General features: G+C 40.4%; 10 protein-coding genes across 17 annotated transcripts; 5 read left to right on the plus strand and 5 right to left on the minus strand.

Annotated features, from left to right (window-relative positions):
• Positions 1-4,232: 4,232 nt before the first annotated feature.
• LOC124063934 lies at positions 4,233-17,580 on the minus strand. Its single transcript, XM_046398102.1, has 8 exons — positions 17,349-17,580; positions 15,233-16,367; positions 12,282-12,416; positions 8,316-8,490; positions 7,121-7,219; positions 6,847-6,938; positions 6,263-6,403; positions 4,233-4,758 (listed from the first exon to the last, which is right to left on the minus strand). The coding sequence occupies exons 1-8, from the start codon at positions 17,489-17,491 to the stop codon at positions 4,588-4,590; spliced, it is 2,091 nt and encodes a 696-aa protein (XP_046254058.1). The 5' UTR covers positions 17,492-17,580; the 3' UTR covers positions 4,233-4,587.
• A 4,534-nt stretch (positions 17,581-22,114) lies between these two features.
• On the plus strand, positions 22,115-28,580 carry LOC124063920 (tumor necrosis factor receptor superfamily member 14-like). Of its 2 annotated transcripts, XM_046398082.1 has the most exons (6): positions 22,127-22,283; positions 22,368-22,460; positions 24,618-24,743; positions 26,034-26,192; positions 27,278-27,362; positions 27,439-28,580. In XM_046398082.1, exons 1-6 carry the CDS (start codon positions 22,259-22,261, stop codon positions 27,578-27,580), a joined length of 630 nt encoding a protein of 209 aa, XP_046254038.1. In that variant the 5' UTR covers positions 22,127-22,258; the 3' UTR covers positions 27,581-28,580. The 2 variants fall into 2 exon arrangements, with proteins under 2 accessions (XP_046254039.1, XP_046254038.1); XM_046398083.1 differs by lacking the exons at positions 27,278-27,362; positions 27,439-28,580 and adding an exon at positions 26,918-27,263 and having other exon boundaries at positions 22,115-22,283.
• Positions 28,581-30,220: 1,640 nt separating this feature from the next.
• LOC124063902 (polyhomeotic-like protein 2) lies at positions 30,221-40,484 on the plus strand. 2 transcript variants are annotated; one of them, XR_006844169.1, is made up of 8 exons: positions 30,221-30,553; positions 31,580-31,742; positions 34,157-34,235; positions 35,696-35,807; positions 36,265-36,388; positions 36,559-36,811; positions 37,598-38,254; positions 39,348-40,484. XR_006844169.1 is itself a non-coding variant. In XM_046398025.1 (7 exons), the coding sequence occupies exons 2-7, from the start codon at positions 31,605-31,607 to the stop codon at positions 37,750-37,752; spliced, it is 861 nt and encodes a 286-aa protein (XP_046253981.1). In that variant the 5' UTR covers positions 30,221-30,553; positions 31,580-31,604; the 3' UTR covers positions 37,753-40,484. The 2 variants fall into 2 exon arrangements, 1 of the variants encoding a protein (XP_046253981.1); XM_046398025.1 differs by having other exon boundaries at positions 37,598-40,484.
• A 4,260-nt stretch (positions 40,485-44,744) lies between these two features.
• On the minus strand, positions 44,745-51,727 carry kiaa2013 (KIAA2013 ortholog). The gene is made up of 3 exons (XM_046397972.1): positions 50,358-51,727; positions 47,104-47,957; positions 44,745-45,160 (listed from the first exon to the last, which is right to left on the minus strand). Exons 1-3 carry the CDS (start codon positions 51,313-51,315, stop codon positions 45,110-45,112), a joined length of 1,863 nt encoding a protein of 620 aa, XP_046253928.1. The 5' UTR covers positions 51,316-51,727; the 3' UTR covers positions 44,745-45,109.
• Positions 51,728-56,102: 4,375 nt separating this feature from the next.
• Positions 56,103-76,055, plus strand: plod1a (procollagen-lysine, 2-oxoglutarate 5-dioxygenase 1a). 3 transcript variants are annotated; one of them, XR_006844167.1, is made up of 19 exons: positions 56,103-56,487; positions 58,523-58,614; positions 58,819-58,952; positions 59,525-59,688; positions 60,219-60,331; positions 61,035-61,098; positions 63,080-63,177; positions 64,097-64,198; positions 64,382-64,513; positions 65,260-65,381; positions 67,048-67,152; positions 67,284-67,409; positions 68,528-68,669; positions 68,853-68,966; positions 69,332-69,397; positions 69,603-69,707; positions 70,035-70,181; positions 71,341-71,831; positions 73,758-73,780. XR_006844167.1 is itself a non-coding variant. In XM_046397966.1 (19 exons), the coding sequence occupies exons 1-19, from the start codon at positions 56,397-56,399 to the stop codon at positions 73,911-73,913; spliced, it is 2,199 nt and encodes a 732-aa protein (XP_046253922.1). In that variant the 5' UTR covers positions 56,103-56,396; the 3' UTR covers positions 73,914-76,055. The 3 variants fall into 3 exon arrangements, 2 of the variants coding, with proteins under 2 accessions (XP_046253922.1, XP_046253921.1); XM_046397966.1 differs by having other exon boundaries at positions 71,341-71,466; positions 73,758-76,055; XM_046397965.1 differs by having other exon boundaries at positions 56,106-56,487; positions 71,706-71,831; positions 73,758-76,055.
• A 721-nt stretch (positions 76,056-76,776) lies between these two features.
• tpx2 (TPX2 microtubule nucleation factor) lies at positions 76,777-85,112 on the minus strand. Of its 3 annotated transcripts, none has more exons than XM_046397970.1 (17): positions 84,971-85,112; positions 84,404-84,552; positions 83,478-83,609; positions 82,774-82,897; positions 82,343-82,402; positions 82,080-82,196; positions 81,848-81,957; positions 81,617-81,765; positions 81,222-81,393; positions 80,993-81,131; positions 79,709-79,928; positions 79,480-79,575; positions 79,202-79,375; positions 78,966-79,112; positions 78,721-78,832; positions 77,456-77,643; positions 76,777-77,166 (listed from the first exon to the last, which is right to left on the minus strand). In XM_046397970.1, exons 2-17 carry the CDS (start codon positions 84,513-84,515, stop codon positions 77,056-77,058), a joined length of 2,163 nt encoding a protein of 720 aa, XP_046253926.1. In that variant the 5' UTR covers positions 84,516-84,552; positions 84,971-85,112; the 3' UTR covers positions 76,777-77,055. The 3 variants fall into 3 exon arrangements, with proteins under 3 accessions (XP_046253926.1, XP_046253927.1, XP_046253924.1); XM_046397971.1 differs by having other exon boundaries at positions 77,456-77,622; positions 82,340-82,402; XM_046397968.1 differs by having other exon boundaries at positions 82,340-82,402.
• Positions 85,113-88,678: 3,566 nt separating this feature from the next.
• On the plus strand, positions 88,679-94,189 carry rhoaa (ras homolog gene family, member Aa). Of its 2 annotated transcripts, none has more exons than XM_046398087.1 (5): positions 88,679-88,827; positions 90,705-90,860; positions 91,221-91,341; positions 91,429-91,559; positions 92,087-94,189. In XM_046398087.1, the coding sequence occupies exons 2-5, from the start codon at positions 90,705-90,707 to the stop codon at positions 92,258-92,260; spliced, it is 582 nt and encodes a 193-aa protein (XP_046254043.1). In that variant the 5' UTR covers positions 88,679-88,827; the 3' UTR covers positions 92,261-94,189. The 2 variants fall into 2 exon arrangements, with proteins under 2 accessions (XP_046254043.1, XP_046254044.1); XM_046398088.1 differs by lacking the exon at positions 88,679-88,827 and adding an exon at positions 88,878-89,241.
• Positions 94,190-94,711: 522 nt separating this feature from the next.
• On the minus strand, positions 94,712-97,854 carry tpk2 (thiamin pyrophosphokinase 2). Its single transcript, XM_046398017.1, has 8 exons — positions 97,483-97,854; positions 97,143-97,384; positions 96,739-96,802; positions 96,526-96,656; positions 96,279-96,397; positions 95,636-95,768; positions 95,419-95,515; positions 94,712-95,330 (listed from the first exon to the last, which is right to left on the minus strand). The coding sequence occupies exons 1-8, from the start codon at positions 97,550-97,552 to the stop codon at positions 95,281-95,283; spliced, it is 906 nt and encodes a 301-aa protein (XP_046253973.1). The 5' UTR covers positions 97,553-97,854; the 3' UTR covers positions 94,712-95,280.
• Positions 97,855-98,381: 527 nt separating this feature from the next.
• gmeb2 (glucocorticoid modulatory element binding protein 2) lies at positions 98,382-105,902 on the plus strand. Its single transcript, XM_046397982.1, has 10 exons — positions 98,382-98,736; positions 99,025-99,185; positions 99,268-99,353; positions 99,701-99,825; positions 99,938-100,041; positions 102,239-102,396; positions 103,212-103,280; positions 103,385-103,522; positions 104,675-104,797; positions 104,905-105,902. The coding sequence occupies exons 2-10, from the start codon at positions 99,040-99,042 to the stop codon at positions 105,537-105,539; spliced, it is 1,584 nt and encodes a 527-aa protein (XP_046253938.1). The 5' UTR covers positions 98,382-98,736; positions 99,025-99,039; the 3' UTR covers positions 105,540-105,902.
• A 1,261-nt stretch (positions 105,903-107,163) lies between these two features.
• pdyn (prodynorphin) lies at positions 107,164-109,319 on the minus strand. The gene is made up of 3 exons (XM_046398079.1): positions 109,078-109,319; positions 108,577-108,713; positions 107,164-107,980 (listed from the first exon to the last, which is right to left on the minus strand). The coding sequence occupies exons 2-3, from the start codon at positions 108,697-108,699 to the stop codon at positions 107,417-107,419; spliced, it is 687 nt and encodes a 228-aa protein (XP_046254035.1). The 5' UTR covers positions 108,700-108,713; positions 109,078-109,319; the 3' UTR covers positions 107,164-107,416.
• Between the last annotated feature and the right edge of the window lie 12,577 nt (positions 109,320-121,896).

A 121,896-nucleotide genomic window follows, 5' to 3' on the forward strand; every position in this document is an offset into this window, starting at 1 on the left:
TGATAGCTGCACCCAGGAGGGATATTACCTTCCATCCATTTTCTATACCGCTTATCCGTCAGGGTCGCAGGGGGAGCTGGAGCCTATCCCAGCTGACTACGGGCGAGAGGCAGGGTTCACCCTGGACTGGTCGCCAGTCAGTCGCAGGGCCAGGGATATTACCTTCAACACGAAATCCAGAGTGCTTGTAATTCGATGGATTACGTTTCCAGTTATTTTTAACATGATTTATCCTTTGAGCCCAATATGATCCTGTGATAAAGAGTGTTATATAAAAATAGAGTAGTGTAATAGTGTAATATTAAAATAGAGCACTAATGGTCAGTGTTGCTCATCTGAGAGGCTGTGCCTGTCCTACCTCTTATTTGAAGCTGACAAATGTAAATCTGTGAAGTTGAAAAACTTACCTACAGAACCAGAAAACTACTTTGTCCAAAGATTCCAGCCTACACAGTTTCTGAAAAATCAAGGCGATCAATACATTTTGGCTTTACTTCGAGGAGCTATATACAGTCGGTGGTTTGCAGAATGCTGGTTTGGCTAGTAACAAACCAGAAACCTAGAAACAAACCAGTTTCAAAGGTCCAGTCCCTAGCATCTTATTTAGTGTACAGAGCATAGATGAGACAAGTGAAGATGATGTTAAGCCTAATACGGCTTTCATTTGGCTTCTCTTGTGTTTATAGGTTTAAGAAATAACTGCAATGTCCATTGCTGACTATAAAATTTTACTAAAGAATATGCAAACAGATGGTTTGACATTGAAGTACTCAAGCTAAAACAAGACAGTGAATACAGACATTAAAAATACTAAACTATCTTTAATTTGTCTAAACCAGCCACTATAATTAACACCACATCTGTTAAGGGATAAAGAAAAAAATAAATGTTTGTTTTGAATTAATATAACTTATAATTACTATAAATAAGGTCCACTCCAACACTCAGCCCTGGGCTGGTGCTTGCCAGCGAGCATCTGGTAGTTGGGTCTTAATCCATGAGGCCTGTCTGGACACAACCCGAAAATGCAACATGCGGGGAGAGGCACTGGGGTTGGGTAGATTGCATGCAGGGTGGTAGGCAAAAGCAGAGACCTGGTCATGCTGACCCGTAGCATCACAGACTGGTCCAAGAGACATGGAACGTCACCTTTCTAGCAGGGAAGGAACCTGTGATTGTGTAAGAGGCGAAGCGGAAGCACCTAGACAGGTTTACACACATTTTGGAACCAAACTCCTCCTCCTTCTCTGGAGTTGCCCAGGGTGAGAGGCATCAGGTGGCCATGGGGATACTCACAAAACCCAATTTATCACCACTATATTGGAGTTGTCCTCGGAGAACAAAGGGTCACCTCTAAGTGACTGCTTGTTGCTGAAGGGAAGATTGCCCGTGCACTGGGTCAATCAGAGTGTCCGGTGTCCTTTGGGTGGTATCTTGGAATGGATTCCATCTCAGGACTTCAGGTTTCACATGGGCAATGATGGAAGAGCCCGGAAGAGGGTGATCGGGAGGAACAGCCTGCCTAATCTGTACCTAAGTGGTAACTTTTTTTGAACTTTTGTGCTAGTCATGGACTGGCCATAACAAACAACACATTCGAGCATAAGTGGGTCCCATAAGTGCAGCTATGGGGTACATATGGGATACTATGCTTACCACCTGCCTAAACAGCTGCTCCCCATTAATGATCAGCTCCAAAATAAGTACCAGACTCTACCATACTGTCTGCCAGTCTTCTCCCTCTTCTGATTATTTGCCTGTTGTGACTGCATTTACATTGTTAACACCTGGCTTGCTTTAATCTTACATCTCTTCATCCTGCATTCAAGTCCTGCTTCCTCAGACAGTGTTCATATATGCTCAGCTGGCAAAATAAACATATCCAGGGCTCTGACACACTAAGCTGACAGTTGGCTGTTGTTAGTTCATTTTGGAGTGCCTGTGGCTGACCTTTGCTTATGGCTTTTTGGTTTTCGCCCAGCAGCATTGGTGGTAATCAGTCATCATCCATAACCTTTTAGCAGAATTACAGTGAACAGCAGTCAGTCACCCTTCAGCTTCTTCTCATTTTCAGTATGTTCAAGTACAAATTTAACATAAAAACCGTTTGTTGGAAACCTAGGTATCAGGGTAAAGAGGAGATTATTTGTAAGGTAAACTCACACCAGTTTTTAAAATGGCAGAAGTTTGGTGAAATTTCACGTTCCGCTTGTTTAAAAATTATCTTGACCTGTCATAGCAAGAAAGGCACAGGTGGAACCAATCTATTTTGGGTTTTTTTTCCATTTTAAGTATCAAATACAGCTAAATTTAAATAGAATCGGTCATCCGTTAATGCTATTAATTCCAGCTGCATTATGACGTGTCAAAATGTTCATTGTGAAAAAGACAAAATAAAGCCAACAGCAAATCATCCTGACTAGTGACTCTCTAAGGGAATGGGGAGGCGGAGAGAACAAAACATTTCTCATCAGTGTATACAATATAGTGTAAATACTACAGCCCCTAATGTCATTGAGGTTGAGCTTTTGTTTTACTTTAATGGGACTCTCTAAAAGACCACTGGTATAAATTTTTACTTTTTGTTCATAGATTAATGACACAAATGCTTCTGTTCTTATCTTTCTGTCAACATCACTGATGATGCAGTCATCTGGATTATGTAAACTACTGGACTTCGGCAGTTGACAATGTCATCCAGGGTTTAATACCCATATTTCATGTGAGTTAACATAATGCTGTGTGTAAACAAGCCTGTATGCTTCTATTGAAAATCAATAAAATACCAACTTGGTGTTATGGTCAAATGGCTGTCTGTGAAGCTTGCACACCACTTTAAATATTTGATTTATTTGAATTTATATTGAATTTATTGTAATTATATATTTTTAATCAATTAAACCAAATATCATGGGCACAGTGGGTTGTCTTGAGGTATTTTTGTATTCATTCTTGTAAAAATATGTTATATGTTACTATTTTTAAATGAAATGAAATGGTATAAATGTGTTTCCTTTTTAATGATTTGGCCTCTTTAATGATTCAGCCACTATAATTTAATTTTCCTTACTCATATGACATACCTTATGACACCTTTAAAAAATGGCTCTTTCTGTCGTGGGCCTCATGCTGTCTTTTATTTAGCTGATGCTGCCATTTGGTGGTCTAATTTGGTATTACTCCCCCCAAACCTCCAGATCGGCATGTGTCCTTGAAATTCTTCCAAAATACCGAAAGTATTTGTTCCTGCCTTTAGAGAGCTTCCTTGCTTGCCTTCATTGGCTGTCAGCTTTCCTTTCTGTTGGCCTCCATCATTTTTTCAGCTGACCTAAAGGGGATTACCTTTCTCACCAACATGTAGTCAAGTGGATCAGAAAACAGCCAGATGGGACATGAATTCACTTTCCTTGTCTGGCAAAGAGGATCTTTTGCTGAAGGGTTAGACTGACAATTTACAGTTTAGTGATTTACTTAATTTAGGGTCAAGTCAGGTAATTTGGAAAACTTTCTGGCACATTACCAAGGAAAGTTGATGCTTTACTTATTGCTTTATTGCTTTTACAACATATGGCTCTTTCTAGGAGAAAATATGTTGTCAGGTGAAAAACTTTTGTGGAAATTTTGTTATTTTGCAACACATCAAGAACCCCTAACTCACTCTGATTACATTTTCAAGACAGCTGGTAAAAATAGTTAAAGATGGCTCATAAAATCTCCAAACAAATCCACTTAGATAATGGCCTCTATTCAGCACTACATTAGCTTGAGTCTTACCATTTAATTTGATTGTAACAAAACATTAAAACAACACCATAAAATGACACTAGCACTGATCCGCCATATAAGACAGTAAGTGAACATTTTGTTATAGAAGTTGATGTGTTGGAAGCAGAAAAAATGGACAACTGTAAGGATTCGAGTGACTTTGACAAGGGCCAGATTGTGATGGCTAGATTACTAGGTCAGAGCATCTCTAAAACCGCAGCTTTGTGGGATGTTCCCAGTCTGTAATGGTCAGGACCTACCAAAAATGGGCCAAGGAAGGAAAACCAGTGAACGAGTGAGAGGGTCGTGGGCAGCCACGGCTCACTAATGCAGATGGAGAGCGAAGGCTGGCCCATGTTGTCCAGTCCAACAGAAGATTTTAAATGCAGTGATTCTAAATCCTTATGAAGCTGTCTAGTAAAAATAGTTCCAATATCCTGCAAAAGTCACAATTTCATCAAATAAGGGACAAAAGTGAGTAACTCTGTCAACTTTATTTGTAATTCACATTTTAGACACAGTCCTTCACAATGACAAAGAGGACACCAAACATGTACATAAAAACACACATACCACAGGAAACAAGCGCTACTAAAGAAGTTATTGAATCAGATGATGTCATTCTGAAATCAAGCTATGACAAGTGATCACATTATTTAGCGGTTATTACACAACCTAATACCAATCTCTGTCATTCCCCTAGTTTGATAGATGTTCCCATGTTAACTGGTGTCCTGAGCTGGTTACTTGGGGTGGTCAGAACCATGCAGCAGGTCAGGTGTGTGCCCGCTGCTGTTCTTATGCTTGCTGGGTAGAGGGCTCTCATCTTCTCCCTGCAGCCCCCAAAACAGAGCTGCCATGGGGCTCAACCTGAGCCGCCACACTCAGGCCAGGCTTGTCTATCCCAGGTTGCTGTGTGGTTTGGTTTAACACTGAGGAAGGAAGGGGCCCTGTGGTGGTGCTCTCACTGAAGCTTTGGACTGTCACTGATGACTAGCACAGAGAATACAAATGTAAGGTAAATTCATGACATGTACATAAATATAGACAACTTGAATTAATTGTTATCATTTCCATTTAAATTTAAAACACAAAAGGTATATTTTGCAGGTGGCAGACCAAAAATCTTTCAAGTACGCAAGAACGCAAGTTAGTTCAAAGAGAATGACAAAGTCGAGTCTTTGGTCAATGAAAAAATTAATTTGGATCAGTTTTTTTCTCAATGACAATAGCATTCATCATCGTAACTGTTACAGGCAGCTTGCCAGCTAAGCCATTCCAGCTCTTATTATTAATAATAAGACTAGCTATTAATTTATTTTAATTGTCTGAAAGTGCAGTCAATGAATAGTCTACAAAATTTGTTAAAGAAAGAACACTGAAAACATGAGCTCACCAGATAGTGAGCAAACTGGAGCGGAAAAAATATGTAAGGAGGAGTACAAAGTAACAACAAAACCAAATCATGGATCAGGACTTTCCTTTAGGCTAATACTGCAGGTAACAGCTGAAATATATGAAGGGGAAGATGAAGGCAATGGCTTGGTGACATTAAGATGCTCAGCTGCCAAGTTTCAACACCTCAGAAATAACCCTTTCTAAAATTTTGCTTCCTACAGAAAAGTGTAGTGGGTCCTAATACAAAGGATAAAGTAAAGCACTTTTGTCTTACTGTCTGTGCAATGCTATGCATTTTCATGTAGTTTACTGATTTATTGTATTATTTCAACAAAAGCAGAAAGTGAAATTTAGTGGGTGATGTTATGTGTGATATGATGCACAGCCTGTAGGGGGAGTTCTTGCACTAATGTCTCAGTCATTAGATCTACTGACTTGAAAGCTGATCAATCCCTGTTGTTTCCAACTCGATTTATGTCTTCCAGGCATGCAACATAAGCAGTGCTGGAATAAAAGCCCTTGTTGTCAAGTTCAGTTTCGATAACAGAGCTGTCCTTTGTCAAAGAAACATGAATTTTGTGGATGGATCCGTTATCATCACTGGAAAATTGACATAGTGTGACTGGACTGTTGGAATTGTGAGGTTACTGTAAGATATTCTGCACAGCAATTACACTAACACTCATATGACATGAAGTAATAATAATTAATTAAACACAGATATAAACACATAATAAACACACATACAAACACACAACAATTATTAAAACACACAGAATGATTCCCACAAGTATAGAACACAAAACTGAGAATTTACAGAATTACGTTGACATAAATTGACGAAGTTAATGGAATTCTCTAAAAAAAAACAAAGAAGGCTCAGAGGACCAAATTATTCACAAAAAATGGACAACATGAGCTATAGGAAAATATGAGGAAGAATAAAGGAAACCAAAAACAAACACCAGGGAATTTCTGGCTTTTGTACAAGTAAAGAACAATTAAAGCAGTCTGGCAGTATGTTATGGAAAACACAGAAAACACCACAGTTCTAATACACGGAGGATAACCGCAACAGCACAGGACCCAGAGAACTCACATTGCCCACAGAGACCTCACTGCCTGCCACTGTCTTCTTCTTTTTGGCCATGCTGGGATTCCAGTGGCAAACCAGACTGTCATTCTGCACACTGTAGTTCTTATGGCCAATCAGCCAGTACGTGTTCATCTTGCCTTTACCCTGGCAGGGAAGGAAAGACAAAAGAGGAGATAGGAGTAACACCTGTATGCTATGATCTGAGAGGCATCTAATCATCCCCATCATCTGAGAATTCTGCTACCAATTGAGAAAATATCTTAAACACTGGAAAAATCAAACCTAAAAAGGTTGCGTGCATGAGTAGACAGTACTTGGACTGTGTATGTTTATGTTGATTTGGGGGAAATTACCCTTTAATTTTGCAAACTTTCTAAATATGAAGCCATATATGAATTTACTTTCTCATTATGATGTGACAATTCAGTCTTTTTATTGCACAGCTGTATATTTTCAGCCAGCTGTTGAATTTTATATAAACCTATAAAATGTCATTTAAAAACAAATGGCTTGATGTAACATCAAACCCAAGGTTAGATTTCCTCATTACAACACAGAAAACTGTTTTCATAACACGGCTCATTTACCTTAACCTCAATCTCTCCACGAAGCTGCAGCTCGTAGGCGTTGTCTTTGATCAGGGCCAAGTAGGTTTCTGAACTGGTGTGGATTTTCTGAGCTGACACACAACAACAATAAATACTGTAAAACACAGCTGAGGTCTGGCCAACTTAAGTTAAACGTGGATCTCAATACCTGAAATCCCCGTTTTTTCACAATGAAACCGAAATCTTTCATCCAGCAGTATCTAGCTTATGTGTCTGATGTGTGTTAGTGTATTGTGTGTCTAGATACACATACGCAGGCTGGTGGACTCCATTCTAGAGGCCGTGTTGACAGTATCTCCAAACAGACAGTATCTTGGCATCTTGTAGCCCACTATTCCTGCAACACATGGTCCTGTAGAGTACCAGAGATCACCATATCACAACGCAACAGGGCTGGAGAAAAACACACTGACTATAGTGTTACTTTGACAGCTTGACCGGTAAAAAAGGATTCAAATGGACATTCAAATTTAAATAAAAAGACAAATCTGACACGAAGAGCAACAAAGTTAGTTTCAAACTAACACATGTACACGCTGCTTGTTATACACACACACAGGAGCATGTAATTACATTCCTCCTCAGTTAAATATCAGTGCATTTGCTCATATGCAGTCGGGTGGAGCCGAGGATGGGACAGAGCATTGGGAGACAGTGGAGGCTGAAGGTCCAGGAACCACATACTCAGTGAAGACCAGTGTTACTGTAAACTTCACTTACAGACATCTGTAATCTCCTGGGATTTGGAGACTTTGGCATGTCACAACCTACCATAAGTCCAACATGTCAGTTCTTTCATTAAATTCCCCAATTCCCCTGCCAAGGAATTATTAAGTAGGAGTTTCTGGCAAATTGTAGGTCCCCTGGGGTCATGAAACTACATGTCCCTTTCCATCTGTTGAGCTGCTATCCTTATGTGGCACTGTGGCCCATACTCTGTGTGTCCCGCTTCTGCAATTAAAAAAGGACCCATTGTGTTCAATGGATTATGTTGTGAGCAAATTTAAAAATTTTGCTCTGTAGGGAAACAAGATTAAGCTTCAAAGAGTTTGCAAAATTTAAATGGACCGTGGATATCACACATATCCATTTATTAGCTTTCTGGATAAGTTAGAGCAACAGCTGCCCCAGTAGAATATTTGGCCTCAGGGTGTCGCGAGAGGAAAGGTCAAGGGGTCATTGGGGTCACAGAGAATCATCCTCTATGAACCATCAATATGTCTATGTATTTTTGCTGTTAATCTGCTACTGGGCAAGAAAACTTGAAAGTTACTGTCCAAAATAAATACATAAATAAAAAACTACTGGATGGCTCCCACAGCAAAGCACCTGGCTGAAGTATCACTGAGTCATTGTACTGACCAACACCTCTGACGATCCCTGTATGAAGGACCATTTTGTACAGGTAGAGACCTGACCTGCTGCGTCTCACAGCGAGTTCCCCTCACCTGTGTGAATGCCGGCTCGGAGCTGCAGCCTCTGGTTGGGCATGTGTGGGATGGAGACCTGTCTGACAGCTGCCACCAGATCCAGCGCCATCTTGGCTATCTCATCAGCATGTCTATCACCGTTCCTCTCAGGCAGACCGCTCACCACCATGTATGCATCCCCGATTGTCTCCACCTGGTTTCATAGTTGTCATTGTTTGGTTACAGTCTTGAATTTTGTTTGAACAAACTGGTCTCAAACTGAGACAATGATACATGGACAACTCAGGGAATGACTTTGATATGTTTTTCTAACAGCTTTCATGTTTTTTCCAGTTGAGAATTAGAAATAAAGAGCAACAGCAGCACAGTAAGTGGGTAGCCATGTTTCTGGAGAAATATGGCTGGATATAACCATAATACATAGAAAAGTGCAAGACTTTGGAGCGAGAACTCCAACTGTCCAACTGTGTTTTGACACTTTTAATTCAAGCAAAGTATTGTAATGGGACGACATCAAACAGTTGCGAGATATGGAGAGAGCGCCACCAATCATATGCATGTCTTTGCCTGCCCTGTCCTGCAACAATATTTGATATATATGGATTCCATATTTCAGCACAGTCCTTTGAATACCAGTGAGATTACAAGACCTCACTTGCTCTCTCAGCAAACTTAAATGTTTCTCTTTAGAATTATAAGAGTTGCAGGTAAACAGATAACAAAAACTGGTTTTAAAAAAATGCACTACAGACAGGAAAACAGAAGGACCACTGGTGAAATCTACAAAATGGAGATGGAGACGGATCTAAACCACAGGAAGAGAGCAGTGAACTGAACAAAACATGCAGATGTTTTGCTGAGATTTCACAGGAGATTGCAGGGTGATTAGGATATTCCTAAGCTAGTTATTGCAATTTTGTTTGAATTATCACATAAAGAAAATAAAAACATAATTTTTCAATCCTTGTTAAATGCAGTTTCAACTAAGTCACCCTTATTCACCTTTAAAAGAACAGTTCGGCATTTTGAGAAATGCATTCATTTGCTTTCATTCCAACCACTTAGCCTGAACACTGGAAACAGCTAACCTGGCTCTGTCCAAAGTTCAAAAATACACACAGAGATTAATACCATGTACCTCTGCAACAGAAGTGTTGGTTTGGGGAAGTTACTTGATGGATCTGTTTCTTGATGAGCAACAGCCAGGTGCAGTGACTGCACTGCATTAAAGAGTGTATTGTATTGTATTACATTTTGCTGTACTCCCCAACTCAGCCAGCTTAAATGGGGCACTGTCAATATTGGCACATATAAAATCAAAGTAGTAGTTGGAGATGGGGCAGTGTTTTCATTAATGATTAAAAGAATTTATTGATTCAAATAGACATTTAACCTTTTCACAGAAAGAAAGTGCCTTCTTAATTCTGATCTCCATTCTTTCCTGTTTCAGGGTTGTTTCAGGGCTGGTGTGCAGTGGAACAAGAATGCAGGTGACAGAGGTAAGTGATTTAATAGCAGCCAAGTGGGTGTACAAGACTTATGGAATGATGCATGGGTCAAAACCAGAGAGAGCAGTCCAAATGGGTAAACAAATCCAACAACACAGGAATCCAAAATCCAATATCAGGCAACAATGTCAAATAGGCAGGTCAGGCAGAAATAGTTTCAAGTAAACAGAATAAAATACACAGGCAAGAGAGCCAAGTCGAGACCACATGACAGCATAGACTAACAATCTGGCAAGGACAGACTGGGATTCGTCCAGTTGAGTTATCTACAGGACCGATGAGAGAAAGTGGAAACAGGTGAGTGGACAGAGTAGGCCAGGTAAGTGCAGGGCAGATGAGGTCAGTAAGATCAGATGTGTAATCACATGGGACAGTCAGGTGATGGGAAAAGGAGGGAAAATGCAAGGGAACCTGGTGGATGAATGGTTAAATACAAAGAATTTGTTTGAGGGAGTTGAAACGTGGCTGGAAAGAGGGACAGAGAGATGGACTGTGTCAGTTCGCTAGTCTAAATGAAATTAATGGGTTAGAGTTTTCAGTGTCACAAAAGTGACTCTTCTAATCTGGTTAGATCACCATGGTAATGTGCTGTACACCTAACCTGGATCGGAGGAGGTTATATTAGGAGTTTTGGAAAAATGGCTAAAAATAGTGCTATCCTTTCATTTCTTTCAATTCTTTTCCTGACATCGTTCTCTGCGAGCGGTATAGATTCTCAACTGAGGGACTGCATTATACAGCAGTCAGCCATAACATTATAACAACTTGGTAAATCTGAGTAAGTCCCTCTTTCGCCACCAGAACAGCCCTGACCCGTTGACGCATGGGCTCCACTAGAACTCTGAAGGTATGCTGAGGTATCTAACACCAAGCTGTCAGTGGCAGATCCTTTACGTCCTGTAAATTGCGAGATAGGGCCTCCATGGATCGGACTTGGTTTTCCAACACCTCAAACTGGTGGTGTTCCTCAAACCATTCTTGAACCATTTTTTCCAGTATGTCAGGGCACATTATCCTGCTGAAAGAAGCCACTGTCCTCAGGGAGTACCTTTCCCATGAAAGGGTGTACTAAGTCAGCAACAATGTTTAATGTCAATGTCAAATGATGCACCAAACACCCTGTTTAGTAGGAACAGAACCCAAAGCAGAACGTCAAGGTTAACAAAGAAAGCTGATAACCACCGTCATGATACCTCTGACTGGGACTGCAGGATTTATCGAGCCATCTCACTCAAAGAAAGACTTGTGATGTCCAACTTGCTTAGTAGTATAAGTTCCTGGTGACCAGCATTCACCTGACTTGTATTATAACAGTTTGTACTAGTTTTTCACAAAATAAATGTGGTGCATCATTCCAAATGAAACTTTGCATGATGTTAACCGTGATAATCATTTATCTGTCTCACGCACATTAGCACAGGGAGAACAATGAAGACTCACAGTTGGACGTTTTCTGTAGATTTTGAATGGCAGCATTTGACCAAATGACTGGGCAGTACTGGGTGCAATAACATTAAAAAACAACAGCAACAAAAACAACAACAACAACAGCAACAAAAAAAAAGAAAATCAGTGATTGCTCTGATCAGTTGAAGTGTGTAGGTGTTTTTGTTACCAGTGAGCCAGCATGCTCTAAACCTGCTGATGTCTGTAGTGACTGCTATGAGGACATTTTTCTCCTGCTGTCATCTTCTCAGGCAGAGATTACTTCTAAGCTGCACACTATATCACCCCCATCAAGCTCCACCATTTTTTCCTTCTGCAAATACGGATATTTCAGGCTGCAGAAAACATTTAACCGGCTGCCATTATGTTAACATGTTCTGCATAAAGGCAGTTCTTCACTGTGGCTGGTGACGTGTGATTTCAGTCCCGGCTGATTTCTGCGTCAGAGAACCTGGGAGGCTCAGCTGCAGCTTATCAGACTAATTAGCAATCCGAAAAACTTACCAGTAACAAGCTGGGTCTCTGCTGCACTGAAGTGGGACTGGGGCTCCAGCTAAACATGCACCAACTGTGTGTATCCAAAAGCAGTACACTACGAATTTGTCCACAGCCCGACAATTCATTTGTGTAACATTCAGACACATCTGAACCACTTCCATCAGTTTGACTTTCTGAGAGAGTGCAAATATTAAGGTACTAATTCAGCATCATTGAATGTTATGTTCTTTTTGAGATTGAGATGTTCAGATGGGTATCACTCATATGACTGTGTGTGAAGTAAAGAGGTGGAGTCAGGACGTGGTTAGCCTAGCTTAGCATAACAGCTACCTTGGCTCTGTCCGGTGTTCGGAAACATACCTCTCAAGACTCTCAAGAGAATATCAGGGATTTTACATGTCGGAACTTTTTCTTGATGAACAACCGTACACAGCATCCAGGGGACTTGTTGTTACAGTGTGGACAATTAAGCAAATATCACATATTTTTCAAAATGTTAAAGGAATTAAGTGTACAGTGTGTAAATTGCTACCTTGTAGACGTCATAGGAGTCGATGCGTGTGTCAAAGCACATGTAGAGGTTGTTGAGCATCTCCACCACTTGCAGAGGAGTACAGGATGCAGAGATAGAGGTGAAGCCCACTATGTCTGAGAAAAAAATTGTCACCTGGAACAAAATAGATTGTGTAAAATGATTGGCTGAACTGGACAAAACTGGGCAAACATGCACACAGTGTGCCCTTTATTAGGGACACCTAACCAAACTAAAACTAACACAAACTAACACAACAATCCTAAAATAAAATGTAAAGGTTTTTCTATTATTATTTCTATTATTGAGTCCATCCATTAATATCAATGAGATTAGACTAAATAACAAAAATGACTCTTTGTATATTGCATTGAAGCTCTATAGCATCACAACTTACATCCTCTAAAATAATAATAATTTCTTGTGATATCAGAAAGGGGATTTTAAGAAAGCAGTCCTGTCAGTCTCTTCTTCCTGTCTTAACTCCTTCCAGCAAGGATGTGAAAGAGAGATGAGAGTTATGAGGAGCCCCGGTTGCCAAATGACAAATCCTTGGTTTCAGTGTCAGCCTTAAGCAACATCAGTTAGAGGTGGTGTGCTGCACAGCTGTATCATCTGTCAAACTGGCTGATTTAAATGTTCACAGAAGTCCTTTATAAGGTTTTTGTTTTTTCAAAACTTTACAATTTCTTTCATAAATAGAGTAAAAATATTTTTATGCTTTTATGCTTTTTATGCACACAAAAACTTCTTTCTCCCAGATTTTAGGGACAAACTTAATCCATCCACCTGACAGGTGGATATCAACATGGCATATCAACATGCTGATTAAACAGCGTGACTATTGTACAGGTGTGCTTTGGATTGGTCACAGTTAAAATATGCTCTAAAATGTGCAATTAGCATGCTGACTACGGAAATGTCCACCAGAGCTGTAACGTCTGGGGTGACCACCATTTGTCTGCAGTGTGACACGTCTCCTTCACATAAGAGATGATCAGGTGGTTGGCAGTGGCCTGTGAAATGTTAGTTCACTCCTTTTTAGTGTGAAGTTGCAGCATACTGGGGGGAACTGGAACACACTAACATATATGAAGACCAGGGTATCCCAAACATGCTCAGTGGGTGACATGTTTGGTCAGCATGCAAAAACAAGAATGTTTTCAGCTTTAAGGGATTTCAGACAGATCATAGGATCTTACTTCCATGTAGGATAAACCTGTGTTACAATACTCTGAGCTCCTATGGAGCCTCCTTACTCGTCATCTCCTCAAGATAAAGGATTGGAAGATCCTCCAGGATTGCATCCTGGAGAAGCATCCTCCTCCTCCAGGATGCAATCCTGGCACCAATGACATGAAGAAGCACAAGTTGGTGTAAGGAAAAGTGCCCTATGTGTTCCATCCTACCTCAGCCTCATTTTACAGGGATGTTAATTCAGCTCTGTTACTGGCTTAAAGGTAGAATAACAATGCTCCCCATTCCATTTTGGTATGTTTTACACAGTAAATAAATGAACAATTAAAATAATGGGTAGGAGTAATAAATTCAAAAGAATTGATACTGTATATTTGATTTTCCCTATAAGTGACAGAGTCAATAAATAAGTCAGTCTCAGGTATGTCTTTGCCTTTGCCCCCCAGCTCTCTCCACAATAACTGACCCGAGAGGATTTCTAGTGATGTGAGTGTTGTCTGCCCGAGTCTATTTAGTAAAGCTCAGGTGCAGGAACACCTCTAATCTCCTATGCTGTTACCATTGCTGTCTTACAGTTTCCTTCTAGGATACTACAGATCTCCAAATCATTTAAAAATGAGCCCACGGTCCTATTCAGTCATAAACACCCCCACCCCGTGCAGTGTGCGTTTGGTACAGCTGCTTCAAACCTCTTCAATAAGCCAGACACAATTTTCAGCCGTATAACTTGTTTTATCTCATCATGAATATGGAACAGGGCAATTATAGGTAATTATGACGACAATAGCAACAAAGGTAGCAAATACACAAATTCATTCATCATGTTTGCCGATCTTGCAGAGGCAGCAGCGCACCACAAACCTTACAAGCCCTGAATTTGTTTGGTTAAATGTTACAAGTGAATGCGGAGGTGTGTGGAGGGGAGAGGTTATTTTCTTATCTGTCTTCCACACAGCTGTCTTTCTCTCTACTCAGAAATATTCTAGTGATGTGTTGACTGATTAATCAGTTTGTCAGATTAATCTGATAGGATATTTTACAAAAGATATCAGAGGCACCAATTTACATTTTTGCCGTGGGCGTCCAAATCAATTGAATACACCAAGGTGGTGATTGTCACAAAATCAGTTATCAAACACTGCTCTGCTGCTAATGGTGTCAGGTTACACAGTCCTGAGGGATCAGTATTTACATACACATTGGTAACAACATGTCGTTCATGAATATAATAGCAAAAGCAAAAAACGAATACCATAACTTTGTATTCACCTTGCAGTGCACATACAAAAAATGCAGTTTTTATTTATTCATTCAGTGATTCATTTAGTACCCATGAATGCACACATGTGATTGGTGTGTATGGTGGCTGATGGCAGTGCAGCCTCCACCAGTCAACTTCTCAACTAGAATTACTGACTTTGAGGAAAAATAATAAATCTAAAAAGAAAACACAGTTTCAAAATCAAATACAGCTTGTTGTCCAGTTTGGATGTTAGGGGACTTTCCCAGTGAGAAGCTGCCTTTTGAATAATTATTAAACCTAGAAAAGAAAGATACACAATGAATGATGGTTCTTTAACTGTATTAAAAGGTTTCTCATCTTAAATTGATTTTGAAACTGTTTTTGAGAACTGTTTCTGAGAAATTTTGTTTTGTTTTTTTATCAATCTACTCTATAAAATATCCCAGGCAAATGCTTAGTTGAGCTATACTAAGACACAATGAAAGAATACACTCTCTGCTATTGCACCAACCTTTTCATAGCTCTCTGCCTCGACGTGTTTATGCTGCCGGAGCTGCTTGGCGACTGACTTGGGCAGCATTTGGTGTAGCAGATCCTCAGCCAGCTGTCTCTGGTGCTTCAGGTCTTCGGTCTTCTCCTTCAAGCTCTGCGCATAGTTCTGTATCCACTCAGTCATCTGCTTGAAAGAGAACATCACCACCGGGTAGATGAGGCAGGCCATGGCCAGTAAGCAGACCCTCATACTGAGTCCCGAAGACACGGATCGGGACGCCAACCTCAGAGCCGGTACCGCACGATCAAACAAGCACTGCTGAGTGTTTGTCAGAGCTTGAAGTCCAGTGAGAGACCCAGACAGAAGCTCGGGTCCCGCTCCAGAGATCTGCCACAGATTTGTGCCAAATACATAAGAATGTTTTAAATGCTGGCTTAAGTTTAACTTGAGGTCTACATTCTCAATCCAGCAGTCATTCAGTCGTTCTGTCATAACCCTGGCAAAGCCAAGGCAGCTTAGTAGGTAAGTCCATTTGTACTGAAAGTCAGTATAATCTGCCATGTGCTGGAAGTCCATCAACTGATGGTTGAGTTCTATGAATGTTACCAGAAGTCTTGCAGAAAGTACATCTCTCCAGTTAAAATTCTGTTTGACTTTGACTAAAGTGTCTTCTACCGTGCCCCAAACGTCAAGAAGTCTTCCAATGGCCAAGGAGTAAGCACAAGTGCCGTTTTCCCTCATGTCGTTTGTATCCAATGAAGCATTTAGTAATTCTTCAACACTTCTCCTCATCTCCTGGCAAAATCCAACCAACTCAATACTGCAAGGGAGCCCGTGGCCATTAATGTGATCCGTCATGTCGCCACAGAGATGACCAAACAAAACCTCAGAAAAACTTGCCTCCAGTGTCTTATTGCCCTCTTCTTGGGCAAATAAATGTCTCATCTTTTGAAGCTTATTGACGAGTTGCAGGATTGCTATCGTCCTGCATGAAGTCAGCTCATCGTAAGCGGCTTCTGTAGTATGCAGCAAATCAAAATTAGAGCTGAGGTCGATGGACACAGAGCCAAGCAGGGCCAGGAGCGAGAGGAGGCAGGCTGTTAGAATGCGACGAACAGTACGACTACTGCCGGATGGGGAAAATATGGAACACCTGGAAAACCAGAAACAGAACAGGTGAATTACTAAAGAAAAAGTTCAAACAAACTGCTCCATACAAAGTGGCGTCCAATCATGTCTATATCCAACACACAATGCTTTCTCAGCTTCATGCTGGGCAAACTGCTGCATAAAGCCATTAAGTTGCTTTCTTCTATACTATAAATCAGTGAGTTTATGCTACAAAAGTGCATCTGTGATTCTATGTGTCTGCACAGCTGGACATGTCTTTAACATACAGACTTTGGAAGACAAATTTTACAGATAGCAGATAGTATGAAATAGTAAGACTAAGATTGTAGTAAAATATTGTCACCTTTCTTTTTGTAAAAGCATTATTCACTTATTCAATTTATATTAGCTTTTTAAATTCTTGATTTACACACGAGGTTCACTGTATCGTCTCCCTGACATCTCTTGTCACATCGATTTTACTTTGGTTGTCTTTATATATGACAGGAACAAGAAACTGTTGCTTTCAGCTATATAAAAGGGGAAAGACACACAGACCACAGAAGTTATTATTAAGAGAATGAACACAAGGGCTGTGATAATTTGTCAAGTTGATAAAAGAAACAGCAGAAAATGTGACTGCTGATTAATCGTATTAGTTATTTATCGTGCAAAAATGCAATTTTTTTCTGATATCATCTTTTCAGAAACTGCGGTTGCTGCATACTGATAACAAAAATAATGACTAGATGCAGTCTGAAATGATACATTTAGAAGACACTTTAAATCTTAAATACATCACCTGGTAGTAAACTGTATTCTGTCAGTTAACAACATCCTGACTTTGACTTGAGGCTGTCATAAAGAAAGGCAAATGATCACAATAGTAATAATGATTATCAGGATTTCCACGAATCCAGCTGACACAGCTGCCTGCACTTGTCCGATCCTGACATGAGAAGCGTGTCTGTGTGAAGCATCCTAACGTTACAAAGTTCATTCCAGAGACTTTAGTGTGTCTCACCTGCACAGCTGACAGTCTCCGCCCGCATCCCGCTGCGCCCTCGGAGCGACCCTCCTCTTCTTTATGAATCTTCTTTTGAGAGAAGCCGAGGACAGGGTCCCAGATGCGAAACACTCTTTTTTCATCAAGTCCAGCGATGACATGAGACTCGTACGGAAGTTCGTGCGCTATGTCAGACAGGGTCCTCACAGGACAGGTAGGAGGACAGCACTGAGGAGATGTCCCGTTATTGGAAGTCGGCGGAAATACCAAGTTATCAGCAGCGTTTTGTCCACTTCCGGTGGCATATTTCAAAATAAAAGTATTAACATTAGTCGTTGAAAGCAATTACACTTATTTGGTTTTAAAGAGACAGCCCCTTGGGAACGTTCCCTAAAGATTATCATTTTGTTAAAAGATGGAACTCGAGGACTTGAGTCGTACATTTATGTCAGTCTTATTACATTTTTCAGGTATTATTTCAAACCTGTTACTAAGTGGTGAGATGTCATTAAATACTTGTAACATTAATGACATGTCTGACTTGTCTGAGTGAGATCTGTCTTCTCTGTCTTTTAGTTTTCATTAGTGAATGAATCTTGTGTTCACAGACCTTGCTGACCAAGTGCAAAAAGTGAAATGCCTCTTGAGGGGCGTATTCTGTCCCCACCTTGAGACAGACAAGATCCTATGTTGTACTACAGATTCTTTACGAATTTTACTGTACTACTACTACTTTACTACCTACTGAATACTACAAAACTATACATGCAGAAATTTCATTTTCTTTCTTTGTCTTTTTGTTTTTTAGTGAAACTAGTCCACCGAATTTCATATTGGTGGATGATGGCATATGTGGTGGTCCTAGTTATTGTCCTTCCACTTCTGGGGTTTCCTCAAGCCGAGAAAGTGACGTGTTCTTGTCCAGATGGTAGGTGTCTTTGGTTGGGGAGTCTCCTTGGAGCCTTCAGCCTCCTTCAGCAGCTCCACAGCAGGTGCAGGGAGGAGTTCATCCTCGCTCTTCTCCTCACGCTTGGAGGTCGACCGTCTTCTCTCTCAGCCTCGAGCTCAGTGGACAGCTCATGGTTGAGTGAGATTTAGTTATCAGCTCCTCCAGTTCTCTCTCAAAAAGTCTCTCCTTCTGCTGCAGGTTGTTGCTCTCTTCTGCCATCTTTTCACAGAGGGCTTCCTTCTCAGCCTTCAGCTTGTTAATGGTACTCCAGCCCTCCAACACTGTGTCTGCGTGAGACTTGATCTCTTTGTCAAGCTGAAGCTGAAGGGTGTCAGCTTGCTGTCTGGTCTCAGCTTGAACCTTTTTGTTGATCTCCTGGTATTTAGCATAGATTGTGTCCAGTTTTGCTTGGAGAGACTGGTTCTTCTCCTTCTCTGCCTGGAGCTCAGCTGTGAACTTCTCGTGGCTGATAATGTGAGCCACTTGCAGTTCCTCATAATCTTTGTGGAGAACTTTCTTCTTCTTCTCTCTGGTGGTATCTCTCACCTGAGCGGTAACATTTGAAAGAAACGCTGTTGTTCAAAGTAGCAGCTAGTTTCTGATGAACAGGTGTCCTCTGTATCAGTGTCTGCTCTGGGAGATATTCTTTTCATTTTTTTTCTGCATGTTTACATTCTAAATCACAACCTGTAATTTAAATGTGAACAAAACGGCTGCCACACTAACAACATTCAAATCAGGACTGGAAACCTGCTACTGATCCCAGACTGACTGATCTGTCTCACACAGCAACTTCATACAGCAGGACTGTTTTTACTACTGATCAGCTGAGGGCCCCAAAATTCATCTTTTTCATCTTGAAGTTCTATTTCTCAGTTCAGTTCTTACAAAACAACTGTAGTAAACTAAATAATGTCTGGAACGTTGATGTCTATTTGAAATGTCTGAACTTCTCTCCCATATTAAAAATGTTACTGATGTGACAAAAATCCTCTCTGCCTGATTAAGGGGGCTGAAATATTGTTCACTATTGCTCAGTTGGTGATTTTGCTCTGTGGTTTTCTCTGTGGTCTTTACTCTGTCCTTGCCCAATGGTCACTAAAATTAGCTGCAGGTACTGATGGAGAGCAAAGCGTTCTCATTTGTTATTTAACATTTCTTGCTACATTTTTGAAATTTGATTCGGGCATTCACGTTTCCTTCAGGACGAACTATAATCACTTTGGAAATCGCCTGATTTTTCACCTGATGCCTGGTCAAAAAGTGAATTTGTCCAATACTAAATACCTGCAATACTAAAGGGTTAATCAGCCTCAGCTGTACATTAACATGGTTCAAAGTGTTTGTCAGAATTTAAAACCTCTTATTAAGACCAGACGTATAGTCACATGCAAAAGTAATTTCTCTTAATCATCATGTATGATCCATGTATTTATGGTTATGAGAGATAACATAAGTACATTATAATGCCTGACGAGGTATCCACTGGAGGCCTAATTCCTGACTGCAGACCCCTCAGAGGACATTATCCCGCTTATACCATGGTATGATAGTTTACAGAGGCAGTGTGTTGTGTGTTACAGTCACCATCTTGTGGTGAGTATGAGGCACTGCAGAACTACGCTCAATGTTCAGACTTTTTCATGTCATTTAATTCTAGTGAGGAGTCTGCAGCCATTCCATTCATTTAGAATAGCGACCAGACAGTTTGAGTGTAACTGCTCAGTAGGTGTCCATTATGAAACATTAACTGAAACGCAGTAGCCAAGGATCAGGATTGAGTATTCATTTAGACTTTTTTGTTATTGCAATGAACAGTGACAGCCGCCCACTGCTGTTTTGCATGCACCTACACTACATTTCCCACAATGCAACGGTAGCCGGCGAGAAGCACGTACCTGCTGTTCTCTTTAATGAGGCTAAACAAAAGCTAAACAAAACATCCCACAGGAGCCGTCTAACTGAGTGGAGGATTTCCTCAGCTCAGAGCCTGACCCCGAACATTGATGAACTTGTACAAAAGATGAGACACCACCAAGTATCACACTGAGCCTCAAACAAGGATTCAAGGATTCCAGGAACTTTATTGTCATACCAGCTCACATTCACATGTTTATGGTACGAAATCAGCACTCAGGTCCCGAGGATCAGCAAATGGACTATAAAAATATAAAAAATATAAAAATATAAAGTACAAGGAAACATAGAATATAAGCTAAACAGAAAATTTTTAACATTTTAAGCTTTAACATTAGCAGCCTAAGTATGCATGTGCAAGTTTGTGCAAGTCTGAGGTAGTCCAGGAAGTAGTCCTTAATATTGCACTTGTGGGTCCTTAATATTGCAGTGTATTGCACTTATAGGAGAAAGTGTTTGTAGTGCACGGGGGTGGGGGGGCTGGGGTCAGGGGTGTGTGTGTGTGTGTGTGTGTGGGTATGGGGGGGGGCTTGTAATGCATGCAATTTCATTTATGCATTTATCTTGATATTCTGTTTTTGAAGGACATTTACTTACTAGTTCAGCTTGGAATAATAATATGTGTATCAGAGATGGCAAAAAAAGCCTAGACTTATTCAGATAAGGTTTCCTAAAGAATTAACCATTTAAAGGGGATTACATTAAATTATACAGAGTAACTGCGATAAAACAGCCATGATGAACTTAGAAAAATATATACTCGAAAAGATGGATAAAAATAACATTCTATCTATAAAATATATCTATTATTATTTAAAATCATTCCAATCTGCTTTAACTGTTAAATGAATATTTTAAAATGTAGTTATTGACAAACTTGTGCAATTATTGTGGAATTTTTTAACTTAATTAAATATTTTACTGTCAATTTCAATTTGAGTCGCTCAGTATTATAAAACAGCAAGACCACCACGACCAGTTTGCAACCAGTTATTCTGTTTCTGAAAAACAAGAAGAAGAAAAAATACAGTTAGAATTAAATAATACCAGAGATGTGATGTTATGTGAAAAAAAAAGATGAATATTAAACAGCACCACCTGCAGGTGCTGTCACCAGTCTAAATCACGCCAAATTTGACCTCCTCCTCAGTCACCGCTCTCTGCTTCCGCCAGGCTGCATGTGCCGTGACAGACTGTATACACAGGCTCTACCTTGGTCACGTGCAGCGATTAGACTAATCGTGCATTATTTTCTTTACTGTATTGTTCACAGATTAATCACATGCTTTAACTGTGACAGTGCTAGTTTAAACATCAACATACATCAATTTAAAACCAAAACATATAACCTACAATTGTTCGAGGTTTAGCGTTTAAGTTGCTGAGGTACCCTTGAGCAAGGTACCTAACCCCCACTGCCCCGGGTTTGCTGTGTTTGTGTGCACGTCACTTGGGTTGGTTAAATGCAGAGCACGAATTTCGTTGGAGTGAGTTCCCTCCAATGACGAAATATGTCACTTTACACTTTCAGGCATGTCAGACTGGTAACAGGAGGACCGGTGTGGCTGCAAGTTTTTGTTTCAATCAACCAAGGGAACCAAGAAACCCTGCAGCCACATCGGCTCTCGCGTGGACCAGTTTGACAAGTAAACTAGTCACAGCACACCCCTGCGCTTAGGAATTACTCACTTACTCAGGCGGAAAAAAAGTAGTTCCCACCAACCGCGTATCATTTAGACAAGATCTCAACAGTTTAGTTACTTCCACTATGTTCCCGTTAATAATATACATTACCTCAAATAACCGAAGTATCAACAGTATCGATGTTTTTGATTTGAGAATCGATTTTAGAGCATAAAGATCAGGCATGGGAGGGGTCAATATTTCAGTATCAATCCGCACACTACAATTTATATGTACTATGGGAACTCTTCACAGATACGAGTTGGTTGCTAGACTGCATCTATTACGTCGTTCTGAAACGTTCTCGTGTTATTAAGTGATTTTCCTCTGAAAACTGAATAAGCGTTAAAAAGTCGAAACGATGTGATAGCACGTGATCATGTCGTCGATGCTGATTGTTTTCGGTAAGCTGACTGCGTAATAATCAAGGCTCCTCGGCTCAGCTAGGCCTGATCGGCTGACGATGATGTAACCATTTCTTTTGACAGGGTCCATCGCCGTGTTCACCATGTCTGGGTTGTGCTGTCGTCCTAATGAATATGAAACTACGGCTGGGGATTGCTGTCCGAAGTGTCTTGAAGGTACAACTTTTCAACGTCAGCCGAAACAAAAGCGACGAATATTTTGACTGAACCGGTACGGATAGGAGGTATAGAAAATGAATGAATGAATGAATGGTGGTACTCGGTCCCGCCGACTTAAAAATTAAGAAGAATCACTTTATTGGCAGTGTAACGTGCGGGGTCGTTGGTGGTTGCAGCTTCTCTCTTTAAAACAAAAAGACAGCTGACAGAGCCGGAGAAAGTGTCAATGAGCTGGCGACCCTCCAATCACAAGCCGTTTTTGCTTTATTTTACTTTCACTACTTGCTTTACCTTAATTTTATTGAGTATTAGTAACTCATTTCACTTAAGTCAGAGTAAATTAGACATGGCAATTCCAGTTTTACTGACAAAATGTACTTATTGTAACCAACTTATATCAACAACAATTTTTATTGCAATCAACCAGCAATATCAGGTGAAGGACATGGTTGCAGATTCAGTAAATGCTAAAGCCCTGCCTAAATACCCTGTTTCAGAGCATAATAGGTAAGCACAGTAACAACTTGAAGAATAGAAACCATCTGATCAACATTCACTCAATTCACCTTTTGAAAAATATACTTCTAGTATGATGTACTACTTGAAATGAAAACAGTGTGATGAACTGGCACATTTTACAAAATGTTTTAATCAACTTATTCCTCACCTTTCATCCTCTTAACATTATTTTTTACTGAACTTCAAGTGTACTTCAGGTGTAAACTTAAATTGTACTTTAAGTACTTTAAATATACTGAAAAACGTGTACTGAAAAAAAGTATATACAACAAAAGAAGTGTATACAGCAAAAACTTTACAAACGTACAAACACAATGTATAAACGCATGTAATGTAAATGCAACATTTCCTGCTCAATTAGTGTACAGTTTTCACATTTTTTTAGTACAGGAGTTTACTTTTCAGAGACATTACCTTCGGACTTGCTTTCAGACCATCCAGCTCAAGGAATACCTTTTGAAACACAAGTGTTTTTCAGTTCCTTCGGGTAGCTGAGATTGAGTGAGTAGATCAGCCTCATGAGCAAGGCACAGGCTCTTGCTCTTAAGTGAAGGCAGAAATGCTTATCCAAAATCAATATATTTCTGAGTTAAGACATCTTTCCTTATGGACATGTAAGAATTGTATTTTTTATGCTGAAAAAGCTCATGTTTTTAAGTCATATTAACTAATCTCCTGAATCATTTTTTAGAGTGTAGGCCAAAAATTGTTCTTGGTGGTGAACATTGGTTCCTCATTGAGTAGAAATGTGTTTGTAAATGTCTCCCTCTTGTGGCACAAGCACAGATAGAGGGTCTGCTGTTCAGCGTCATAAGCTGTGTTTGTGAAACAAAGACATGAGGCTTAGTAAAAACACAGACCATGTAACCAGTGCATACACACATTTATTAATTTAGCACTTTATTTGTTACAAACAAACAAACAAAAAACTTAAACACTGGAACAGCCTAAAGTCACATAGTGTTTGCTCTCTGACCTTGTTTCCATCACCTCTTGTTGAACACACACCACAGCTGTTCTGCTGCAGGAGTAAGTGAGTACATAAGAGCCGAGCGATCATCTTCTCCAGCCCACACGTCTCTGTGTGTCATCTCCTGTCAGTCACCACACCTTCTGCTTGGTGTTTAGCTCCTCGTCCAGCCTGGCATCACTGAACTGTGCCACCAGGTTTTGTCATGCAAGAACAAGTAACTCCTTTGTTTGTTTGGTTTGAAGAATGTCAAAACTAGTGGAGATATGATTTTTTTTAATGAAATATATAATATGAAGATATGTTGCAAATTATTCTTGAAATTGGACTCATTCCAGTGAAAAATAGTCAGTTGGTGGGGCTTCTATTGCACAGACAAAGAATCACAAAGATCACAAATCAGATGAGATGAGTTTCATACAAGTTTTCTCATGGATTTTTCTTTTTCATGAAATGAACAAGGGAATGTTCTGAGTCCCAGGTGAGTTGGAATGGAATGATCCCAAATGCAAGTTAATTGAAATGCCAACCTGACATTGTTGTTCAAGCTGTGATAGGATGGACTCCTCAGCAAACAAAGCCATTGCTTTGAATTATCCCTTTGACATTCTCATTATTATGAGATGATGTGATGCTCATTTCATTTGTGTTTTTATGTTGGACAGGTACGTTTGTTCGTCGAGACTGTACACCAAAATTGAGACCACGGTGCAGCCGCTGTGAGAATGGGACTTTTATGAACAAACCCAATGGCCTGAACAGGTGTCTTCCCTGCAGTTCCTGTCAACAAAGTATGTTCAAAATGAGTTAATTTTGATTGACTGAATCTGGTTATTTGACAAAATGTGAAGAAAAACATCATGTAGATTGGTATGCTCTTTGGTAAAGATATGAGATGAGCAGAGTGGAAAATCACCAAAGCAGCTGCTGTGTGAGGCAGTGGATTTGCAGAACTGCAGCGTCAGCCGAATAGTGAATTGATAATGAACTGTTCAAACTATGTTGAGCTAAAGCTGCAGCTACTGTGTGCCAACCCACTCCTCCCTCTGCTACTGCTGGTCCAAAGACAAACCCAGAACCCCTTCACAAATCAGCTAGTGGCACTAAATATGTATACAGTACATGTGAGGAAGTAAAGCAGATGTTTTTAATGTGTTCATCTTACTTCTGCGTAAGATTTTGAATTTCAGCCACTGTTTTTAAGTCAGGAATCCTCTTAATTTGAAAGGTCGATTAGAATAAAATTGCCCATTAAAGTAAAGATCAAACATTTTCAGACAAAAGAGAGCAAACAAGATAATAAAGAAAAATAATTTAAGACAGTGGAAATTAATAGTGAAATAGTGTAGCATCTTACAGCTGCACAACCCTCATTACATGGACGTCACAGTCCAGAGGTTCTCATCACACGTCATGACTGCCGCTTATGTCACAGCCAAACTGAAACTTTGAAATTATATATATTGAACAATTAGTCGGTTAATTCAAGGACTTAATCAGAATCAGAATCAGAAGTCCTTTATTTATCCCTGAAGGGAAATTCTTAAAAATCAGCAGATTAGGGATAATGAAAATAATTCTAAACTGCAGCCCTACAAATGAATTTCATTTGATGAATAAGTACAAGAGTGACCCTTAATAATTTAAGAAGATTTCGGTTGCATTTTGGCAGACGTACTTTGTATGGAGCCCTGTGCTCCCCTCAGGAATTTTATACATTTTAAGAGATTAATTATAATCGGTTACTAATGATTTTAATTTAACAGTGAAATCATAATTGAACTTCATAATCAAACTGCAAAATTATAGATGTATTTAAATGTAACTATTGTCGATCCATTTGCTAAACTGTAAAATTACAATCATTTATTGTGTAGGAGGAGCTGTGGCCAGCTGGTATGTGTCTATGAAGAGTTTGGCCAATCAGAGCTTCAGCTACAACAGCGAGGGTTGGGTTTAATCCAGTCTTTGCTGGTTGTAGGTCACATGTCCTCTCATTACTACAGTATTATTTAAGATGGAATGAAGTGTATCATTATGTTCAGCAGCAATATAATAAATATATTTGTGTTTCCTTTTAGGTCGTGGCCTCTATGTCAAACAGGAGTGCACAGCAATACATGACACAGTGTGTGATGTTTTAAGTGGGTATTTCTGTAAAAGCTTGACAGAAGACACAGGATGTAGTCTGGCAGAGAAACATACACACTGTGTCCCTGGTCAAAGGATTAAAGAAGCAGGTGAGAAAAACTGGAGCCAGACAGGAAGTTTACATGCACATTGATGGACTGCTTTAGATTAATTAGTAACAAATTAGTAAAATGAAAAAATAAACACAAGCAGTCCTTGTATTCCCCATATTGTGAACCATCAAGAGCTGTAAGCCAATGGAGAAGACATGAAAACATGAGAAACAAACAGTTCTTTACTTTTAATATTCCAAACTTTTAAAATTGGCAGTAAAATAAATGGAATATGTTGCTGTCTGGTATGAACTGTTTTGTTCTGTAAATTATTAGTCTGATGCAAATGTCACACTGCTGGAAATGACCTCATGATTAGAGGTAGGAAATACAGCTGGCTTTATATGTGTAGTTAGGATTAGGACAGTGCAGTGTTTATTCCATTTCTACAGCTCATCTCTATTGAGCAGCAGTGTTTCCTGCAGTCCAGTTTTCCTACAGTATTCTTTCTGTACTGTATCCAGTGCTGATATTGTAGCTCCAACCCCCAAGACAAAACTTCCACCCTGATTGTTCCACCCTCAGTTGGTCCATGTGTGATCGTGCCCTTCCTTGAATTTTGCCTTTTCCCATCATTCATGTCACCCAGCTCACTTGTGTGTAGGCTCTGACTCTGTATGCATTTTAGACCCAGGAAAATTTGAGTTCATTTCTTTGTGAACACCTTCAGAGTTGTATGTAAGATCTGAAGTGTGGTTTTATTCTTTATATGCACGCTAAAGGAAACCCTGAAAGGGGGCAACACTTCAAATGTTAGAAGTCATCTTTATGACGACCATCCATGAGGCCAGTGGACTTTAAGCTCAGTGCATGATGTAAAGAGCTTGAAATGTGTGTGTGTGTCATGATTTGTCTACCTTACTAATAGTAACGATAATGTGCAAAAAGCTGGGAATGTTGGGCTCTCTGTATTACAGTTTAATTAAAGAGTTTGGTCTAGACCTGCTCTAATTGGAAAGTGTCATGAGATAACTTTTGTTGTGAATTGGCGCTATATAAATAAACTGAATTGAATTGAATTGAATATCTATATGGATGTTGGCTCAGTGTGTACTTTATGTCACTTTTGTGTGTTTTCCCAGGCACCAGCAGAGCTGATACAGTGTGTGAGGACTGTCAGTCAGGCTTCTTCTCTCAGGATGGTGTGAACTGCACAGCTTGGAAGACGTAAGACATTGTTAGCCATGTAGCACAAAGAGTCCGTTATGCAACATGTACTGCAGCTGTTTGTCTTTTCCAACAGGTGCACAGAAACCCAACCAAAGGTCAAAGAAGGAAGCACGAGCACTGATGTCGTCTGTGGAAGTGCTTCAAGAAATCGTTACTTTTATATTCCCCTGTTGTTATTATTATTACCAGTTTCTGGGATTGTGATCAAAGGTTAGTATTTGTTTTGCATCAATACTTTGATTAGCTAACATCTAACTCAACTTCTCATTTTCTCCTCCTCTGTGGGTGGTTTCTTTCTCTTGGTTTCTTGCTTTTGCATTTCAGACCATTGACAAAGTAATACAGTACATGTCTCCTAAATATTGATTTAATCAGTTGCCAGCATGCAAATGCTTGTCTCAACGTGTTTGTTTGACGCCTGTGTTTGTTTTAATATCACACTTTTTCTATACAAGTTATGATGAGCTAAATTTGTAGTATGCAATGCATTATGACAGACAGGTAAACAGTCATGATTGTGACTGATGAAAGGCAAGATACGGCTGTATTAACAGATACAACTGTTTATGGGCCTGTGAACTATGTAAGGTGAACTGTTTAGGATAGTGAAACACTGTCTAAGGTAGCAAAACACTGTGACCTCATTTTAATGAACTGTGAGTCTGAAAACAACATCTCATTGTGACCTTGCATAAAACAGTTATTTTTTTTTTTTAAAGAAAAGAATGTACGAGGCCTGTAAGAGGCCTGGAAATAATGCTGCCATGATGCTTTGGGAGCTCATCTGACATTTCCTCTTGCACCACCATGCTGTTGACATTGGTCATTATAGTGAAATGTCTCAAGTTACTGGATTGATTTATATTTTATATAATTTATATAGTATTTGTATGGCTTGACATTTCTTAAATGCGATAGTAACTAGCCTGTAAACATTCCATTTTACTTATATATGTTTAAATTGTAGGAAAGTCGCTAGCTTAAATGCTACAATAATGGAGTTTGTTACAGTCCTGCCTGTGAGACATTTTTGTTCCTGTTTTCCCAGGTACACATTATTATTATTTATATATATATTATTGACTACTGTTGCCAGTTTGCTCCATGCTGTCCATGTGTGTATGTTTGTCGCGGAGTTTATTACAGTCCTGCCTGTGAGACATTTTTGCTCCTGTTTTCCCAGGATATGGGCAATAAATGGCGAGTTGAACCAAATTCACTGAGTCGGCTTTTCAAAGCTCACCAAAGGAATAAAACATAATAATAAGACCGTTATATCTGTGGAGGTTCTCAGTCATCCAGGTCATATTTACTCAAAAGAGTTAAAGCAAGACGTCTGGACTTGTGAAGATAGCGTTTTATATTTACACTCAAAATCTAAAATTTGTGACTTTTTTGTTTCCCTGGTAATGCCTGAGCATTTGACTAATACCTGCAGCAATCATTCCCATTATACAGTGGATGTGAGATGACTGTTGATATGATAGTTTACAGAGGCAGTGTGTTGTGTGTTACAGTCACCATCTTGTGGTGAGTATGAGGCACTGCAGAACTACGCTCAGCGTTCAGACTTCCTCATGTCATTTAATTCTAGTGAGGAGTCTGCAGCCATCCCATTCATTTAGAATAGCGACCAGACAGTTTGAGTGTAACTGCTCAGTAGGTGTCCATTATGAGACATAACTGACACGCTGTAGCCAATCAGGACCGAGTATTCACCCAGACCATTTAGACGTTGTTGTTATTGCAAAGAACAGTGGCATCTGTTGTATGGTGCTGTATCTACATTACGGTCATTGTAATGTGGAAATCAATGGTTAAGAATTATGCTGTTAGACAGACAGTTATTATTTTATTATTATTATTATTTTAAACATTGCATTATGACCAGTGTCATGGTACAGTAACTCCACTAGTGAGGTTGATATAAGCTGTATTCGCTGACATAGAAGAGGACGTCAGCACTGAAGCGCTGCGTCTTCCACCTCTGCCAGGGGGTTTTAATCTTTTTTATGTTCTGATTTGGTAACATTCAAATGCTGTCCCTTATGTGCTTTTTGTCAATTCAAAGCTGACTTTCACTTTCCTAATGGCACTTATCATTAACTTTTTTTAAAGCCTAATTAAAAGTGTCCACCTGCTTAAAGGACTAAATGTATTGGTCAAAAAGCGAAACTGAACAGTGTCCTCAGTCCTGATTTCTGTATGGCTCTTTAGTTCCCACTCAGTAGGAAGGCAGTATTATACTCTATTAAAAGCTCCTCCCATTGTCCCGGGATAAATGGATAACTGAAGGCACAGAGTTGCGTTCAGAACTCTGCGCAGACTGAACATCCTGGTGGCCCTCATGTTTCTATTTCCCATTCACTACACTACTACTGGACTACTAAAAATAGTGTAAAGCTAGTCAACGTTCGTAGCCACAATACCCGTACTAACCTATGCACTCCAGAATAAATGCATGATACTGGAAGACCAGGACTAGTGTAGGATTCCCTGGTGGAAATTTTGGAAATAAACTACTAGCTTTTTCCTGAGCCTTCTACTGCACCTCACCATCTGCCACGTAGGATGGAGTTTAGTGGTTTATTTGTGTCATAGAAACAATGGTTTGACAGAAGGAAAAGTAAATATGCACTTTCTTTGTTTTGTGTTTTCAACCGCATCTCCGGGTCATCATGACAGCTAAGCAGGAGTTGGGGGTCAAAGCGTGGGTCTTTTTGTGAAACAAAAGTCAAGCATAAACTTACAACACTATATGGCTATAAAGTGCTGTAGGAATCATATTTTGTAAGAAACAATTTTATTAGCTATAGCTTTAATTTTGATGGTCGGTCCCGGAAGTCCTTCGTGTGAATCTCTGTGGCTTGGTCATCAGGCACGCGCACACAGTATTGTAGCGTCTGCAGCTCGAATAAAGTCGGAACAGAGTGAGGATATGAATCACTTGCTAACTTTGCGTGTCCTCGTGTAGCGTGGTGTGTCCATCCGCGTCTCGTTTAGCTGGTTTAATATCTACAAGTGTTTCAAGTGGCCGACTTGCTCCTCGCCGTTGTGGCGGAGGGAGTGCAAGTAAATGAAAGCGTTGTTTGGAGCCGTTGGACAAAGAGCTTTTCTTCCCTCTACCATTGTTACTGAGCGGAGCGCCTGTTTTCTAACGTACTCAGAGGTGGTTTCCGACTGTTAAAGTAAGTTTAAGCCAACTACTCTGTGTTTTTTTTTATTTTGTTTTTAAGGAGTGGCATGGAAAGGTGGCTTTTAATGCCTTGCACGCTAATTTCATTCATTCACATATTGAACTAGCAAATCACTGGAGCCACTTGGCTAAATTATTAGATACAAGGCTAGCTTTAAGATTACGCAGCATATGATATTAGCAGGTAATTAAAGTATTGAAAGAGAGTTTGGTTCCCATAATCTTCATTGAAATTTGATTTGTGCAATTTAGACTCAAACAAGGAAACAGAGAAGCTTTTTCTTCGAGAGCGAGTTTGTATTTAACTGTCTTATTAACGTTTAAGCCATAATTCTTTAATAGGTCAGCCAACTCCGTAGGTTAATTTGCCGACAGTCTTAACGTTGCGAGGGAAAGTAGAGATGGCTGATTCAGTAAATACCATACACGCTGATAATCGGGGCTTGATATTAAACTGACGTGTTTCGATGAAAGCAGTGTAGCCTGCACACAAGTCCTCGTTAGGCTAACGGGCTGATCCTTTGTAGCGGTTGTCACACCAAATTGCATTCTTTAATCTGGCAATTCAAGGTTGTCTTACTTTTCAAAACAAAAGTACAAGTGATAAAATACGACTCAAAACGGAATGTGATACATTAGGAGGCACTCTTTTCATCGGAATAATTTAAAACCGCCTGTGGATCTGAATCCCCCTGTATTGAAATAATGCAACAAAATGATTAAATAAGTAAAATCAACAAATTACAAAAGTAGTCATTTAATTTAAAAAAAAAAAAAGTGATGCTTGAGTGGAATATCTATGGCAAATTCAAAAGAGTTTCTTAATGAGTCAACACCTGTCATGTCAATCAAAATTATCGTAACGCTGTCAACTTTTGCGAAAACATTGGGCAACATTAAATAGCCATGTGCAAGTGATCTGGGCCTCGCATTCTTTATGTATATGAACAGCAGCTGTCGGGGGCCGAGTCCAAGTGAGCAGCGCTTGTTGAGTTTGCCATGCTGCTTATGTTGACAGGTGAGGGGCGGCCATTGCTCCAGTCATGACCTCTGGGAATGGAAACACTAACAGCAGCCAGCACAGTGGAGAGAGCAAACCAGCCCAGGCCCTAGTCAAGTCCCACATCCTCACCCATTTGATAGAAGGTTTCGTTATCCAGGAGGGTGCTGAACCTTTCCCTGTGAGTACCAGAACTCTGCATGTGTCTGGAAGGTCACTCATGCACAGACACACTATTCGATCCTTATATGACAGGGACAGTAAGACTTTGGAGTCACTTGCTTATTTTGGCAGGTAATTCAGAAACAACACTTATCGGCGATCTTGGGTTTTGTTAAAGAGGGATCTGTTGATCAATCAGTCATGTTACTGATATGTGTGGCTCTCTTTTTAGTTAGTTTAGTTATTAGAACTCCATGGTAACTTGTGCTGCACACCTAGCCTGGAGGAGGAGGAGGAGGAGGAGGAGGAGGTTAGGTTCAGAGTTTCAGATTAAAATGGCTATAAACAGCGCTTTCCTTTCAACGATTCTTTCCCTGTGAGCGATGTAGGTTCTCAGCTGAGGCAGTGCATTGTGTATGCAAACTTTCTGAGACATACATCAATAACGTCACTGAACAAAGTCACGTAATTACAGTAGAGCAGTGCAAGCTGTATGCATCGTGCTGTGATTTGTTGCCACGGGAACCTCCATGTATTCAGTTGGCGATACCTGAAAAAAAAAAAAAATAACAAAAACAAGAGCTCTCATTTGCTTCAGGTAACATTAACACCTAAACTTCTACAACATTTCATCCATGTACTTAAAGAATGATGGAAGACGCAGCAAATATAGAGCACTTTGATCACGATTTTATTCTTGGTCCTGCAAAGTGCGTTTTACGCTTGTGCCATTGCAGCTAAAAGACTGATTGAAAATCGATAACTCTATAGGTATTTATCACAGATAATATTAAATCAAGGCTCTAAAACTAAAGTATTGGATAGTGTCAGACCGGAATTCAGTTCTTGAGTATCCTATTTAAATCTGCTGTATTAAGTTTAAAATTTAAGAGCTTTACAGTGTGCAGCTGCCACATTAAAAATAAACAGGAGGCAGTGGGAGAGCACTGAGGGGTGAAATAAATATATTGACTCATGAATTTACGTGAGTAATTTTTCTGTCGGCAATCCTCTCTTACCTTCTGTGCATCAACAGTGCTGCTGTCATTGTTACCTGTAGCTCTCCATTACAACAACCTGTTCCCCTACTCTGAAGTAAGGGCCATGCGATTGGTCCTTTTTGTGCAGAGTCAAGTGATGCTTCAAATGCCTGAAGCAGAAAGTCTGCGATAACAAAGCTGATAAGCACCATGATACTCATTTTATCTGACTGGGCTTTTGTCAAGCCAATTCACGCAAAGAAAGACTTGCTATATCAAGCTTGTTTTGTAATATACCCCTCTGGTCTCTGATGTCATCATATTTTATGGAGGAAATATTGTTTCTCTCTGATGTCCCCCAGCTGTTGTACCTTAACTGTCCGTGATTTACAGACTTTCCTTATTGATAGATTTTAGCTTTACTTGTTGCTGAAGTAACTGCTAACTGCTGCTGCTCCAACTGTTGCTGCTGTGAGCTAGTTAGGCTCAGCTAGCGGTGCAGGTCCTGTTAAATGACTCTGTCTGATAAACTATGTGTTAGTGATGAACTGCGAAGATCAGGCAAACAAGATTGATGGAGGATTAAACGGATATTTAGGCACAATGTTCACACAAAGCAAAACAGTCATTTTGTTTGGTCTCTGGTATATTATGGTGTTGAAGTAGATTAAATAAATTGGATTCAGATGCAACAGAAAACTGCCTCCCTCCAAAGTAATTTGTTTAATGGACATTGATGCTTTGCAACTTAACCATAGTCAAACATCAGCTAACTGAGTTGAGTTTCTCTCAGTCCTCATCCAAGCACTGATGCCAGTGGCACCCACTGTTTGACAATGTGAGTGAAGCAGGGGAAGGACCCAAATGTATGTGACGGAGGTAGTTCATAATTTTTGAGTCATCTGATATGGTCACCTCAGCGTCTTTCTTTTCTTCAATAATGGCTGTTTTATCATAGATTAAAAACAGTAAGTCATACACCAGACCAGTCCAGAAAGGGAGAAGTTTCTATAGGGCATTAGTGGACCACAACGGTACTTGCAGTTGGGATTGGGACAGAGAGGAAGAAAATCACTGAGGCAGACATTGTGATAAAGCCAAACACAACTTCTAGTATTCTAGAGGTTTTGGTTTAGACGGAATAGACAGACCATGTTGTCAGCTTAAGACTTCATCCATTTGGCATGACGAAGCATCGGTCAGTTGCTAAACAGTGAAACTCATGAAAACTTCTAAAACAAAACAAAATATTTTTAAACAATAGAAACAAAATTGAAATAAGCAAATCCACTTTGGAAACTAAGTGAAAGTAACTGAGTTGAAAACAAAAATTAATAAGGAACTAAAGATAAAAGTATAATAGCTCCAGTTCTTACAGCGTTACACTGTGATAAATTTCAGTCTTTTGTGATGTTATCAGCTGCAGTAATGTGTAGTATGTCTTTGTCTGCAGGTGGAACGTCCATCTTTCTCAATCGAAAGCCTTAGGAGACACACAGCAGACTCAAAGATGGACGGCCTGTCAGCAAAAGGTAAAGTTCTTATGATTTAGGTTCTCTTCTCTCAGTGTTCGAAAACAACACTCAAGACACAGACTTTGTTTTGTTACAGGGCTGCACCTTCTCAGCATATTTTGCATGTGATGCGTTTACATTAGATTGCATAATGTTATTCATTACTGAGACTCTCTACACATGATGTTAGACAGTGCGGAGGGAGAGGTGTGTAGGTTTTGGTACCAACATCAACCTGTCCATCTATTTTTCAACACTTATCAGGTTTGAAATGGCAGCATAGTTAGCAAGGTAGCCCAGATGTTCTTCTCCACCTTCACTTCCTGTAGCTCATCCTGGGTAACCCCGAGGTGTTCCTCAGCCGGATAGGATATATAATCCTTCCGGTGAACTGGATCTGCCCTGAGGTCTCCTAGTTAAACATGCCTTCAGTGCCATCCATGGATGCCGGATACCTCCGCGAGGCATGTGGGACCCTGTTCTTTAAATGCTGCACAGTCCAGACCAGACCTGGGCAAACTGTTCCACAAAGGGCCGGTGTGGCTGCAGGTTTTTTTTCCAACCAAGCAGCAGCACACCAGACTTGACTCATTTAATCAACTGATCTCAGTCTTCAGACAGTTGATTGGTCAAACTGTGTGCTCTTGGTTGGTTGGAGCAAAAACCCGCAGCCACACCGGCCCTTTGTGCCCAGGTCTGGTCCAGACTAATATCTTCATCAGGCTAAAATGATCCTATTCATTCTAATCTAACTACAATTTTTTTGTCTTCTCAAGTTTTAAGAGGGGTCTCCCAAAATCCAAAATACATATTTTTCCTCTTGCCTCCTCTCATGTATAATGGAACTTGATGACACAAAGTGGCAAAAAATACATAAATAAAAGCTCAACAACAATTTCTTTTTCCAGAAATCATGACTGAGTTTCTCAAGGTAATCTGTGGACCTTGTTGTGAGCAGTCTCGTGTATTTCGGGGAGGAAATCTCTGTCAAGGAGGGATGTAAACATTAATGGTGTCCTCCTCGACTAAGCTGTAACATTTGCTGGTGTAGTTATCTAGCCTCTCATCCATGAGTAGATGTAAGCTTCCTTCTGCGCAGTGATACAGAAAGAAAATAGTTCCTACAGACACAAAGTATAGAACAAACGGACATAGGAGAGTATACTCCTTGAAAACATTCGTTGCACTCAGATGTACATGGAAAATAAGTGAGACAAGTAGATTTATGTAGAGTGAAAAGAGTTTAGAGTGAAATTCGTACATACTTTTACACTATTTCAAACTGGTCCAATTACCGTCTGAAGTTTTAGAAAACTACAAGAGTTATCTGCCCCAACCTGTAAGACAATCACAGAAGCACTTAGTTTGCAGCATAAAGACGCCCTCAGGTGCTCAGTGAAGTCGTTTTGGCCTCTTTTATGTGTGACCTCATCCATGAGATGATGACATAATGACAGCGTGACCTGTGTGTTCCTCAGAGTTGAAGACCCAGCAGGAGCCCATGCTGACCTGTGAGCTGTGTGGCAAAGTGGACTTCGCTTACATCTTTAAAAGGTCCAAGAGGTTCTGTTCTACAGTGTGTGCCAAACGGTAAGGCCAGGACATTACTGTCTCCCTATTTTCTTAACAAGTGCAGCACCCATTCACAACATGCTTGTGTGGAACAGGATGATGGCTTGACCTGCGGTTGCTCCTTGCAGCTTTTTCAGTATCATCAGCCTGCACAGCCAGACAGTCCTTGCGGGGAGGGGACAGACATGGAACAGACATGTCTTGTCAAGTCTTGTCTGTTCTAAGACATGAACCCCAATTAAATTATTAATAATAATAATCATTGTTTTTGTTGAATGACATTTAATAGAATTAATGTGGTATCTTCAGTGTTATCATTTGAGGGCCACTGAAATCTACCTCTGCTGAAGACTATTTTGTGATGTTCTTTTCTTTTTTTTTTACAGTGGCACCAATTTAACTCTGAAGACTTCCGAGTTGAGCATGCCACTTCGTACACGTTTCAGCTTACCACGTTAACTTTCTTTCTTTCTAGCTACAATGTGGGATGCACAAAGAGAATGGGCCTCTTCCCAAACCGCAAAACCACCCTGGAGAACATGAAGAAACAAAAAGCACTGAATGGAAACCACAAAAACAGTTTAGAGTCTAAAAAAAAGGTGAGGAATGTGGCTTTCTATTTGTTTTTTGGTGCAAGGATTCTTTAACTTGGTGAAATTGACATATAACTTCCCTAAGTATGCAACACACAAAACATGCAATACGTCGTCATGTCAGATATTGTTAGTTGGATGTTTGTCTTTGACAGAAGTGTTGTATTTAATGACAGGCTACAGCCTCAGTGCAGAAGCCTGCTGCGTCCGCTCTGTCCTCTGGTCACTCAGTCCACCCTGCGCAGGGAGAGTCCAGTCAGTGTTCAGACTTGTCTGGCTACAAAAGACCCCTGTCCCCCCTGTTGGCCAACCAGCAGATGCCTGCGGCGCGAGGCTCTGAGCTGTCCCTGTTGCCCTACAGCTTCCTGCCCAGCGACCCTGGCCGGTGGAACATTGAGGACGTCTATGAGTTCATCTCCTCTCTGCCTGGTGGGTGCTGCCTCAGCTGTTACAGTGTGACTTTTGTTCTCTTCCAAATGTTGTGCAGAGTCTTGCTGGCACCTTTGCTACTGATAATGACAGTCTTCAGGTGACAAGAAATGATGGATTACTGATCAAGTAACGTGCGAGGACCTTATGTGTTTCAGAAGCAAGATTGCTGTCATACTCTTTGCTTAGTTCTAATGAATTTAGAAGCTGTCTCACCATTTGTTTTGTAGCTTGGTTTGCTTAACTGTAGAGGGACGTGTGATGTGTTTCAAGTGTTTCATCAGTTGCTTCCAATTGGGTTATTATATTATATTATTTTATATTGTTAAAGGGTCTCTGATTTTATAAATGGAGTTCTTCTTGCTACCTGCTTTTCAGAGCTTTTCTCAAACATCACTGTGAATTTTCCTAATTGAACCTAAATGTAGCACTAATCAACATAACCTGCGCAAAGGTTTTCCATGGAGCACAATTAGTAATTAATTAGGTGTAGCTTTAAGTATAGTCCAGGGTAGTTTGAGAGGCACTTCTATAATCCATAATTCTGTACCAGCTGTTATTGAACATGACAAAATGTTTTATGATGAATCTGAAAAGACTGTTAAAAAAAATAACAAAAATTAATTTAGAGTAAAAAAAACAAATATTAACACAGTTTTGCTTGCAAAAAGGGTTACATGTTATATTATCTAGACAGATACAGATTATTCTAATGGCAGTCGTGGAGAAAGTTGTGGTGACAAAAATGAGTGTAGTTAGCTGACTGTTGGTGGTGTGTGGCGGCAGGTTGTCTGGAGATAGCTGAGGAGTTCCGTTCTCAGGAGATCGATGGACAGGCCCTGCTGCTGCTGAAGGAGGACCATCTCATGGGAACCATGAACATCAAACTGGGCCCTGCGCTCAAGATCTTTGCCCAGATCAGTATGCTCAAAGACTCATAGCCCTTCTCACCCCTGACACACACACACACACACTCTCACACACTGCTCTCAAGAACAGTTCTGCTGTGACTGGATAAAAACACAATGTGCTCAGGATCACACATGTTGACTTTGAGTTCAGGTACCGGGCCCAGAATTGTTTTATGGCCTGCAGAACCTGAGGACATCAGCTGGGACTGTTGGCTCACTTTTTACACTGAAAACTTCACTCTGGCACTGCTTGGACACTGAATTTCAAGAGAGGATGTGCGAAGAGCAGGGCTGAGAACCAACATCCAGTTCCAGTTTAGAACCGAATCCAAAATGCAATGCAAAAATTTGAATTTCAGTTCTATTTATCGGTTTCAAAACTCTTAACCCTTCATTGCTGCAAACAAATGCCACATGGGCGAGAACGTGGCTGTCTTTCAGGACTTGTCTACTCCCTGCATCAACAGAACAGCATGCCAGTTTGTTTCCATACAAGACTGCATGGCTGACGGGACAGTCGGTGTGAGAGATGGTAAGTGCTCAAAAGTGTGGTTTCACTTTAAAAAAAAGAAAGCATCAAGGCAAAGTGCACTGCATGTGGGAAGTAATTAGATGCAAATGGAAGGTCAAACATGGAAGTCAGCGTGGTGTAACGTTCAGTGTTCACACCCTCGTTTCCCCAGCTCTGCGAGAGCAGCATTCTCCCATGTGTGTTATCAGTGCTATCACTTTGCTGGCATGTCTGAGGCTCAGAGGGGAGTCGAGTGTTTCCTTTTGTTATGTCGTCTATGTACCACAAGGTGGCAGCATTTGGGTAGAAATAAAAATGGACTTTATGGACATTTAGTTAAACAAAAAGTCAAAATAAGATTGTTTTTGTTTTCTAAACATTTGATCTTTGTTCTGTTTTTGTTTTTTTTTTTAAACATATGGGAGTCATCAGCATGTCAGCATCTTCATGTAGGCTCTAATCCAGTGCACACGTTTGAAACGTGTCCTCCAAGCGTACTGCAGGAAGTCATATAAACAGAACTACTATGTGTCTGGTGTCCACAGTTCTCTGAATCCATTGGGAGTATAATCCAGGTCTTAGCTCTGCTCCAGAGCTTACTCTACCTATTCCGGTCATACTTTATCTGTCAGCTCCTAGATGAGCTCATGAGCAAAAGACAGCAGCAGTGAAACAAAAAAATGCTCTTACTCTGACCAAGAAATGACTCTTCCATTGAACTCTTCCATGTACAATCAGTGAGGGAAAAAGAAATCTTGTGCCATCTTTGATTGTACATAGAGATTGTGCCTCAAATTCAAAGAGGGACCCTCAAACGGCTGAATTTCAAGGTCATCAGATATCGCCAAAGGAGTGTTCCAATGTCCAGGATCCTTCAAATTCAGAAAAGGATTAGTCCTTCAGTTCACACTGAGATTTTTCACAGATGCCTGTATGTGTCCTTGGCACACAGAAAGTTCCTGCAGTCTTTTGACTGACAAATTGCAAACAGGGTTATTGCCATCACCTGTCAGCTATGCACACAATGCTTTCTGGGTCTCAGTGACACACACTGTCCTGTTCCCAAACACATATTTTCTGCATGCTAATAAGGAGTCTTGCCTAGCCTCTCTAGGACCTGACTTGGAAGGACCCGACCTACCAAGGAAACTTACTTGACTTTGAGAAACAGTTGGTGTGTGTGTGTGTTGACCTCAGTTTTCTGTGAAGCGTGTGTGTGCATGTGACTGAAAGATCCCAGAGATGACATTCCTGCATCAAAACAGATGTTCTGGACACAACGGCACACTGAGAACAAACACTGTTAAATATGATGACCATAATATGAACCTCGTGTTGCGTTAAAACTGTTTTCTGGGTCGAGGCTGATTTATACTTCTGTGTCACAGCGTGTGTCTGTCCAGGAGATGAAGCCGTATGTAATGTGAGAGGATCCAGCATCTTTGTGTAATAGTTTGTGAGGGAACTTTTATGAGAAGGTGATTTGATTCTGTCATTTGTTCAGGCGATGTATATTTGTTTTCCCTTCATGTCATGCTTGTTGATTGTGGACACGTTATTTTTTTTTCTTCCATGTAGCAAAGCCGTGTTAATGCAGACGTCACGTTCACCCGCAGTGGTACAGCTGTGTATCAGAAACTAGAGATGAATGCAGATGAGGATTTTCTCATCTTTCACACTGCCTGATTACACAAATGTCCCCACTGTGGGACACAAAAAGGAAGTTCTTCTTATCACTGTAATATCACAGCTGAAACACTAAAATGGCAGACACCATGCACACAGGGAGTGACTGCCAGAAGTGCCTACAGTGACATCTTGATGCAGAAACATAATTCAGGCTTGAAACATTAATAAGTGTCAAAGCTATGGATAGTTTCTATTGTTTTATTACACGTATACCAAAGTCACAAGTTTTTCTGCTGAACTGCTGTGTTAAAGCTGAGGTACCCAGTAATGATGTCCCGTTTTGTTTTGTTTTTCTTACTACAAATACCATCAAATGTTTCAAAAATTGTATTCCAAATTCATCTATTTCTGTAAAGGCTGCAGGAAATTCATCAATATCATGAAAAATAAGGTTCTCGTGTCGTTATTTTAACCCATCGTAGTTTCGAGTAGTTGTATTGCAAAACTACTGAGACCTGTTACCTCACACAGTTTATAATTTGCTTCGCTGTCCCTTTGTTAGCAGGGGTGTTGTTTGTTCACAGTGTCTTATTGTGGAATAAATCTGGTTTGTTTACTGGCAGTTGTGAATAAGTTGTGTGTGACAAAATCATCTCAGCTGAGCAAATTATGAGGTGGCTTCACCCATGGTTATGACAAATACATGAATCTATCAGCAGAACAGCCTGGATGGTAAATATTTACAACTTATTAAAGTTGCCATCCATCCATTTATTTTCTATACTGCTTATCCATCAGGGTCGCGGGGGAGCTGGAGCCTATCCCAGCTGGCTACGGGCGAGAGGCGGGGTTCACCCTGGACTGGTCGCCAGTCAATCGCAGGGCCAACACACAAAGACAGACAACCACACACTCTCACACTCACACCTAGGGGCAATTTAGAGTAGCCAACTAACCTAATGTGCATGTTTTTGGTATTGTGGGAGGAAGCCAGAGTACCCGGAGAAAACCCATGCAGGCTCCACATAGAAGGGCCCAGACCGGGATTCGAACCTGGAACCCTCTTGCTATGAGGCGACAGTGCTAACCACTGCACCACCGTGCCGCCCCTTATTAAATATGTCTTTGATATCCTGTGTCTGTAATTAAGTGTTACTCAGTCCTGGTCCTGGGATCTCCTGCCCTGCATGATTTACGTGTTTCATTGATCCACCACACCTGATTCAAATGAATGCCTCATGGTCAGGCTTCTGCCGAGCTGGATGACAAGCTGATCATTTGAATTGGGGTGCGTTGGAACAGCTGAAACATGCAGGGCTCAAACCCACACTTAGATACCAAGACTTGTCTGTCCAGTGAGGAGGCACAGATGACCTGCAGTCTCCAGGCCTGCATTTGAACGCAGATTTTAAACTAATGTAAAAAAAAAAAAAAAAAATCTGTTGTGAAGACAAAGATTCATCACTCAGTATGTGCTGAATTGACGTTTAAACGTTCTTTATTTCCTGTTGACTGCAATAGCATGAGGATACAATTCAAAATAAAGCAAAAAAAAAAAAAAATAGTGTTTTCCGATAAAATTTTGAAATTTATCACACTTCACCCACCATGATCTCAATTATTTTTCATGATGATTGGAGATTTATTTAGAGAGAATTTACAGCACTCTACAACATCATAAAGCACTGTGGCCTCAATGTTTGATTGAAAATCCCAGCTGGATGTTTCTTGAAAGAAAACCTGAAGATGCATCATAATAATCCTAATATGATTATACACTGATGAAAACATAATTTTGAATATTTTATTTTTTCTGCTGATAGATCCCCCTAAATTGTATGCGCTGAACCTTTAATTCAAAGATTTTTCTTGATAATTTCATGACGTGCATTTCGTGCCACCTAAAAGTGAAGTCAGAAGAGCAGCAGCACTGCTGAGGTTGGACAGCTGTTTATTGCTCAGCCAGGCCAACATTAACTGTTTTTTTAATGCAATATTTTATAGGCTACTTGGGGGCAACAAGCTGTAAACACAAGACTAACATCACACTATTATTATCATTAGAAACCAAACAGTGTATTTACAGCAGATACACAGCATTAGCATTCATTTGGAGCCGTGTTGTGTCCACTTGACGGAAGCTTAAGGAAAACAGTTTGTCTCTTTAGCTGCTAAATGCTCCATACGTCACCAGGTCGTCATGAACTCTGTGTGTGTGCTCTGTGATGCTGATCTGTTCTGTGGGTTTGTCACTTTATTTAAAAAAATAAAAGACTATAATTATTCCAGTGGTACACTCCAGACCCCACCTGCTTAAACAATAAAATAAAACAATGCTGTTCTAAAGCCATAAATGTATGAAAGAAGAAAGACATACTTTTCTCACAATAATTCTGTAATTTATTTCCACTTAAGTGAGATAAAATTAAAGAACTGACTTCAATTTTACATGATAACAAATCATTCAAGTACAATCTGATCTGATTGTGGCTGTGGCCAATAAATTAACTTCTTTCTTCATTAAGGCACACACAGTAGTTCACATGAAAAGGAGGATAAAACCCACAAACACAAAATGAAAAAGATGAACAATCCTCAAATATAATGAATCAGAAAGAACTTATAAATCACATACACTGACAGGCTAATAATGTACAAGAACCAAAAATCGTACCTGATGAGCATTTAATAAGGTGTTTTGTTTTGTTTTTAGAATTATGTTGAATAATCCAATTTATCAAAATGGGAAAGAATAAAAATGTGTATTGTGCATTTATTTCAAATCTGAGAACCAAGCAGAACAGCCAGTGAGAATATATACACAGAAAGCCTGCCATTATCAATTCTCATTTCCATAAATCAGTTCAGATGAGTTCAAGTTCACAGTGGACAGAGCGATCCATTTTTTTTAAAAAAAAGATCACCCTAAAACGTATACACTGGACCTTTAACAGAATACAGATTTTCACTGCTTGGTGTTATTTTCATCATTTTAACATTGGTCTTTGTTTTCTCTCCCAAGTAACTTTTGTTTATCGTCTGACTCCTTATGTTTCTTAACATGTTGGCTTTCTTAATAATCTCACAGTATTCCCACATCTAAGAAATTACTTACTACTTACTTACTTGCTATAGTTTGTACAGTGTTACAGCAACTGATTAAACATAAAGGCAGATGCAAAGTGCTAAAAACCAAAGTTGTTCTCATGGCTGACTGAGCAATGCTATGCACAGGGGCTACTGCACTCTGAGCATATTTAAGCCTGTCAATACACTCCCAAGCAGATCAATACAAATGCACCACCAATGCATAACAGATCTGTTTGTACTTCTTTTCGGATTCTGCTTGGAGGACATACAGCTTGTTGTAGTCTCGTCCACATGGTCACAATTTGGAAATACACCTTAACCCTCTGATGACGAAATTTACTCAAGCGGACCCTTGCAGACTCTTGTGCATTGCTTTAAGCAATTATTATTATTCTGGTTTAAGACTGATCAAATTCTACGCATTCTAGCCTTGTTCAGTCAGCCAGAGGTGAAAGACAAGGATGACATCTGTGAAGTCAGGGTTAACTAAATTTGTCCATATGACCTGTTGGAAATGTCACTATACCCAGCCACAGTGAGGACGGCCCCTCTCACGCATGGGGACAGTGTGTCAGTTTAGCAGATAAAGTGCAGTGCCCACAGAAGATGTGTATGCACTGAGATCAAACTGTCTGGTCGAACAGTTTTCTTCAGACACTTGGTTTACATTTTCAGTGTTGTATCAACACCGTGCCATTGGTCACAGGCCACTCCACAACTTGGGGGATTGTGCTAATCAGCAGATTAGCATACCAACGAGCTGCGTGTGGTCAGCATGTAAACATCAGCATCTTAACAGCATCACTGTGAGCCTCACTGAGCTGCTAGCATGGCTTTAGTCTTGTATGCAACAAACCTCTCTACCTTCCACTTTATCGGTAAACAAGTTTGGGTTAAGTCTTGGGGGACAGGGGTTAGACTGAAATGTGTGATCCCAAATTTTGAAAAGGTTAGTTAAAGGGGCACACACACAGCATGCTTGTCCATGTGTTTGGGAGTACTACTACCTCTGTGGAAAAGTCGTATAAAGCCTTTAATGTGTTTTCAAATGATGTCACGAGTCAAAAAAGTAAAAAAATAAAAAATAAAAAAATCCAGAGGTGTGGAAAGAAGTGAGCTTACCAGACCCCTGTAGCTGCTCCTTGGCTGCAGACTAGAGGATCCAGCACAGAGCCACTGTGACATCACCCATTGGTTTGCTGATGACAGTTATGAAGCCTTGAGATTGGCATTGTGGCCATCACTATCGTGACTATCTGAAGCTACATGTGGCCATATATAAGCAAGAGAGCAGAGCTGGGTAGGATACATTGTTACGCCTCTCTCCTGATTGGATCTGACTGAGAAGCCAACGGCACACCATGGTAGCAACTTGTCAAAGGTCGCCACACCCTAAAGCATACCCTGCTTTATCGTCTAACTCACTCTAAACTTGACTATAATTTACAAAATGAGCATCATGCTGTATTGAAGAAGATTTGAAACAAGCAACAGAGACCTTAAATTATTTACTGAGGTAATGAACCAAATAAGAAGTAGGTCCATTTTTTCATAAGCTTACATACAATCAGACTTCTTTTTGAAACCAGCAGAGCTGCTGCTGCTCATTAGAAAGAATGCAGGTTTAGGGCGCTTCTGCTATTCTAGTACTAATGCATTCACAATTCCAATGGGCTTAGCTGGGAATAAGTTTAATAGGGAATTCAGCCACTTTTAAATGCTCACCTTTAATAATCTGTTCATTATTTATTTAAACAAATTTGCAACTGGAACACTCACTCATTCCAGTTTCTGTATTTTTTGTTTTGTTTTTTTTTCATCTTGCATGTTATTAATCTGGGATTAAATTTGGCCTCTGGGAAATTGTGATGGGCATTCTAACAATTTATAGACCAAATAATTAAGCAAAGAAATAATCGCCAAATTCATCAGAAATGGTAGCGTTGGTTACAAATCTATCTGATCTGATGTAAAGTGACACAGGAGTCAGTTTTAACCTACATCCCTCTGCATCTTCTCACAGCAGGTAAGTGGGGGGGTATCATTCCACAGCAGACGACATTCAGCACCAGCACAACCATGTTAACATCTCCCATGCTGCCAAAGCTCAAGCAGAACCACTACCACATGTTGAATATGTGCAAAGCACTGTTGTGTTCAAACAGCAGTCCTGGTGTCACAGCAGTCATCGTCATTCTTGCTGGCGACCTAGTGAAGTCAGAGGTGATGATTAGAACTGCTGGGAAACTGACTGCCACGACCCAACCCATCCACACCGAGCCCCAAGGAGAAATGGAAACATACAGGCACAGCAGGGTTTGACAGATCTGTAGTAAAGAGCCAAAGCCAACCCAAAGATTTCTTGTTAATTTAATTGAGTAATTCAATATAAAACATCATCAAAACGCAGGAAAAAAAGGAGGAATAGCAGATAGAGATGTCTGGCAAAGTGATCACACAGTCCATGCTGATCAGAGACAAACATACAGCCTGCAAGCACAACCTTCTTTAGGGCCCTGCAGGTCAACATCTCTTTTTGTAAGGACATCTGTAAAAAGGTAGTTGCTTTATGTGACAACAGAAGACATTGTGAACGTGTAGCACCACCTCACTACAACAAGGTCTAATTTAGGCTTCTGTCGGTGGTAGAATCATTTTGCTATAGGCTGAGCCATGATAGTCCCCTTACGATTTATTCCAATTTGGGTCAGCGCAAAGTCATCATTTTATCCAACAGATGACGTGGAGATCAAAGTGAAAGTGAACACACCTGAAACACTGCTAATAATACCTCACTGCACAGGACAACTGTCTGCCATTTTCTTATTTCGTCCAGGGAGGGTGGACGTTTACAAAAACCATGTATGAGTAGTATCAGCCAAATTGAGTTTGAAAATATCCGCACATCAAGTATCACAAAAAATATGGTGCATTTTCAGGTTTAAGGTTTCTAAAGTGTGATTTTTCCTACTCTACAGGGAGTCAGTGGCCGGCTTTATTTCAATTACAGAAGAAAACTGAACTTTGTTTTAGTTAGGTCATGAATCGGTGAGCCTTTGGGATGCTCTTATTTTTGTCAGAGTTAAAGGTACCCTACAGAGGTTTCTTGTAAACAACTAAAATTTTGTTCATATTTAGTGATTCTCAACAAAACACAGGACTGCAGATATCCTTCAGGTCTAATAAACATATTTAATCCACTACCTTGCTTATAACACATCTGCAAAGCCAGTCTTATATTAAGATTGACATTGTCAGGGTACCTTTAAATGTTGTAAGTGGCAGGTTCAAACTGAGCAATAATTTAACTTTTACAAAAATAAAAGCAGACATGATGTCCATTGTGACAGAATACCCAACTCAAATAAGTCTCAGTAAACTCGCCTATGGTGAAATGGATGAGGGTTAAAGGCTTCCTCGGAAACACATTAGAAAATTCAAAAACTGACAACACTTTGGAAAATGTTCCTTCAGCAAAGTTAGATAGTGTATATGTGATTATGAATGCTGAAACACTGGTATGGTCCCTTAAGAATGCCTAGACGGAGCAATATGAACGCAGTATAAATGCAGAAAGGCAATAACTTTCTAATCTGAGAGAAATTAACTCTTGTGCTTATTTTTCTTGTACTGTGATCAACAAATGCTTTACATTCCACAACAAATGTGAAGTGCAGTCTAACAGGTGGTGTGCGAAAATGACACCATAAGACCGACAGATTATTTTTAACTTCAAGGTCTGTGATCTGAAATGAAGGCTATTACTCTAATGTTGGTTTGAACTGAGATCAGATTTTTCATTGCTCATAGGCTCTCAGAGGAAAAGAGCTGCAATAAAAACTCCATCAACTCCATTAACGCAAAATAAAAGAAGTGAAATCAACTTCTGTGCGGCTGGAAAGAGGAGATGTGCAAGGCTATAATGCTGACCTGCTGGTGAAACTCAAAACTGAGAAACCAACCCACATAGAGAGCATCCACAGGGCGGGCGGGGGGGCGAGAGAGAGAGAGACAGGAAATCTTTGCCACCACACAAATCAAATAAAATAAAAACAAAAAAAAAAAAACAAAAGAAAACAAAAACCATAGAGCAGAGAAGATCAGTTTGTAATTTTTTGTATCCAGTTATGTTTCATTACATCTGTTTATACCTTGCTCCTGAAGAGGGGTTTAGCACCGGGGCCACAGTACTCGTTGTAAATGAGCTTGAAGAGGAAAAGGTGGAAGAGTGTAATGAGCGAGGCCACGCTGAACCAGAAGAGGAAGGGCAGTCCTGGGTACCTGTTGGCCATGTGCTCCTCGTGGGCCAGGATGGCCTTGAGGTGCAGCGTGTGGCGGAGGTCCTGCAGGTGGCGCAGGTCTGTGGAGATGTACAGCAGTGGTGTTATGGGCTGGGTCACCATCACAGGAAAGGTGTGACCTTTGATCTCTGATGTCAGCTCCACCGGCTCATTGAGGCAGCCCGCCTCACAGGCATACAGCTTCACCGGCTTCTCCTGCGGCTTTACTGACAAATGAAGAAAAGGCTTCCCTTCCGCGTCCAGAAGCACCGCCAGGTTAATGAGGTCCTGGTTATAGTGGATCCCTCTCAGGGCGTAGCTGTTGTGCAGCACATCCGGATCGGCCTGGAACTGAAGGTGGTTCTCTGTGAACTGAAGGCCGCCAAAGCTGAGCACCATACCCTGCATGGCTCCATGGGCTCCGGCCGCCACCAGCACCTTGCAGCCTCTCTTCTGCAGAGTCAGCGTCCACAGCGTGAACAGCTGGAGGATCTGAGCGGCGTTGCTCACCCGCTCGGGCCACAGGTTCTCTGCGTGCATGGTGGCGTGGCCACTGAAGCAATGGTCGGCGTAGTTGAGGCTGGACTCCAGACGAGCGCGCTCCTCGCTGCTTAGCCTTCGATCCAGCAGGGGAGCCATTGAAGAAGACAGGATGTAGTAGAGGGTGGTATTCACTGTACGGCTCGATGGTGTGTGGGAGTCTGTGATCTTCCTCATTTCAACACCTGAATGAACAGAGAAGCAGAAGCTCAATGCAACTTTGACCATAAACTGTTTTTCTTGATGTTGGTATTAGTAGTCTGACCAAAAACACAATTTAGCCTCAACTCCAAGTCCACCTGCATATTCTGACTATAAGTACTTTATCACAGACACTCTCCAGCAGATACTTACCACTGCAAATTAAATATAGTTAAAATCAGCTACATTTTATTTGTTATTTTTCATGTGAAAGTAAAGCACACTGTATGTTGTGGAGGTTCTATTAGAAGTAAGACTTCAAGTCAATGAATGTAGTGAATGAAATAAATGAACAAAGTGAGCACTGTGAGTAGAACTTCCTGTGCTTTAGAGTCATTTTACTATACACCAGACTAGAGTAGTTCTGTTTCTGTGGCAATCACAAGGTTTCAGTTAGTCGCAATAACCCCATCCCCAGCCCTTGATGTAAGCTGTTCTGTCTGTAGACCAGCAAAGTGTCAGTGCAGGTCTCAAACCAGGTTTCCTGGCTGAGAGCCAGTTGTCTGGCTGCTGAACGCGCAGAGCTTGTTTTGAATTATGCTGCGGCTCCAAACTGGTCTTGAAAGTGCCTTGCTGGAAATGGATTTATCTGAAACCCCGGAGAATGGGTGACTGAAGGGTGACATTAGTGCCATGCTGTGATACAGCAGTATAAACCGTGTAATGGCCAAAGTGTGTCCTCCACTAGAGCTTTAGCAGTACTGTTTCCACCACAGGAGCTCTTCCTTAGTGTGTATGCTATATCTGGGGCAGTGTCGTCTTGTGACGCAGTTTGTGTTCACATGGAAGTTCCAAATAAAAGAAGAAAATAATCAAATGTGTTTAGCTACAATCCAGTATGGTGATTTTAAACCATTTAACTGATTTTAGAGAACAATTTCTATATTGTGATATGAAGCAAGAAGCCATGCTGAAGTTGTTTTTTCAGCCCCTCTACTGTTGTTTTAACTGCCTACTTTACCTGGCATGTTGCTGCTTTAATGTATGACAGTTATGAGATTGAGTTCAAACTTCGAAGCAAATTAGCATGTTATTCACTCATAATAATAAATATAAACGCGACAGAAGTTCAGCCCTTCAAGCACCATCAGATTTTTGAAACATACTTTTTATGATTTGAGAGTGTAAATGAAGGATTGAAGAGAGAGGAGACAGAAGAAACGGAGAATGCCATACCAAAAAAGTGAAGAATTGGACAAAAAAAAAACAAAAAAAACAATTCAAAAGCAGCTTAAGAATCGACTTAAAAAAAAGTGCAAGCTCTGTCTCGATGAATTGTGAAATTTTGTTCACGTTACATTTGGTCATGTTCACCAACTTCCTTCCTCACTCTCTGACTCTCTCCTGAAGTTACAGTGAGAGGAGACCAAATGAAACACACCGTCAGCTTAAATCAAATTACGGATTTCTCATATATAACAAAGGTATAAAAATGGCAGCCACACAAACAAAAACAACTATATTTAAATTATTTGTGTTTTCTGACGCTGTTCAAGGGTTGTTTGGAGCAGTCATATTCATAAATAGGGTGGTAATGTTGCAGTTAATTTCAGTTTTGAGCAGCTGGAAAAACACACAAAAGGGTTATTTTAAATATGTGATCACTAAAGTATGTGATGTGGCTTCAAGTCTAAAGACAATTTTATTCCACATCAGTCGGTTTAGTTGTTCTTCTAGATTAAAAAATTGATCTATAACAATACAAAAAGCTATACAGAATGAGATTTATTTTTTATTTTGACTGAATAAAAATTTTGCCAATTTTGGTTATTTTATTTATGCAACAGTCTTATAAGGCTGCTTCATTTCAGAATGGAAATGTACCAAAGAAAAGTTCTCTAAATGCAATCTAAGTGAACACAGGTGTGTTTTGCTCTATTTATCTCCTACACAGGATATGTACATGTCCAAACAGCAAGGTGTTGTAGCTTCACACAGAAACACTGGTGTATGAACCCTGCTAAACACCAACACCTTTAAAACGGCGTAACCTTGAAACAAATCATGTGAGTAAGCATGACCTACCATAAAATCACCTCAGAGGCTGTTTTTTTACTGCATTTCACATTATGACTCAACAGAGTTATATCGCGGTCTTCAAAAGTACCGGTAATAAATCAATCTGGATCAACCAGATGTTTAATCAGTAGGAAACTTAACTCTTATTGTGAGGTGTGAGCTTCAAATCACACATCAGTGTATTAGTTTGTTTAAGCAAATTTACTGACCACTCTCTATGTCATGCTGTGCTATTTTAGATTTTTGAATGTTTTTGCACATATTTTGGACAGCCATTGGTTCCCATTCTATGTAGGAGTTTTAAACTCTTTTTAAAAGCTTGCATGTTCCTTTCAAACTCACAGCCTGCTACAACCTCAGCTCACCTGAAATGAAGAGGTCCATCCAGGCCTGCTGGTGATCTAAAACCAGGTCTTCCACATTGGCTCTCAACAGCTCCCCCAGCTCCTTTTTGGCTCCATCTTTGAGGGTGCTGAAGGTCTCCTCCAGCTTGGAGGAATCAATTGGCTCCGAGGTCCACACCACTGACAGGATGTTGTCTGTGTACTCTGATTTAGCAGAAACCTGGATCCTGCTGTTCAGCTTCTTGGTGACAACTACCACCAGCACCATCCGGTTATTTTCCACAGGCACTCTGCCAGAGGACAGCACTATCTCTCTGTCCTCCAGTTTCTCCACACTGGTGGAGAACTTGCTACCAAAGGAGGGATTTTCAGAGGAAACGTCCAAGGAGGCGGCCCTGTCAGACGGGTTGTTGATGTGGATTCGCTGGAGATAGACGTTAGGTCTGCTTCTGTGTGCGATAAACTCCTCTCTGATGGTGACACAGTCCCGGGATGACTGCAGGGCGGCTGGTGAGGCACAGCGGACAGAAAGCACGGCTCCTTTCCGGAACCACAGCATAGTAGCTTGAACTTCGACCCGCTTCCCCTCGAGATGGACGCCAATTCTCGGAGAGTATTCAGTCTGGTGGACCGGAGCCGAGCCGGGTTGTGAAGAAGACGCTACCCACAGTTTGTTAGAGTCAATGTCAATTAGAATATGGCCGTTACCTGATACAAAGGGTGTATCTAGTTGTTCCTGAGGTGTGCTGTATATCCCCTCTCCTCTGTCTACGAGAGACTTCCACCTGTAGATTTCAGCCTGTAGGCACTGTCCTGCCGCCCCACCCGGCATGGCAGAGCCGCCGAAAATCCTCCATCTGCGCTCTGCTCCAAGATACCAGTAGAAAATGAGGAAGATCAGCAGTCCTATGAGGAGTCTTCTCGCCCAGCTACTTGATAACAAACCTGGCAGCCCCTTTAGTCTTTGCTGTAGCCACATAGTGTGTTTAAATGATGGAAGCCCAGCTATGAGTCGGCGTCTAAATAGTGCACCCAGGGTGCTTAGGTTAAAAATTCAAGGATGTCACATCGAATCTGTACGCGCTCAAAACATGTTCTTCAGGATGACAACGGAGAAACAGTTTTAGCTAGCTTCTGGTTAAGTTAGCTTAGCGGTAGCTAATGTTGTGAACGTAAGCTGTCGAGAATGTGTGGTTTTTCCTCGCATCGTGGTTATTGTCACATCCTTCAGCAGGTGAGTATGACAATCGTCAAATGTTTGTATCTAAAGTCATGTCGTTTTTTTATTGCCTTCAAGTTGAAAAACATCACCTGTCTTTCCAAAATAACTCCACAGCCAGCGGTTGACACTTCTGGGTTGTCACAACTATCGTAAAGCGAAACGACACCGTAGAGACCGGAAATGTCGCAAAAACCTGAAATTTAAAATAGCCAATATACGGTGCACAAAGGAGAAAAAAGAACCATCGCATATATAGAAAAATAGAGTGGAAGATTATCAAGGTTTAAATACTTTAACTAATACAGTTAATGTGTTATATAAATTATATAGTTGGAATTGAGAAAATAGAGACAGTTAATCATTTCAAAAATTGCGTCGAGAGTGAACGTAAAAAGAGAGTCGAACCTGCCACCATTACTCGAGATGGGTCCCTTTTATTAGCAAAGTTGCTGAAGAACAGCTGAACAGCCTCTTTTAAATCTGTCTCTAAAAGAGAAAGGCTTGTTGTATTTGTATTAGTTACTTACATGTGTATGTAGCTCCATCACATAAAAGAAATTACTAACCCCTTTTTAAAAAAGTGAAGTATGAAACAACTTTGATATTAAACAGTTATTCAGATTGATTATACTCTGTATGTCATTCTTGAATGAATGACTGGAAAAATTTTATGTTATCAAACAGATCACCAAATGGGTAAAGAAAACCAGTTACAAGAAAGAAAACAATGTCACTGCGCAAAGGAAAGTTGTCATTTAACAAAAAAAGAAAACAAACAAAATAAGGAAATATATTATAAAGACAAAAGTATGATGGGGCTGTTTTTCAGGGGCCACTTACTTCCAGTGAAGGGAACGCTTATTGCTTCAGCATACCAAGACATTGTGGACAATGCTATGCTTCAACTTTGTGACAACAGTTTGGGGAAGGACCTTTTCTATTCCAGCATGACTGTGTCCCAGTGCACAAAGCAAAGTCCATAAAGAAAAAAAAACTCTTAACTGACATCACCTGTCATGTTCCAAATGTGTTCATCTGATGTGTTCATCATGTGATCAACTGAACCGAACTAAATACCATCAAGATATACAAGTGGATATTACTGAAAGTAAAGCAAGCTTTCTTCTGTTTTTCATTGACTTTGGTCCAAGCCGTTGGGTGGTTCCAACCATTTATCAGTTACTTTCAGCTGCCATTTTTGGTTTTCTTTCATCAAATTGGCTGAGCTACTCCACAGTGTGTCAAATGAATGGTGACTGAGTTCCATTTAGCTGCTTCAGTTTCAGGGTCTTGCTGTTGTGCATGCTGCCTCACTGTCACACCTCACCTGTGAACAGTCCATACATGTGCTGTCTATCTCCTGCTGCTCCTGTCTTTCTCCTCTGTCTCCTGCCCCCTCCTGACATTTTATCTCACCTCTCTCCTGCCTTTCGTTCTCCTTCTTCTTCCTCCATCCATCCATTTGATTTGCCTTTTGTTTCCTCTCAGACTTACTCTGCTCTCTCTCACTCCCATCCGTCTTTCTTTCTCTTCTAGTCTCTTCTTCAACAATTTCTTTCTCTTAACCTGTTGTCTGCAGGCTCTAATTTCTTTCACTGAAGGTATATCGGCTGAAACAAACAGTAGATGAAAGGTTAGCCTGGACTAAAGTTGTGCATCTCCTCCCTGTGCTTTAATTCAGGCTTTTCTGTCTTAACAGACTTCGATCACGTGTTCTGATGTTGAGAAATTTTACAACTTGTGATTGATGAGTGGTGACTGGAGAATTAAGACCACTTAAATTCAGCACATTTTCAACTTAACACATAAAAGTTTAATTGCAGTACACATTTCAGTTGGATTCACTGTTTTATTCAAGCTGTGTAATGATGACTGTGTGAGAATGTCAGCTGAACAACATCAGTGAATGCACAAGAAAAAGTGAGCTCTGATTCCAAGACAAAAAGCAGTTATATTTCAAATGTAAAAATGAGTGAGTGTGGCTTTTATCAAATAAAATACACAAAAAATCCGAGTGACTTCCTGAGAGAAGTCCAGCTCAAGACACAACATCAACTGGATGAAGGAGAATCTGAGCAAAGAAGACCTCAAGAGACCAGATGATGTCTTACTTACTTACAAGATGGCGCTGGTGAGGTCGGCCGCTGTCGTACCTGCTCCCGAGATTTGTTTGTATATAGTCGCTTTTAGTGTAATTTTTAACTTGTTAAGCCATCCCATTGTAGGAAGCGTTCTTTTTTACAATATTTAAATTTTTTACTTACTTATTTTTTGGTAGCAGGGACATAAAGAATTTCACTGCACATTGTACCATGTATGATTGTGTGTGTGACAAATAAACCTATCTTGTATCTTGTATCTTGTAGAATTTATTTATTGAACAACTCTTGGTGTGCCATAGGAATTCAGAGCAACACAAGGCAACAGGTGTACTGTCATCTGATTCTGCCCGTCTTCCTTCACAAGAGTGTATACATCGATCAGTCACTGGCACATACCACCCACCTAAACTTTGCAGACCAAACACACACACCCCCACCATCACAAAGGCTCTTCCCATCAGCAGCAGTCTCCCCCCAGATGGACAACACATCCTGTCACATTTCAAAAACAGGACCACAACAATCGCCTGCAGACTCCCCAGATCTCAGACTGAACCCAACCTGATAGAGAATCTATGGCACACAGGACCTCTGTGGTATTTTGTGGTCACCAGCATATCCCTACAGTGCAGTGGTTAGTGCTGTTGCCTCACAGCATGATGGTTCTAGGTATGAATCCCAGACCGCGCCCTTCCGTGCTGCATGGGTTTTCTCCTGGTACTCCGGCTTCCTCCCACAATACCAAAAACATGCACATTAGGTTAATTGGCTACTGGTGTGAGTGTGAGAGTGTGTTGTTGTCTGTCTTTGTGTGTCGGCCCTGCGATTGACTGGCAACCAGTCCAGCGTGAACCCCGCCTCTCGCCCGTAGTCAGCTGGGATAGGCTCCAGCTCCCCCGCGACCCTGACGGATAAAGCAGGTATAGAAAATCACCGGATGGATGTTACAGTTAACCACTTTTGGCCTCTGTTACACCACACTTTACTTTACTCCTCACCCTGTGAAAACTGGTGACCTGTCTGAGAAAATGATGGATTCCTCTCAGTTTGGGCTTAAAGGCTACAAACTGACACAAAGCATGCAAGAAGTGGACTGGGAGAAAATTCAAAGATTCAGTTCACTGGGAGCTAACAATGTCAGGAGGTGTCACACCAAGCTTGATAGTGCAGTGGAACTCATGAATTTGTAACCATTACATACTGTTCATACTCTGTCCCTTAATAGACCCATTTTTTACCTAAAATTGTAGAAAATTAGTGTGTATCCACCAAATCTCAATCACAAAACATACAACTACCCAGTCAATCTGTAATAAAATAGGTGATAAGTTAAGATAAGATAAGATAAGATAATCTTTTCATAGTCCCATAACTGGGAAATTGCAGTGTTACAGCAGCCAAAAGGATACAGAGGGTGAAGAACATGCAAAGATAAGAGCAGGATGTGCATTCAAAAACAATAAATACACAGGGAACAAGTACCTGCAGCTGTACACAGTACAGAAAGACTATTTACACTGGAGTTCCTCAGGTTATGCTTAGTGGATGGATGAATTATTGCACAGATTTTGTTCAGGGACTAAATAAGTAAATACTAATCCTTGTAGTAGTGTTTTACATGATTAAAGATCATTGCACAATTATGATTACACATGTATTATTGCACAGGTCTGGCGTGACCATTTTGTCCAGTTAACACATTCATCAGCTTTAAAATGTCCAGTCTATCAGCTGTGAATGTTGTGGAGTCTGTGATTTGTCACAATTCATTAATTTTGCAGTGAGCAGGGAGATCACTTTTTTGTAAAAAAAAAAAAAAAAAAGAAAGAAAGAAAGAAAGAAAGACATCCATAACAGTTAAGGTCCTGTTTTATCAATGACATCAGAACACAACATAACACAACAGCCAATTGGTTATATAATTTAGAATTTAAATTTATACTTATTCCTATTGGTTTTTAACAGGGAATGAATATTTACAAAATGTAAAGATTTTTGATCTATGATCTATTCTGACCTGTGTAAAGCTATTGCAGTATAATCATTCATGGAGGTTCAAATGTTCAGCTTCTGTTTTGATTCAATAATATGCTCATCTTGGTGGTTTTGGATTACATTGCATCATACAGTATTCATAAATATTTAGTCAAACCCTCACTGATATGGATCAGGGCCTAAGAAATATCCCTAATCTGTCTTCTTGTCAATATATTGTCTCCAAGAGGGTTTCTACGGCGAAGATTTTCAAATTTACAGTCACAGTTTGTGGATTTTTACATTTTAGACGGTTTTAATAAAAATAAAGATTCCACTGTTATAGGGACTACAGGCTACGTGCAAGTGCTCAGGTCCACAGAACAGCTGGCTCATCATTTTCAGATTTTTTTTTCCCATTTTGGAAGTGGGCGTTGCGGATGCACGAAGTTTTAAATACACGATGTGACAAATCTGAGCATGAAATCTGAATGTTAAATCCATCGCACAGAACACGTCAAACTACTGTTTCGCTGCTTTTGTTCTTCTACTGCAAGTCTGTAAACTAGTGCTGTGTGAAAAGAGAGAGAGAGAGAGAGAGAGAGAGAGAAAAGGGGGGAGACACGCAGACAGACGAACAGAGGGCAGCGCGCCGTGCTGGCACAGTGAACGGTCCTGCAAAGTTCGCTTTCTGACGGAGGAGCGTTCAGTACGGTTTCACAGCGCGACTCGTGGGGCGATTTTCACTTTTACTTGGCCAAAATGAGACCTTTCTCCTTGCTGGTGTTTTCAGGGATTTTTGTCTGTTTGCTTTTCCCTCTGACAAACTGTGAAGAGAAGCGAATCCCAGAAGGTAAGAAAGATAGGAATGTGGCCCGAGTGTGAATGCAGCCTACCTACAAACAGTGCTATTTTCAAAATGTGTAGCTTATAATGGCGAATATTTTACAAAGTCAACTTATCAGCCTGCAAGAGTGCAGGAGACTCACGTTGGGACGAGCTGAGGGAGACTCCCCAGCTCATGTGGTCCCCGGTTAAGGAGAAAACCTCTAACAATCTTATGGCCATGTACAGATGGAACATTCTAGCAGAGTTGTTAGTAAATAAGACATACGGGGGGAGTCGCAGTGCTCGCGTCCTCCTTCCATTGTGTATTGTGTGTTAGCTAGAATATCGAGTTAGCAGTTAGAAAAGCTGATTTTGTTGTGCGTTGCTGGTGGCGCTTGAGGCATGTGGAATCCTAACGTTCATTTACAGTTCTCAATACCTCAGCTGCATTGTGTTGAAACTTATCTGTAGCCCTTTCCCCCCCTGTAAAATAGAAAATAAGAGAAAGTTGCTCGTAGCAAAGGTTCACTGCTGAGCAGGACCTCCATGTCGCTGACGTGGACGGGACTGCTATGGACGCAGCCGGTGGGCTGTCAGCGCTGCTATTAATACTGTGTAATAACGCTAGCCTTAGCCCCTAGCTGTGCTACATTAACGTCCAGTGTAAAGAGGCTGTTCCACGTTTTTGATTTCTGAGACTTACATTCTGTCTCAGCGGGTTTCAGTATATATTTATTCCTATCTCTGCAATAAACATGTCTGTTTACAGTACGCAGTCTCAGAAGCTTTGTATTTGAGAAGAAAGTCAATAAGGTTTGGCGAACAAGAGCAGTTGGTCCCAGTGCGGTGTCCCTCAGGGACTGTTTAGAAAATACCCCTGATCAGGCATAAGATCTTTTATAATGAAAGAAGTCAGAGTTGTTTTCTGAAGATGAGACTTCAGGACTGAAAGAATGGCTGAACTTAACATACATTTTTTCATTGTGCCATGTGATTGAAATGTACTTCCTTCTTGAAATGTCCTTATTTTATCAGAGCAGAAATGAACAAATCTGATTTCAGTGTCAACAAGGACAGACAGTCGGTGCGTGTTTAGGATATACACTGACGGTCGGACTCAGTGGACTGTACTTGTACTGTGGGAAGAAGCTTATCTGATCTGATCTGACTGGATGGGGATAAAATTGAGAGAGAAATGGTGTTTCCTCTGAGATCACAGTCGGTGACAAATCAATTGTTATTTTCTTGCCCAGTTAGTAGTTTGTCCTGCAGATGAGAACCCAATACAGCAAGCAGATAACATAAAATAAAATACTGTCAGGTGTTACTAGTCCCGGTGTTTTAGGGGCCCTTAACGAAATCTCCATATGTAAACGCAGATGGTAGATTATTAGAAATATAAAAAAAGTTACTTTATTGCTTCAATAAATACTTTAGTTAAAGTCAACAATGAGCACAGAACTTAACATTAATTGTGCCAATTTGGCCCCAGTAGCCTTTTGGGGCCAAAAACCAATGGGGTCCTATTGCAACAATTGTCATTTTGTCTTTATTAGTGTAGAGAGAAAGTGAAAATGAGATGAAAGTTTTCCCATCTGGATTTGAAACAGCAAATCCACAGCCAGCACCCTAATGTGATAAATTTATAATTGCATCAACAAATAATATTGTATGTATTTGTTGTTGGCAGGGAGCGTATCCAACAGCCTGCCAGTCTGCTTTTGGTAATTTTGCTTGATTTTAAATTTCTTGGCTCATCTGCACCCGTGATGTACACCACAGTATCAACAAAAAGGAACCCAGAATTATTATTTAACCATAAATTTTCAATGTAATCTTGATTCTTATTATTGGTTAGAGACGCAGGGTTGTTATTGATTTGATGAGTTAAAACTTCTCAGGTTTATTTCTGCTTGGTTACTGTATGACAAGTTTCCCATCATGTACAGTCGAGACATATTTGAGAAACTGTCAGTATACTTATAGAAGTACCACTAAGTTGCTTCCTGCTTAAGGCAAAAGAAAAAAATAAGTTTGAATTCCTCTGCTGTGTCTTGCAGAGAAATTTCTAGTTGTGACAGTTGCAACCAAAGAGACTGATGGCTTCAGGCGTTTCCTGAGGTCGGCTAAACACTTCAACTACACTGTCAAGGTAAGAGCCTCTGCGCCAAGGTCGGAGTTCCTTTCCGGCTGTCTAGCCATGAAATCCTCTGTCTGCGTTCTTTAAAAGAAAGTAAATCCCTGTTGTATGCAAGTCATATTTGTGCCTCTGATGCAATTAATGTTTTTCTGTAAGACTTTTTAAATGTGTTTGAGTCACAGAAGTGGGTCACTGTTGTTGTATGCGTATCGCAAGGTTCTTGGCCGGGGTCAGAAATGGAGAGGAGGCGACTACATGGCGGCTCCAGGAGGAGGCCAGAAAGTACGGCTCCTGAAAGCCGCTCTGGAGGAGATGGAGGATCAGGACAAAATCATCCTTTTTATTGACAGGTAGAGTTTCTTCAGTGCAGGCAGAAGTCCAGGTTTGACTGCATCTGTCAGAAGTGACACCCTGGAACTGAAAGGTGCTGAACACTTTCCAAATCATGCCAGATGTATTTGTCTTGTCTTATAGCTGGCCAGTGATTTGCATTCATTTCATTTTGCATGACCATGTCAGCTTTTATTGTTACACAGCATCACTGTTGTATGGCTATGCAGTTGTTTGTGCAGGTTAAGTTACACAATGGTGCAAAGAAGGCGAAAGTAATTAGTGACAGTGACAAAGATAGTTTTGAATTATTTCCAGTGTTTCCCACAGAATGACAGTGTAACCGTGTGTGTGCCTGTGTGTGTGTGTGTGTAGAGAAACAAACATGTACACATACTCAAGAGAGCAAATGTTTTTCTCCTTTTATGTCAGTAAACACAACCATTGGCAACTTAGCTCTCCACATAAAGGACACTGGCATCTCATAAAGGCAACCCCTTCATTTGTTTTAACTATGCCACCACTGGCTTCACACGCCGCTGAACCACACAGTGCAATAAAGTTTTCTATTTTCTCTTCCTGGTTGACACAGCTACGATGTGATTTTCGCCTCGGGTCCTAAAGAGCTGTTGAAGAAGTTCCAGCAGGCAAGACACAAGGTGGTGTTCTCCTCTGAGAGCCTGATCTGGCCCGACAGACACCTGGAGGACAAACACCCCCATGTCAGGGAGGGCAACAGGTTCCTAGGCTCAGGCGGTACGTCCATCAGTCCTGTCAGTCACACAGCCGGGACAGACCACATGGCTCAGACACTGAAATAGTCCTGTTGGGAGGGGCCTACTCCCAGTCTGTGTGGTGCTTTTAAAAAGCATTTCTAAACCAAATAGTTTTCTGCGTGGTGACAAGGAAAGAAAATTGGTCCTTCGTGAAACTACTGTCCCTTCAACACCTTTTTGTTCACCAACTGCTGATGTGGCTGTAGATACTAGTCTTGCTTAATAACATGCTAGATGATTGAAGAAAGGAATATGGCCATTTCTTTTTACAGCAGAGAAACAGCAGGTATTTAGTCTGTGAAGAGTTGGGCTGAGGCATTTAAAACCTGGCAGTAGTCATTAGTCATGGTAGTTTGAAACAGGACTTCATTTTTCCTTCACGTGTTGGAAAGTAGAAACAATATGGCAGAGTTCATATACGGAATATGGAAAATATGTTTGATGAACAAGTCCAGCCTTTCTTTACTCACTTCCTGATTTTTTTCCCTCTGGGTTTGTTTCTGTCCTCAGGTTTCATTGGCTACCTTCCCAACATCAAAGAAATGATAGCTGACTGGACAGGAAAAGACAACGACAGTGACCAGCTGTTCTTCACCAAGATATACATTGATCCAGCAAAAAGAGTAAGATGTGTTACTCTGCAGTGATCGCTTTGCTGATCTCTGTTATGATTATTATGATTTAATATCAGTAACAATAGCAATTATTGTTAACGTTGTTAAATATTTGATAATGTATCATACAATTCTCAAATAGTGTTCTCAATTCCAAAGGGAACCAGGACATCTATCTATTTGAGATAGAAAAGCACATTTTTTGAATTTCCTGGTTTTATATTTCATGATAAGACCTCTTCCTTATCTCTGACCTCCTGTTTTCACTTGCTTTTATTGCAAACTCAACACTTCCTCAATGTTTAGCTGCTGTCTTGGTAAATTTGGCATAATGCACATTTCCAAACAGAAATAGTGTCTAAAATCCACTAATTATTTCCTACTGTCAATGAGACTCAGCACTTTCTACACAGATGGTTAACATTAAAAACCTTCCAGTAGCTCAGTGGGTGTAGGCTCCTGGTATGTTTTTAACATCAGCAGGAAGTGTTGAGTTTTATTGAAGAAAGAGTAACAGTAAAAAATTCAGCACACAACACAGCAGTGTAGAAGTGGAATTAACATGTGAGGTGCAGAGTGGTGAGTGCGACCTGACTTTGTTGTTGTATTGCTGAAAGTAGACATTCTGCTGAATGTATAGCTAAATGCAGTTATTTAATTTTTTAGCCACCCTCTATTGCTGACTGACCTACTATGTATTTCAATATTTCAGAAATCCATAAACATCACACTGGACAGCAAATGCAGAATGTTCCAGAACCTTCATGGAGCCCTCGGTGAGCTCATTGGAATCTTTTTTCCAGAAATGTTATGTGTACCTACAATAACACCTTTAAGAAATTATATGTTATCATCCAGAAGGCAGCCGTGCCCTCCACCACATGTGGCGCTAACCATTATCCTCTCTCACCAGTGATTTCTGGTGCACACCGTGTCAGCCAAATATGTTGCTGTGTTGGCCGAGCGAGCTCAATACCTCATGACTTAAGGAAACATATGCAAATAAACAAAACACAAGCAGAAAACATTTTCTTCCCTTTGACAGTTGTGCTGCAGATACAACACATACAACCAAATACAGAAAAGCACTGCAAATGCAAAAAAAACAACAACAGTGTTTTCAAAGGACACGAGTACTGAATACAGCTTGAGTGTGATTGTGACTCATGAGATTATGGTCTGTGTATCATCCATTTATATTCATATTGATGTTCACATGGTCTGACATTGTGCTACTGCTGTGCTCATGTGCAGGAAAGTGACCATAGCAACAAGTGTGTTCAAGCTGTGTTCAGCCCTATTGTCCGCTGAAAACACTTGTTGTTGTCTATTTTTGTATTTGCAAAGCTTTTGTGTGTTTGGTTATGTTGTGTGCATCTCAGTACGCAAACTACATCAAGGTTTGAATTTATTTGTGTTATTATTGTTTGCAGTATGAAAGTTGTGGTCCTTTCATGCTGTGCACACAGAACCCATGTTCAGATAAATTAATTTAGAATAGAATGGTTTGAAATATAAAATAAAACAATTTATATACAATTATATAAACACCTAGAAAATATTCATCCCACTGGACCACCCTGTAAACCCTGTGCTTAAGATGTTTTCCTCAGCAGGAAAAGCATTGTTCATGTGTTGTAGCAGCGTATGTAAGGTCATGTCCTTCCTTCTGTCTCTGTCTGGTCATTAATTCACTTAACATATGATGCACTTATAGGAAAGTCAAACCTCAAAGGCTTCAGAGCTGAGGATTTACAGTTGCTGTGATTTAGGCAGGACGGCACGTTCAGACATGAGCTGAACTCTCAGCAGTCTGCAGCATTTTTTTCCTCCGAGGAAGGAATGTGTAAGTTCTCTGCGAGGCGGACGTGTCAGAGTTCACATAGACAACATCAAGAGTCCACAGGCAAGAATGGAGGACCACCTGCTCTGTCAGATTTTCACTCTGTAAACTCCTTTATTAACTGCTGCTTACCTCATCCCTTTTTCACTCTAAGAGAGGAGTCAGCAACAGTCAAATTTTATACAGGATGGTCTGTGGGTAAAGAGAAAGAAAATGATGCAAAAAGCACAACTGTATGTTAAATATTTATATGGACCGTAATAGTAGGGATATCAAAAATCTAACTGAAACAAGTATTTTCCCATGGAAATGACAAAACGCAATCAGAAAAAGACCACATAAAAATTCTTAAAATGGCACCTACTCCATCTCCCTTATTAAAGATTCCAGAATATATAAATAAGCTTTTCATTTCACAGGTCTAACTGCTGGTCAGTTACTTTCTCATTCTGAATATTGGACCAGGATTGGCTTCCAAAACTGGATGTGATGTCACAAACCATAGTTACAATCCGATTTTCAACAATCACTGTGAGAGCAGCTTTATAGTGTCATCCTCTGTACATTCATCATTGTACACAGTGAAGCTAAAACAATCAGCTGTAGGGATAAGAAGAAATACTCATTTTTGACTGGAGGGGAACTTTAAATGAATCCCTGTCTCCTTCATCCTGACTGACAGGCCACCCACACTCACAGAGACAGCCACACATGCACTGAGGAAAAGCCCCAACATTAGCCAATAGAAAGGACCCACCTGATTTGATAATGTACTCAGGTCTACATTTAATCTAATTACCAAAATGCAGCCGACAAAGTGAATACAGAATCCAGTCTGTTGTCTCCAAAACTACAAGAAGTACAAGAAGTGAAGGATAATCATGTTGTGTGTGTGTCTATGTTTGTATTAACAGACGAAGTGGTCCTGAAGTTTGAAGATGGTCGAGTACGAGCCAGAAATTTACTGCATGATACCCTGCCTGTCGTCATCCATGGGAATGGGCCAACCAAGGTACTGACCCATTGAACCACGCTGACCAATCACAACAACCTATTAAAGCTCATCACCTGAGTGACTACAGGGAAGATCAGCAGGTGGTGCCGGTGTATAAAGAATTCCTGTGGAGTCTGAAACCACTGTGACACTTCAGCGTGTGCAACATTAGGCTTTCTCAACATGTCATCCAGCAATGAGCAGCTGAATCAGGCACTTCTCAGATTCAGGACAACATACTGAAGAATGATGAATTAAGTAAGGTATAAGGCCTGACAATGTGCCCCTTTATCGGGAATTAATGGACAATATGGTGTTCATTCGTTCCTAAATGACTGGTTAGGTAATACTACTTAGTAAGTTCAGAGAGGCAGTGTAGGCTTCCTGTAGGCTGCTTGTGTGTTATAGTGACCATCCTGTGGTGAGGGTGAGGTGCTGAAGGACTACACTCAGTGTTTCATGTCATTTGGTTCTGATTGTAAAGTCTCAACATTGCATTAATTTGGAATGGTGAAAAGAAAGGAGCGACATAGTAATTCATCAGGACACCATGCAGCTAATCAAGTATTCATCCAGACCATGCTATAACAAGCTAATTAGCAATTGTAATTAGCTAATTGTTAGCACGCTGAACTTAAGTTAAGCCTAGTTACACTGTGTTGATGCTACTACCAGCTAAGTGTCAAAGGAACATTTCTGATGAATCTGTCATTCTTTTCATTGGTAATAAAAAATATTCTGTTTTTACTTAGACGTGATTTTTTTTCACAGCACAAAGGTTGAACTGTGTTTTTCAGTATGATTTTATTTAGTTTTATTCAATTGCTAAGGCATCATAAGAATCGCCAGCTTTGCCAAAGTACTTTAAAATGTGGCTTAATATCGAAAATCAAGCATTCATAGAAGATGTGATAACTTGCAGCAATTTGTTTTCCAGCTTCAGATCAACTATCTGGGTAACTACATCCCCAACACGTGGACATTTGAGGCTGGATGCACAGTGTGTCATGAGGAACTGCGTCCTCTCACAGCTCTAAAGGTCTGCTCACACGCCATCTCCTGACTGTCAGATTGTCTGTGAGCAACAACTGCCTTTAATCAGCGCTGGGACTCATTTCAACTGTTCGCTGAGTGTTTTTTCATGAACATTTGCTGACAAATAGAAGTAAAAAAGCCTTTTTTTCTGATGGGACTGAAGTGTGATGCTTTTATGTTCCAACAGGAGAGTGAATATCCACTGGTGGTGATTGGAATCTTCATTCAACAGCCCACCCCTTTTGTAACAGTGTTCTTTGAACGCCTACTGAAGCTTCAGTATCCCAAGAACAGACTCAAGCTGTTCATTTACAACCAGGTAACAAAAGGACATTTAAAATGTCAGCTTTCTCCTAACATCCCTGAAAGCAAGTGTTTTTCTTGTGACAAAATAACATCATGAGGACTAAAGTCTATATATAAATAAGTGAAATACAGAAGCACACTTACGGTAATGAGATGACAAAGACACTGCACTGGACATGAATTACCAAAATACTTCACAATGCTACCAATCAGCTGTTCCAAAAAAGGAATGAAGAAAGGAAGAACATAAAGAGAGATAAAGAAAAGAAAGAGAAGAAAAGTTTATTGACCCCTTTGAACCCAACTAAGGTTTTGTCAAAACACACACCCCTTCTTCAAATAGACATGTCTGAACACACACTGCCAGAATCTGTGCAACACACTTTTTCCACTGATTTGATCTCTCAGTGCGGTTTCGCTTAATAGAAGCTAATATAGCATAACTCGAAAAGACACTAAAATGTAAAAAAGAAAAAAAAGACATTGGGGCAACATTATATTTTGTAGTTGCACGACCCAAAGCTTGATGGGAACTGTTGTGCCTGCACTTAGAAGAGATTTTTCTCAAATAGAATTAACTAAAAGAAATGCATCCATAAATATTAGCTGTTTTTCTGTTAAAATATTATTACCATTAGTAATATTATTGCTATAATTTTGGCAGAACTGTGGCTCAGAAAGTCCCAGCAACATGGGGCATGGAACACAAGAGACTCCGTTCACTTCTTGCTGCTCTGTGTGTGTTTATTTTTCCTGCAGGAAACTCATCATGAGGGTCACGTCAGCTCTTTCCTGCAGGATCACGGAAGCCTTTATCAGGATGTCAAATTCATTGGGCCTGAGGAGGAGATGAACGGAGCTGCATCCCGCAACCTGGGCTTGTGAGTCCCTGTGCCCAGTGGTTGACTGGCTGACATATCTTGAGTTACAAATATTTCTAAAGAAGCTGAGCTCCACAAAGTCATATGTGGTCTTTTTAGAATACATACTTTAATTTTAAATTGATTAGCCTCAGGTCATATGACAACAAAACAAAAAGATCAAGAATCAGAAAAAGTTCCTTCAACAAACTGTTGGTCATTTGACAAAAAAGGAGTTTCACTTGGCATAATGTGTTTTCTTTATTCAAAGGCGTGTTATGTCATCCTCTCATTCTCTCTAGTCTAATTAGTCTTGGTTTTTAACAAATTTTCAGTCATGATTTTAACAATGGAATCAGTCAGTTGTCTGTTTTGTCAGGGTTTCAATGATTTATGATTCTAATAGTAGAGTTATTTAGTATTCCATTCAAAAAAGAAGCAACTTGTAGTTTTTAGGAAGTTTGTATATGACTGTGCAGCCACTTTGGTGTGTCCTAGAGAAACTGATTGAGATATTTCCCGAGGAACTGTCTTTAGTAATCAACTTGAAGCCAGCCTCAGGTCACCATTGTGTTCTTCTTACTTCACTGTGACGTTTGAGCTTCACTCTGCAGAGTGACAGATGTGCGGGGTGTATTTGTTTTCACATTCATCTGCTGAAGGAGCAGATTTTCTCTGTGCTCGCCTTAAATCTTCACAACTACTTTACAAACTAGTCATGGTTCCATATGCAACAAGTGGGATGTGGAAACTTGAAACCTCCAGTGCATATATACTAGAAATGGATTCTTCAGTGGAGCAGCAGACATCTTCCACTTAAGATTCAAATGGTATGCATAATGACGACCTAACAGGTGGAGACAGGAAGAAAAGAAGGTGTCTTGTACAGAAGTGATTCAGGGCTTATTGTTGGTGGATCCCCATCTTACATACTTATCAGTGGACTTAATGAACTGACAGGTATGCAGATATAAGCAGAGCATAGAAGCAGTGCAGTATGAACAGATATCGACCTATTAATCAGGGAAATTACCTGCACTGAGGTGCATACCTGTTACAGTGGTTACCAAGTGATTTGCATAAACATATGCATTGCTTATACAGATCAATTACAAGATCACTTCATGAACAGATTTCATGATCAGTAGGTGGATTTACCAGTAGTTTGGCTTTTGAAATCACTTCCACTTCTAAACAACTCCTCCATATGAGCCAGGTGGATTCACAGTCGGACAAGGAATACATGTAATTTGAAGAAGTGAAGGGTTTTTTGTGTCATATCAGTCACTGTATATCAGTAACTATTATTCTTATCTTTATCCTGGAATAAAATTGAAATTGTAATATAATGTAATGTAATAATATACATGTATATAAATGATAGTTGACACTGAGTCAACCCCAAGCCACAATTTCAGTTGGGCTGAAAACTGAGTAAGAGTTTACTGATTGAAGATAGCAGGAGCTTTTGTGTACACGAAAAGCTTTGTGTTTTTGTGTACAGAGCAGTTTGACTTTCAGATCAGCGGTAACCACATCATCTACTGTCTGCTGAACAAGCTAACGGACGTCAGTGTAATCAGTGAATGTGTTGACATTCATATTGTTTACTGAGTATGTTCCAGTTTTGCTTTTTAATTTCACACTGCGTACATGTTGATCATTCAGTGTCTTTCCTTCCTTCCAGTGACATGTGCAGGAAGGACGAGGACTGTGACTATTTCTTCAGCCTGGACATTGAAGTGGTCTTAAAGAACGAGAATACACTCAAAATTCTCATTGAACAAAACCTGTAAGTATACCCATCAATACTGAATTATCAGTAAAGGTCTTGTGCCAGCTGATGTCTTTGGACTACTCTAGTTTTTACTAAGGGTATGTAGTCAGATGAAATATAATAAGACTCCTTTAACTGTTCCTTAGTCCTATTGTGGCACCCATGATTACTCGAGCTGGTCGACTGTGGAGCAACTTCTGGGGAGCCCTCAGTGCAGACGGATACTACGCCAGGTCTGAGGACTATGTGGACATAGTTCAAGGACGCAGAGTGTAAGTCGCTTAAAGTGATCTTCCATAAAGACTACAGAAGGGTGTTTAGCAACAAAAATCTTTATCTTATTGACAGAGTCAGTTGACTAGAGTGAAGAACCACTGACAAAACTGTTCCGACAACTTCACCGAAAACTGCAGAAATTCTTCAGATGTTCCGTAGAATTACCAGCTGCACACTGCATCTGATTACAAAGATCATTTAACCAGTGGTGGGGAGCAGTTGAGGAATGTGTTTGTAATACAAACATTCTTTGGCAAAAGAATGTATTGGAAATATCCTTAACTTCATCATTTTATTCCAGAATTATCACATGCAGTTCTTTTCAGGCCTTAGTAAAAGATAAATTGTATTGAATTCATAACCCAACATGAATTCTCAAATGCCAGCCTGTGTTGAAATAATGGTTAATTTCTGAACTAAATTACCAAAAACTCATCAGTTAAATGCAGCATAACTCTGCCACTGCTGCTGCGTCTGAAGGTTGCCGCTCATTTACAATATCAGCATCGTAAATGCCACCAGCACAGCCTGAAATGCTGGAACGAGTCAATGTACTGATTCAATACCATGTAATTTATTTATCTGAAACATGTCCCAGCTGCTTTCCACCAGTGTCCTGTACAACTGTATGCAACTTCATGGATTCTTCACTGCAGAAGTTGCCAATATGCATAAACACAAAGGTTAATAGTATGCAGCTGTTAAAAAAATGATAATAATGCACTGGTATAAGAACATATCTATTTACTTAATCTTTATTTTAATTGGTGAACATTTCCAGTTACTGTCTTTTTTTGTTACTTACTACTGTCAGTGAAATTCAGCACTTCCTGTATGTATTTCAAATGAAAGGCTCATCAAGAAAGGGAGGCACATGCCCTTTGATACACTGGAAAGCTTTTAATGGGAACATCTGTACAGGAAGTGCCGTTGCTGCCAATGACACTGTCAAGTTTCTGTCAAGTTTCATTGACAGCAGCTTAAGTACAACAAATATGAAATCAGGAACAAAGTCTTATTGCGCTGGATTTCTCTCACTATCTGGGAATATACAGTGTTTTAAAACAGTATGTTTGTTGGTATGTAAATTTTCTGAGACTGTCTTGTTTTGTAGGGGTGTGTGGAATGTCCCATATGTGTCCAGTGTGTACCTTGTGAAGGCCAGCCTCCTTCGATCCGAGCTCACTGACTACGAACTCTTCAACTCACACATCTTAGACCCTGACATGGCATACTGCCACAACATTCGCAGCAAGGTCAGTAAGAGAAAAAACAGGGATTCCATGTCCACTTAGTGGACTAAGTGTGGGTCATAGTTTCAGTTGACTTTTTGCTCCTTTTTTTTATTTTTTTCCTAATTTATCTAATTTGTGTCCATAAATGCCTCCATGTAGAAGTGTCCATTATAATATTTGACCTGTTGTAAATCTTTCTCTCAGGGAATCTTCATGTATGTAACCAACATGCATACTTTTGGTCGTATCCTGTCAACAGAAAACTATCAGACCGGCCATCTCCATAATGATCTGTGGCAGATCTTTGAAAACCCTGTGGTGAGACTCTGAGTAAATGCCTTAAAATATCCACTGTGCACTGTTAATATTAATACGTAATATACTGGTGTTTTAAATACACCAGCCTTTAAACATTTCAACAGCTACAGTAGCAGTTGCAGCAACACGTTTAACAATAATATAACTTATAGCAGAGCAACACTTGCACAAATGGTCATAATTGTGGCTGTAAATGTGGTAGTCCTGCTAGTGACAGTAGCATAGCAGTTTCGTTGTCTGTCAGTATAATTTGAAAATTTGGATGTCTTACATGCAGCTCAGTGCGCAGTTTAATGGTGCCGATGACACTGTAAACACACTCTGTATTTGCAGTCAATGGTCTGATTGTTGTGGGATTCTTTCAGGACTGGCAGGATCGTTACATTCATGAGAACTACACTCACATCATGAAAGACAAGTTGATCGAAACGGTGAGTTGAGATTCAAATTGACCTACATGAGTTGTTTGTATTGAAATAGAGTAACAATGTGGACTTGTGTTTTTCAATAGGAAGAAACACATATTCTCATTTTAATTTCATGAAGCTCTTATTGTTTATGTCTTTTAATTTCTCTCTTTACTGCATATCTTACCTCACTCAGCATTTAAATTGTGTCTTATCACCTGTCCTCCAGCCTTGTCCCGATGTGTATTGGTTCCCAGTTTTCTCTGAAGTTGCTTGTAACCACCTTGTTGAGGAAATGGAACATTTTGGGAAGTGGTCAGGTGGAGGCAATCAGGTATGTTGCCACTGATTTGCATCAGTGTGACGATTCTAAAGATTAAAAATAAATGTCTCATCATGGCTAATAATAATAAAAATACATGATTTGAACCTGCTGTAGATAAAAAATATTGATCCTCAACCACATCTCATCAGTCAGTGTTTGTCCTTATGTGTGCAATGACTTTTTCCAGCAGCATCTGCCATGTACAGCTTCTCTAATCTTCCTGCATATCACAACCCCAAGACATGCCACAGCTCTGAAGTTGAAGATTTTTAAAGAATCTTTCACTATGTTTTGCTGACGTTTCATAACTTGAGACACTCGTTTCTTGTTTGTCAGGACACCAGAATCCAAGGTGGCTATGAGAATGTTCCCACCATCGATATCCACATGAATCAAATCAACTTTGAAAAGGAATGGCACAAGTTTTTACTGGAGTACATAGCGCCGATAACAGAGAAAATGTTTCCTGGTTACTACACCAAGGTAGGACATCTGCACACGGGGGATGGGCCCATGAAAACTTCATGGTTTTAACTTCATGATGAAGTTAAAACCTTCATTGGCACATGTTCTTTTGAGATGAAAATACAGTAAGTCCCAGTTGAGAGGACATCCAAAGTTTCAGAGGTGAATTATGTTTATTTTGTGCATTGACAAGTTTAAAGACAACCTAAGACCTGCCATGCATCTGGTCTTCAACAAAATGTCAGTTATCAGTACAAAAGAACAACGGTTGACATCCTTATACTGAGGCAATTGATAAATAAGAGTTGGACGTGTAATATGAATGTAAACAAACAGTGTTGTAAACCACACAAAACACTCTCATCCTGCTGGTTTGAGGAATTTCAAAGGCAATTTTATACTAAAAAGAAGATAACTTCATTTAAACTGGATACACATCAGAAAGAAATATCTTAACGGTCATTAAGAACAGGAGAACCTAAGGTATGGCATGAATACCATAATCTGTGGCCTCAGCCACTTTGCTCCTCTGTAAGGTCAAATAACACCTCCTTTGGATTGTCTGTTGATGAATGATTGGAATTGAGCAATCACTGCTAACGCTAACTAGCCCACATCTTCTTCTCAGTGGAATTGTACTGAAAAGGGGGCAGTGCTGAGAATAAATTCATAAGTTCTCAGATAAAAGTTGACATTGATATGATTAGCAGTTGTCGAATAATGAGCCGTGGGGTGAGTATTTGTGGCAGCAGGAAGGTGTATGTAGGATTGAGTCAAAACAACAGCATGTATGTGTTCGTAGTAGGAATATGTCAGCCAGTGCAACAGTTTGGTCCATTGTGATGCGTTTTAAAGGTTGTTGGACAACAAGAGCTCTGTGACACAGGAGAAGATCTGTCTTTGATACACACCTGATAGTGGGATAAACGCACTGGTGGTTTGGGTCTGCACATGAGATTTGTCTTCAGTAGGAAACATAAAGATAGAAATGTTTTTGATTTTGTTTTTTTTATAAAGAAGCATCTTGATCTTGAATTATGCAATATACAATTTTATAGACTAAGTGAATAATGTAGCATTTGATGTGTGGACTAATTGGACGTGACACAAACCACCAGTTGCAGCCCTCTCATTGCTTCCTGTGTACTGTGCTGATCAACATGTCTTCTCTCATCAGTGTGCCACTCCTTTGAATTTTGTGGTGAGGTACAAACCAGACGAGCAGCCCAGTCTCGTCCCTCACCATGATGCCTCCACATTCACTATTAACATAGCTCTCAACAGCAAAGACATTGACTACCAGGTAAATGAGGGGGAGCTTGCAGGTAACAGAAGCTACAGGATGATGATGCAGGTGATCTGCACTTCTCTCTTTGCTTCTCTGCTCCATCTCTGGAAGTGAATGCTGTAACGGGATCCGAGCTGACGCTTTTCCTTTACTGAGCAGGAGCCGCGAAGGGCGTACCCACTGTCAGTGGCCACATGAGCAGTTTCCATGCGAATGCTTGCATGACTCCTTTCTGTCTGTGTGTGTGTTTGCAGGCTCAGTTTGACTTGGCCTTTGTAGTTAGATATAAGCCAGACGAGCAGCCGTCTTTGAGACCGCACCATGACGCCTCCACATTCACTATAAACATTGCACTCAATGAAGTGGGCCTTGATTACCAGGTGAGTGTGTTTAGAGGTTGGAAGACATCTTACATTTCCAACAGGTAGCTCAGGGTCACTGCAGAGAAGAACAGTAGAGAACAGTGATTAATTAGCCAACGTATAGTTTCATTATGTAGCAGACAACACCTGACAAACTACTTGAACTGCGTCTTTATTATGGACTTCTTTCTGGGAAAATTCCAAAGAATTTATTTGTTTTTCTTTCAGGTGGAATGTTTCAGCGAACATTTTTAGAGCTTCGATTATTGCGTTCAGTTAGCCTCAAAACCCAAGCATATAAAAACCTAGACGTGCACGTGATACAAATATGCAGGACAATGTCCACGAGCGGAAAAGCATCTTCACAATGCAACATTTCTGCTCCACTAGCATACATGTGGCCTTGTGAACACGAGGCTGTGACAGCCACAAACTAGGCCATCACAGGACGTCTCTGAGGTGAATGTAAATGTACTGAAAGTGGAGAATTTGAACGTTTCTGACTTTGGTGACTCTTAGGGTGCTATATAAAAATAAGCACCCTATCATAAGAATAATTCTTTTAATTATATAATAGTTCTACCCCCAGGGCCAAGACAATAGAACAATGAAGTTCCCACAAATGAATCACTAATGACCAGTAATATATGTACAATGCTCAGAGTGTGAGAATCAGGTGTCAGCAGGTGCTCTTCAAACAACTCGAATAACACTGTAGCACAAAGGTTTGGCAGAGCATGGTGAAATCAATCAAATCATTGAAAATGCAAGGGCATCTTATTTCTGGCATGTACATCTACATTCCTGGTGTTTCAAACTTTCCATTTGTGTCATTTCTGTTTGTGTGTCTGTCTTCCTTGCATGGCACATCAAGCTGGAACTAAGAGCCTTGTTTTTACAATTGCATCCATGTTGTTTCCCTGCATCTTTAATGAACAGAACTGAACAGTCAGCCATTAGTCACTGATATTAAAGGTTTATGCCACATGGATTTAATGAAACAACTGCTAAATACAGTCATTTCTAGCATTTGTGAAGTTGTTATGATGATATATAATATAATGTGTAGGAAGTCCTGGAATGCTTCCTGAGGATTAGACATTTCTGAATATTTACATTTTTGAAGTATAATAATATTTGATCATGTATAATAATAACACCACTGGTTTTGCTTGTTATAGGCCATGAATTAACCATGTATATCCTAAATTCTCAATTCAGTTTCAATTCAATTCAATTTTATTTGTATAGCACCTTTTACAGTCAAAATTGTCTCTAGGTTTTGTCTCAAATGAAAGCCAGTACTACTCTTCTGGCAGACGAGTAGTATAAATTAATAAAAGTGGTTTAGTGAGGCAGCATAAACAATACCAGGAGCCAAAAGGTCTGTTAAAGCAATCAAACCACTGATTCACACTTTCGGCCCTTTTCCACTGTGGGAGCTTAACCACCTGTGACCTTAAAATTCCTATAAGCTCAGCCAGAAGAATGACTGGAGTTTTGATACGAGGTTCTTCTTTGATTCCTTTGTATTTTAATAACCAGGACATTTCAGAGACGCCATTGAAAAGAGAACAGCAGGCTCACTATTCTGTGTCATACAACTAAGCATATGTATATGGGTGCTTACATTATTCTTAAACATGCAAAATATTATATTGACTCAGTGCCCACTTACTAGTTTTTTCCAGGGCTTGCAAGCAAACCCTGCTGTATGAGCTTGTGAGTAGAGCAGAGTTACAAGGGTTCATCCCCAAAGTGAGTTCTTGTAGTGGAACACAGAAGTTTCTGCCAAGTTAATGTCAAGGTCATCAAAATATGAGTGAAATTTGTTTCAAGCACACTTTAAAAATGGGGGATGATTTGAACATGGATGAAACAAGCAAAACCACCACATGGTCCTTTAGATGTCCTAAGATAACATGTGCTGTGCTGTCACTGCAGGGCGGTGGATGCAGGTTCCTCCGCTATGACTGCTCCATTCAGGCCCCTCGTAAAGGCTGGGCCCTCATGCACCCGGGCCGCCTCACCCACTACCATGAAGGCCTGCCTACCACTGCCGGTGTCAGGTACATTGCAGTGTCCTTTGTGGATCCCTGAACTCCCAAAGATGGCACACGTCACCGGCTACTCCAGACCAAACGCGACGCACACAGCTGTTCTTTTATTTTCACATTTTCAGTGGTGACCAGTTTGAATGATATCATTTCTGTCCCATTTAAAGAACTATAAGCAATTTGTGACTGATCAACCTTTACTGACAGATTATCATTGCTATATGATGTAAATGAAACACGAAAACACTTAATAATAATGGAAGAACATTGCATGAACATGTTAATCACCAAGTTAGAGATAAATTGGATCAAAAGTAACACTTCATCGAAATCATGAGGTATGGGTATGGGGTAAACCAACAGTACCAGTTACCTGCTGAGCCGGAACACAAGTAACTTGTGCAGGTAAAATGCTAAAAGGGAAGGGCACACATCAGCTGAGTACTATTGCACATGGGAAACAAGTTGTATAAGGCCTTTAGAGACTCCAGGAGATGCTGTGTGAAGTCTGATAGATGTCCTCAAGTGATGTCACCTGAGTCAGTGTTGGTTGGGGCTGAAGACTATGAGCCTGAAAATGAAAAATAATGTAGGTGTGAGAGAGAAGTTGTTTAAGCGACTTCTTGTCATATAACACTTAGCGAATCGAAGGACTGAAAGCTTGTTGTCGGGAGTCGGGTCCCACATGCTAGCTAGCTTACAGAACAGACTAACTCTCCTTTCGCGTAGCTGCAGCAGTCAACATGACCAGACATGTAGTTATTTTGACTTATTCTGTACCAAGCTGACGGCCATGTTGGTGTTGAAGTATACTATGAGAGCAATGAGATGTAGTTCACGAAGTAGTTTCTCAACAAACTTTCTTGGCTTGCAATCGACCAACAAACCATCCAACCAACAACATGATCAAAAACTTGTTTGTGTCTCTACACTAACTACCATTCACATTTTTTTCCAAAATAAAATCCCATGGAGGCATATTGGCCTCTCTATTCACTCAACTTTGATTGCACTTTTCTTTTTAATGACATTAAATGGTACTGACTTTTATCAGCTTGTTTCAAACAGCAACAAGCCTGACATTAGAAGATATGTTGGCTCTTGTAACTTCAGCCTGACTACCAGCTATCAGGTATTAATATGAAATGGGTTCATTCAAAGGCTAAATGGACTTCTGACACAACATGAAACTGGAACACTTGATCAGAAAGTAGGCCACCTAGTCATCTTGTTTCCTGGGGGTAAAGGCTCACACACACTTGACATGCTGGCGTCATCAATGTTAATTGACTGTACAACAAAATACAGAAGAGTATTTTTCTTGTTCTCTGAGAAAATGGATGTGTTACTTTAGTCTCAGTTCTAGACTAACTTCTGGAATAATGTTGCTTTTTGTTACTAAACAACAAAGCGTTCCATCCTCCTGATGCAAATATGCTACACACATTGCTCACTTGGATCAGTGTCCTCTATGCAACAGTATTCAGGCAAACTTTACTTTGGGTATGAGTCTTACAAATTCTACTGCCCAACAGTACTACTACACCATGACGTGACCAGAGGTTGAACAGAAATCTGTGCTACAAACTGGGAGTGTGAAATATGCTGGGCAACAGCATGAACAAAAAAGGGCTATGCAACTGCATTATGGGAAATGTATGATCCAGTGTTTTTACATCTGAACAGATGATTTACCAGCTGCCCTTCAGTTAAAATGTCATCATCATTGCATATAGATCCACGTTGGTGCAGCCGGTGGGTCAGTCTGAAGGCTCCTGTTTGGTCTGGAGTCTATGATGTGGAATAATTATCCATTTGATCCTGTTGTGCCTTGAGCTGAACTTCTCTCAGGAAGTCACCAGGAGTTCTGCTTAGATTTTTTAGAAATGCTTGAGAAAAACTGTCTTGTTGAATTCGACATTTTTTTCTGTATACAAAGCAGTTGTTTTCTATTTCAATCTCGAACTGAGACACTCCAAAGCCTCTCTTATTTATTTTTTTGTATGTTTTATTTGATAAAATCCACACTGCTTTATGTAGGAGCAGCTCACTTTTTCTTGTGCACTCACTGATGTTGTTCAGCTGAGTTTCTAAAAAGTGTAACATACTCATACAGTTGTCATGTCTTTCCATTACAGACTATCATTGTGCTTTGAACACAGCCTGAATAAAACAGTGAACCCAACTGAAATGTGTCTGAACTGTGATTAAACTTTAAGTCTCCCTATAATGAACTCCAGCCTTCATCAAAAATGAACAGCAACAATTTGGATCTATGAAGGAATCAATCATCTATGTGAAGTTGAAAAATTTCTCAAACATTATTTCAAGTACTATATAAATACATCTTCAGATGTTCAGAAATTCAAATGCAGAAATCAACTACTGAATATTCAAAGCTCAAATTCAAAAAGCTAATTTCAGATCGAAAATCTTGGTTTTAAAACCTAAAAAAAAACAAAAAAAACTTCAACCTTTATTATCAGTGTATTTTTCCCCACATACACCAAAATTCTTCTCTGCAGTTAACCCATCAATGATTGAACACACATGCAACATGCAGTGAAACACACAGCAGCAGTGGGCTGCCATGTCAGGCGCACAGGGAGCAGTTGGAGGGTTAGGTGGTTAGAGAAACGATGCTCCATGTCAGTGCTCTTATAATTGTGACATGACTGTGATATGAAAATGTATTACATTCTCCATTTCCAGGCCTATTTAAGTGGAGCCTCAACAGCTAAGTTCTGGGAATATAGTTAGACCTGCCCTTAGGCCCCCAAAGTTTTAATTAACATGATTAAATTAAACTAAATTCACTTACAAAGGCACCCAGGACAAAATGCAGTGTGACCCCGATGACCCTGAATACAACACATACAATTTAAAAACAACAGTGCCCATCATAATCACTGTTGATATTTGACAGTTTTTATTTGAACAAAGAGTCAATACACAAGAATAGTAAGACAAATAATAGACAAAGGAATAAATGGTTAAAATCTAAACCTCAACACAGAACTTTCAGTCCTTTCAAATGCACCTCTAATTTACAACTTACAGCCAGTATCCTGACTCACAAACTGAACGAGATGCAAAATTCAGAGGCTTCCCCCAGTAAGACACAAAAACATCTGTAGAAATCGTGAGCGTGATTAACTACTGAAGAACGGACAGGAGCAAGCTGATTACAAGCGGAAGCGGTCAGAGAAGTTTGGTGACTGAGGGACGGTGAGAGGAACTTCGCTCTTCTTCAGCGCTACGGGTTTGTAGTGTCTGATGGGCTGAGCCTTGTGAACCTGCAGAGGGGTAAGGAGAACCTGTCACTTTTCCATACAAGTTAAACGTCACTTATGCATAAGCCATCGCAAAAGGAGCTCACACAAGGCTAATTAAGCCTACAGCAGCCAGGTAAATATCACAACGCTACTTTTGGTCACAAAGTTGTCAAGTCGATCTGAGAGAATAAGATCAGAACCAGGCTATAATATTGTACTAAAGCGAGATAATGGCCGCCACATCAGCGGGAGTGTTCTCACTCAGGAAGGCACATCAGTTTCTTTTCCAAATCGAGTGTTTTGCCATCACCTGTTCTTGGCGCATCCTGGCAACCTCCTCTCTCTCTCGCTGCTCCTCCTCTCGTCTCTGCTCCTCCTCCATCAGCGACCTGAGAGCCTCCTTCTCACTGGCCAGCCGCTCATACTCCTGCCGCTCCCGTGCCCGCCGCTCCGTCGACAGCTCAAAGGCATCTGGAACTGTGGACGAATGAATGTTTTCTGAAGAGTGCCGTGGAAGATAGTAGTGAAAGCAACATGAACAGAGTGAGTTACGACAATGAAGAATGCATCAGCAGAAAGCTGACAGCAATCTTCAAGAGATTTTCATACTCCACACTTGCATTTCATCATGTTGCTATATTAGAAAATGGCAGCAATCAGTTACACAAAATATTTTTACTGTATCGAACTATTACACATCAGTCAAAACAGCTCACAAATAGAAAAACTCAGAACAGAATCTTGTTGAATACAATCGTCACGATGATTCCATTGGTTTCCATTGAGTGAGAACATTAATATACTAAATGAGTAGGCCTGCATATTATTAGGAATACCAGTGAATGCTGGAATGACGATGTGATAAATAAATTTCTTGTCCGTATCGGCTCTTCTCTCCTCAGCTGGCCTTGTGGTTGCCACCAAACTGACACAAATTAACCTGAGGGTAGCTGATGGCCGATTGGCTAAATGGTGTGAATGCATGGCCCGTGCAGGCAGGGCTACATCTGACAGGCGAAATGTTTACATGTCGAGTGTAAATGCATGGATCATGTAAATTGAAATGACGTATGCAGTCTTTTCTGATGCCCGCCCCCCCATGTTCATATCACAACAACGCTGAGAATACGATCTACTGGTCAGCATGAGAGTACAGCGTGACTGACATGATCTTAGACCATCACAGGTGTCTGTTATTTCATCTCATTTCTAACAGTAAATGATACCTCTGCAATAAATTTAAATGCCACCAATATAATTGTTTAATTTGTAATACTTGGAGATGAGGAAGGAAACTCTTGGGGCACAAAGGCAATTTTAAAGAGCCTGGTGTTAGTCCACATAAATCTAACAAATTCCATGTGCAGACCCAACAGGTGGTAGTGCACGATTATCAGAATCTATTTGTTTAAATGGAAACAAATGGCAGGAGTGCATTACTCTCTCTGTGTGTGTGTGTGTGTGTGTGTGTGTGTACCAAACTACACTATAAAGATGTTGGCAGAATGCTGATGTCAATAAGAAAAAACAAAACAATGGAAATCGTTTAGGGTCGGCCGTTTGTGGTAGTCTTACCCACTGCAGTCCGGCTCTCCTTTCTGGGCTGGAAAGGCTCTTTATGAGTGACTGTGTTGGGTCTGGCTTTGAATATTGCTGCTTCCTCCTGATGTTTCTGCTCTTCTTTCACCTATTTTAAAAAAAAGAAAAGAAAAGAAAAAGGCACAGAGGGCTCGTTTTAATTCCAAAGCACTGGGAGGGGGCAAACAAACAACAACAAAAAGCAGTTACTCTTGGGTGTTCAGTGACAAATCCTGTCGCACCATCTGTTCCCAGCGACTGCTCCTCAAAGCTCCCCGTTCGTCGATGAGCAGTTTAAAGGGCTCGGGCTTTGTGGGCTCCAGCTTCTTCTTCTCTGGGAGGGCCACAGTGTTAAAGTCTGGCAGCGGCTGGGCCTTGAACTGTGGTACCTGGAAAGTGCAAAGGAAACACAAGATGCGTTAACAGCCGCCTTCATTCTGGACATCTAAAAGGCACACGTTGTGGAAGTGTGGCTCGCCTCTTCATTTCGCTTCTCCTCCAGCCTCTTCTCCTTCAGTGCCCTCCTCTCTTGTTCCCTCTGCTCAAAGGAGAAAGGGCAGACTTCCACATGGTGGTGCTCTGGTAACCGAGGCTGGAAAGGGAGGCCAAAGTGGGGCACTGGGGGGGCTTTGATTGGTGAGGGCTGTTTTACCTGACCACAAAAAACAAAACAAGTTAGGTTAGTGAAGAAATAAATAGAATAAATAAATAAAAGAAGAGCAGCTTTGAATTCAAGACAACCAAAAGTGTCCTTGCCTCCTCAACCCTGGGTTCCCGATGAATCCTCTTCTTGAGAGCAAAGGCTGGAGACTCTGGTACAGTTGGGGCAAGAACCTTCTTCTCTGGTAATCCCTGTACACACAGGGAAGTCAATTTTACTACATTCATACTGAAATACCTTTAAAGCTTTGCACTGCACCCAAACCAGTTTTCATGTAAACCTTGTATTAGACACTGAGCTGCTGGCAGCAGGATTTAAACTCACCACTACCCCCTCCAGGATCTTTTTGGGTAGAGGCTGGGATTTAAAGGTGTGCAGCTTCTCTTCGCCTTCCTGAAGCTTGGTGGTCGTTCTCTGCTGGAGTCTTTTTTCAATCTGCAGCTCAAAGCCTTCAGGTACGGTAGGTTCCTTTGGTGCAGGCTTCTTCAGGCCTTCTGCACTCTCTAATATTTTCCTGTTCAGCTCCAGGGCCTTGAATTTAAACCTGTGATTTAAAAAAATCAAAACAAAAAACAACAACAACCCCACATTAGCTAAAGCTCTTTGAAATTACAATATTTGGAAGACATTATAGATTGGTTTCCTGGCAGGAATACATAACCACTGACCGACCTGTTTATGTCAAGTCAGTTATTAGTCATTTTAGTATCTTGAGTGATGGGAAATCTTATGAAAATAGTGACAAAGGTTCAACGAATAAGTATTCATCAAATGTTTGTTCATCATCATCATCATCATCATCAATAGTTGTCTTCATGTCCTACTTCAGCACTTGGTCAACAGTACACTGATGTAAAGTGTCTGAAACACCAAACTGAATAGGACTTGTCCTCCACAACTGTATCTGCACTCAGCTGAAGTACTTCAGTACATGTATTTACTGTGAACTTCAGTACTGCTCTGTGTTTCTAAAGACATGGATACTTAACACACATGTTCAACCCAGCAGCACAAAGGATCTATACAACCAGCACAGTTTCAAGGTGGAAACACAAGATCAGCGTCACCAATTCAGTATCTGACCGAATGTGAAATATGGTCACAATCTGCCCTTCTGTAAATGATTTATGCTGTTGAATGATGCACAGGAAACATGATCATTGTGAAGATGACCTTAGTAGCCTAGAACTCTTTAGTTATGGCTAAAAATGTGACCTTTTGGACAACCAAACTTTAAACGGTTCATACTTGATCCAAGTGGACATTTTTGTCAGATGTAATGAAATTCTTGTTGCTGGCTTGCCCTGTCAACAGGCATTACCAGAAATGGACTGGGACAGAGGGACAGACAGACTCCAGCCATGGCATCAGCAGCACAGAGGCATTTATAAGAAAAAGAAAAGAAAATGGGGGTTTAAAAAAAAAAAAAAAAAAAAAAAAAAGGATAAATAAGGATGATGCGTATGCCTTTACAGACAGTCACATTTGCAGGGGTGTGTGTTGTGAGTTTCACAACTATGCACGTTTGGCTGTTATAGGAGCAGATAGTGGGCTGGACTGACACTGTAAAAAAAAAAAAAGTTTCAAGAAGCTGGTGACAGTTCTTACTTTTGAAGTTTGTCCACCTCTTCAGCCTCCATGTCAGCACTGCTCTTAACAGTGGGTGGCCGGCTCCTCTGCAGGGTCATCAGGTGTGGGGTGTGAGGCTGGGTGAGCTTCAGGTGGTCACCCTTCACCGGGGATGGCCCTGGTAAACAGTTACAACCCATGAGATTCAATTACACACTTAAAAAACATTGCAGTTATTTAACTCAACGTTGGAAACGGACATACGCACCTCTCTCTTGACTCTTACGACTGCGAAGATGGTAGCGCTCAGGGGTTCGTTTCTGAAACTGCACTATCTGCTGAGCCATGGGCACGTAGGCAGGGGGCGCCTCCATATTTCTCTTGCTGCCTATCGACAGGTTGAAGGGTTTGGGCACTGTTGCACCTTTCACAGCCTTTGCCTGAAAAAAAAAAAAAAAAAAAGAGACACAAAAGTTCAATTCAAGTTTCATGTGCGGGAGTTATAGCAGTGCTTTGGCGATTCCAGCTTCCTGTTGCGTACACACAGGATCCACCCACATTTTTAAGCATGATCTTGATGAATTGTTATGGCCATGGGGTCAACACTTCTGCCCATCAGGCTGAAATACAACTTGACAGTGATGCCACACATGAAGTACTCACTGGTGAGGAGGGTTTGCGGAGCTGAGTGATGAAGTCCACGTCCTTGTGGGTTGTGTTGGATGAACTGGCCGCCTTAGCGCGGGTGGTTGTGCTGAAGTGGAACTCTTTGGGCACAGTTGCTGACAGGGCCATCTTCTTTGGTGGTGGATCTGAAATAACAGTAACCAAGACCCTTAAAATCGCAAAGTCAGCCTGATGCAGCTACACATGAAGTCAGTCATATCTACTCACTGCCAGCCAGAGCAGCTTTGTAGCTGGCCTCGTTCTTCTTGCGATGCAGGGCTACTTCCTTCTGGAGGTTTCTGATGCGCTCCAGCTCCTGTTCTTCAGAGGTACTTGGCCTGTTTGGGAACATCATAAAAAATGTTAAATTCCAGCAGCGTGATGCTGGGGGGCAAAAAAAACCAAACAAACAAAAAAAAAAAACATAAACAACCATTTTAAATGGTAATTGTAGACTCACTCTGTGTTTGCAGTAGTGGAAGCTGCTGCCTGGGTGTTGGGTGCAGTCCTGGAATTCAGCTGCCCAGTCCTGCGTAGGACACTGCTGCGTTTGGGGGCTGGTCGGGCAACAGGACTTCTACAATAAACAGGTATAGTTGAAAATTTCAGACTTTGTCATGGTTGGTCTGTGTTAGCATGGGACCAATGCAGCAGTCAGTACGTTTTTAAGTTCAGAAGAACATCACCAGGGGGATACAACAGGACGGTCATTACACTTACTTCTTGTGTTTCTTTGATGGTGGTGCTGCTGGAACACTGGTTAGATCTTTACGTTTGGAAACCCTACAAATAAAAATCAATAAGAGAAAATTACAATCAGATTGAAACCGACTCAAAATTGCACTACACTATACATACACTATACACTAACATATATGTTAAATGTCAGTTCACAAAAAGAGTTGATCCTATTTTTAATCACGATCCAACTCAATAGTACTTTTAGTACTACTATTAGACCCTCCCTAACGCTCCACTCATTAGTTCATCGTTTTTTTTTTTTGGTTTTTTTTAAATTGACTTCAACATGCTTTTCTGACCATTTTTACAAAACAGTCTGATGTAGATACAATGCCAGCACAACAGCTTAAGGCAGCATAGGATTGCTGCTTTGAACAGGTTGGGTAAAAAGGAAGTGAGAAACAGGACTGGACCTGCATGGCTGGGCAGGGGGTTGATTAGTGGTCCTCCTCTTTGGTCGGGCACCAGTCCGAACAGGAGACGCAGCACCCCAGGATGTGACAATGTTTGGAGGTGGAGCTGTGGATGTGCTGGGACCTGGAATATTGATCAGTTCAAACAGACTCATGGTCACCAAATCATGAGGCCTGTTCACCGAATTACACAAGACTACAGACCATTCTAGGAACACATAAGTGTTCAGCTTTCAATAGCCATTTTGCATACATAAAGGTTTATCACCGTAAAGCTCATTGGGATATAAGTGAGAAACTAAATGCCAGCGTCTTGACTTCACAAAATCTCTTAGGCACTTACATCCATCAGCCACAACATTACAACCACTGACAGTGGAACTGAATAACAATCATATGTTTTCAATGCAATATTCTGCAGGGAAAGGCGGGGTTCTGGCAATCATGTGGATGTTCTTTGACACACACACCACCCACCTAAACTTTATAGACCAAATTACACTTCACTAGCCAGTAGTTTTAATGTTGTGGCTGATCGGTGTTCAGACACAGAGTTGATTTAATAATCAATGTGATTTGGGTCAGCATTTCAATGGCGTGAATCCAAGCTGACAGCCTGAGCCTCTTTTCACAACCTTTCAAAACTCTTACTAAATATTCAATTTGCAACCTTAGTAACTAGTAATAATGCAAAGCCAACTGACCAGAGTCCACGTCTGTCTTGACTTGCGGGGTTACGATGGCTCTCGGCAGGTTCTGCATATCACCTCTCATAAAGGGTCGGTCAGATCTCAAAGGTGTTTTAAGGTGACCATCTGCTCCCATGGCCCGTTGTTCTGCATGTCAGAGATAATCAAAAGATCAAGAAGGTCTTGTAGCCATTTACATAGAAAAGGACCTGCACCTTCTGTAAACCTAAAAAGACTTATTCTAAAGTAACAAAAACTGTGATTTTCAGTTTTGGATGACTCTACACCAATGAAAACAGTACAAATATTAGAATCCATTCCAGCCAATGTTATATTCCCTTCCTGTCCATACATTCTACACACTGGACTTTTAAATGACTGACTTCATACCATGTTCATACTATGAAATCTAATAATTAAGGATAAATTCATTTGTAGCTAGTAACATCTGACAGGCGAACACTGGACAATGCCGATTTACACATTTACATTTCAGGGAAACAGCTGGAGGAGGAATAGGGATTGTGGGCTGCACTGCCCCTCACTCTCTTCCTGGATGTTAACAGATTTTTTTTCTTTCCAAACACACCCACACTGCTTTAAAAATAATGTATGGGGCTAGACAAAAACACGTATCAGAGATGGCAGCACTGTAAATCAGCTTAGATCAAGTAGTATGTGGTATAGTGTTGGCACAGTCGCAACAAAACCCGACATTTCTGGGTATTTTCTGGTTACCCCGGACATGACTGAGAAGCACCGCTGACTGCATAAGCAGGCAGCGAAGAAACAAGGCACACATGGCTGAAAACAACGTAACAATGTGTTCAATTTCCAGACGATGCAAGAGTCAAAAACAGAATTATCGAGTATTTACGGTAGTCTCAACGATACAAGGTTAGCTAACTACCAGGCACCTCAACATACTAAAGCATACTTACCAAACCACTTATCGTCGGTTTCGGCATTCTCCAGTTCTTTTAGATCAATTACTTGGGATGGGGCATCAAACTCGTAGCGATCAGATGTATCACCGGAGTCGCTTTCGGCCATTATCTCAAACTGTGTTGTTCGACAACTCGCCTCAACACTGGGGAGAAAATGTCAATAACCATGACAAATCTTAAACGAAAAAGCGCTCTTGATGTACATAGCTGACTGATCAACTGCTAGTAGCTTAATTAAGTTAACTTAGTAATAAACTAGTCCCAACCGGAAAAATTCATATTTTTACCGACAAGAAGATAATTTGCTGTATTGGTGTAACGTTAAAGTACTGAATCGCGTTTGTTTTCTTTCTATGTTCGAGTAACGTTAGCAAGAGGAAACAAGAGGCTAGTTAGCGTTAACGTTGTCTTCATAAGCATACGTTAAGTTGCATTACGTGAATCAAACTGTCAGCTAAATCTAATTAACACGTATTGAATATTGCTACAGTCATATTTGTTAAAGCTTCGCTGTTAAGTTAGCAGCCCTACTAAATACCAACGTTTTGTTGAAAAGCTTACCGAAGCCGTGTTTTCACAGAGCGACACAGATGAAAATGTAGTCCGTTAGCGCTCAAATTGTTTAATGCCTACCTTTTGAACCAGCCAATGGCTAACGTCATGTACATCAGCCCGCCGATTATTGGCTCATGCAAGTCAACTTCCTTTGACTTGACCACGTGATCAATATAAAAGAATGTGGAAGTGTCGCGAGGATTGCCAAGATGGGGTTAAAAGAAGAATGTGCGCCTGGATGACTAAAGAAAAACAAAAACAAAAAAAAGGTATTTGACCGAGCGCGAATACACACATAGAAAATGTATGAGGCAGTAAACTGCAGTACATGCTTAAAAAGGACGGTAGAGTACGTGAAGAAGACTGCTAGTTTTGTTTGACTGGCAACGAGTAAGTTTAGTTTAAAATATACAGTTGTGTTCAAAATAATAGCAGTGTGTATAAAAAAATGAGTAAAGCTCAAAATGCTTGTAAAAAATTTTATTTCCATACACACAAATGCATTGGGAACACTGCACATTCAAAAATCAAAACATGAAGAAAAATTGATCAAATTTGTTATTACTTTACAGAAAGTGAAGAAAAAGAAGTATTAGGTTGTTCAAAAACTAGCAGTGTCTGCATTTTTCTTTACAAACTCAAACGTTTACACAATTCCTCTGCAGTTTTCTATTGGATTAAGGTCTGGGAACTGATTAACTCCATGAAATTAATCTTGTTGGTCTGGAACCAAGATGCTGCTCGCTTACTGGTGTGTTTGGGGTTCGTGGTCCTGTTGAATCACCCATTTCAAGGGCATTTTCTCTTCAGCATAAGGCAACATGACCTCTTCAAGTATTTTGATGCATTCAAACTGATCCATGATCCCTGATATGCAATAAATAGGCCTGACACCATAGTATGAGAAACATCCCCGTATCATGATGCTTCCGCCACCATCCTTCACTGTCTTCACAGTGTACTGCGGCTTGAATTGTTTTTGCAACAATAGGACTCTGCAGGGTCATCTTGCTGATAGCTTGGCTTCACACAGGCGTCTTTTTATTGTTGCAGTACTCACAGGTAACTTTAGACCTTCTTTGATCTCCCTGGAGCTGATCATTGACTGAGTCTTTTCGCCTTTCTGGTTTTGGTTGCCCTTTTAAAGCATTTGAGATCATTTTAGCTGAGCTGCCTATCATTTTCTGCACTTCTTTATATGTTTCCCCCTCTCCAATCAACTTTTTAATCAAATTACACTATTCTTCTGAACAATGTCTGGAACAACCCAATTTACTCAGATTTTCAGAGAGAAATGCACTATAACCAGTATGTACATTTGCTCCCTTCGTCCTTAAATAAGGGCCTCCTGTTTGACACCTGTTTTTTCACACAATCAGTGACCTTGCTAATTGAACTCTACACTGTTATTATTTTGAACATGCCCCTTTCAATTAATGATTCAGTTACACAGAATCAGCAACATGCATGTTATGACTGTTGGGTCTGTCAGTTTTCTATTACTCTAAACATACCAGTAAATTATTTGCTATGTAGAAATATAATTTGTACCAAACAGTGTAACAGTGTATGTGATGGCACTGGACACCACCGACTCATAGAACATCCTCAGCATCGTCCTGCGGATGTTGAAGGACCTCTGCCGCCTCAGAAAGTAGAGGCGGCTTTGGCCCTTTCTGTAAATGGTGTCCACGTTCTTGCACCAGTCCAGTTTGTGGTCCAAGTACACCCCCGGGTATTTGTACTCCTCCACCACCTCCACAGTGGCCCCTTTGATGTTCATAGGGGTCACTGGAGCCTTAGTCCTCCTCAGGTCCACCACCAGTTCCTTGGTCTTTGTCACGTTGAGCTGTAGGAGGTTTTTCCCGCTCCATGTAACAAAGTACATGACAAGTACTACAGTCCTGTACTCTCTCCCCCCACCCCCCAGTAATATACCCAACAACTGCAGTGCCTACAGTCTGTGGTGTAGACCGTGAAGAGGAAGGGAGAGAGGACAGTCCCCTGTGGAACCCCAGTGTTGCTGATCACTCTGTCTGACATGCAGCACTTTAGGTGTACATACTGCAGTCTGCCAGTCAGATAGTCTGCAGTCCAGGACACCAGTGGGGCATCCACCTGCATCGCTGTCAGCTTCACAGCCAATTATGTACTGTTACATAGTTTAACCTACAGGAATGCATCATATTCTATAGCATCATCATGTGTAAATGTGTCCTGTGAGAACTATGTATGCACTATGTTATGTTTAGGATCAGTCCTTGAGTAAATATACTTTGAGTAAATATACTTTGTTATATTCCACCCCAGGTTATAATGTTGAACAACATATTAGTCTGGACCAAAGTATTGGACAAACCCATCGATATTTCGTTCCTTAAAGCTACACCACTTGCATTGAGAAATGTGTTTTGAGAGGAAGTAAATTGAACAAATGCAATACTGCAAAGGGGAAGTTAAATTATGCTCTGTATGATGGCATTTTTTGCCCTGAAGTGATCTTCCCAGGCAATTTCCTCTCAGTCTGTGCATCCACGTAAAACCTCTATCAGTTAATCGGTTTAGATTACAGACGTTTTTGCGGCATATAAAATTTCTGTCTGCAACCCACTCATTTACTTTCTATTTCATTTGTATGACTTCTAAAAAAGCAAAACAATATCTTGTCATTGTTTGATTATACCAGCCATTGAAAGCTGAAAATAATGATGATTTGCAAATGTCCAAAATCTCAAATTAGTGGTGACTAAGGTATTTAGGATTTTCACTTGAGCCCAAATCAGTGGGATATCGTCAAACATTTATCACAAAGATGCATTATATCAACTGTCTGCTTATTTACATGTGAGTCACTAGGTGCTTGCATGCATCTATATTAAAAGTAGCTCAATTACTGGGGGCAAATTTTGGTTTTGGTGAGGCATTATAAACCTGACAACCTCACTGGCCCAGACTCCAGGAATCTCCACATAGTCTAATGAATAAAGATATTGTACTTTCAGGTCAGTATCTATTTTAATGAGGACACAAGCACTCTCCCTTTTGAGTTATTCGACGGGCCTTATACATATACGTATACAGTAACTGTACCACATACCGTGGTCACTGTACCTGGGTCTGGAGGTAGATGGCTTTCTCAGCTTGCATTATGGGAGGTGTATGATCCAGTTTCTTACAAGCCTAACGCATACAAGCATTTTCTGCTTTGATTTTGACCATTCCCTATAAAACTGTGTATTGCAATCCTCCAAACTTTGTGGAAGAGCAACACTAAATTGCTGGCACGCTGTTTAAAAACACGGATCTATTCACAATCATTGGATATATACTCTTTCTTTCTTTATGTTCTTAATGCAGCATGTCAGCTAACTACAGTGATTACAGAATATGCTGTTTATTGGTAGAAAAAAATGATTAAAGAAAACATTACTGCTTTATATAATCCTAATAGGCAACCATCTTAAATGTCGGCAGTTCACATGTCTTAAAGAAATTCAGTGACATTGATTTAAAATTTAACTGTGTGCATTCTTCAACAATCAAATGGTATCCAGTTGATGTGGGGAAGAACATTTAATATAGCTTGGAAAACCTTGTCTTGAATATCAAGTAACAGGAGTTGACCACAAAACATCACTGGGAGGCTTAATCCGGGGAAAACATTGCTCACACCTTTAACTGGCGTACAAAAAAAACAAACTTGACGATATTTTTATAAATAAATTACATTGATTGGCTAAGTAGCTAGTCAGTCAGGATTTTGCTTTGTCCCATTGGTTTAAAGTACGTGTTGGGGGCGGGTGCAATCGTCGTCGAACTGCCGGAGGCGGGGCTTTTTGGTCCAACAGGAAAACTCAAGAAAGGCAAGTATGTCTAATAAAACTGTTAAATAACGTTGAAGTTAACCTTCTCAATAGGTCTCTTGGTTTATGTGTCAGGATAGCTGGTAGAATAAAGAAATATAGTGCGTTATCCAAATTTTATGTGTTCAGTTGGAGAAGAGGCGTCCAGAAAACTAAGCAAAGTTAGCCAGCTAATAGTTAGCTTCCTTAGATGGAATGGAAACTGGTGCTAGCTAGAAGTTAAATGATACGTCTCTGTTTCAGTTACAAACATTGGTCAAATAAAAGAAAATCATTGTATAATAATGGTGACATTAGGATAGAAAGTTATATGTAATGGGAAGCAGTTCACCGCACGTTAAGTTTACAGTTTGCAGTGGCCATTTACATTAGGTAAATGGCAGTGAGGAAGTGAAGTTGTATTTCTCTTAAGTGGTGAGTAGTTCGTATAGGTTTTAGAAAGACCGGCTGTATATGATACCATTTGTATGCGAATTAGTAGGAAATCTATCCCGTATATATCTGTATTTTTGCTCTCTGCATTCATATAAGCACAATTTTGAAGTTTTAGTAAATGCTTAAGAAATACATTCTGTGATTATAGTTACCTGCTTTGGGTTAAAAATGCCGTCAAACATAACCTAATTTTATCAGGTTATTCAGTCATCGCTTTTTAATCAACATATGTTAACATTAAATCAATGTCAATGCAGCTTTTAACCAAGATACTGTGTTGACTTAGATATGTTTTGACCAAAGGAATATCATGCTATGCTTACATTTATTGTATGTGTGTTTTATTCATAGAGCTAACTGCGGGGACCAATTTAAACTAAGCAGAATACATGTTTACCTTCAGGCCTACATAGAAGTTGGTTGATTTGTATTTTGTGGTTGCTCGTTGTTCATAGTGAAAAATCAGTTCAAAACAGTTTTTTTCACTCCATTACTTTGGTTTTGAGTGAAAGGTGTTGACATATATCAGATCATGAATTATGCTAGGTTATTCAGTTGTTTTAAGTGGATGAATGTTAATTGCTTTCACAAACAGGTCATATTGATCACTTGTCTGAAGCACAGTACACATTAGACTTAAGAAATACAATATAAGTAGATGTGTTGAACTGGGGAGTGAATGGGATAAAATTGCTGCTTTTCTGGATAGTGGAAACATGTTGAACCTGGACCGGACATTAGGACAGTATCATATCCTAAAATCTTTATGCATAACATATGTATATTTGATATATTTATTATGTACTACTTCCATTATATATATGATATAAGAGAAATCAGACCCTTCTGCAGCAATATCTCTAAAACTCTGCAACTCACAGCAAAACAGTCTAAATGGGTGAACAGCACTTTAGGTGAGGAGAAAAATATGCATTTTTGACCTTAAAGTGAACTGTCCCTTCAGTGTAGAGCTATTTTTGGTCTTAATGACCAGTTGGACTGGATACCAACAGAGTACTGCAAATGGCAACACTGCTGCTATCAAAGAGTTGAGTTGAAACTTGTAGTTCACACTGAATGGTTGCTTAACTTTTCTAAACTTGTGATGAAACATTTCAGTTGTACTTGAGGTTTTAGGAAGTTTTAGCAGCAATCAGTTATCAGCGTTAGAACATACTTCATTTATTGTAAATCAGTGCAAAAATATTTTATACTGAATGCAACCCAGCACCTCTGTTGGGTTGCATTGAGTAATAGTTAACTGTTTTCATGACAAAACTGTCTGTCCATATTGTGCTTGTACACTGGGGCTCTTCAGAAACAAAATATCTTAACTTTGGTCAAAGAAAGTCATCATTTGTGTCATTTAAATCTGCCTGCACATACCTGTAAACATCCATGTTCTTCTATCCTGGTTTTTATTTTGTTATTATTCTTTTCAGATGGCTGCAATCAGAAAGAAACTAGTGATAGTTGGTGATGGAGCCTGTGGCAAGACCTGTCTGCTCATAGTGTTCAGCAAAGATCAGTTCCCCGAGGTTTACGTGCCCACAGTGTTTGAAAATTATGTGGCAGATATTGAGGTGGATGGTAAACAGGTAAGCTGTTTAAGGGCCATGTTTTTCTATTTACAATAGTAACCATAGCATGAAGTGCGTAGTGTGAGGCTCTGAACTTCATTCAAGGTATAGCTTTGATTGATCATGGTTTTTTTTTTAAGGCCTATGCTGATATTGTTACCAGTAAGTTTAAAATAATCTTTAAAGGATATATCTGATGATGAGGTATATATTATAAAATTGTGACCAAGATACACACTTACTTATCAGCTAATTCATATTCTGATTGTGTTATGCAACACTTATTCTACTCCTACGCTCCACCCCTAATCAGGATACGCTAACGTTCTCATGTCAGTGTGTAGTGACATCCTTGCCTGTTGTCCTGTCTTGTTATAGGTGGAGCTGGCTCTTTGGGACACAGCAGGACAGGAGGACTATGACCGCCTGAGACCTCTCTCCTATCCAGACACAGATGTAATCCTCATGTGTTTCTCCATTGACAGCCCTGACAGTTTGGGTAAGATTGTTTTTTTTTTTCCTTTTTTGGACCAATGTTCTGTACATCTGTTCCATGATCAGCATGATCACTTTGTGCCCTATGCAGAGAATATTCCAGAGAAGTGGACACCTGAGGTCAAGCACTTCTGTCCCAGTGTGCCCATTATTCTTGTGGGAAACAAGAAAGACCTGCGAAATGATGAGCACACACGTCGAGAGTTAGCTAAGATGAAACAGGTCAGTGAGACCCTTGCATAATTTACATCATTTAGACACACACACAAACACAGAATTTTAATGCTAATGCTACCAAAGGAGGCTTGATTACTAAAAATACATGAAAAAAAATAAAATGTCATAGCCATGACATCATACCCTAGAGTATACGGCTACAGCTTGATTAATCACCCAGCCCAATATGGTCCTAGATGACTATTGCGTAAAATGGAAATGGCAAAATAATATATGTTACTGAATTATAATTATCGATGCATTAATTATGAAATTCCTAATGTCACATCATAATTTATTTTCTGATCATATTTTTTATTATTATATTAAATCATCAAAGTAACCAGTAACTAAATTTGTCAAATAAACGTAGGAGAGTAAAAAGTAAAATATTTGCCTCTGAGTTACGGTGGGTGAGTAATGTGTAATGTTTACTGCTGCAAGTGTTTTAAAACAAAAGCTTTCTAAAAATGATGTCCTGCTTTCTGTGAGTTGATCTGATTTTCCTCTGTGACTTTTGTCTGTCCAAACAGGAACCAGTGAAGTCAGAGGAGGCAAGGGACATGGCTAACCGGATCAACGCCTTTGGTTACTTAGAGTGCTCAGCCAAGACAAAGGATGGTGTGAGGGAGGTATTTGAGATGGCCACCAGGGCGGCGCTACAGGCCAAGAAACGAGGCAAAAAGAGTGGCTGCCTTCTGCTTTAAAGTGTCTCGCACAGCTCACGAGGGACTGGGTGGGAGGGGGAAACAAACCAAGCCAAGAAAACCATCCCTCCTCTGTGTCTGCTTTATCACCAGGGTGGGCATAATTACATGGGGTGTTAGAGGGATGAGGGACGAAAGTCAAACCAGGCCAAAGGGGGGGAAAAAGCAAGGTCAAAAACAAAAGAAAAAGGGAGTGTATACATTTAAGTCTGAAGTTATAGCCTTAAGCTTTTAGTAAAAAATCCTGTAAACTAGTGTGGAGGATTCATTAGACCTCACATTTAGAGGGTGTGAAGAGAAGGGAACAAACTTTTGAAAGCATGGGAGGGTAAGCACTGTGAGAAGAGTTTCCAGTTCTCTTGGTCTCCTCTGTCCTTAACTGTAGCCCTATGGTTTGTGGTTGACACCCACTCCACAAGAGTCCAGGAAGTCAGTAGAGCCACAGCCGTGTGCCTGCTTAACTTAACTGTTGGAAGACTTCCATGGCTTGCAGTGTGACTGTGCTTCTTTTTCTGTTTAGCCTTATCATTCTGTAAGTTGTTGTTGTTTTTCTCTCTTTCCATTTTCCTTTGGATACACAGACCAACCTAACTTTGCATTTGACTTGTTTTTGTTTGATTAAACTGTGGCATTTGATTCAACTTTGATTCGTTTAAAAAGTTGAAAGTTTGATTATTGGCATTTGAGCAGAGATATATGATGGTAATGAGACCAACTTATTTAAGTGTTTTATGCAAGCTTGTTAATGAAACAACAGTCAAAAAACTGTATGAGTGAACTGATGTGGACTGTCGAACACACTGTATTATCCTCTGGACAGTTGCTGTAAGTTCTCAATCGGTAGCGGGGCCTTAATGTTCCTTAGCTACAGAGAGGACCGGACATTTATATTAAACGAGATTGTATTAGAGAAAAGCCTTTAATTCTGATTTCCTGAGTGTTAAATTGTTTTAGTATAGGTCATCATATTTTAGTCACAAGCCTACATGTTTTCTGATGCGCTCCTGTTCTAATATGTTATTGATGTGAACACCTGTTGTTGTCATGTACAGCATTCCATACTGAAATGGTCATGTTTTGTCAGTTCCACTTTTTTAACTCAAATACTTTTTATAGGTTACAGATTATTTTCAGTGACTGCATTGTTTCTGTTTTTTTTTAATCGCTGTTATGTCAGTGAAACGCAACACTCTGCAAACTTACTTACTTTAAAAGCCCTCTGGAAGTTCATGGGACAAATTGCCTATTGTTTCCAGTAGGCTTTTAATTTGAAATATTAGCAGGAAGTGTTGAGGTTCAGTATCTGTAATGTAACAGTAATAATAATTAAAAAAAAACACTGCAATTTTGAAGCCACTGGAAATAATCAGTGAATGAAAACAGTATCCTGTTACAGAAGTGAAATGTGAGTATGACATGAGTCTGTTGTTCAAGTGAATGAACACTGTGGAAATGATACTGAATTTTAGCAGGTGAGACAGTCCACCCCCTCTGCGTTTGAACCCAACCATTATTAGTTGTTTGGCTGTTATTAAACACCCTTCTGTTATTTGAATACCAGCTTTTATATAGAAAATGTATGCCATGATGTTATAGGAAGTATGTTTTGTTTCAATTCTCCAAGCTTCCTCATATCTACAAATATGCTTTTTGTGTTGCGTATCCTATCCTAACTATATGTGATATTCTACTGGCTTACACTGTACTGTTTGCACACAACTAGATCAAAAGGTAAGTGTGGTGCACACTTTGAAAAAAAAAAAAAAAGGAATAAGAGTCAGATTATGAAATGCAAAATGCAAGCAACTCCTGAAGTAGTGGATATTTGTAAGAGGGATATTCTTTTGTATACAAATGTATTCTCACATTTCTCCTGTCACCATTTTTAATGTATTCTAAAGGAAATAAATTGTAACTGATTCTTCCACATCACCATTTCAGTTATTTGTAGAAATAAAGCCTTTGTTTACCCATCACAGGTGGGTCAGTCAGCATTAAATTACAGAGGAATTCTAGCAGAGCTCCCAAAGTCTCCAGACATAGTCAATGAGAGGCTGGATTTGGGGGAAATGGGAATAAAAAGCAGTATACTTCAATTTGATTTGAGTGTCGCCACCATAATCATATGGCTTTTCTGAAGAGGTTGGATGGGTCGATAAAGAACGCATAAAACTCAGTTAAAACCAGTTTGAATGTGTGGTCTTTAACTTGTGTTCAGTTGTGGCACTTCAGCACACCCTACTGGTCATATATGGATATAGCACAACCGTCCAAAGGCCTTTTACATAGCCTATGTATTCAGTTTTGTGTTACTGCTTTACTGACATTTGTTTCTCCTTTCTCCCCAGTTCCACCTCTCTTAAAGATGTTTGACAGATAAAACTGGCAGCCTGGAAAATTGAGTTGTTTCTTGTCAGTTAAAAAAACCCCCAAGATATTTAATGAAACCAGTCACTTTGAAACATGTTTAATTATCTCTTGTACAGTAAATGTTGCTTGACAAGATAACTTGGATAAGAAAATCTAAGCTGTAATCATCCTAAAATAATTCTTGATCTTGGGAACAACATGGAGAACATGAACCTAGTGCTTATACTGAAAGCATTGAGGGAGTTTAAGAGGGAGCAGCAGAAAGTGATCTGAGAGAAAAGAGACTGAAGAGAGGACTGATGTAGCTGAACCCCTAATACAAGCTACAGAGGAAGCCGTGTGTGAGTGGGTGAAATTTCAGATTCATTAAAGAGTTAAAGAGGGAGCTGAGGAGCTCTCTGTCAGTGGTTTGTAGAGCTCCCTGCTTCTTTTCAGCTTCTTCAGATAATAAAGAAATGGATAGTTTAGTCTAAGTCTAATCATGCTGTTAAAAGGTGCAGCACTCCGTTCACCTGTCACCATGTGAACCACTTTGATCACTCAGCACTGTTTCAGACGGTGGGTGCCACACTCGGTTGGTTCTGCTAGCATAAATGTAAACAGCAATGTACACAGTATGTGGACTCTGACAGTGGGCTTGGTCCTCGGCTTCACTCGAGTGTCTGATGGAGTCCTGCCACAAATTCTTGATAGCATGGCTCTGAAATGAAAAGCATATAATCAAAACTTTAAAAGAAAAAGGCAAAAAGATCTGAAGTAGTCGAGTGATTTCAACAGGGACCACAAACCTGTGTCTGGCTCAATAAATGAGTGTCTAATGAGGAAGTCCAAGACCACCATAGCAGAGTTGGGTTTGAAGTCATCAGTGGCCAGCAGTTCTTTTACCTGAAACCGACACAGAGCGATCAACCACCTTGTATTTTATCTACACCCGTCTAATGTCACCCCTCAGACTAGTTATTTCAGAGGAATACTATTCAAAATGTGCATGTCAGCAATACTGACCTTGTCTATTGGCAGGAGGTAGAAGTCTTGCACTTCTCTATCCCCTACGCTGGGCTTAAAATCCAGAGGAAGTTCCAAATCAAAGACAAACTGACTTTCTGCAAACACCCCATCTTCATCATAGTAGGTGTAGCTAGAAAGCACATTAAAGACGTTAGGAATCGAAGAGGCTTGACTGGTTTTTGGTTTGATATTTTAAATGTTTAATGACAAGGTTTCTACAAAACAGAAGGACAGTGGCCATGAATGTGGTGTGTCAGAAGGTCACACCTAAAAGGCGGACTCTGGTCGAGTCTCACAGAGACAAAGATTGTGGTGCATTCCAGCAAACCACCAGTCCCAAAGCCCCTTTTCATTTTAATTCTGTTCCTTAAGGACATGTGTAATATCATGTAATATTTAAAATGCCTAACAATGACTAGACCTTCGTTATATATTTTGCAAAGTTGTGTTTAATACCGCTATACAGACAAAAGTATTTGGACACCTGATCATGACACCAACAGGTTGCACATGCACATTCTAATGCATGCACATTGGTATGTGCACGCCTGTCGGGTTCATCTGCACCAGACTCATCCAGCCATGTCTTTGTGGACTTTACTTTGTGAGCTTTTTAGATGAGTAGTGGTATCGAACTCACCTTACTGTGCTTACAGAATGAGCCTTGTCAGCAATAGCTGCTGGGATACACGCTTCCTCCTGGCATTCTTTGACCAGCGTTTGTTTGATGCCGAAACCAGCAGCCAGACCACCTGCTGCCTTCCGACATGTAAAATATGAGCCGTCTCATTCATATATGCAATTTGAAGAACTCTGAATTTAAAATGTTGGACTATCATCACTGTTTGTTGTATCTACAATGGCAACATGTGGGGACATACACTCACCACATTGTCCAGCAGTCCGGGGTACGTCTGCTTAGTGGGGGAGCGTCGTGCCAACCACATGCTGACGTCCCCACTGTCACTGACAGTGTAACCGTTGAGGTGGACTCCATATCGCTTCACCCCAAAAAGACCTGCAGTGTATCATCACAGTCAGCTGGTATGACACCAACGTCGACAACACATATGGAGCTGCCACTGTGTACCAATACTTACTTGTAGCAGCTCTTTCCATGCACATCAAAGGGGAGTCAGAGAATTTTGGCATCACACTGTACTTCTGAAAGATGACATTTCTTTACAATTACTGTGATACATGTGCTCTTATTAGTAATTAGAAGTTATAGTGTGCATTTTATATATAAAGTGTGAATTTTTCTGCTGCAGTTCCCTGTTTGCCTTTTGTAATATAAAGGTGACTCTGGGGAATAACTGTCCTCTATCTGTGCAAACAGCAGTAACTCTAACAACAATCTGAACATGTGCAGTAATTTTATGCATTAGGATGTAATTTTTGCTTTTACAGTCCAAGACCCAGTCCAGTATGAGATGGAAGAAATTACCATGGACCATACAGCTGGTCAAAAGAATCATCCAATCACCAGAGCTGAGTCTCTCACCTCGTCTCTCCATCCTTTCAGGCAGGTTAGGGACGCTTCCTGTCTCAGAGTTTGCAGGACGGCATCCACAGCCTCAGATCTCCTCTCGTATGAGTCCAGACTGTGACACAGTGACACTGCGCCATCTTGTGGCGCATCGAACACCTCTGGATATCGTGTCAACAGTGAAGCTACATTGGGAGGGATCCAACCTACTTGTACCTCGTCTATCTCAAACCTGAAGCAGTTAGCACGACAGGAACCTGTTGAAACACGTTTGATGTGGTTACTTAAAAAAACCCCAACACATTTAATTTCACAACGTCGACTACATGTCATATTTCAACATATGTATGCCTACCTGGCATATAAAAGCTATTCATTCGGCGGAGGAGATGGAGCATTTTTTCTGACCAAGCACAGCTGGCCATTTTAAATTCCAGTGTTATCAACAAGGCAATTCTGAAGCACGTAAAGTAAACGTCTTTGAGGACAAGTCCACTAATACACTCACACCACACGGGACTAATAGATGGAGACGGGTGGATAATACGGAAGCCTCCAATATTTCATCGGCACAAACAGAAAGAAAGTCTTGCGTGTGCATAAAGCTTCATCAAAGACTTTCTACCACCAACCACTTGTAATAACATAACTAAACGCCATGTATTTCGTACAGCTTCCAGCACTGATGCGCATGTCTCATTCTTCTTCTTCGTGGCTCACCAAATCGCTGTATTGGTGTTGTAGTTTCTCCCTGACACTGGCCTGCTAGGCAATACTTCCTCCAGATTTTATCCATCCAAAAAATGTAGCCGAGAGATAATTCTGAGTTCAAACTTTTTATTGTAAACAGAAGCAAATTATTATTATACCTAAACTGAAGCCACAGCATGCATCAAAAAGTTAATTTCAGAGTTCACAAAGCTGTGCAATCACTTTAGCTAGATTAATTTTGTTTGAAAAAAGGGGTCTAATTTTACTAAAAGGTGGATTAACTCAGAAAAGAAGAGCAAACATATAATACATAAAAACATAAAATGAGGTAAAGGCCTGTAGTTCCAAATTGGCCAAAGATCAGAAAACTGATCAGTAACAGATTTTCTAGCAAACTCGGATTATGTTTAAATTAGGATTGTTTTGATTTTTTTTTAGACAAATGTAAACAGGAGTCTGTTCCACAAACACCGGCGCATGAGTAAAGAGGAAACCGAAACACACCCAGAGCTGTAGGTGGCGCCTGTGCACCCATAGGATGGTTTTCCAACCGCCATTAAGATTCGTAGACGAGTATGAATAACAGGATGGCCGTGTTGTGAAGTTGTGATGATGGAGAGCAGTCGTATTTTACGAGTATTCTTTCAAGACTTTAAGAACTGGGCGGTTGTACTGTGTTTGAAATACAAGGTTAAAGGAGGAACCTGCTAGCTGGATGGATGTAATATCTAGCTGCAATCGCCTTTTAGTTATCTAACAAGAATAGGTCCAAATCAAACTAGCTTAGTGGGTAACGTTGCCACCATGTCAGGCTAACTGTCACATACCTTCACGGTTTTTGCCACAAGACGAGGGCAATATAATTCAACCAACGAACCTTTTCAATTGAGACCAAAAGGTAAGAGTTGATTAATATCTTAAATGTTTTATGCCTATGTCCCGACCTGTTCAGTCTTGACAAAATAAGAGGGCACACAAAATTGCATTCAAAACTCTTGCAAGTTAAAATTGCTCTTGATATATAGTCAACATCTTTTAAACCAGCACGACATTAGGACATTGGCAAATAGGGCATAAAAGTAGCTTCACTGCATGAATATGACACACAAAAGAATCTATTAAACTGTTGTTCCGCGATAAGTAACAACGAGTTCTCCTCTCTGTTGTCGTATTGTTTGTTGTGAAGCTCCGTCTGTCCTCCATGGCTTCGTCAGAGGTCAGCAGCATGCAGGACATGAGTGAGGTTGTGATCGTCACCATACCAGAAGCACAGGCCGAGGACCTGCCGTCTGTGGTGGAGGAGGACAAAGCAGTGCTGGTTACTGCAGAGCTGACTCCTCAGCCGGGGTAATCTAAACACACATTTTTTTTTAAGGAGAAAATACAATTTTTCACTTTGCTGATTTGAAACTTTCATATGGTTTTCCAGGGAGGACATCCTCACAGTAGCACCAGAGGAGGCAGCAGCCGAGGCCAGCGGAACAAATTCACTGTCAAAGGATGAGGGAGTCATTGGTAAAGTGATCTGCAGCACTCAGTGACACTTTGTAAAAGTATTTCCAAGGTCAACAGTGAACTGTCACGCTCAAATTTTAGTCTCGTTTTACTGTGGACATAAATGATGTAGTTCAGTGCAATGAAGAGTTTATAAAGTGATGAGTTTATCTGTGATGTTCCCGTAAAGTAAATGAGATAAGCAAATGATGACAATGCTCTGTGCTCTCACTTTCTTCAGTCTCAGTTTAAATCACATAATAATGTTTCAAATTGTGTAAATGCCTTTTATATCTTCAGTTTCTGATCGTATAATCAGATGAAAGAACTGGCTCAGTGCATGTGTCGGGGTGTTTCTGTCTCTGCAGTGAAGTTAACTGAGGAGGTGGATGTGGAAGCTGATGTCTTCTACCCAATCACCTGTGGAGATGCCAAAGCCACGCTGGTCTGGAAGAAATTTGTCTGCCCTGGGATCAATGTGAAGTGTGTCCAGGTATGTGCCGTCACTTTGTGTAAAATCACATTTCAGGTGATGCACGTGCAGATAAACAGCTCATGACAGGTTTTTTTTTCTTTTTTTTCCACTTTCTTTCCTCTTTGATCAGTTCAATGAGCAGCTCATCAGCCCGAAGGAGTTTGTGTGTTTAGCAGGGAAATCCACTCTGAAGGACTGGAAGAGGGCCATCCGCCTCAATGGCACCATGCTCAGGTCTGGACTCATCGTATTTCATATTCAGATGCAACGCAGCCTTCTTTTAATGCAACATTTATTCAACACAATATTGCATGATTCATAGGAAATCAAACACTTTGGAGAACATACTTTTGTCCAGCATGCTTCAGTTGACTTCCGACTCTTTTTGTCTACTGTGTAATTAGTAATATTTAATCATATAAGTTGAGACAAGAGTGGCAGGAGGAGGGGGATTTACAAGCTGGTTAATGGTAGTAAACAAAAACTTTGGTTTATGTCTATTGATATTAATCAGATTAGAAAAATAGGCAGCTTGTGCATCTTTAATAGTCTGATTTTCAGTATCAGAAGTTTTCATTTTTTCCATCTGTGTTCTGCCTTCCTATATTCCCTTTTAATGTACACTATATTGCCAAAAGTATTCACTCACCCATTCAAATAATTCAGGTGTTCCAATCACTTCCATGGTCACAGGTGTATAAAATCAAGCACCTAGAACATGCAGACTGCTTCTACAAACATTTGTGAATGGGCCGCTCTCAGGAGCTCAGTGAATTCCAGCGTGGTACTGTGACAGGATGCCACCTGTGCAAAAAGTCCAGTTGTGAAATTTCCTCGCCACTAAATATTCCACAGTCAACTGTCAGTGGTATTATAACAAAGTGGAAGTGATTGGGCACGTGCTTCTGAAAGGATGGTCAAAAGTTCCCATAAACACACTCCTAAACGTTGTGGAAAGCCTTCCTAGAGGAGTTGAAGCTGTTATAGCTGCAAAGGGTGGGCCGACGTCATATTAAACCCTATGGATTGAGAATGCGATGTCACTTAAATTCATTTCAATTCGCTAAGAGGTGAGAGTAGATCTTACATGTGATAAAGAGACAAAGTCAGGCTTATTTAGGGAATTAGGTGATATATTCAAAGTAAAAATTAATTAATTATTTAATTTAATCACAGCAGAAGACAGTAATTTAGTGAATTTGTTATGAAAGCCTATGACAGAAGTAAATAATTATACAACACATTGGGTTATCACACAATGGTTTAAAAGCTAGGATTTCAAAACTCAAAAAAGAACCAAAACTAAACTAGGAATAGCAGAGGAAGTTGCTGGGGCATGAAGCAACTGGCGAAGATTATATACTCGTACACCCCTTCTTCTTATGGAATATGGGCAGTAGTACCTATCTCTGATGGTGTGTGTGTGGTGAGCGTCAAGTAAGGGAGGTAATGACAGATGAAACCAGTAGGGAGAGCTAGCGGGGGTAGTGGCACACAGAGACGATGCCGTAGACACACACGGGAGATTCAGGAGCGAGTGCAGGACGTGAACAGTCAGTCATGAGGACTGTACAGCATGTCGTAGGTTAGCTGCTAGCATCCTGTTGCCCAGCCCGTTTGGTTAGTTAATGTTCTTAGTTCCCAAACACTTACTCATCATTGTTTAATGAGAAGCTAATGGAGCACAGCGGTGAACATGACCAACTTTTGAACATGTTGCAGGCATGAAATACAGAATGAGTGCATATTTATCAAAATAAAAAAAATGTTTCTCAGTTCAAACTACTTAAATATTTTGTCTTCGTGCTGTATTCAGTTGGATATACGTTGAAAAGGATTTTCAGATCGTTGCATTCTGTTTTTATGTACGTTTTACTGAGCGATGGAACCTTTTTCAAATCGCGGTTGTAATGTTTTGCATGTAACATGTGCTCAACAAAGATTTTCCATCGGTGACAGCACATAGACATTTCCTCTGTGAGATGGGACACCTTTCACTCTTAAGCACCAAGGTGTCATTTAGACTGATGAGGTGGATTCAAGTGGACCAGATTTCATAAAGAAGTCATTATGTAAGATTTCATAAAGTCATTATGTTCCCTTCAGAACATGGTGTTAATATGTTTATAGAATGCAGGAAGTAGCTCAGTACTGGACCAAGACAGAAGGTGTAAAGGGAGGCTTATTAGGGTGGCCATTGGTTGTGGATTTCAGTGCCAAGTAAAAGTTGAATGGGGTTGTTTGGATGACCTATTTTGTATTTCAATCCCGAAACAGATGTGATTCCCTCTCTTCCTTCCTCTCAGTGGTTAATGTGCAGTTAACAAAGCGGCCTCAGGATGGCACTGTTCCATCACTCGTGGTGCTCAGCAAACACTAGTTGTGTGTTGTGATGTCGTGTAAAAGCCTCTCAACCTTTTTAACTCCACAGGAAGATCATGGACTCGGGGGATCTGGATTTCTACCAGCACACAAAGGTCTGCTCCAACACCTGCCGCAGCACGAAGATTGACCTGGTGGGAAGCAAAGTGTCCATGAGCAGCGACCAGTCAGCTGACCTGGTTCCTGCCACCCCCTTGTCAGCTGATGGTATGTTCAGCAGTTTGTGCTACTGCACTAATCTGGTCTCAGTGCTATTACAGGGTTAGACTTACAGTGGTGTGTTTGCTGACAAAATGTTATTAGAACTGAGAGGGTATGTCAGACTATTTCCCAACATTAATGACTCCAGTCATCTGTCTCGTAACACCCACCCAGTGTTGGCAGCAGCATGATGGCAGTTAACAAGCAGCAATATGTTATTGATTGTGGTTGTTCACACTCTGTCTGCCTCACAAGTGTAGACTCTTCATATGAGTGGTTCGGATTTTTCAAAGCTGCTTCAAAGGCATCTGGTACTGTTATCAGAGCAACATGCCCTTAAAGCCAGGTCTGCAGAGTTACTGACCGTTAGCACGACCGTAACCAACATGCTAAAATGAACGTGATTCTGATTTTTCCACCATAATTGAGAAGCTTTATTTCATAGCAGGCTTATGGTGGTCACTGAAAAGTCTGAACCTGATGAACAGCAGAAACAATGCAGGAACAAACTGAAAATGAGACTTCTGTTCGTGATTCTGTTGTCCCAACACACCTCCCTCATAAGTGACATGATCAGTGCTTGGACAATAATTTGTTCTAGTGAGATGGATCACAATAAGCATTGTTTAGGCCTGATAATAACATGCCGGTGTGGATTAGCTAAGCCACTGAAGAACATGTGGTAAGACGGGGAGGCTGATATGAAATGTCAGTATGTGAAAGCTTCTGAACCACCATCGAGGTCCGCACTGTAACTCGGAATGAAATGAGTAGAGAAAGAGGCTGTTCTGATGGGTGTTCTGATGCTGTTTGTGTTGTAGTGAACGGAGCAGCAGCCTCGTTTCCAGAGGTGGCAGAGGAAACTTCAGAGTGGGTCACCGCCATCGGAGGTGATCAGCAGCCTGCAAACACACTCGTAATCATGTGGAAGGAAATGACAGAATGGAGTGTTGTAATCTTTATGGTGTGTGTGTGTGTGTGTGTATCTATCCAGAGGACTCGGTGGCGTTCTGGCGTGCGGTGAAGGAGGGGGGCCTACTGGAGGAGGTGGTGGAGGACTTTCAGAAGGAGCTGCAGGAGGTGCTGAAGGGGCTGCAGGAGAGAGTGTGTGACCCACCGCTACAGGTCAAAGGTTCGAAACACACACACACAAACACACAGGTATGCATTCGTCAGGTGCCTTTAAAATAAATAAGATAAAATAAAATAAAAAAGAAGGTCCAACGTGTGCAACTCAAGCTGGCCTTGAATTGCGCAGTTCTTGATTTTCTCTGGAAAAAGTCAAAACATTGCTGGGAACAGGGACACCGAGAAAAGGTACAAAAAGATACAAATTTTACACAGGCTGCCTCTGCTCAACCAAACATCCTGTTATAGCTGGAACGCTCTTTCGTCACATATCCAAAAAAATGCATACTAGTCTGAAAAGTTTTATGAGCCACAACCAAATCATTATTTCATTCTTGTTCAGTTGTCTGTAAACAAGAACAGCTTTATGTTGAAACCGGCTTTATTAAAGTACACAGGAGGGATCTAAACCCGTTCTACAGGAGCAGACTAACCAGGGTATCTGTAGCCTGACCATCACCATCAGGGTGTACACAGTCAATAGGTTTTTTTCCATGATGGGGTGGTTTGTTTTGGAACCATTCGGTGGATGACTGTGAGCAGTCGTGCCACACTGAGTATTTTTTTCCCCTGCTCTGCGCTCCATGGTGAAGTTGTTTACCCTGATGATGTGTTGCAGGTGTCCTGGTCACAAACCAAAGTAAGAGCCTGTCACCAGCAGCTCACTGTTTTTCTTTGTGATGTCCCTCCCTGTAGTAGTTCGCACTGATCTGCAAACCCAATAGCACACAATAAGTTAATATTTGTTTTAATAAAAGGCCCAACCAGTGAAGCTCCACTGGTTCTTCTTAGTAAAAGCATCCTGCTGGTTCATCAGGGGGAAAGCTTTTAATATGAAACAGCATCAGCAGGCTCAGTAAATACATGCAGACCATTGAAATATATAAAAATGGACGACACGTCTCCACTGCCTCCTACTGTATGAATGTGGAGCCAAAACATCCTGGGTACAAGCACTGCCATCTTGTGCTGATGATGTCATTTGGAGCCAGAGTCGGGGCAGCAGTGGTGGAGCCACAGTATTGAGTTCACACCCATGCACCCATCTAACCCAATCACAAGCTGCGCTCAGCTGTCAACCATGACGACTTACATGTTAAATTGGTGGCAATTGTTTTTATTTGTTTTTTGGTTTTTTTTTTTTCTTTTTTTTCAGATGCTGTTTTGCTCAACAATATAGTGCAGAACTTTGGGATGTTGGACCTAGTGAAGAAGGTTCTGGCCAGCCATAAGAGCCAGATGGACCGGTACAGAGAGCAGTACACTCGCAGCCTCGCCGGTCAGTAGAAGAGGCCGTGGAGAAGTTTCTCCCCTGCATTCTGTGTTAAGGAGTTAATAAAAGTCTTGGCGTATGTTTGTACATATTCATGATGTGTCTTTCTGCAGCTCTGGAGCAGCAGTGTGACGAGCACAGGAAACGAGCCAAGGAGCTGAAAAGCAAATCGCAGCACCTCAACAATGTCCTGATGACTCTCACCCCGGTCCCTGCACCCCCCGCGCCCAAGCGTCCCCGGCTGACCCGCGCTGTTTCTGGCCCGGCCTCGGTCAACGCTGCTCCCACCCAGATCACTCTGCCTCTCAACCAGCTGACCAGCCTGCCATTAGGCAAAGTGTTGACTGTGGCAGGAGCCCAGCCTGGCACCAACCTGGGTGGGTACACCCTTCTGACCTCCTCGCTGTCTGGGTCCGAGCTGGCGCCCGACGCCTCTAACCTGACTGTGCTGTCCACAGCGGCTGGCCAGGAGGGCGCGGCCGGGGCCAGCGGCTCCGCAGCCTCCACGGCCTTCGTTAAGGTGGTTGGCCCTCAGTTCCAGCTGGTGACGCTGCCGGCCACGCTACAGAGCTTGGCCACGACACAAAGCGCTAATGTCCAGCAGCAAATTGGCAGCATCAGTGTGGTGGACGCCACGGCGACTGGTGCAGACGATTCTCAAGAGGAAGGCCAGCCTGGTGCTGATGAGGAAGGTCAGCCAGATCAGGTGAAAGAGCAAGATGGGGAGCAGCCGACTGAGCAGCAGTGAGACAGAGGACATTTGTTCTCTCCCCAGTCTCTTGGCTTGTTATAGCCTTCACTGAACCATTGTGAACCTTGGATTGAATGTGCATTTTCTGTGACAGCTGAGCACTTGTCCCCATTTTGATTTTTACAGACCATTTCATGCATTGTGTTCATTTCTCATTTAACACACCACGTGATGTCCTTCAGCTTTATATTAGCATGGCAACTAGAGTCAGGAGTGTGTTTTAGTAGTGATTTTTACTGTAAATATGTTTTTGTAACTAATATATTTGATACAACTCTTTCTGTTGGGATTTATTTCGTGTAGGCTTGAAAAAAAGGAGAGTTGTTCCGTTTGGTAATAAATGCTCATTTTTCAAGAACAGATTGGGTGTGATTTTATGTTGTAAATGTTAATGTCTGCATCAGCGGTGCTTATGGTGGTACAGACATTTTCTGTTTAAAAAGTGTACTGGATGGATTCAAAATGAATCAGTTTTGCTTAGTGTGTGTGTATGCAGTTGCACCTTCTCCTGGTGTGCAGAGTCTAATTTAATTCAATAGAAAAAAATTATCATGACCCAATGAACAATAGTATTATTATCGTGATATCTATAGAAAATCTTTTTTTTTTTAACATATCAGTCAAATTCGTCTTTAACTTTGTTTAGAGGGAATTTTGTCTCGTTTTAACAAAACTTAATGAATAGTGAAAAGGCAACCAGATGAACTGATAGAAAATCCACAAATACAAGCATCTGCTGAATTATCGACTCAGTGTTATTGCATGTGGATTATTAGCACAGTGTCGGTATTTTATTTTGAAACAGCACATTTATCGTCAGTATCATGAACCCGCAGCCTTTGGGGGCCTCTGAGGGTTGGTCAATCAGCCACAATCCAGCAGTTATTCTCTGACCAAATGAGAGAGACGGTGACCATCTGACGCATCGATACCTGCCCTCAAGATGGCGTAAGACTGGCTCTTTCATTGGCTCATTTGTGTCACCAGCAGACTTTTGTTTCGAGCTTCTGAAAGCTGCCCGTCAAGTGTTTCTTTGCACTGCAGGTTGACTGGTTTGGGATCAGTAGAACAATGTAGATTCACAGACAGCGGCACTGTGGCACTGTGCAGAGTTATATGACAGTAATTAGAAAATGGATATAAGATTAGTTTATATTTGAATTCCACATTTGCTTAGGCTGTTTGGTCTAATACTTTGACCAGTAGGCTGTGTATGGTTTATTGTATGATTTTTTTTTTCAGATTTACATTAGATAAAAATGCATTTTGTCAGTTCTGAAATATTCGATTCAAATAATAAATAACGTTACAAATACAAATAACGTATTGTATAAATGTTACCTTATTTAGGCTGTTCATGAAAGCCAACGTGTAATGAAAGAATGTACTTCGAATAGGAGCCTAATTTAGGTGGCAAATCATTCGGCATACTTCAGTTACAGATCGGTGTTGAAGTATGTGTGGCGAATTTAAAAGTCGTGTCTGTCATTTAGCCCAGCCATGACGAGGCGTGAGTCTGTCGTTGAGGAAGAAAATATGAAATTGAGAAAATTCTGAATGGAGTTTGGCGCAATGGAACAATTCGCACGCTGTCTGAAATCAGTCGCCCAGGCAGTCTGCGACATTCTTTGAACGTGTTTGACAAACAAGAGCGTGGTTTTGATTCATTTTAGTTTTATTAAACAAGCATCCTTTATTGAATGACAGACAAAGATGCCAATAACACAGAGATGAAAGTTGTTACACAGCAGTCAACCGAGTAGGCAAGAAGCAAGATAGGCAGGCATATGATACTTTCTGGATAAATGGTGCCATTTCAAATGAACCCGCACAAGTTCTTTCTAGTTTTTATTTTCTTTTTGAGCAGGGTTCATCTATAGGCTCATGTCATCATAGGAGTAATACGGCTCCTCAACTGAGCGCACGGAGATTTTGAAGTGGCGGCGCAGAAAGCCTCCGTACCGCTTGTCCCACTTCAGGTTGTTCAACTTTGGTCGGATCCTCCTCATGAAGCCTCCGTAGCGCTTCTGCAGCCCCTCTGGCTCCTGGCTCTCCTGCTCCGCGGAACTACTCCTCTTTGACTTGGGGCCGAATTTGCGTAAAAAGCCGCCGTAGCGTTTAACATAACTACGGAGCTTCTGATCCTCCGGAGCCTCGTCTGCGTCCTCCGGCGCGTCCACACCTCTCTCCTCCAGCCTCTTCAACAAGTCCTCGTATTTCTTTGGCAGCGCTGCGGCTTTCAGAACGTAATTGTCGTACCACGGAGAGGTGAAGATTTTGTTCTTGTTCTTGTCGATCCTCTTAATGAAGCCGCCGTAGCGTTTGACCAGATCTGCCTGCTGGCTCTCCTCCTCCTGCGCAGCCTCGTCCTCGCTGAAGTCCAGCCCGGGAGCCTGGCCGCAGCTCTTCAGCTGCCCCTCACACTCTGCGCTGCACGACTGTGGGACACACAGAGAGAAGTGTGAAACCGGCCGACATCTGCACACACACGCACACACACGCAGCCTGTCAGCACAGTGAGGTGCGTGTTATACTCACAGCTTTAAACCTTTTTTTTTGTTTGTTTGCGGAACACATTGTATGGGCTTTGGTTTGTTTCAGTACATTAGATTACTATCTGAACATCCTTACATTTCCCCTAAAGTAGCTTTAAATTGATAACATCACACAGTTTCTTTATCCAAAGCTTCATTGGTCCTTATGAGTGAGAGATTCAAATCAAAGATGTCACGTTTTTACGCAACCCATATTGTAGATGGAGCCTGTCGAGTCTCATTTAGCCTGTACATTTACTCAATATTCAGCCTGACACATTAACCTCTGGGTTTAGGAAATGCATTTAGAATATTACAGTAGTCTATTATAATGATAGGGGAAGTAAAGTAACTCAAATTCTAGTGTAAGCTTCTGGTGCCTATGTTAACACAAATTCTAAAAGCATTAGTTGTTCTCCGTGTTTCTCTTTGACTTGGGTGAGAAACACGGGCTGTGTGTGTGTGTGTGTGTGTGTGTCTAACGGTGTCTCTGATCGTACCAGGCTGCTGAAGGCGGCGTCGGGGCTGAGAATCTGCTGTGCGCATTTCTGACAATGTGAAGAACAATCTGCGTGGATGGAGGGCGGCAAGCTCAGTATCAGCACCAGGACATACCACTCCATTCTTCACCAGATCCCTGACACACACACACACACACACACACACACACACACATAACATAGGCAGTGAGTCTGATAGACTGGCTCAGGTTATTGAACTGCTTTGTCTCATCATTCAAAGGCTCGGAAACATCATGAAACATCTTCACCTGTGCTGATGTTACGTCTTGAAAACAACATCTGTTTAATTTAAAGCTCCGTTTTATCTCATGAAAACACTTTTTTTTCCTGGTCATGTAGACCTGTGCGCAGTGCGTAATGGTGCGCTGGCACCGGTATTTCTTCCAACACTTTCTTAAGCCATTTAGTACAAAAGCAGAGAAACGTAAAATGTGCTCTAAGTTAAAGTTTGAGAAAGACAGTAAAGTATTGAGTCAGTACCTCAGGAGTTGAACAGATACTTCCAGCCGTGCTAAGACTCGCAGAGGCGCATCTACCATCAGATGGAAACACGTTGACCGCCCTCCAACACTCGTGTTTCTCCTGCGCGGCTCGTCGCTTTTCTTTTTATCGCCGGAGACTTGGCTGTGTCACCGCAGCGCATCAGAGCAGCTTCTATTGAGCGACCAATGGGAGGGAAATATACTGCGTAAATAATCCCACCGCCTCCTCGCTTCAGGAGTTTTTAACGACGCCCACACGGAGAAGGTATAGGAGCAGCAGCGCAGTTCGTCCCATCATCATCATCATCATCATCTCTGGGGGCCACGGATCAAACCCTGGGCTGTAAATCACACTGACATCAATAAACAAAGTGTTTTCTCCTTTGCAGTAAGTAGAAGCTTCAAGAGAGAATGAGAAATCAGACATGAGTGAAATCTGAACACGATGCATTACGCTTCTGCCTTGTAAGGTCATTTTCATTTCATTGTCACGCAGTGAGGACTGATTAGGACACTGCTTTAAAGGGCTGTACAAAGCATATTGCTGCCCTCATCCAGGAACAAAACACAGCTAAAAGGATTCAAAAGTGAACCAAACTCCAAAAGTTTTTACTATAAACTTTACAAAACTGAACCCTGATCTTCTAGTCACTAACTGCAGTTATCAACATGAGCATTTGAAGCTTGCGGGTTCTTGAAGCTGTATTATTTAATGTATGTATTGTTTGTTGTTTTGGCCACCTAAGCTGTAAACACAACACTGACATTAGCACCTTATAAAGTTGTTAGTTCTATCAAGTGAGCGGATACTTGTTCACACATCTGGCAGACACAGAGGAACATGTTTATGTCCACCTGATGGATTAAAGTTCCAAACACTCTCTCTTTCAGCTCTGGTTTGGTCTCCACTAAATCCTGAGGGAATAAAAATCTTTCTCTTAAGCTGCTAAATGCTCCACTTTGTTCACCAGCTAGTCTGTAATTCTGTCTGTCTGCTGTTTAATGCTGAGCATTATAGTATAGTGTGCAGTTGATTTATCAGAGCCTTTTCACCGACAGCTGCTGCATCTGTTCATAATGACGACGGCAACACCAAGACTAAAGCAAAGCATCAGTGTTGTGGGCAGTTGAAAAGATTTTGTGATTAAAAAAACAGGCATTATCTGAGAGAAAAAAAAGCCAAGACGTTCATCTTGACAGAGCTGATTCTACCAGCTAAACACCTGGCGATAAATTCTGTTTGGAAAGCTGCTTGTATATTGAGTGTATTGAAATAAATCCTTAAATTTGCCTGCTACTGAGACACCCAGGAGGGTAAAGGTGTCATCTGCTGTTTTGAATGGAAACCAGTCATAGTTCATGTGTCATGTCAGAGTGTTAGCTGGAAATACTGTGCTTTTGGCAGCTCGATTTTATTAACATGACATTTCCACAAAAAACTAGTGATTATGTGTAGAGCTTTAGGGACAGAAATGTCAGCTTAGCAAAGTGGGGAGAGAGGACATGCCTGTCTGGTATGTTGTTAAAGGGCAAAATAATTAAAGACAATTTTGTTTTGTTCTCACACCAGCCATCGATGAGGCACCTCAATCGAAGAGCGAAAACACAGACCAGAGCCAAACTTATTTAAAACCGCGGACAAATATTTATGGTATTCAGTCAAATGCTTTGTGGGCATCAACGATCCATTGTACACACAGAGAATGTTAAATTAGTCACCCCGAGATGAATCCTGTTTGATCAGTGTGTATTATAAAGTTCCTGACCTTATCAAGTCTTTTTTCAAGGACCCTGGTTAGAACCTTATAATCACTTGAAACCAAACTTACAGGTCTGTGATTCACCCTTCAGAGAACTGAAATATAACATCTGTCTTTCAGTGGTAATGACCTCCTCCCAGATGTGAGTGTAAGCACTCGCTCAGATGCATAATTATGCCCAAAATGTTAATGCAAAAATGTATTTCAATAACGAATAAAACTCCCATCTAATTTAATCACATATGTTAGGTGCAAAGGGTCACAATAACTGCAATTCGATCATGTTGAGTCAATGTGAATGAATTAAATTCATATAAACTTATACTTAACCCTTAGCTGTTTATTCAGTTACTACATATAAAGAGAAATTTCTACATCAACATGTGTTTATTCAAGTGCTTTTCATAAGAGTTATTCTGTCTCCTGTAATAAATTCCACTCAGATTACTTAATTTATGCACATTTACTCACAACAAGATAAAACTGAATGTACACTGAATGTGTGCAATAAAACTGGATGAATGACTTTAGATCTAATTAAAATGCTTAAATGTGTTTTTCATGTACCTCATTACGACAGAGGCTAATGTCTGTAAAGTAGAACTTGACAGGCAACCCACAGAGCCTGGTACCTCTCTGATTTGTGTGATTGTTTGCTTCATTTCTGTTACTGATACAGGCTGGCTGAGATGTTCTTTTCCTTGTTCACTGATGGTTGAAAATTTCAATTTGTCACAGTAATGACTGATTTGGGTTTTTGCCACTGTACTCGAAGATGTAGAGCTCTACGAAGAATCTCTTGAATTGGTATTATAATATCTGATTGAACAGCTTCAGCAGATTATCACTCTCAGCTGACGGCAGAGTCAGAGTGCCTTGGTTTCAAAAACTCTTCTGGTTCCATAGTGTAAGTATCCAATATTTTTTCCAGACTTAATGTAGAGGTCAGTCTCAGGGGTGTTCTTTTATTTCAGAGATAAGCAAAGGGACCTTTTCCGTTCTTACATTGCTTCTATTGTGGCAGGGTGGACTATTATCCATCCTCACAAGAAGGCCTTTATCACCTCCCACAGTTCCTATACATTCACATCTGGTGTTTGGTTAGTCTGTACAGGAAGAAGTCTGCTATAAACTCTCTTTCTCTTGCTGCCTTGGACTGAGTCTCCACATAACATTTGTATATCTGTTATTTGGAAGACAAAGCTTCATGCAGACACAACTATGATCGGAAATGATTATGGCTGCACATTCACAAAACAGGAGTAGGAATCGTGTATTCATAAAGAAGTAACATTACTTAATTCCTGAAGAATTTCACATTCCATGGGCCATTCTAAACAGATTATTTTTTTATCTGTGTTTAATCCATGATGGAATATAGCTAAGTACATTTAATCAAGTACTTGCAATTTTGAAGCATTTGTACTTGAGTATTTCCATTTTCTGCCACTTCATACTTCCACACCACTTCATTTTAGGGCTATTTTTGGAGGCAAATATTGTAGTTTTTACATTTATTTAATAAGTTTATTTACTTTACAGACTTTCTGCTGCATCACAGCCAAAGTAAATAATTTTTAAGTTAATTTATTTCATCAACAATAAAATCCACTGATTTTGATAAATGACAAATGTTGAATATCGTCTCAGTCAACCCCTCATACACAATATATACAAACATGTAAATATTATGTACAATTTGCTTTTGCTTGTACTTTTGATACCTAAGTACATGTACTATCAGACACTATACGACTTACTCCAGTGCTATTCGTAATGGTGACTTTCACTTTTAGCAAAGTAATATTTTAGCAATATTTTAGTATCATTACTTTAGTAGTAGTACTTTATGACTAGAGTATTTATAACTTCTGGTCCTTTTTACAACATTGCTTACATAAAACAAGACATCATTGTGTATCGGAATGATTGTACTCCTGCTATTTGTGGTCAACTTGTCACCTGCAGTGAAATATCACCTCTGTCCAGCCTGTTACGTGTTGTGCTAGCATCTTGTGCTTTGCTATGTGTGTCAGGCATATTAGAAGCACTTTGTTGCAGTTTGGTCTCCGAAATTATTTCAGATAACCCAACTAAGATGGAAATTGTGAATAAATGGCTAAAGAACAGTTACGTATGCAGAAATCTTATTCCAGTGAAGCATCTGGCCTTCCACCTGTCTTCACAGGGTGCCATCTCAACTGGAAGTCCAACAGATTCTTTATACTAACTGGAATATGTCCATACCTCCCCCGCTTGTCAGTAAATCTACACCTACTGTAAGTCATTCATGCAATCCGTGTGGTTGGTAGATGCCTTCAGGTTGCCTTGTGTGTGAGATAAGCAGCAAATGCTCTGTGCTCCGCAGTGGGAGGACCCAATGAAACCATCCACACATGACAATTTGGCCGCATCCTGTTTCAAGGTTGAAGCTCATTGACAGACCAAGGTTACAATGTGGGTCTTCTTACCTTTGCTTTAGGGAAGGAATGAATAGAAATGTTAGGGATGCAACTGAGTGACGCAGCATCATCCAGTACAGTACAACACACTGGTGCAGGCAGAGACAGAATAGGTAAAAGTAAAAGTGGCAATGCTACAGTGTAGAAGTACTCTGTTTCAAATATGAATAAAACATTTCAGATACACATTAATTCTTTACTTTAAAAATGAATCTCTAAAACTACCATGCTTTGCCACCTATGCTTTGACTGTGATATGTTCTTCCTTTTGTTTATGCTTTGCCATTCCCCAGAGGCAGACACAATAAAAACACATCTTTTCAACACAAAGAACACTCAGACTGTGACAGAAGTGGCAAGGCTTAAATGGAAAGATTTAGGTCTACGGTTTGGTACAGTCAGTCAGACAGACCAGTCAGCCCTTTGGAACAAGGTAACTCCACAACTAGTGACAGACAGAGGCGACAGTGAAGTGTTGATATTCTTGGTCCTAATGTTTACCCTGGGTGTAATGTTTCCTCTGGAGAAAACTGCCAATTGGAAACAAACTTTGATGTGTAAAATTTATGGTGCTCTTTTAAGGTGAGGGAAAAATTGTGTTTTCCCAAAAAAATCACGGCGAGGCTACAACATTTGGTGGTGGATAGGTTAAGATTGTAGTTTCAGTTACAAAAAATAAAACAAAACAAAAAGATTCTAAAAAATAGGCTTAGGCTTAGCATATGTACCAAATGGAACATTTGATGGCCGAATTGTTTTGCAACAGTTATGCACAGAACGCCAGCGAAAATATAGATATTCACACCTTAGATTAGTTTGCTGCAGAGTACTCATTTATGAAGAGAAATCATATACCGGTAAATAAAATAAAATAAGAATGAGAATAAATGGTGACAAGTACTGAAGCAAGCACACAACACAAATTTATCCTTAAAAAATATGTTAGTGAGACCATTAGTAAATCTGGTTGTATGGGGTAGGATCTCATAAGGTGACTAAACAGGCTTAGATTTGGTTTTACTGATATTTGAATAATTTAATGCAGAATTCTTCATTGTAGGGCAATAGTTTTGCTGAAATTCTGATACTTTGGAATCAGTGAAAGTAGAACAGAACGTATCCTACACATAGTGACAACATAGACCCTACGTTTCCTTTCTTCATATTTAAATATGATGGAGAAGCTATGTTGTATGTTATTCATCTTGTATGTGTCTCTCCAAGGGCTTGTCCATTAAGTGTTTGAGCATCACGTTATCTCTTTCTTAATGAGCCTTTGGCACTTTGCCAACAGGTTCCTTAGCAACAAAGAAAAGCAACTCAGAGTGCTTTACAACAAAGAAATTACAATGGAGTCCTTCTCATAAAATGATATAATAAACATAAAATGAAAATAAATATAGAGTATAAATTATCATAAAAAATGATAAATACAAATGGTCATAATGTAAAATAAAATGGACTATAAAATCCACTTGATAATTACAATGAAAAATAACATTAAAAATTAAGTATGTAGAGTGCATAAAATCAAGTACAATAACATTTTTAAAGCAGTGAAGCAAAGAAATATATGTCACCAGCTAAACGCTAAATTGAAAAGAAAACATTTTTTGCTTTTTAAACATATATATATTCAAATATTCAATGAGCTGTCTCCCCTGATATCTATAATTTTCCACATTGATAAGTCCTACCCCATCAAGGGCTTTAAATAAGAAGGAGTAGCTTAAAATCAATGCTAAATGTTTCCATAAACCAGTGCAGGGCAGCTAAAACTGGCCTAATGTGTCTCTCTTCTTAGCTCTGGTTAATAGATGAGTTGCAGAGTTTTGATTGAGTTGATGTCTTTGTTTGTTTGTTTGTTTTTTTTTCGGGAAGTCAGTAAAAAGTGCATTACAATAAAGGAGTAAACTCAAAATAACGACATGAATCAGCATCTTTTTGATTTATAAATGATCATACTTCATCTGTGTTTCTGAAGTGGAAGAATTATGTTTTCGTCAGGTTCGTTAAGGTAAAACTTGAAGCTTTGATCTGCATCAAGTATGAAATTTGTAACCTCAGATTTAATCCAGGGTGTTTACTTCCCTAGATTAAACATCATTCCTCTTTTTGTTTTAGGGTCAGCTAGTAAGATTTCAGTTTTGTTCTCATTTAATTTAAACAAATTATTGCTCATCCGTTTATTAATCTTCAAAAGACAGGTAGTCATGGATACTATAGCTGCAACATCATTTGGTTCAGCAGAAATGTGTAGGTGTGTGTCACCTGCATATGAAAATAGATATTGTTCTTTCTAATGACATCACTAAGTGGCAGCATGTGCTCTGAGAATAGTAAATGGCCAAGACAGCTCCCTTGTGCAACCCCAGAAGATGACTGATTTTTATAACTTCAATGTATGTGTTTAATGAGTTTCATGCGTGGTCAAACGGATTAGACTGGTTTTGAACCTATTTAACACTCAGAAAAAAAAACAAGCATCTCTTCAAGACAAATGATTAAGTATTGTGGTGAGTTTTATCAAATGCTGCACTGAAGTCTAAGAGGAGCAGTTTCAGATCTTTTCAAGTATCTTACTGATGATGGGAATGTTGGATATTGACCTCTAACTGTTCAGTATGTTAGTTGGGTTTCTTTTGCAGGGGTTTTACAACAGCTGTTGTGAAGGTATCTGTTTGAAGAGGTGCATTTATAATTGTCAGGAAATGCCTTGAAATGCTACTGAACACATGTTTAAAACTGCTATAAATACAGGGTCAATACATTGAAACATTGTGTGACAGTGAAGGCTGCTGCATTATATTGTCTCCTCCTGTCTTACACTCTTATGTTTCATACACTCTTTTATCATTTGTTGATCCAGTCAGTATCAATCCCATGTAATGTGATGGATAAAAAATAGTTTAACTATATCTTTTATTGTAGAATTGTATATGCCTTTACAAAACCCCTATGTAGGTGTTCAGGTTGACAGAAAACCCCACTCCCACCTGTAAGCATGGCACAGTGTGCTGAAAAATGTGTAAAGGTGGGTATGCAGGTATGGATTGTGAATTACCACATACCCTTAAAGAGAAATACTGTATGTAGCAGTGTGTAGTGGACAGGCTGAGTTATATGATTTGATTCTGGATGTATGATAGACCTGATCCGTTCATAGCACAGTAGGCAAATGCCAGTGTCTTGAACTGGATTCAAGCAACCAACAGTAGTCAGTGCAGGATGTGGTAGAGCGATGCAGCACGGGAGAAATTTGTCAGACTAAATTCCAGTGGGGCTGCTACATTCTGGATGAACTGCAGAGGCTGGATGGCACATGCAGGCAAACTAGCTAGAAACAAGTGGCAGTAGTTTACAAGATGAAAAGAGCCTAGACCAGCTTGCCAATCAATCTTTGCCACTTCCTGAGAGAGGAATGCACATATCCTCCTGATGTGACAAATGAAACTGCAAGATCTGGTTGCTGCAGTTGGTAGCAAAGCACCGTTGGTCATCCAATTTCAGTTCAATTCAATTCAGTTTATTTGTATAGCACCAATTCACAACAAAAATTATCTCATGACACTTTCCAATTAGAGCAGGTCTAGACCAAACTCTTAAACTTAAATTGTAATACAGAGAATCCAGCAATCTCCCATGAGCAAGCACTTGGCAACAGTGGTGAGGAAAAATTGCCTTTTAGAAGGCAGAAACCTCGGAGCAGACCCCGGCTAAATGGGTGGCCATCTGGCTTGACCTGTTGGGTTGAGAGAGAGAGAGAGAGAGGGAGAGAGAGAGAGGGAGAGGGGAGTGGGGCATGAGAGAAGGAGGACACAAGCAGAGATGCGCAGAAGCAGTAATAATACCAGAAGTACTGGAACTGTAGATAATGATAATGAAGTATACAGAAGGTACTATGGTGATTATGATAGCAATATTAGTAACAATAATAATGGTAGCAGCTGCAGCAGAGCAGTAATAGAATTAAAATAGATTATGACTAAACAGTATTAATCGCAGTAAGTTTCGAGCAGCACCTCAGTAAGACGTCCGACCACGATCCATGGGAACCTGTGAGACAAGAAAGCGTGAGGGCTCCAGGGAAGAAGTTGAGTTAGTGATATGCATTAATGGGACATAAATGTGTGCAGAAGAAGAGGAAGAGGAAGAAAGATCTCAGTGCATCATGGGAGGACCCCCGGCAGTAAGCAGCATAACTAGCGGCCAGCCTAGGCCAGCCCTAACTACAACCTTTATCAAAAAGGAAAGTTTTAAGTCTACTCTTAAATGTAGAGAGCGTTTCTGCCTCCTGGACCGAAATCGGAAAGGGAGCTTGCTGATTAAAGGCTCTGGTTCCCAATCTAGTTTTGAAGACTCTAGGAACCACAAGTAACCCTGCATCTTGGGAACGTAAAGCTCTGGTGGGATAATAGGGCACTATCAACTCTTTAAGATACGATGGTGCCTAGCTGTTCAGGGCTTCATATGCGAGCAGAAGAATTTTAAACTCTGTCCTGGATTTTACAGGCAACCAATGTAGAGAAGCCAGCACAGGAAAAATATGATCTCTAGGGCTGGTTCTTGTGAGTAATCGTGCAGCAGTGTTCTGGATTAGCTGGAGAATCTTTAGAGACTTATTGGGGCAACCCGATAAAAGGGAGATACAATAATCCAGCTAGGAATTTCAGGCCCAGGTTTCTTGCAGTCCAAGTAGGGGACAACACGTAGTTCAAAATGGTAATGGAGACATGACTGATGAGAAATGCCTCTCTTGGAAAGAAGAGCAGCTGCGCCTTGTCAAGGTTGCAAGATTTGTGTGTGTGTCATCTGCATATTTGTGGTAAAAGCTATGTGCAGGAATAACACAGCTAAGAGGTTATTTGGTATACAGAGAAAAGGGAAGGGGACCCAAAAAAGACAGCCAAAGGAACCCACTAGTGATCCCACAAGGTTCCAACACAGCATCTCTCCAAGTTAACCAGGAGGTGCAGTACTTCATGAAGGACATGAACAGGCTGACTGCAGATCCCAAAAAAGTGGATTCTTGGAGGGTGGAAAGGAGGATAGAGTTGAATTGAGTGAAAATGGCATGTTCAAATGTTTTAAAAAAATAAATAAATAAAAGGAAAAATAGAACCAGGTCATTCACTTCTCACATCTAAAGGTCCGAGCATGGCTCTCTTTCAGAAGCCTCTCACGGCTGCTTTAAGAGTGTTAGGAACACAACCATTTGTCTAAGAGGCATTGATGAGGCAGGTGAAAGAAGGAAGAAGGTCAGGAGGTCAGGAGCAATAGACCAAAGAGTGACAGGTGACAGAGGCTAGTACCTCAAGGGGTGAAAAGGACATTAGACTAGGAGATAAAGAGCTGAATATATGACAGATTTGTGGGAAAAAGAAGGGTGTATGCCATCTGTATTTCTTAAAGAGTAGATTACTCTTTACGGCACTGTAGAAGTGAGGAGGGACGTAGGGGGATCAAGGAAGTGAGAGAAGACAAAAGAAGAATGTTTGGGATTAGAGAAGGAAGACTAAATTTTGGATTATAATAGCTTTTAGCCGCAGATAAGGAGGCACAGGACCAGACAACCATGGAGCTGGAGGCTTGAGAGATGAGAGAACAGGGAAATTCCAGAGAGAGGGACAAAGTAGAGAGGAGAGCTTCCGTGGAAGAATTAGGAGCTATGAGAAGGAAAACAAGTCTTCCGATAATGGATGGGGTCCTTTAACATGTCTGTAACCTGGGGCCCATTGTCTTGTAATCCATATGAGGAGCAATATCTTCTTGATGTCTTGTCTTCACCATAAGTTTGCCAGGCTGCAAGTGGAGACTTAAACCTCTTGGAGTTTACTGTACTACCAAATCACTGAGAGAAAGTGACTGTTATTGTGAAGTACTCAAAAGTTCTACAGTTTTGTCTTACAGTATATTATAACTCAAACACAGTTATTTGACTTTCAAATGAGTTATGTATGAGTCAAACTAGATTTTATGTACTTTATGTTATCTTTGTAAGTTCTGTTAGCAACATGTCCACATCAGTGCTGCTCCTTGAGTTCTTTAAAGGCAGTATCTTTCGTCTGAACATCCTGAACAGGCTGAAAGACTGACCTTGACAAAAGCAAACATTCAATAACTTTCGTTCCATTGTCTTATGTGTTGTTAGGTGCCTGAGGATGTGAATTTGAACCTTGAGTGTAATGACAAGTGAAAGACAAGGGCTGAAACATATGAAATGTGGCTAACATTGATTCGTACATTCTGTAGACTCAGTCTTAGTCCAGTTTGAAAGTTATCTTTGTGTGTATTTTGTTTTCTTTTTGTTTTGTAAATTTTGGATTAATCCACAGGAACTGATCACTATTTTTTTTTTTACCTTCTCTTAGCTAATTTTTTTGTCAACAATAAAATTATACATAAGCTATGTAGCGTAGTATTACATTCAAATAGGAAAAAAATCCACTGACTCACAATAATGCAAACTATTATCTTCTTTCTTTATGGATTGTTTCCATGTGTGTTGTTTAACTGATTTGATTCCCACAATCTTATCTACCATCAAAATGTGATTTTAAAAGTTAATAACTGTTGGATTTTTCCAAAGCACTGACATGATGATGCAGCACTTACTGACTGTGAGCAGGTCTCAGTGACTCAGTGACTCGGTCACTCAGGAGTGACTAAGAAGTCACTGAGACCTTTGAAAAGCTTTTAGAGCTGAAATTGAGTGACTCTTAGACCAAACATTTAGGAGTTCTTAAAAGTGTCATGTGTATGAATTGGCCATCAATCGAAGGTCACTCCAAACAAATCAGTGGCAGCATATCACCAGGGTTACCCCTACTATGCTCTTTGCTGTAGTTATTTTGGTCTGTAGTTACTAGCTGCCTTTAGCTGGTTAGCTCAGCTAGCCCTATTAGATGATATGAGTTTGCCTGGATGAGAACTTGGAGCACCGAGGTACTGCTGATGTTTACACCCTATGGGAAACAAAACTGGACTCAGCAGTCTCCTAGTGAAAATGAACATCCCAGGACCTAACACAGCCTCTGAGACCGACGGAGACCAATTTGATGATAGGCAATACAGCGTCAAGATGATTATCCTACTTAGAGTATGCGCATTCCTGTTCTCACTTACCATTTGGCTCAATCTGCAATCAAAAATAGACAATCTGTGTATTCTGTGCAGAGCAGAAGATTATGCTGTAGCACCGTCTGTTGGAATTCACAAGTATTGTCTAAAATGGCCATGATCAGCTCCGGCAGCTGCGTCACAGCCAGAACACAATGCAGTCGTGTCTAGTGGAACCAAGCCATGAAGCATCTCAGATTTGGTGTTGCTTGTTGTCCGCTATGATACACGAACAGCACATGGTATTAAACGGTAAATTGTCAGGCTGTTATCAGTCTGATGTTGTAGTGTAGAGTGAACCTGGCATTAGATTAAATTTCCCTTGGGATCAATAAAGTATCTATCTATCTATCTATCTATCTATCTATCTATCTATCTATCTATCTATCTATCTATCTATCTATCTATCTATCTATCTATCTATCCATCTATCTATCTCATGAAACAGAAATTACTACACAAACTTGAACATCATGGACAATATACTGTCTCCAAACCCAGGCCACACGACTCAAAACATTTAGCACAGAAAAATAGTCTTCTCCAAAATGCAGCTTCCACAATCATCAGTCAAAAGAACCCTGCAGGGATCAAGCACATTTTTCCTGACCAGTAATCACCAAATCAGTAAGTATTAATCTCATTTAAGTCACATAGAATGCAAACTCTCTCCTCCTCTGGGATATAATTAGAAATACATGTTTTTATGGCTAATAGTAAAATACCAGACTGCAATTACGGCATGCACATTGGGATCATTGACTTTTTAAACATAGTGTTATTATTCTGTATGTCTGTGTTTGTGTGTGTGTGTGTGTGTGTGAGAGAGAGAGAGACAGGTAGCCATCAAACATTACACTCACCCACTTTCATTCAGTCTTTTCAGATCAAGGAAAATCTGTCTTATTATAGTTATTACTTGTATTACACAATCCATGGTACAGAGTTGGAGCTAGGACATAGCCTGGTTTGGCAGGCAAAGACTGTAGGCTCAGGGAAGCAGCTAGACTGGCTCTTTCCAAAATTCAAAAATACACCTGCCAACACCTCTAAAGTTCACTTTTGACAGTATATATGCTTTGCTTGTGCTTTTTACTTTTGTTTTAGGCATTTACATAAGTCTTGCTTTCTACTGTATTTGATCCAGATTTTTCCGTGTTCCAGTGAACTGTTTTCTCTCAGTCAGATGACACAGTGGAGAGGAGAATCTCCAAGCGTCAGCCATCTGAAACAGCAGCTTCCGGGCCAGCAAACCAAATAAGACGCTGATGCTCTTGCTCACCTCCTGAAGGACAAGACTGTGTTTGTTTCTGTCTTTTTTTGATAAATGATTAATCCACTCCTTAGGCTTTTCACATACATGCACAGACACACACACACACACACACACACACACACACACACACACACACACACAGGGGTTTGACCGATTATAGCATACCAATATTTTTCATGCCAATAACAACTGATGTTTTA

The sequence above is a fragment of the Scatophagus argus genome, chromosome 8, assembly GCF_020382885.2.
Source record: "Scatophagus argus isolate fScaArg1 chromosome 8, fScaArg1.pri, whole genome shotgun sequence".
Lineage (NCBI taxonomy): Eukaryota > Metazoa > Chordata > Actinopteri > Scatophagidae > Scatophagus > Scatophagus argus.

Excerpts from the sequence above, each read along its gene's own strand:
- LOC124063934 (XM_046398102.1), bottom strand. The coding sequence starts at position 17,491 with ATGTCATCGCTGGACTTGATGAAAAAAGAGTGTTTCGCATCTGGGACC. Across the intron at positions 7,220-8,315 it reads CCGAGCCGGCATTCACACAG|GACCATGTGTTGCAGGAATA; the intron begins GTGAGGGGAACT and ends GGTACTCTACAG. Across the intron at positions 6,404-6,846 it reads GTGGAGAGATTGAGGTTAAG|GGTAAAGGCAAGATGAACAC; the intron begins GTAAATGAGCCG and ends CTTCCCTGCCAG.
- LOC124063920 (XM_046398082.1), top strand. The coding sequence starts at position 22,259 with ATGTCGTCGATGCTGATTGTTTTCG. Across the intron at positions 22,284-22,367 it reads GTCGATGCTGATTGTTTTCG|GGTCCATCGCCGTGTTCACC; the intron begins GTAAGCTGACTG and ends TTCTTTTGACAG. Across the intron at positions 27,363-27,438 it reads AACTGCACAGCTTGGAAGAC|GTGCACAGAAACCCAACCAA; the intron begins GTAAGACATTGT and ends CTTTTCCAACAG.
- LOC124063902 (XM_046398025.1), top strand. The coding sequence starts at position 31,605 with ATGACCTCTGGGAATGGAAACACTAACAGCAGCCAGCACAGTGGAGAG. Across the intron at positions 31,743-34,156 it reads AGGGTGCTGAACCTTTCCCT|GTGGAACGTCCATCTTTCTC; the intron begins GTGAGTACCAGA and ends CTTTGTCTGCAG. Across the intron at positions 36,812-37,597 it reads GTTCATCTCCTCTCTGCCTG|GTTGTCTGGAGATAGCTGAG; the intron begins GTGGGTGCTGCC and ends GTGTGGCGGCAG.
- kiaa2013 (XM_046397972.1), bottom strand. The coding sequence starts at position 51,315 with ATGTGGCTACAGCAAAGACTAAAGGGGCTGCCAGGTTTGTTATCAAGT. Across the intron at positions 47,958-50,357 it reads GATGGACCTCTTCATTTCAG|GTGTTGAAATGAGGAAGATC; the intron begins GTGAGCTGAGGT and ends CTGTTCATTCAG. Across the intron at positions 45,161-47,103 it reads AACCCCTCTTCAGGAGCAAG|GTCGCCAGCAAGAATGACGA; the intron begins GTATAAACAGAT and ends TGACTTCACTAG.
- plod1a (XM_046397966.1), top strand. The coding sequence starts at position 56,397 with ATGAGACCTTTCTCCTTGCTGGTGTTTTCAGGGATTTTTGTCTGTTTG. Across the intron at positions 68,967-69,331 it reads AGATCTTTGAAAACCCTGTG|GACTGGCAGGATCGTTACAT; the intron begins GTGAGACTCTGA and ends GGATTCTTTCAG. Across the intron at positions 69,708-70,034 it reads GGTCAGGTGGAGGCAATCAG|GACACCAGAATCCAAGGTGG; the intron begins GTATGTTGCCAC and ends CTTGTTTGTCAG.
- tpx2 (XM_046397968.1), bottom strand. The coding sequence starts at position 84,515 with ATGGCCGAAAGCGACTCCGGTGATACATCTGATCGCTACGAGTTTGAT. Across the intron at positions 81,766-81,847 it reads CAAAGCTGCTCTGGCTGGCA|ATCCACCACCAAAGAAGATG; the intron begins GTGAGTAGATAT and ends CTGTTATTTCAG. Across the intron at positions 77,167-77,455 it reads CCAGGATGCGCCAAGAACAG|GTTCACAAGGCTCAGCCCAT; the intron begins GTGATGGCAAAA and ends ACCCCTCTGCAG.
- rhoaa (XM_046398087.1), top strand. The coding sequence starts at position 90,705 with ATGGCTGCAATCAGAAAGAAACTAGTGATAGTTGGTGATGGAGCCTGT. Across the intron at positions 90,861-91,220 it reads TTGAGGTGGATGGTAAACAG|GTGGAGCTGGCTCTTTGGGA; the intron begins GTAAGCTGTTTA and ends GTCTTGTTATAG. Across the intron at positions 91,342-91,428 it reads TGACAGCCCTGACAGTTTGG|AGAATATTCCAGAGAAGTGG; the intron begins GTAAGATTGTTT and ends TGCCCTATGCAG.
- tpk2 (XM_046398017.1), bottom strand. The coding sequence starts at position 97,552 with ATGGCCAGCTGTGCTTGGTCAGAAAAAATGCTCCATCTCCTCCGCCGA. Across the intron at positions 96,657-96,738 it reads CATGGAAAGAGCTGCTACAA|GTCTTTTTGGGGTGAAGCGA; the intron begins GTAAGTATTGGT and ends GATACACTGCAG. Across the intron at positions 95,331-95,418 it reads ATTTATTGAGCCAGACACAG|AGCCATGCTATCAAGAATTT; the intron begins GTTTGTGGTCCC and ends TTTTCATTTCAG.
- gmeb2 (XM_046397982.1), top strand. The coding sequence starts at position 99,040 with ATGGCTTCGTCAGAGGTCAGCAGCATGCAGGACATGAGTGAGGTTGTG. Across the intron at positions 99,186-99,267 it reads GAGCTGACTCCTCAGCCGGG|GGAGGACATCCTCACAGTAG; the intron begins GTAATCTAAACA and ends ATGGTTTTCCAG. Across the intron at positions 100,042-102,238 it reads CTCAATGGCACCATGCTCAG|GAAGATCATGGACTCGGGGG; the intron begins GTCTGGACTCAT and ends TTAACTCCACAG.
- pdyn (XM_046398079.1), bottom strand. The coding sequence starts at position 108,699 with ATGGAGTGGTATGTCCTGGTGCTGATACTGAGCTTGCCGCCCTCCATC. Across the intron at positions 107,981-108,576 it reads ACGCCGCCTTCAGCAGCCTG|TCGTGCAGCGCAGAGTGTGA; the intron begins GTACGATCAGAG and ends TGTGTCCCACAG.